At 36.1% G+C, this 113,069-nt stretch overlaps 9 protein-coding genes and 2 long non-coding RNA genes across 30 annotated transcripts; 5 read left to right on the forward strand and 6 right to left on the reverse strand.

Annotated features, from left to right (window-relative positions):
• Window positions 1-2,811: 2,811 nt before the first annotated feature.
• LOC136350768 (proteoglycan 4-like) lies at window positions 2,812-16,360 on the reverse strand. 2 transcript variants are annotated; one of them, XM_066302834.1, is made up of 9 exons: window positions 16,150-16,360; window positions 10,140-10,275; window positions 9,879-10,053; window positions 9,535-9,697; window positions 9,355-9,481; window positions 9,012-9,192; window positions 6,236-7,129; window positions 5,744-6,020; window positions 2,812-4,435 (listed from the first exon to the last, which is right to left on the reverse strand). In XM_066302834.1, exons 1-9 carry the CDS (start codon window positions 16,154-16,156, stop codon window positions 2,940-2,942), a joined length of 3,456 nt encoding a protein of 1,151 aa, XP_066158931.1. In that variant the 5' UTR covers window positions 16,157-16,360; the 3' UTR covers window positions 2,812-2,939. The 2 variants fall into 2 exon arrangements, with proteins under 2 accessions (XP_066158931.1, XP_066158932.1); XM_066302835.1 differs by lacking the exon at window positions 6,236-7,129 and having other exon boundaries at window positions 16,150-16,356.
• Window positions 16,361-17,549: 1,189 nt separating this feature from the next.
• On the reverse strand, window positions 17,550-22,948 carry cdc14 (cell division cycle protein 14). Of its 2 annotated transcripts, none has more exons than XM_066302839.1 (8): window positions 22,565-22,948; window positions 22,245-22,333; window positions 21,393-21,658; window positions 20,807-21,335; window positions 20,614-20,752; window positions 20,287-20,562; window positions 20,012-20,155; window positions 17,550-18,053 (listed from the first exon to the last, which is right to left on the reverse strand). In XM_066302839.1, exons 1-8 carry the CDS (start codon window positions 22,573-22,575, stop codon window positions 17,696-17,698), a joined length of 1,812 nt encoding a protein of 603 aa, XP_066158936.1. In that variant the 5' UTR covers window positions 22,576-22,948; the 3' UTR covers window positions 17,550-17,695. The 2 variants fall into 2 exon arrangements, with proteins under 2 accessions (XP_066158936.1, XP_066158937.1); XM_066302840.1 differs by lacking the exon at window positions 17,550-18,053 and adding an exon at window positions 19,550-19,928 and having other exon boundaries at window positions 22,565-22,945.
• Window positions 22,949-25,122: 2,174 nt separating this feature from the next.
• Window positions 25,123-41,664, forward strand: Cubn (Cubilin). Its single transcript, XM_066302838.1, has 54 exons — window positions 25,123-25,247; window positions 25,408-25,528; window positions 25,689-26,009; window positions 26,090-26,477; window positions 26,554-26,654; window positions 26,710-26,836; window positions 26,892-27,224; window positions 27,301-27,488; window positions 27,564-27,732; window positions 27,817-27,892; window positions 27,946-28,051; window positions 28,118-28,277; window positions 28,327-28,511; window positions 28,585-28,738; window positions 28,794-28,948; window positions 29,043-29,580; window positions 29,632-29,818; window positions 30,088-30,248; window positions 30,455-30,636; window positions 30,685-31,035; window positions 31,087-31,279; window positions 31,334-31,515; window positions 31,569-31,740; window positions 32,424-32,605; window positions 32,656-32,817; window positions 32,868-32,997; window positions 33,250-33,483; window positions 33,535-33,642; window positions 33,692-33,928; window positions 33,981-34,153; window positions 34,205-34,403; window positions 34,468-34,830; window positions 34,887-34,954; window positions 35,007-35,243; window positions 35,297-35,508; window positions 35,908-36,305; window positions 36,356-36,493; window positions 36,558-36,893; window positions 36,954-37,240; window positions 37,309-37,711; window positions 37,769-37,953; window positions 38,132-38,272; window positions 38,324-38,510; window positions 38,630-38,815; window positions 38,874-39,015; window positions 39,125-39,342; window positions 39,403-39,614; window positions 39,932-40,097; window positions 40,154-40,437; window positions 40,544-40,691; window positions 40,743-40,921; window positions 40,976-41,282; window positions 41,337-41,425; window positions 41,490-41,664. The coding sequence occupies exons 1-54, from the start codon at window positions 25,174-25,176 to the stop codon at window positions 41,631-41,633; spliced, it is 11,079 nt and encodes a 3,692-aa protein (XP_066158935.1). The 5' UTR covers window positions 25,123-25,173; the 3' UTR covers window positions 41,634-41,664.
• LOC136350775 (uncharacterized) lies at window positions 37,059-43,871 on the reverse strand. Its single transcript, XR_010734203.1, has 2 exons — window positions 43,748-43,871; window positions 37,059-37,583 (listed from the first exon to the last, which is right to left on the reverse strand). It is a non-coding gene; the product is annotated as an uncharacterized lncRNA (long non-coding RNA).
• A 299-nt stretch (window positions 43,872-44,170) lies between these two features.
• Window positions 44,171-46,187, forward strand: LOC136350774 (mitochondrial import inner membrane translocase subunit TIM50-C-like). The gene is made up of 5 exons (XM_066302841.1): window positions 44,171-44,388; window positions 44,439-44,743; window positions 44,990-45,143; window positions 45,511-45,837; window positions 45,893-46,187. Exons 1-5 carry the CDS (start codon window positions 44,247-44,249, stop codon window positions 46,093-46,095), a joined length of 1,131 nt encoding a protein of 376 aa, XP_066158938.1. The 5' UTR covers window positions 44,171-44,246; the 3' UTR covers window positions 46,096-46,187.
• A 278-nt stretch (window positions 46,188-46,465) lies between these two features.
• On the reverse strand, window positions 46,466-52,770 carry LOC136350417 (palmitoyltransferase ZDHHC15B). Of its 4 annotated transcripts, none has more exons than XM_066302071.1 (7): window positions 52,355-52,768; window positions 51,247-51,368; window positions 50,842-51,189; window positions 50,660-50,789; window positions 50,386-50,515; window positions 49,062-49,145; window positions 46,466-47,552 (listed from the first exon to the last, which is right to left on the reverse strand). In XM_066302071.1, exons 1-7 carry the CDS (start codon window positions 52,491-52,493, stop codon window positions 47,450-47,452), a joined length of 1,056 nt encoding a protein of 351 aa, XP_066158168.1. In that variant the 5' UTR covers window positions 52,494-52,768; the 3' UTR covers window positions 46,466-47,449. The 4 variants fall into 4 exon arrangements, 2 of the variants coding, with proteins under 2 accessions (XP_066158168.1, XP_066158169.1); XR_010734153.1 differs by lacking the exon at window positions 46,466-47,552 and adding an exon at window positions 47,848-47,982 and having other exon boundaries at window positions 50,386-50,535; window positions 52,355-52,769; XR_010734154.1 differs by lacking the exon at window positions 49,062-49,145 and having other exon boundaries at window positions 50,386-50,535; window positions 52,355-52,770.
• A 1,764-nt stretch (window positions 52,771-54,534) lies between these two features.
• para (paralytic) lies at window positions 54,535-82,877 on the forward strand. 11 transcript variants are annotated; one of them, XM_066302431.1, is made up of 29 exons: window positions 54,535-55,064; window positions 62,765-62,809; window positions 63,888-64,064; window positions 66,948-66,980; window positions 68,367-68,522; window positions 68,576-68,781; window positions 69,701-69,829; window positions 70,912-71,003; window positions 71,062-71,274; window positions 71,326-71,534; window positions 71,588-71,752; window positions 71,802-72,110; window positions 72,713-72,953; window positions 73,736-73,938; window positions 73,997-74,093; window positions 74,148-74,213; window positions 75,629-75,894; window positions 75,950-76,123; window positions 76,176-76,338; window positions 76,395-76,582; window positions 76,638-76,875; window positions 77,843-78,229; window positions 78,279-78,844; window positions 79,073-79,195; window positions 79,250-79,444; window positions 79,493-79,634; window positions 79,708-79,811; window positions 79,870-80,445; window positions 80,928-82,877. In XM_066302431.1, the coding sequence occupies exons 3-29, from the start codon at window positions 63,918-63,920 to the stop codon at window positions 81,717-81,719; spliced, it is 6,180 nt and encodes a 2,059-aa protein (XP_066158528.1). In that variant the 5' UTR covers window positions 54,535-55,064; window positions 62,765-62,809; window positions 63,888-63,917; the 3' UTR covers window positions 81,720-82,877. The 11 variants fall into 11 exon arrangements, with proteins under 11 accessions (XP_066158528.1, XP_066158527.1, XP_066158521.1 ...); XM_066302430.1 differs by having other exon boundaries at window positions 71,802-72,053; window positions 75,611-75,894; XM_066302422.1 differs by having other exon boundaries at window positions 54,536-55,064; window positions 75,611-75,894.
• A 1,466-nt stretch (window positions 82,878-84,343) lies between these two features.
• Window positions 84,344-92,776, forward strand: mtg (mind the gap). 5 transcript variants are annotated; one of them, XM_066302436.1, is made up of 5 exons: window positions 84,344-84,536; window positions 90,671-90,802; window positions 91,241-91,419; window positions 91,465-91,666; window positions 91,726-92,776. In XM_066302436.1, exons 1-5 carry the CDS (start codon window positions 84,497-84,499, stop codon window positions 92,433-92,435), a joined length of 1,263 nt encoding a protein of 420 aa, XP_066158533.1. In that variant the 5' UTR covers window positions 84,344-84,496; the 3' UTR covers window positions 92,436-92,776. The 5 variants fall into 5 exon arrangements, with proteins under 5 accessions (XP_066158533.1, XP_066158535.1, XP_066158534.1 ...); XM_066302437.1 differs by having other exon boundaries at window positions 84,345-84,536; window positions 91,474-91,666; XM_066302439.1 differs by lacking the exon at window positions 84,344-84,536 and adding an exon at window positions 87,527-88,804.
• A 1,016-nt stretch (window positions 92,777-93,792) lies between these two features.
• Window positions 93,793-98,033, reverse strand: Elp1 (elongator complex protein 1). The gene is made up of 6 exons (XM_066301851.1): window positions 97,354-98,033; window positions 96,902-97,185; window positions 94,864-96,844; window positions 94,525-94,792; window positions 94,143-94,474; window positions 93,793-93,916 (listed from the first exon to the last, which is right to left on the reverse strand). Exons 1-6 carry the CDS (start codon window positions 97,892-97,894, stop codon window positions 93,849-93,851), a joined length of 3,474 nt encoding a protein of 1,157 aa, XP_066157948.1. The 5' UTR covers window positions 97,895-98,033; the 3' UTR covers window positions 93,793-93,848.
• A 78-nt stretch (window positions 98,034-98,111) lies between these two features.
• LOC136350315 (putative leucine-rich repeat-containing protein DDB_G0290503) lies at window positions 98,112-101,187 on the forward strand. Its single transcript, XM_066301854.1, has 3 exons — window positions 98,112-98,242; window positions 98,641-98,979; window positions 99,425-101,187. Exons 2-3 carry the CDS (start codon window positions 98,656-98,658, stop codon window positions 100,484-100,486), a joined length of 1,386 nt encoding a protein of 461 aa, XP_066157951.1. The 5' UTR covers window positions 98,112-98,242; window positions 98,641-98,655; the 3' UTR covers window positions 100,487-101,187.
• Window positions 101,188-101,555: 368 nt separating this feature from the next.
• On the reverse strand, window positions 101,556-103,261 carry LOC136350334 (uncharacterized). The gene is made up of 3 exons (XR_010734136.1): window positions 103,085-103,261; window positions 102,035-102,130; window positions 101,556-101,952 (listed from the first exon to the last, which is right to left on the reverse strand). It is a non-coding gene; the product is annotated as an uncharacterized lncRNA (long non-coding RNA).
• Between the last annotated feature and the right edge of the window lie 9,808 nt (window positions 103,262-113,069).

Here is a 113,069-nt window from a genome sequence, read left to right on the forward strand (position 1 = left end):
TAGCTGGAGATTTGAAAGGACATTTCAAGCAAATTAAAATCCCTCTAGTGCGCGCCGTAACCCCTTACATTAACTTAATTATTTCCCAGGATTCGCTGCTTATCAAACCTGCACATCTTAACAACTTCACGCCTTTACACAAATCACTCTCAACTGTCTTCCAACAAAGTTGTTCAACTTCGACGTCCTGGGAATTAGTTTCTTGATTCTTGAGAGTAGGTATACGAGGATAGTCTCAGAAGTACCCAACCTCACATTTAAAGAAAAAAAAGGTTGGAAAATATTACATTATTTCTTAACATAGTCTTCTTTCAGATTGATACACTCCTCCTGGTTAAATGTTTCAAAATAGGGGTAAACCTCGGACTCCATCTTTTCGTTATTGGCAAATCTCTTTCCACCGGGCCATTTTTTCAACATAGAAAATAATCTGAGGGGGCTAAATCTGGTAAATGGAGTGGGTGAAGAAAAAGTTTGAAACCAAGTGAGAACTGGTGCTTTGTCTTGATGAAACAAAAATTTCTTTTTTCACCAAATGCCGTCGTTGTGTCCTAGTTTCGCCAGTCAAACGCTGGAACAAATGTGTATAATATTCTTCGTTTATCGTTTATTTCTGTAGGAAGATAGCTAATAATTAACTCACGTACATCACGAATAATTGCCGCTAACGTTTTTCTTGTAGATGAACAGATATTCTTCCTTGGGAGTCTTCTTTGGAGTCCATTCTCCCCTTGGATTCGGTTTCAAAATGTACGGTACTTTTTGAAATGCCTCTCACGTCCCGTAACTCGCACAATTTTAGCCAAGGGTCTTCCAGCACACTTTTGTAGATTTCCACCACGATATCTGGAGTGGTCCGATCTGGAATGTCACTAGGTGGACTGTTGCGGAATTTGTCGTAGCAGCTCGTACGACCGCGTTTAATCTCTCCCACCTAATACGTCACAGTTGTTAACGAAAGACCAAATTCCTCTAGAGTAGAATCTAACTCCGCTTTGACGTTAGATGGACTAAAATATTTCAAATGAAAGTATCGGATCACGTATCGATAACCAATTTCTTCCATATTGTCAAAATCTCTAAAAGCATTCACTAAAAATGGCTCCAAAATAAGTACAAGTTAAGGTTAAACATATATTTTCTAATCGTTTGTTTTTGTTGTATAGACAAATTTTTAACAAAAAATAGCCATCGATGTGTCATGTCGGGCACTTCTGGAAGTATCCTCGTACGTTGAGCATCCAACGTAGTGTTTGTCCTCAGTTTTTGAAGTTAATTTTAGATTAATTTTAATAACAGGTTATTTTGCATTGTATTGATTTCATGAGCAAATTCTCGCCTTATATGAACAGCTAAAATGATTGCTACATTCATGCAGAGTTTGCTACATGAGCAATACTTCGAAATTGTCTATTTATGTACGTTCGGAGTGATAGTTCGCTTTAACAAAAATGAAACTTCTGCGAGACCGCTTTTAAAAATAAAATGGGAGATGTTTTCTGGGCACATAAGTAGTGGTGCAATGGAATTGCTTCTTGATGTTTTGTCCACAATTTCAATGGACATGATCAAAGGACGTGAGGTAACGTATGAAGTGATCTCTCGCGTCTCTCGACATCGACCGAAGCGGTGACTAGAGGGACCGGTATGTTTATTCTCTGTTTCTCTGGTGGTAGTGGGCGGAGCACCGGCGCACATGGAGCGTGACGCATCAGCGCACATGGAGCATGACGTATCATACTCTTTAGTCAGACAGTTTACAGAAAATACATAAGCGAAAAAAGTAAAAAGCACATCTAGGAAACAATTTTGATTCGAACCCAATAAAAATTCAAACGTGTGTTTAGTATTTCTAGTTATGCAACTTGATAACCGCGAAGTTCTTCTGTAATTAATTGAGTAACACGTGGTTTTATTATCTGACAGCATGAAATACCAATTGATTAAGATGACGAAGAAGCAACAAATAACATTCTTCCCCCCATAACTTCCCACCCTCTGGTAAAAGACAACAGCATGAGTTTTTAAAAGAATATATTTACACAACTTTCGTTGCCCTGCTGTTCGTCTTTGTTCGACTTCTCAGTTCTTGTTCCAGAATGAAAAAATATTGTTAGGACCAAGCAGTCATCCTCACAGACGTTTCATCCATTTATGATCACGAAAGCATTATAATATCGAGTGTTGCGGCGGCTTTGCGCAAAAGATAACGAGGTCTGTGCGGCGTCCTGCAGGGTTCAAAGATGCCGACGCCAAGTACTCGGCCCTTCAGACCATCCTAAAGTTATTCGAGATTTCACCAGTGAATGTTAAAAATCATCTTCATAGCGTCGCATAAATTCTCAACAACTCATGCCATCAGAAACCGTTTGAAGCGAAAACACTCAAAAGAGGGGAATATTTTATGGATTTTTAAACGAGTTTAATTGAATTGTGCTCTTTGATGTTTTTGTTTTAGTATTTTCTAATGGCTATTCTTTGGCAAGGCATTAATTGATATCATCAGAATAAAAAGCATAACTAACTTAAACATATTAATAAATCAATTTAGGACTATAATAAAAATGGTGAAGTTTTCAATTTTAACAAAACGAAGAAATATTCAAAGTCAGAATAAACTTGGTTTCGAAAACTTAAAAAACAGACACAGATTATTTTTCCTAGTCTAAGTACCGATCAGACACCTGTTGGAAAAACAAAGCACTGATCAATGACTAAAATGTAGCAACTGCCATCTAGCCATCAAAAGCTGCATTCACTATCATAGGAATACACGGGATCTGTAAATCTTACAACCAGCAAAAATCAATGTTTCCTTACTAACAAAACACCTTTATTTTGTTAAATGCCAAATAAATTAAAAAGTAAACATTATTAATAAATGTTCGATCACTCGAGTATTATATATTTATAATAGTGGCGCATTCGCAATAATGCCCTTATTTCTTTGGCTTAGGGGCTGATTTCTTCGATTTTTCTGTCTTCTTAGGTGCAGAGGCACTAGGCTCTCCACTGGGAGGAGGGGTAGCAGGAACGTTACTTTCAGGCGTCTTTAGAACCTCTCGGGGCACCTTTACCGGTGCTGTCGGAGGAACTCCAGTAGTGGGAGGCAACGCTTTACCTACCACTTCTGTTTTTGGTGAAGTAGGTTCTTCGGCCTTTACTCCAGACGTCGGCGCAGGTGACGGTTTAGGGCATTCTGCTTTCGGCTTAGGACCTGGCGCAGGACCTCCTACGGATTTTGCAGCTTCTGCTGTAGATTTTATAACCCCACCGGCAGCAGAAGTTTTAGTCGGAGTAACTTCGGCAACTGGTAATAACGGGGCAGCCGCTTGAACTGATTCAACAGATTTAGGAACATCGGTGGTAGGTATTGAAGGTGCAGCTGCTGAAACTGATTCTGCAGATTTAGGAACTTCTGGTGTAGGTGGTGATAATGCAGTCACTGGGGCTGGTTTTGCCGGTTTAGGAACGTCTGCAGTAGGTGTCGAAGGTGCAGCTGCCGAAACTAATTCTGCAGGTTTAGGAACGTCCGCGGTAGGTGTTGAAGGTGCAGCTGTTGAAGCTGGTTCTGCAGTTTTAAGGACTTCCGCGATAGGTGTCGAGGGAGCAGCTGCTGAAGCTGGATCTGCAGGTTTAGGAACTTCTGCAGTAGGTGTCGAAGGTGCAACTGCAGACGCTGGTTCTGCAGGTTTAGGAACGTCCGCGGTAGGTGTTGAATGTGCAACTGCTGAAGCTGCTTCTGCTGGTTTAGGAACTTCTGCGGTGGGTGTTGAAGGTGAAGCTGCCGAAGCTGATTCTGCAGGTTTAGGAACATCCGCGGTGGGTGTTAAAGGTGCATCTGCTGAAACTGGTTCTGCAGGTTTAGGAACTTCCGCGATTGGTGTCGAAGGTGCAGCTGCCGAAGCTGTTTCTGCGGGTTTAGGAACTTCCGCAATTAGTGTCGACGGTGTAGCTGCCGAAGCTGGTTCTGTGGATTTAGGAACTTCGGCGGTAGGTGTTGAAGGTGCAGGTACTAAAGCTGGTTCTGTAGGTTTAGGAACGTCCGCGGTGGGTGTTGAAGGTGCAGCGACTGGAACAGTCACGGACTCTGTAGGCTTAGGGATTTCTCCTACAGGGGTCGAAGGCGCACTGGTAACGGGAACTGCAGTTGGAACAGGTTCTGATGGTTTAGGAATTTCAGCCGTAGGTGTAGTGGGAATAACAGCTTCCGTCGCTGCGGGCTGAGCACCTGGTGCAATCTCTGGACTTACTGGCTCTGATGGTACAGCAGTGACTGCTAGTGGCGTTTCAGTTTTAATTTCAGTTGCAGAAGGAGAATCTACAGGTGCTGCAACTGGGGTTTCCTTTGCCGGACGTGGGCAAGCCAGAACAGGTTCTTCAGGTTTTGTTGGCACTGGTTCAGAGACTGGTGCTACAGGGGTAGCAGCTACATCTGAAAATGTGTTACTCATTGTGAAAAACATTTGCATATGTTTTAAATGTTGGGCACTCTCTGCATCAGGCAGTTATATGTGGAGTTAATATGCTCAATTTTCTAGCAAGTGAAGAAACGTATTGCAAACTATGGCAAAAATTGGTGGCAGGTTAGTGATAAAAGATATAACTAAAGACTTGCGAATATTCTCTCGTTTCGTTACTATTTCATTATAATAAATGTTTTTAAAGGTAGAAACGCAAAAACTCTAAAATGTTTCACAAATTTTTGCAAATATGAGTGAATTTTTATTTAAACCTATGTAACTAGGAAATAATGAGAAACACATAGGGGACGTATACCAACAGAATCGCAAAGCGTAAATATCTTAGAATAGGGTGATCACCCGTAATGACTTTTTCCGAAATTGAAAATATACGGGATGTTTCACTTAAGAACGTCGAGTATTGGGGGCCGAATCACGAGAAAATAAATTGAGAAATTTTGCTAATATTTATCTGCAAATTTTTCTGAGAATCATAAATATTTGTTCGGTGTATGAACAAACATTCCAAATTAATGAAAGTAATAACCAAAAACTACAAATTTCCCAGCTTTAATCACTCACAGGGCAATATGAAAGGGAGCGTTGTTGGAAAATTTGCAGTAGTTAGGAAAGATTTTTATAGTCCTGCAAACACTGCTCGTGGACCTGAAACAAGCACAGGTCTATGTATTACATGTCACTAGAGTTATTAAAATATTAAATTTACTTCATTAAATACAATGTTGCGGCGTCTAAAATATATGCATGTCAATAACTCTGAATAGTACCTACTAAGTTATATAATGCTTTTATTGTATTTTAAGTAAAATACATAACAGGGCAGAAGCAAAAATGTTGAATTTCACGTGCTTGAAGATACTAAGTAGCTTTCAAAAACATAACAGCTCTTCATTTCCTTCAGCAAACACATATGCTCCTCGGTGTTAATAACTCATCGCCGGCTAATCCAAGGCAGCATCAACAAATTAATATAGATATTAGTTATACATGTAATAAAAAAATTAATTTAGTAGAATTCTAAACATGCAAATACCTACTTAAATAAAAAAAAAAGGGAATGAAAAACTAATATTAACATAACTGAATAACTTAACAGAGGATTCAAAAGCGTAAATAAAAACGTTAATGTGCAAATAATAATAATGAATAAGTAAGTTTCACACACTAAAATTAGTAATAAATAATAAATAAACGTCTTAATAAACCTCCAAGTAATGACAAATGGAGAAACGCCTCAAGGAAATAAATTTAGTGCACACCTGATTGGGCTTGCGACTCAGCAGGAGCATACGCGACTTGTGATTCTGCGCTTGGCGCAGGGGGTGCAGTTTCTGGCACGGTAGGTTGAGACTCTGAGCTGGCGGCTGCCAAAGTTTGAGATATTTTACTCCAAATATTGGCAAATGAGTCTTTGCCCAGGTAGTCGATATTTCCTACTTCCCAAGCCTGTTTCCTCAGTACGTTTTCAAAAGCGTCTTGTTGAGGGGTTCTTGCCACTCCCAATGTCAGTTGGGAAAATGCTCCTGCTAAACCAGCCTAAAATAACCAAAAACATTCGTTATTATGATATTATCAGCAATATAATTTATTCAAGATCATATAGTCATACTTCACATTATTCTTTAATATATCAACAAAAATGCGGCAATGATAATATACAATGTGCAAACCAGTAGAGTGTCACATTCTCTAGAACAACTAGTATAATACATTATTTAACATGCTTGGAAATTTTGCAATCGAATACTTACATTTTCTTCGGTACTAGGCTCAAGACTATCATTGAGAGCGCTCTCATTGGAAACAATAGTACTCGTCTGACCTTCGTTTGGAATCAAGGAACTTGAGTTTAGGATTGGAACAATAGGAGACTTAAAGTTCTGAGGAAATGATTGCGAGACCTCAACATGCCCATTCCTATCATTTTCAGAAGTACTGTTATGATTAAAATACGAAGTTGCTTGAGGAGCCTCAGCACGACTGTAGCGGTTGTCTTGCGACTCCTCATAGCATGAATGGGAGAAAGGCGCTGAATGGTGAGGTTGATGATGTTCAGACTCTTGATGACAATTTCGTTCTGGGTGACGGTATTGGGATTCTTGGTCAAAATATTGGGGTTCTCGGTGATGAGTTTGAGGTTCTTGGTGATGATATTGAGGTTTTTCGTGATGATATTGAGGTTCTTGGTGGTGATATTGAGGTTTTTCAGAATGATATTTGGGTTCTTGGTGATACTGAGGTTGTTGGTGATGCTGAAGTTCTTGATGGTACTGAGGTTCTTGGTGATAATATTGAGGCTCTTGATGTTGATATGTAGGTTCAGAGTGAGGATGATGAACATGGTAGTGATTCACAAGTGGAGGGCTAGGAGGAGGAGTAGGTACTCGATCAACATCACCATAAGCTGCGACATAAGGTTTTGGCAATAAAATATTATCGTGAATTTGCGGTTGATGTTGAGTATAGCTGGAATTTTGCTGAACAACATTAGGTCGATATTGAGAAGTTTGAGCCAATTTCATGTCGTAGTCATCCCAAGGATCCCAAGCATCTTCGTAGTGTATTGCAGAGGCAGTGGGATTGGGAGGAGGGTCATACTGGGGTGGGAAATAAGAAGGATACGTGCCGTGCCGAGATTGAGCTTGCTGATGAGATAAAAACAATCCATGCAAAAGAACAGATTAGTGGTTACAAACAGGAACTCGCTTCTACCTGTCGGAGGTAATTTTACAAGCTTTGTACAAGTTGAGTGAGCAGTGAGTGTGACACAGACATGCTTCTTGGATATTTTATTTACAGAGAAATGGGAATATGTAGCATGGAATAAAGTATAGAAAGAATATCGAAAAAGCCCTCAGGTTGCCAAGCATATTCTTAAATTGATTTAGGTTTAAGTACGTTCAGTGCGGTGCATTCTATTGAGGGGTTCTTCAAAATTCTGTCCAAACCTATTATACAGGGGATATTTCATGATACATGTTCCACTAAAACTCACCCCATCTGAATTAACAAGTTCAAAACTGTTATCCTCAGAAGGCTTGTAAAATTTTAGTTAATTATTTTAATGAAAGTCAAGTAAAAATAAAGAGTAAACCGGGCAGAAACGCTGAGTTATTGAAAAACCAGTAGGTGTCTGATTTACAAAATTCTATAGAACAATGGCAGATTTGTACAGAGCCCCACAATAATGCATGCTGAAAAGTATCATATTTTCATATATACCGGACTGAGCATCGTCATTTACAAATTAAGTCGTGTGATCTGAAAACTGCTTATGGCATGGTTGACGAAAACGTCTGTATTCATCTCTTTGATGGTACATTCTGTTTCAAAATTTCACACTAATTGAATTGAAAATTTTCGAAGAGGTATCAGCCTTATTCCATGTTACATTTTCACCGTGCACACATGATTCAGAAATTCAAGTCATCATGGAATTAAAAAAAAAAACACTCTAATGCATTTTTAATTTGACGTATAAATACGGGTGCCCTGTGGTACTAACAACGCAACAAAAGTAAAATATGCTTTTTAAAATTTGAAACATTTATGCAAATATTTCTTAAATTTGCGGCGGTAATTTCAATTTAATTTAAGCCTATCAAGTGAAATTGAAAATTTGAAATTTTAATTCGAAATTTTGATTTCACTTTAGAAGGCGTTTCAACCAAAAACCATGGTAAAACCATGAAATTGAAGATGGGATCTTTAGAAAAGTAAAAGACAATTTACTTTATTTCTATGTGGTATTTAACAAGGTAAATGTTGCATTTGATGTGTATTAAAGCATGTGAAATATGACTATAATTGAAATAAACCGTTTTGTGAAAACAAAATTCGATAGTAAATATTTATAAATAAAATTCAGTTATAAACTTACGTATCCGGCATAGATGAAAATATTTTCGGCCAATATTTATGAATAAAATAAATTTTACAATTGAACTGGACCGTACATATTGCCTTCAAAACGATCTATTATTGAAGGACCCTGTAGTTCAACACTTTGTCAAAGTTGTTTCTTTCGTATGTGGGTTTCGACATACATTTTCTGAACAAGAATCCCTTAAAATAGAAAAACTCAAATGTTTCCGAACATTTTTTTACTGTAAGTTTACGAGTCTATGAATGTTTATCTAGTACACCTTGTACAGGGTGATCCAAGAGTGTGCAATCGATTAATATTCGTTTTAACATTAAATTTAGGGCAAAAAGTTGAGCATAAGATCTCTAGAAAGAACTGATGTGCATACGTCAAAAATTATGGAGAAATATAGAGGGGGTCTCAAAAATGCGGCATCCGTAAGTTATGTTTCATTAAATGAAAAGAAATATTATTGTTCCTTTGTACTCTATTTCTTCAATGAATTTATTATATACGGAAGCGTTGATTAAGAAGCTCCACATACTTCAGAAAAACTTTCGAGTATTAATTAATTGAGAATGGAATTATTAGCAACAATCAAAATTCCACTCACAAACTGAGAAAACTATTAAAAAGAGCTGTATAAAGTTTTAATTACATACCATGGCAGGTGACAACACTGGATGAATAAAAGAGCAGAAGATGTCCCACCAACGCTGCAGGAACTCTGTTAAATGGGACGCATCTCCCGAGGGCTGAACTCTCTTAGTTTCTGTGTTAAAATACTGCAACCACGGTTTTACAGCGCCAATGAAATGTATGATTTTTGCATTTGTCCCAAATCTGAAATATTTATTGTATCACTCCAATGGCCTGCAGGATGACCAGACTTAAACGTACTTAAACAAACTACAAGAGAAGCGACAAAAATCTATTAATCTCAATTACTATGAATGTTTATAAACTTGAGACTAAGGAAATTTAAGATTTTTTTTTTATACTTACTGTTTAAATGCTGGAAGATATGAGTAGCATGCCGTCGAACACACGTTGTAGATGAAAGGTAGATGTCTGCTTATGTCTTTTTGAGCCCAGTCTGCGAAAAACAAGTTGAGAAGTCCTTGATCACCACCTAGACCGCTCAACGATTACTAATGAGCCCTGAAATGGGTGATTTTCAGTTACCATCGAAACTGCCCCTTTCTAAGGCAAATTGAATCAGCTTCTCGTATGTGTCTAAAGAAGGACGATATACAAAAACTCCTGAGTTAAAACAGTCAGGCCAGCCTACATCTGGAGCAGCTGACAGTTCCTCTCTTTCAAACAGCTCGTCTGAGTTTTGCAGAACCTACAGAAACAAAATGGAAGAAACCACTTATTAATAACTACCGACATTAAGAGATAAATTACTGCCGGCTCATTTACTGGCTATCTGAAGGGTGAAGTTTAGCACTTTGCCGTACAGCAAAAAGGAGGCACACGATGATATAGGTGAACGTACTGTTAATTTTTGCTCTTTTTGGACATACCAAAGTGTCTGCGTCTAAAAATACGCATTTCTCGAACTGCGTGAGCCGCCAGCAGTGCAATTTTGTGAAAGTTATGCCCAATTCGGGCCTCTTTAGCAACCTCAAGTTTGCCTCGTCTCTGGAATCTAGGATATTGACTTCTTGGACTACGTTAAATACTGACGTCAACTTATCTCTGGAAAGGACCCAACGGAAATGTGTTATCATATCATTGGTGAAGATGATCATCAACAAGCTCAAGACCCTTTTACTCATACTAACCTCATAGCACTAGTAACTCCAGGGGTTATTAGGACCGCAGTTTGATGTGCAGTGCCTACTTCTTTTAGGGAATGGGCTAGCACTAATGCTCCTAGCGAATAGGAGTCGTTCGTAGCCAAAGTAACCCATGCAAAACCTGAAGACAAAACACCGTACAATACGTCGCTTGAATATGCTAAATAGCTACAAAGAAAGGTAATTTCTGGAAATGCAGTGTGTCCCTGAAGCGACCATACAAAGTTTGATCAAACATTTTTGAACCAAATGTAGGGTGTTCTAGGCAAACTTACCTATTCCAATCTTGCTGCGTTATGGCGCTACAGAGCGCCAAAGTTCTCAAATTAACACCACCTTTTTCGAAATAATAAGTAAGCGCTTTTATAGATTTTCACTAGGAACTAAGAGCCTCTACATAGATTGGCGTGTTTTGCTGTAAGTGGGATCTTTTTCGAATGCGTGGAAACATTGAGACTGGTGCGAGGTTCCTAAATAAAAGTTCGTATTTTTATTACCCCCTGTAGAAACGACTTTAATTTTTTTTCTCTTTCACTAGCCGACTTTATTTTGACCCTTTTTTCTCTTTGGTAAAATTTTCGTTAGATGTACAGTTTCTCAAAAAAAAAATATTTACGATATCTTGCAATTCATCATTGTTGTGAAAATGGTGTTGAAAAAAAGCCCCACGCGATGTCCAAAGACCAAATCAATTTTTTAAATTGCATTTATTTGTATATGCAGACACCATTCAACATTTTAAACATTTGTTATGAAAATTAATCTGAGAGGGTAAACTAAAATGAATTTTTCTCATGTTTTGTTTCCGACAAAACAGCAATGATGAATTGCAAAGTGTCGAAAAAGAATTTTTTTGCAGAGAAACTGTATATATGGTGAAAATTTTACAAGAGATAAAAAGTTTCGTAATAACGTCAGTCAGTGAAAGACGAAAACATTATAGTCGTTCGTATAGGGATAACGAAAATGCAAACACATTAAAGAAAGATCTTGGTCATGTCATGGGACGCCAATTTATGTAGTAACTCTTAGTTAAAAAAAATAGCAAAAATCGATAAAAGTGTTTAACAATTGTTTCGAAAAAGCAATATTAATTTGAGAATTTTAGCGCCCTATACTGGCAAAACAAACCAACATTGGATATAGAAAGTTTACCTAAAACGTCTTATTTTAAGTTAGGAAGTTTTGGGTTAAGCTTTGTATAGCCATTTCAGGGAGACCCTGTATATTTAAGCCCTTTTTGGGAGCAACGTCAAAACAAGTTTATAATCCGTAATTCTCACACCAAAAAGCATAAAACTACTAATTTCCAGATTTACTCTATTTAACCTTTCTTAATTATTGAGAAATATCAGAATAAAACTTAAACTCTAAACACGGTGCATATCTTAAACCAGGGGCGTTGGAATTAGCCATCTCGAGCTCAATCACAATATTTAGGTATCTAGTGCCTTCAGTTGAGCGGTGGCCCAATCTCTCTAACTCACCCTGTATATAAGTAGACTGTATTATAAGGATAAGTAAAAAATCACGAGAAGTATAAGACATTCTAATAGACGAAGCATAATCTTAGCCTCAAGACACGCCTGCTGCAACCAACAATTTAAAGCGTTTAACTTTCGAATTTCCCCGTGTCACCTCCAAAACGAACTGGAACTCTGATATGACTTGAAATACTTTGGGAGAACATAATGGAATCATGCTGATTTGGAGGTCACTCGGAACTCCAAGGAAAAAAAGTCGATGACCCGCTTTCCGGAATAGAGACAGATTCGCCTTTCGCGGGGTGTAAACCAGCACAGCAGGGTGCATCCCACTGCTGGGGAAAGGGAACCTCCAGAGATGGTGCGAGTTGGAAGCTTCACAATCCCCTCCGAACGTGGTCCACTTCACGAGGTTTCTGGCAGGATAAAGCTTAATCTTTGATAAAATTAAGGAGACACTAAATTAAAGGGCATCGCCTGATCTTGTACAGAACGAGCGTTTATGAGTCGAAATGTTGCTATACGAAGGCTTGATCTGCTCAGAGGAACTGAATGGGACGTCGCTCAGAGATGAGGTCAGGCTGGCCAAGAACTTGAACGTTCTGAAAGAGAACCGTTAAGGCGCAACGGGTGACTCGCATTAAGTGGGCCTCCGGCTAGTTCGGATGTATACCCTGTCGACTTAATTCAATATAATTCGATGCAATAAAATACCTAAAAATAAATTATTCCGGCCTTCCTAGATGATTGGACACAGGTATTGAAGAGCAAGGAAGCAAACGATTGTTATGGATGAAGGTTTTTGCTAAATTGTGAACTTGAAGATTTTGCTTAAAATCCCAATTTTCCTCAAGGATTAGCGAGAACTTTTGAAATGTTTTATGCAAAAATTTTAAGGTGGCAATTTCTTAACGATCGCAGTTTTCAATATGTGTAGAAAGGTTCCGTCTTGGCTGTGAAATTTCCATTACTTGCCAAATTTACCGTAACATCAATCATAGCATAATTACTACGCGACTTATAAATGCTTCATTGGTTGGCAAAATTTATCTTCGTCTGACATCTCTCCCATATGGAGATATCCCGGTGGGATAACCAGCACCGGCCTTACGGGGGGGCCGAGGTTAAGCGGCGGACTTTCCTGGACGGCGGTTTTGCTTCGTAGTGGGGGGGCGGTGATTAAAATTTTCGCCCAGAACGCCAGACTCGCTAAGGCCGGCCCTGGGGATAACAATTAATTAATGCTGGAGAATCAAATTATTCCGTCTTCCTTCTCAATTAATTCTCCTAGTAGCTGAATGGAAAGTCAATTAACTTAGTAAACTAAAAATTGAAAAGCAGCTTTGACAACCAATATACCGGCCCGCCTAGTTCCTGATACGACAATAATGCATTTATTACATGGTGGTACGTGGTACTATATATAGCCCATCAAAGCATCTAAAAATGCCCGACTACACCAGCCTAGGTTTGCATTTTATTTTTGTTAACGGGGTGTATATAGCTCGTATATTTTTAGATTTGATGTTGGTGAATATATTAAAATAGTGTTCCCGATGTAAGTATGAATGCCTCCCACATTCGACCATCTTAAATAGATCTGATTTGAATTTGGCAGGTGAACTCGAACACAGACCCACTGCTGGGTTGTATGTAAACACAATTATACGACGCATTTTTTTTTCTTAGGTATTTAGGTCAAATTGATGAATTAACGTATCATTAAGCCAATCAATCGTTTGTAGGTTGAACATTAAAACAGAAAAATTGTAATAACTTCTCGTTTTCAGTTTAAGCAACGACTGATTGATAATAAAAATAAAACATTCAAATTTGGGTTTTGTAAACATTTACGCGTTACGATATTGCAAGGAATGGACAACAGGACATCTAACAGTCGTCACTGATAACCGATGTAATAACATTCAAAGATATTTATGAAACGAAGAGGCGAACTTGAACTGTAGCGGAGATATCACAATGAATGCGATTCTTGAGGAGATAATTCCTATTTATTCAGTCAATAAAAGAATTAGTTTATAAATACCTGAAGACAGTTTACATAATATGTACTTAATTTTCTGTTTTCTGATGATGATGATCTGTCTGATAAAAATCAAGGTCAGATCAAAATTCATAAACCTGTTGAATCGATATCGTGTAATATACGCCGGTTTGGAGCTATAACCACATGACTGATTTGTTCCAATATTTTTATTGTCAGTAAAGCAAATAGTGAAGCAGACTGTATAAGATTGGCAAATAGTCCGCACCTGCCTGGGTGAAGAAGTAGATAAACAATTTCTAAATTTCGCCATATGTTTGCGATGGAAAGGTGCCAAAAGCATATGGAAAACTTCCATTAGAAGGAAAATGAGGCGCATAAACTATTTTAAGGAATTTTGCGTACACTATTAAAAAAAATAAGATAACTACGCAAGTAGTATCATCCCAAGCAATATTAAAAAAAATTCTATGACGGTTCCGGAAAAACGTTCAAGGCCTCTTGGCAATTTACCAACTAGCTGGGAAACATTATTAATAACTTTCACTACATCACATTATTATATCCAGATTTGCTTAATTGTGTTACATTTTTTTGCCTATTAGTACCTAATTTCCTAATCGCACCCAATTTACGGAAGAATCCAGGAGAGAATCAAATATAACCATTTAGAGGGCTGACACCCCCGCCGACATTGAATCGCACTGTTTCTTTGGACGATCTCGGGAAAATTGCTTGAGAGTCGAGAAACTCCACTAACATCCATGATTATCACGGGAGAGGATACTTTCATGCTAAGAAGCACAATCCACATTGCAATGGACACAGGATCACCGATTGATGGTTGAAGACACTCATCAAATGGCAGCAGCAAAAGAGCTACGTGTAAAGGCGATGAGAAAAAGACAAACAAAAACATCTACTCAACTCGAAACTTAAACGATTTATTTATATATTTATCTAAATTATCAACAATATAAATCTTGTTTTGATTTCTTTATGAGGGTTGTGCGTTCCTGGGACCGATTGAAATTTTAAACGTATAATTAGAAATGTTTAAGAAAGTCTAGAGAAGGTTTTTAAGTGTTTTTGAAAAATTATACAGCAATTTATTGTTAATGATTAAAGAAACTAAATTGTTAAATGATAATAAATAAATAAAAAATTGATCCATGTGTGTGTTCAAAGGCTTAATAAAAAGATAAAAAGCGAGCAAAGCAAACAAATGGCTGAATACCTGAACACCTACAATAGTTGGATTTTCGCTTCTTTTATTAATTGGAGAGTTGGTTTTATGCCCGTTGAATTACTTTGAATCCAACTGTATACAGCAAATTCAATAAATATGTATTGGGGATTTGGCAGTTCATAAGTTTTCAGTATCATGATATTAGAGCTAGTAATAAGATAATGGTGGGCAACCTGACAGAGCCATCTAGAGATGAAGCATTACCACTGCCGCTCTTAAATGACCAAATTATGGGGAATCCCTTTATGGACTGGGTATCACTCCACAACTGAAACGCAAATGGGAGAAAATGCCCAATCGAGGCGTAGAAGGGCGGAGATGCTGTTAAGTAGTAATAAATTCGTTAGTTTGTCTTTCTATATTTTGTTAGAAAGAATATTTCCAATATTATTCCACCATATGTATGTGATTTTTTGTCACAAAATAATTTTTATTTGTTAATTTTTTCTAAGCACCCGTGCAGGGTGTTTTAATATTAGATCGCATAATTTTACCAGCTTATTCAGCGACGACACAGTTCATGGGTACAAAGGTCTACGGACACCTCGTTTCGAGGTACACGGTCTCAGTTTTAATTAATTATTTTTCTTTCCTTATGATTCCCTGTTCATAGGGACATTTAACTGAAATTTGGAATACGGCTAACTTTTTAGGGCTCGCATCGGTGGATATTGAGATTTTTGGGTGAAACCCGTCAGTCCCACGCCAGGAAAAGAGCATGAGGGACAAGCGACTTTTGTAATAAGGGAGACCGGCCCACAGAAAAGACATATAGACAGTTCCAGATGGGATATCGAACTTCCAGTTACTTAGGTACTAAAAAACTAGTTCAGGTCATTGCACAAAACTCTTATAGAACAAATTCCTCTTAATTTGTTTTACTTTTTGTGTCAAAAAAAATCAGATAACTTTTTTTTATATATTTTTTTACATTTTTCTGTTCCAAAAACCGTTCAATTCAAAGGAAACGACACAACCAAAAGTAAAAAAAGACGTTTATAAAATTATCTTATTCACTTCGTATAATTCCAGTCACACATAATTTTATATTTCCGCTGAGATGAAAAAAAATTTACATTTTGAATACAAAAAAAAAGTAAAAAACGACACAACTCCACTCCTTCGACCTTCTGAAAGCCAACATTCCGATACTCAAGACAACCCTAACGACACTGAGGACATCGAAGTTTTGCAGAGGTGACACGAATGGATAAAAAAAATTCCTGAAGATAGAGATGATCGCAAATATAATCTTACCACCCATATTTGTAGGTTAAACACAACAACACACTACTTAACGTTCCTGCTCGATAGATGTATACGGACGTTGCAGGAGAGCGACGACGCTCGTATCTGAATAACGTAAATTAAACTGACAGTGTTGCCGATGCAGGACACAGAGCCGGCCCGCTTTCTGCTGCCTGCGCTGCTATTCTATCTGCCGCGTTGTTTTACCAGTAAGTGATATATTGTACTGAGATTTCAGTGTCGGTACAATAATTCCAATCCCACGCCTCCGAACTGAAGACGAAGCTTTTGAGATTAATAGCGATTCAACTGAGAGGTTCTCTGCATATTAAAACTTAGTCGTGAACAGATCATGCTTTCTAGACGGCGACTTTAAGGAATTTTCTAAATAGCATATTCTACAAACGAAATACCCCCGATAAAACTATCCCGCGGTGCAGGGTCGAACCTGCAAAGGATCCGTAAAGCAACCATCATTGTCCATGATTTCCTTTCAGTGGTGTCCCGCCGATACCTTGACTTTGCAGACCCAAAGCGCCGTTTTGGCTCGCCCCTTCAGTTGGGGGAAATGTTCTAGGTTGCAAGGAAATTTCTGTCGATTCTTGTCTTCTGTAGTGCTTCTCCTCTTCTATTGCAAAGAAGAAAGTTAGCATCACCTCTCTCTCCTAATTAGGCCTTTTAATAAGCTTTCTCTATCTTGGTCCTTGTTTATTGAAAGACCTTTTCTGTGTGCATATTGACTTTTGCTCAAGTGTTATGTGTCCTTTACTATGTACTCATCGAGAATTTTATCCAAAGTTTCCATTAGAAATATTATCAGTTTATTTAGTTGCTCTTCTCGTTTTCGAGATAAAGCTCAAGTTCTTAAGTCTATATGCTTGACGGACATACCCTAGATCGTCCCTCCTGCAGCATTACGGACATTCTACAAGCAAGAGTTGAAGAGTAAAACGACATTGTAAATTGGATGATAACATTAACGATATTGCCAGTCGTTGAAAGGCGCATTAATTTAGAGCTTATTTACCATCCTTTTTTGAGAGTGTTTTTCAGTTCTCAAATTTCAAAGTTGGTGGAAACTATAAACAACATAGTACGCCTCTGCGATTGCCACGGATTATTGATAGCACCTAAACCGCATTTGGCAGCATTGCTACGTGAAAATCAGGATCGTATTGAGAAAGGAAATCAAAATGTCAAAGAGGAAGTCCATTGGTCCTATTGAAAATTTCAAAAATTAAAGAATCTTCAAGAAACCAATTAAGTCATTGATTTTGTCAAAAACCGAAACGCTAAAGGAATGATTAAAAAAAGACGCATGCCCCTATATTGTGCTGGGAACGAGAGCCGTGATTGGCCGTTACCTTTACGAAAAAAAAGCATTGAGTAAGTTAGGAAAATACAAAATGAAGACCAACAAAGAATAGTACGTTTTATTTAAACTTTCCTCACATTAATAAACAATATTAAACATAAATAGCTAGATCTTCAAATATATAAACAACACATTTCTGTTTTATTTGAAAATAGGTGCACATTGCTCTAGTACTAAAATCTATATGGTTTTATTAATTTTGACAGACGGTAGACGTAGCTTGCTCACTTGTTGCCTCTCGCAGCTCGTATCTTTGAACATACGGTCAAGAACATGAGATCGACGGAGGACTTTGACAGATCGAGGGCTGACCGATTTTTCTTTATTTTCTAACGCTAAAGCTCTCTTTGTACGTTTTAAGGTGCATTTCTCATCTAGCTTTAAGTTATGGCCGTTTTTGAAGGTCAATCCGTTATGGCGCCGACTTGTAGGGATAGGCTGAGGATTCGTCAGCAACTTTTCGCTTGCAAGCAGGAGGGGGGTAGTCAGTTTTCGCATTGTGGGCGGTTTTCTTGATGGAATTTCCTTCGAGTCGTTTCTGATAAGAAATTATCTTTAATACATGAGTGTCCTGCAGAGAATTTAAATGGCGAAACTTACTTAAAACACTAAGTTAATAGTCTGTAAGCTAAAAGGTAGCGGTGGTCTCTGTGCTTTGCTTCTAATGTAAATAAATCTAAAGAATGCTGAATGAACGCTAAACTGGCAGAGGCAGAGGTTATAACTAGCTTTAGACTACATGTTACACATCTCTGGGTCTTACAACGCGTTTCAGTCTTATTTTCAACAGAGCAAAATTTTATATAAAGTCTACGTACACGGGGAAATCAAAATAATAGTTAGAGCGTTGTGAGAAATTCTTACAAAAATTGCCAAGGATTTTTTCCTACATATTTCTCAAAAACTCCACTCTTCTCAATCTCCCAAAAGCTTGCAGATCATCGTCAAATCAAAGACTACCCGGAAATTTTCAAACCCAACGACTTCAGTAGGAAGAAATGACCGCTTCCTATCCGGACTGGAAGTATATGATGTGTCGTTCATTATCTGCGCCAAACCTCTTTTCACCACCGAGCATGCATGAACGTACTCGGGCAAGTAATGTAAATACGACGGACAATCAAGTTCCCGCCTCAGTCACCGTTGACTGAGATAAGAGCTCACGTTAATCTTATTTTTTGCATTAAAGTCTACCCTGACGGTTGGGGAATTTATTTTGGTGTACTCTGTATACATTGCATATTTTTTGTTTTCCATAATGGCCTCTATACTTTCAACATATTGGAAAACATTAAATTTTGACGCAAATCCAAGTAATATATGTATCGTATAAATACAATATTTAAAAGTATCGTTTTATTTTAAAAATCCAATATAGCCGTTTAAGAAAAATAAAAGTCAACGATGGTTTCCGGAAATCGAATCATTATTTCGAAATTTCAACTTCACAGGGGTATTTCACTTAAAATTTTTTTTTTTAAGTTTTAGCAGTTTCAATTATCTTTTTAAACGTCGGACTTATAACGTTTTAATTTCAATACACCATTCTGTTCAGAAACTTATGGATTTCTTAGAGGTAGGTAAAAATATTAGTTATGGAGTTAGATGGATAATAAAAAGAATTGCCCGCATAATCAGGATCACCCTGTATACAGCGTCTCGCATAAAATACATACATCTCAAAAGGATGCGTTTCTATTTACAAAACCTGGCCCGTCCAGCATGTTCTGATGTAAAAATAGCAGTAAACTTAAATATTCAAAGTTAACTGCGATACCGGCTAGCAATTAAAGCAAACCTCCACCCAAACAAAAACATTCACTCGATCCCAATCACCTTCAAAAAAAGAAATTATAAAATATGCATGCCCAATGCTTGCCATTCTATGCCAAAGACGTCTTATAGCGAAGTGAACAGTTCTCTGTTAGTTTAGCTGGTATTAAAACGATTCGTTTTTACAAAAAGGAAATTCGTAAGAAATTTGCAGTGTCGAATTAAAAAAAATCAGTTCAACACTCAAAATAAAACAAAATAAACATTGAAGTTCTGTAATAATTACTTTATCAGACCAAAATTTTTGGGCTTTTTCAGCCAAAAGTACGGCACAAAAACAAAATGAATAAAACTAAAAAATACATCAAAACGATAATACAAAGAAAAACATTGTACACGTAACAAACACATTAAAAAATTGCCGCTAGAAAAAATATTAGAAAACTAATATCGCTATTATCAAGATTATAAAAATAATATCAGGCAATTGTCCAAGCTAACAAAAAAAGTTTTAAAAGTACTAAAAGTACTGTACACTATACACAACTAGGTGCAATTGAACTATCCAATAACCATGGCAGCTAGATTCGAAAAAATGCACAATCTCGGTTTTCATACATCTACAGCTACGAGCTTGTGCCTACAAGTAGCATGCAAAGTGACTTAAAATTGTAAAAAAAAAAAACAAAACAACGAAATAAGCCAAAACCGGTTCAAACCAACCTTTTGGTCATGACGCGACTGCTTCCTGAACCGGAGATTCGAGCGGTAGAGGAGATAACTTTCCCACCTCTAAGCACCGTCTGATTGTTTGAGGTCGTAGTCGTCGTAGTCACGTGAATCCTTCGGACTTTTTCTGTTTCCATACTGGAAATAATGTATTATAGTTAAAATCTAATATTTCAAGTTTAGATTATAAATCCAACCTTGGTGTTAGTTTAGGTTAGAATTTTCGTTCCTATGTCAAACCACATAAATTACAATATGAAACAACCTACTTGCTATCATTCACCGCCTTCGTCCGACTTCGCTGCGCTTTGATTTCATTCAACTTATCCCCTTGAGTCTCCTTCGTTTCTTCAAAGTCCAAATTAATCTGCGGATCATTTATTTCCATACAGTCTACTTTTCTCATAATGCCAGTAACGTTATCTGGACTCTTCTTTCGCTTAATATCAGTTAAACTGTAGATGCCTGAAGAACACTTTTGCGGCAATGGAATCAGATGCTTCTTCCGATAGAAATCGCCCGCTTCCCAAAGTTGTTTTTGCTTTCTGGAATGCAATTTTCATAGCTATAACTTGATAAAAATGTGGAAGACTCACTCTTGCAGCCAATGCTGCTGGTGTCCAATTATTGACCCCGGCCGGCATATTCGAATCCAAGCAATAGCCTCTTCAGCTGTAAATTTCCAATGTTTCATGATGTAACATGCGATTAAAGACCCTGTTCTTCCCAAACCCGCTAAAAAAAGTCTTTTAATAAAACTTTAAATAGTGAAGCAAGCATTGCAAATACCTTTGCAATGGACCGCAATAGCCCCTTTAGCAGCCTCACAGATTGTAATGAAATTCTGTAAAATTCTATCACTAGGAATGCCTCCATCAACAAAATATAGATCTTTGTGGTCAAACCCAGCTTGAATAAACTTGTTTGCATCATACGCCTTTTTATTCAGACGTATAATAGTCGTGACCTTGTGTCTCCGGAAATATGAAAAATACGTCTCAGGAGAGTGAACTGGATACCCAAAATTAGATACCCTGGATCGGTTCTGTGGCCCGCAGAATGCGATAAACTTATTTGGAACAATCCAGTTGAAATCTCCATTTTCAACACGTTCATAATGCTCATATTCAAGAAAGTCAAAATCATCAAAATTAAAGAACCCATAATGATACGCTTTTTTGATAGCTCTCAAACATTCCAATAAAGACAAAGTGTAAGCTTCTCCAACAGAGGCATCTCGGAATTCCGTGTAGTCCCTCTGAGAGCCTTGATTCAAGATTTCATACGTCCTTTCTGGTTCAAGATTGAGATACATAACCTTAAATACAACTACATATTCCCGCCTCAACACACATGCACAATAAATAATACTCACAGCATATGCCCCAATCAAAAATGCCGCATTAACCCGCTTTTGTCGATCAGATCCAGTGCAATGAACAATTTTCTTATTTGTGAATGCTGGATTGTTCAGTTTCTTCTTCAATTTTACTGAGTAGTGGTATAGCATGGCCAAGTTCAGAGGCCCAAAATCCAAGTAAAAGCTGTCGTAGCTGAGCTCATTATCAATAGAAAAGTAGTGCACTGTAGATGTGGATTTTGGTTTGATATTTGTGTTGAGTGAAACAAAGAAAAGTTTTCCTAAAATAGATGTTCAACAATAATAAAAATACAGGATTACTTTTTAATGTTGGAGAATTTTTCTGGGCAATAGCACTGCATCGCAGTAATCATGATAAAAACATTTTTATAAACACTGCAGGTGTGGAATACTTTGAACTCTCATGCTTAGATCTGTGATTGTTGCATGCTTCAGAATTGAAACTTGGTCAGGTAAACATCACAACCTTGGTGTATAATATATTAACAAATTGTTGAGGTGATTCAAATAATATTTAAACATAACATTGATTTAATTGTTTCAAAACATTACCTCATGTTGAAACTTAAGGCATTACTATATCAAGTTTTCAATTAATCTGAAGCTAACAGACATAACTGCAGACTACATATTGAGTTGGATTTATTTTAAATTATTTAATACTCTTGTTTTGGTAAGGTCTTACAAAGCTATAATACCTGGTTCTGATTGGTTCATCAAACAATATGGAAATCTCTTTGAAGAATCTGTGCCTTCGGGCAATGAACGTGTTATTCCACAATGGTAAAATGACATTGAACGAAACATACCAAAAACCAGCAAATTGGGGCTTATGGAAAAACTCACCTTTGAGGAATTCGGAAGCGTTCAACAGCACATTTTCGAAGCTACAATCCATGTTTAACAGGGCTTGTCTTTTCCGTTTTAGGGTTGCACTACAATCCAACAACATTGAATCATTACCATACCAATAAAATACATAATGTTGATTACACATCTAACTTAATCCCACTTGTAAGAAAAACAAGTAGGTGATGTTAGATGTAGGCGTATATAATGAAAAAAATCCAAATAAGCATTGTTGGTGTATGCAGACATACAGATCTGGTTGTAGTCATGCCACGGCAACAAGCGATGTAGTGAGAGAATGGCAATAGTCCACTTACCTTCTAAACATGACCCAATACAGTTTCCTATTGTAATATATCGGAATTTACATTCTTGTTGTTTTCTTCTGGGATTGTTTATTATTTGTATTGAGGAATTTACAATTAGAAAACCTGGGCTTGTCTTTAAGGCTGCGACGTTGCCACACGTCTCCTTAACTCAACGGTTTTACTTTGATCCCCGCTTTAAACACCCAATAAAACCAACCCTGTCGTTCGCCCTATTGTGCAATTCTACTTGCTGCAATTTACACAAAACAGTTTATCGATTTCAAAGCATTTTTTTAAATTCTCAGTATTTGAAGCCACTTAATTTCAATTTATTGTGGAACGTTCCGACCGTTCCGCGTATAAGAATTCAGTAATACGTTACGTTTGCCTGCGATTGTCTCTTTTTATTTAACAACGCTCCATGCTTTAAAGAGAAATAGTGCATGGGAGAGAGGCGGACAAGGAAATTTCAAATGCTAGGATGCCTGAGCGAGTACATGCAACACGGCATAAGTGAGAACTGCACCTGACATGAACTCCAACCACTCTCCGGAGATCGGAAAACTCAGGTTCGCAGCAGGGAAATGCTGATGCTTCAAATTAGGCCGAAAGTACGGGGTCGTTCAAAAGTTTTATACAGAATGATACGAAATTAGTGCGCAAATACATTAACAGTGCATTTTAGGTCGAAATAAGTGATAAAAAGTTCAAATTAACCCAAATCCGAAAATGCTTCGTTATCAAGACACAGTGTATCATCGAAAAATTTTCACTTAGCATTATTTCGAAAACAATCAAATTTTTAGAAATTGCTGCGGCTCGTTTGTCTTCGAGGGGCACACATTTTAGCGTCAATTAACACAACCCCCTTTTTGGTTGTTTACTCAACTTAAAAATCACAAATGGCACTATAAGTCGAGTGACACCTCATTTGAAAGGGTGTTTAATTCTGATTGCTAGCATATAGTTTTTTTTTTAATTTTAGATCATCTGTCGCTGAGAAAAAACCTTATATTTAGAAATAAAAGATAATTTTGTATTAATCATTTAATTAACGGTTCAACATGTCAACCTCCCACTTCCATGCAGTAATAAAAACGTTGTGAAATTTTTTGACAAACCTTGTTAAAAATTTCGAAGCTAATTGGGCGACATTCTATAATGGTTCTACGACAAGGTTTTTCAGAGAACAGAATGTTGAACAACGTTCTTGTTATTACATCAAAATCAGAGATAGACATTTTCGACAATTAATTAATTGATTAACATAAAATAATTTTGCATTTCCAAATATGACTTAAATGGTTTTTTCAGCAGCAGGTAATCTAAAATTAAATAAAAAAATTGCTAAAAATCAGAATTAAAAACCCTTTTAAATAAGGTATCATTCGACCTATAGTGCCATTTGAGGTTCTAAAAGTTGAATGCTTCTACGCGAAAAAGGGTTGTTTTGACGAATCTGCATTTAACGCTAAAATGTGTCCCGCTCGAAAAAAAATTGACGTGTCGCGGCAATTTCTAATATTTTGATGGCTTTCAAAATACGCTTGGTATAAAGTTTTGAATGAGACATCCTGTATATTATATATTATAGTTATAGCACCTATAATTTTTGCGATATTTAAGTCAAGTTTGAAGTGTTTGTAACATATCATGCTTTATCAAGATAAAGTTTTCAGATAATTGTGAAAATATATGGGGTTATAATTATTTAAGAGGCAGACCTCTTTTCACCACACCAAATTTTTCTAATACCTCTCTCACCGGTTATTTCTTGGAAATTGTATATGTTGTTCACTTTTCTGTAATTTAGGCATTTTTTATTAAAATATAATCACTACTACTACTAAGTGTGTGTTTGTCCCCCCCCCATCCCATCAATCTGTTTTTTTTATAGGAAAAAAACAAGATCATATTGATTTTAAAAAACTTATTTTATCCCATCTTGTCAATTATTTTCATATCGATTTCGAACATATCGATATTTTCTCCGGTTCTTCGCGCCAGACTGGGGAAACCCGTAAGTCTGTGTCTGAGCGGTCCAGATTTGTGACCTTTGATCTTTGCGAGGTTCCTTAAAAAGCCGCGTATATCAGTAGTATCACAACAAAAAAACGACGAAGAACACGAGAAGACTAAGAAAGCACATAATTGAAGCTCAAATTCTTTGCGGAACAGACTGGACGAAATCACTTTTTTTTTGGAGGAAACTTAGGGGTGCATTAGCAGCATTTGAACATCCTGCATTAAAAAATAAGTTAATTTAATTAGGTATATAATAAACTTCTATTTTTTGTAATCATTATAAATCACCTGACGCAACTCTTTGCGGATTTCTATCAAATTAAATACGAGTTCTTGTTGGACCAAATTAGTGAATTTAATAGATAAACATAGCGTAATACAGACCTTACATATTATTAAAATGCTGCATTTTATGAAAATATGTTCAAATTATTTAATGGGAGGTACTTTCCATTATGTAACTCAAAACTCGCTACGCCCCTTGAAATTCTTCTTATATTTGAAGTATTGAATTTTTACACTTTCAGTGCGTTTGAAATGTACGCTCTATTGTGACTATTCGGGTTCCTATTGTTCCAAATATTATAGGAACAATGCAGCAATTTTGTTGGTTGCATTTGGTGGGTGTATTTTTAAGCATTTTTCTGGCTTCTTTGGCAGATACGCAGTAAGTTCTCATCCTCCCTTCATAAAATTTAAAATAGTTAAGTAGGTCCCGAGTTAGTAGGATAAAAAAAAGCAAATTGGTAATCATGACCAAATGTGCAACAGTAAAAAAGCAATTTAGCATTATTAGAGCGGCTGGGCTCATAAATCCTTATTTGTAGACCAAAACTATATGTCGAAGACAATAATCTTCATATCAAGCTAGGCAACGATAAATTACTACATTTTGAAGCTGCGAAAATACAATTCAACGATGTCGATGCTGTCGCTACACTTCTTTCGGTAAGAAAATGTGAATTATCATATACCTATGTGTATATTCGCTTAAGTCGTGACATGTAGGTACAAAGGCAAATACATTCCATTGCGCATGCTTGTCGAATATGCACAGCACATTCCATAGACAATGCATTAACATTTTACCAAGCTAAAATTTTTTTAGATGCAACAATCAATTAAACTGTTTCAAACCTGCCAAATTCATATATCTCAAATCGACTCTAAAATGAACGCTATGGAGAGTAGACTTCTAACTGGAGGGTTGATAAATGGTTCAAATATTTCATATAACACCACGGGAAATAGAGTTATAATGATGAAAATACGGCTTATAAATCGAAAACTTGCCATGATGAACAGAAGAATTACGACTATTGAAGAACTATTAATAAAAGATGAATGCGCTAGCAATCCTTGTAATCATGGAGCAGCGTGTTTAGATATATATAACGGATTTATATGCCAGTGTCCAAAGGGTTGGGAGGTAAGAAGATATCCAATAACATCACTCTTTTAGTCTACATCCTCAGAGTAGCAATAATTATTGTTATATTTCCTTCCTAGGGTAATACCTGTGATATCGACATAAACGAATGCACGCGGTTCATAGGCACAGATCTTGGTTGCCTAAATGGAGGTACATGCCAGAATTTACCGGGCTCCTATCAATGCCAATGCACAAATGGATGGACTGGTATTCATTGTCACAGAAAACCAACGGACTGCAGTTCCGGTGGGTCGGAAATTTGCGGTCATGGCACTTGCATACCTCAAAACAACCAATATGGGTTTAAATGTCTTTGTGACTCTGGATGGACCAACGACTCTCCAACTAAGCCATGTACTACAGACGTGGACGAGTGTGCGCAGAAGCATCCCCCATGCTCCACTAATCCCCTAGTGCAATGCATTAACGTTCCTGGCTCTTACATGTGTCAACATTGTCCTCCAGGTACATTTTCAGAGTAACTTCTGATCTGTTGCGCAAGTGTTACATTTGTCTCACTAAAATTCATGCTTCGTTTTAGGATATACCGGTAACGGGTACTATTGTGTAGACATAAATGAATGCGAGCTTTTCAATGGAGGCTGCAGTGTAGCGCCTTATGTGGAGTGCATCAATACCCCAGTAAATTTATTAAAAACCCTGCACTTGATGAATCTTTCATTGAGATAATTTATAGGGATCCAAAAAATGCGGTCCATGCCCTGTAGGTTACGTAGGTGACGGTAAGACTTGCACATATCAAGGAGTTTGCCATGTTAACAATGGAGGCTGTAGCCAGTTTGCAACGTGTGTGAATAACCCAGGTTTATGGAAAGCTCTTAAGTTTTCAAACTCAAAACAAACCAACACAAATTTTAGCGATAGGGGAAACTTACGTGCAGTGTGTATGTATGGAAGGATATACAGGGTCAGGAATTGGCCCTACAGGTTGCCGCAAAGATCCGTTTTCTCTCAGCGGCGCATGCGCTTCGAACCCATGCGTACATGGTACCTGCGTTTCAAACAACTCCACAAAAGGATTTATATGTGTCTGCAAGGAACAGTACTCTGGCATGTTGTGCAATAAAAAAATAGATCCATGTAGTCCGAACCCTTGCTTGAATGGAGGAACGTGTACCGCGCAAAGAAGGTGGTTTTTTTGTAGTTGTATTAAATCATACTCTGGAAGAATTTGCCAGAATCAGAAACAAGGTAAGATACATTAAAATGTTTTAAAGGAAATATTATTCAATTTTTCCTTAAAAATTGCCCGGTGGAAAATTTTTAGCTTGTATGGAGCACATCAATCAAACCAACGGAACAGTACGGTATCCCCCCGATGATTACGATGTAGAGCGCATAGGTGACTTAAATTGCGCATGGCGTATTAGCACTGATGACGATAAAGTCTTGGAAATCTCTTTTACGAAATTTATATTTATCGACACAGCTCCTTGTTCTACACAATTTTTAGAGGTAATGTATATATGATTAATTGTCTTTACACGTTATTTCCGAAAAATTCCAAGAACTTTTATATACAATTTTTAGATTCACGATGGGCCCACTTTATTAGCCCCAGTTTATGGAAGGTTTTGCGGTACCGTATTACCCGGTAATGGTACTCTAATAACAACCCGTAATTCAATATATCTTTGGGTACGATCTACCATAAGCAGGTTGCCTTCCCTGGAGTTATCGTGGGTTTCTAAAGCTCCAGGTATGAAACCTTGATAATAGCAAATTGTTAAGGTTTATAAAAATAAATCAAATTATGAAAATTATGAGAAAACTTATTTTCTAGAATGCGGAGGGAAGCTTGACTCTGAAAGTGGACTGATTTCGTCACCAGGATATCCGCATAGTTATCCTAATAACAGGTATTTTATTCACAAAAATACTCTATTCTAATGAATATGAAATTTTTCTTTAGGGATTGCTATTGGACTTTCGAAGTTCCTTTAACTAAAAGACTTTTATTTCATATCTACACTTTAAACATTGGAAATAATACGGATTGCTCAAAGGACTACGTGGAGGTCTGCAAAATCAGTTTTTTTATTTAAACAAGATTTTCTAACTTGTTTTATTTAATTTGTTTTTAGTTTATCATCGAAACCTCTAGCAGACCAATATTTGCAAAATACTGCAACTCTATCATTCCAGACCCATTTTATTCACTATCATCTTCCGGCAGCATACATTTCAGATCAGATGGGCAAGATTCATATTCTGGCTTCCAAATAGGCTATAGTGTTGTAGATAGTAAGTTTTAGAATTTTAGATTTAATTTTTACAGCTTTCTGGCACTTAGGTATTCCCGGCTGTGGAGGTGTATACACCACCTTAACAGGTTACTTGCACTCCGTCCAATTAACCGAGGTAATGCCAAGTCCACTCGTGTGCATATATCAAATTAAAGTTCCAGCTAACACGAGCGTTAAGTTGGAATTTACCGAAATGGACATTGAAAATAACTGCGATTTTACTAACGTTGCTGTAAGTTCATACCTCAAAACCAACAATTGCTCTACCCTCTCACAATAAAATGACTCCTATATTATTTTCCAAGATATATGTAAAAACATCTTCTATACCTGATTTACTAATAAGACATTGCGGAAATACGTTGACTGGACCTCTTATAACTCGTGGAAGTGACATAATAGTCAAATCCCTATCAAGATATAGATTTAAAAGTCAATGGACATTGAGCTATGAATTACGTAAGTTATTTATTCAGGTTTAGTCAATTATGGATGAACTTACAATATGTTGCAGTGTGTGAGCAAATTTACACAGACTCGTCTAAATCTTTTACGTCGTTGCTCACTGCGAACAAATATTGTCGGCATTTAATTATGCGACCCCCAGGATGGGTCATTTCTCTAGACGTAGAAATACTTGACTACGACTTCATTTCAGCAGAATTAAAGGTAAAGGTATATCATAAAATATGCGCGTCAATGTTCACCGGCACAAAATCAGCACATGCGTAAGTACGTAGAGTTTCTAACAATTATTTTTTAGATCTACGACGGAGACAATGAAAACGGAACTCTATTGGGCACTTATTACAAAAATGAAAAGGCCAAGGTGGTATCTAGTACAAATTACCTTCTGATTGTAGTATCTTTTTCCATAAAATCATTCAAACCACCATCAACGGCATTGATTGTTGCCACTTACAGATCTTTTGATCTTGGTTGTGGCGGGTTACTAAATAACGATGTAGGTACAATTTCTTTCCCACCTCACCGAGATGAAAAGTATAATGGAAATAACCACTGCAAATGGGTGATTCAAGCGCCTCCGGAGAAAATTGTGCAATTAACATGGATATTGTTCAATCTTGAGAAAAGTATCGATTGTGCTTACGATAATGTAAAAGTATTTGACAATAATACAGATAATGGGAATGGGTACTTGATAGGGAAATATTGTGGCAATCGCCTGCCTCCACTTGTCTTCAGCACGTCGAATGTGGTTACTGTAACTTTTGACTCAGACAACACTATACACGGAGATGGGTTTTATGTTTCATACACTTTCATTAAGTCTACTCAAAGTTGGTAATGATTACTGTTTAGTCATAACTTTGTTAATGTTGAGATTTTAGTTTGTGGGGGCAATTACTTCACACCAGCTGGAGTACTCAAATCTCCGGAATTTCCTAAGAATTACCCCATAAATAGGGAATGTATTTGGGTTATCACAGTCCCAGCTGGTGACCAAATAATGCTGACAGTCAAAAATTTTACCATCGAAGCTTATTCTAATTGTAAATACGACTGGCTTGAAATCAGGTAATTAAAATATATAAGGTATACACGTATGTACATAGAGAGATTAAGGTTTTGAGAATTGAAATATCACATAAAAAGGGGAAATCGTCAATTAATTCAAGATTAACTCAATCGTAAACGGCTTATAGTCTCATATCAAACACAAATGTCAATCTAATTGAAAATTAGAAATTTTCGATGTTCAGGGCTTAAGTGGGCAAAACGTTGTGGTTCATGTAGATTAAAATATGATTTATGAGCTTTTCACTACAAAATTTTAAAATTTTCAGAAATGGAGGATACTCTTCATCCCCATTGATAGGAACATACTGTGGTACAAAAATTCCAAAAACGATTCCATCACATGCAAATAAATTATATCTGAAATTTAATTCTGACATGAGTAGGACAGCTGCAGGATTTATGATTGAATGGACTTCTGCAACAACTGGTAAAAAAATGTTGATCTATCTTATCGTATTTCGAATGAATTAATGAGATGTTGGGAAAGTCAAAAAGTGCTTTTACCAGGTATAGACTTCAGAAATTGGCCCGTCACATCTCGCCTAAATAGAGTTGCACCCGACGTGTCCGTTAGGGTGTAACTCCTTAAATCCGTAACATTTACATCCAGTCTTGAATGTGTTCTTTCTGCAGGTTGTGGAGGAACTCTTATGAGTTCTACAGGATCCATAACATCTCCACAATACCCAGAACCTTACAGTAAAAACGCAGAGTGTATATGGAATATTTTCGTAAATATAGGTTCGAAAATTAAATTCATATTTTCCGATTTAGACTTAGAATCTCAGACCAATTGCACAATGGATTATGTCCAGGTGAGACAAAATTTAAACATACGACTAAATATAACACCCCTTCTTTAGTTTTTTGATGGGCCAACCACGAGTTCAAAATCTGTAGGAAAATATTGCACCCCCCAAATGGATTTTATCTCCTCGACATCCAACGAAATGACAGTGCTATTTAGGTCTGATGTTAGTTTCCAAGGACGCGGATTTCATTTGAAGTATTTCATATTGTGCGACAACACTCTAACTGGTTATGGGGGGATTATTGAAAGTCCGAACTTCCCCAGCGAATACCCAAAAGACCAGAACTGTAATTGGAAAATTGTGGTTCCTAAAGGCAATAAGATCAACATAAGTTTTTCGGACTTCTCAATAGAAGAAACGGCTGCAACGGAACATAAACAATGTAATTACGACTATATTGAGGTGAGTTTTTGCACTCAACAATTCTAGACAATTCAATAATTTTTATCTCAGATACTGTACGGCGAAGAGAATAATTATGAATTTAACGATGATACTGATGATACTGTCTGGACAACCTATAAACGTTTTTGTGGACAAGAAAATCCTGGTATAATCGCTCTTAACTCCAACCGCGCGATGATTCATTTCGTGTCCGACAGTATTCTCATTGGATCAGGATTCAGACTGGAATGGTATCTAAATGGTACAGAAATGGTTATCCTTCGGATTTTTTCTAATTCGATTTTATGGCTTATAGGCTGCGGAGGATTTCTTTCAAATGCCTTCGGATCAATATCATCTCCAAACTACCCCAAGCCATATCCAGGAGAAATAGAATGCAACTGGACTATAAAGCTTCCTTTGGGAGAAAAAATATCTTTAAGTTTCGATGAAATCAACATTGAAAAAGTTTCCGATTGTATGTTCGATTATATAGAGGTGACGTTTAACGCATTAGATGGATTATTATTCCAGCTTAAAGAAATTTACAGGTGTTCAATGGACCTGATGAAACATACCCACTTATGGGGAAATTCTGCTATCAACAGACTACCTCTCCAGTGAAATTAACTTCTACGGGAAACAACATGTTTATTCACTTCGTAGCAGATAATTCCTACGAAGGAAGAGGATTTAGTGCTCATTATAATTCAGAAAAAAATGGTAAGAGTAATATTTAGTAAGTCTTTTGCAAATTAAATTTTATTTGATTGCTGATTAACCCATTACTGATCAACTACAATTTGATGTAAAGCGTATTCGGGATACTACCGTGTTTCGATAATGTCTTAAATAGAGAAAAAGTGTGAAGACCAGGTACTCATAAATACAGTTCATGTATACGTAATGTGTGGATCGGCCAACAACTGTGAAAATTGTTTTGCAAACATGTGACAACAAAACTGGAGTACTGGTCCAGACAAGCGCAATCCCAACAGAACTTGGAATCTTTCAAATGAACTCTAAACGCAAGTTTTTTTTGCCCAGAATTGAAGCAGGAATTATTAGGAAAGTGCGTAATACACATTTGTCCAACGATTTAGGGTGCACAAATTTGATCTAAACAGGTAACAGGGTATTACTACACAGAGTGATATTTTTCGTGCTTACGCGTGAATATCTCATTTATGTGAAGAGCTGCTAAATCTGTTACTGCAACTTTTTACTTGTGCGATAGGACCCTAAGACATGTAAATGGGTCTAGTTCAGTCAATGACTGCGAGAGTTTATATTCCGGCAATTTTACACAACATATTTGTTTTCACAATATTAGTCCGGATATTTGTATCACTGAATTCAATTCTGATTTTCTGGAAATGTTCGTAATGAAAACTTCGTTATTTTAGGCTGTGGTGGACAGTATACATTACCAAACGGTTTCATATATTCACCCAACTATCCCAACAATTTCGAAAAAAAACAAACTTGTGAGTATCTCATCACTACCAACGAGCATCATGTGATCGCCTTAAGGTTCGAAGACGTCGATTTGCTTAAAACCTCCAACTGTAGTACCAACTATATAAAAGTAAATTTGGAAGATATTTTGGTTGCACCATTTTTAAAGTCTGGTTTAAGGTCTTCGATGGCCCGAATCAGGCATATCCTCTACTGAAAACTGTGTGTGGTAACACGACTATTCAGAATAAAACTATACGAAGCTCAACGGAGAATATGTTCGTCGAGTTTAGCTCTAATAGTTATTTAACAAGTAAAGGATTTAAGGCATTTTACCAACAGGTGATTAAGTCTGATAATCTAGAATATTATTGGTCAAGTGATCGTTTCAGGCATGTGGTGCCATAATCAAAACCGGGAGCAGTGGAATTATTGACATTCAAAAGGAGTTAAATATCATCAGTGATGATGAGTACGTCAGCACAAATAACTGTAGTATAACCATTATTGCTGAAGATCCAAGTAAGTTACGAAATAACATAATTCATTAAATACACAGTAGAAAACCATAGACAAAAAGATACGATTTACAGTTAATACACCATGTCTAAATGAAAGATTTTTCAAAAAGGCTCTGTATAGCGTAAACGAACCAAGTTAGCACAATTACGTCATAAATTTTCATTTTTTTTAGTCATATAATTTCGCTATAAATGAATTCGGGACATTTATCGCGCATTAATACACATAACAAATAGAATTCTTTTTTCAAAGCAAATCATGTGACATTAACCATACAACAAATCGATACATCCCTCATCTGGTGCGATGATGAAAATGAGATATATGCCGTCAAAGTCTACAATGGGCAATTCAGAAGCTCTCCGTTGTTGAAAGAATTCTGCACAACAGTAGTTCCACCTGCTATAGTCAGTGATGGATCTGCACTTCATATTGAAGTAACAAACTCAGTCGGTTTCAAAGCCAAATATTCAGTAATTGACTCAGGTATGATTAACTTCTGTGTTTTGATATAATAAAGCAAAAACATTCTTTTAGAGTGCGGAGGTGAGCTGACAGCCCTTGCAGGCTTTATTAGTTCACCAGGCTGGCCTAAAAGGTATCCATTGAATACCGACTGCACTTGGACCATTTCAATGGGGGCTGGTAAGCATCTTTTTTCTTAGGGTTTTAAAAAGTAACTTTAAACTTGAAGGCCACACCATAAAATTGGACTTTACAAAGCTTGATATACCAGAGTCGCCTAGTTGCAACTTGGACTTCTTAGAAGTTCGAGAAGGTGACGGTACAGATGGAAAGTTGCGTGGCGTCTTCTGTGGTACCCAAATACCAACCGCCATGACAGTCATTGGTACAATGCAGCTAATATTTAGGAGTACGACTATCGAGGGAAACACTCAGAATAAAGGATTTCTAGTCCAATATGCTCTTAGTAAGTTTGAAACAAGCTTCTCGAACATTTCTGAAAGCGTTGTATTAAATAGGCAATGAAAACCATCTATCTGGCTCAGAAGGGGTCATAGAAAATCAAAATGTGCAATTGACTGGGACGTACACTTGGCTAATAAACACCAATATATCCACTATTATAGAACTATCAATTACGTCATTAGGACTAGGCACATACGATAATTCCTGCGATGCGAATTTCTTGAAGGTATGTATGGAATCACAACGAAACATAAGATTTGGAAGTCGGTCTTCTTAGGTTTATGACGGTATGAATGACCAGGCACTTCTGCTAAAAGAAAAGTGTGCCAATACCGAAGAAGTAATTTTATCGACGTCGAACATGTTGTATCTTGAACTCCAACTATATTCGCAACGTATCGACATCAAATACAGAATTATGTGGAAAGAATTGTCAAGAAAAAGTGCCAAATCGGTGAAAAATCAGACTACTGCCGGTAAGTGAATCCTTTTCCTTATTTCCTTCAAAGTGCCCTTGCTCAAAATGATGAGATACCGTAGACTGCCAGTCATTCCACAAGTTGGAAAAGAAAGGCAACTTAACAATCTCTTCTCCCGGTTATCCCGATGGATACGCATATAATTTAAGATGTGAATGGATTGTGGAAATACCCCAGCAGTACCATTTAACACTCAAGTTCGTCAATATTAACTTCGGCCCCATTTTTTACCACACTTGCAACTACGCAGACTCTGTTAGCGTATTCACAAAACAAGTTAATGACGATCAGTGGACGTTCCTGAAGGAGGTTTGTAATAATCAGGTTCCAATACCAGAAGTAATAGGATTCAACCTCATGAAAGTAACGTTCAAGTCTAACGGTTACTTGAATGGTACTGGATTTCAAGTTTACGTTAAAACAGGTAAAGAGTGTTGTGAATGGATGCTTTGGAAGGTTATAAAGTGAAATATTTTTAAGACTGTGGTGGGACTTTAACTGACTCAGTAGGATTTATTCAATTTGATAAAGACGACAATAAGGATGAGGTATAAGTCTAATATCAAGAGATTTCTACTAATGTCTAAGCATTATTTTCAGTGCCAGTGGAATATTACAGTAAAGAGTGGCCGAACCATCAAACTAACATTTATGAAGTTCGATTTAGGGTCAAATGAGGAAAATGCTTGTTCAAGCTATTTAATTATAAGAAATGGAATGTTTCGTGACAGTCCATTTTTGGGCAATGGCAAGTTTTGTGGGCGTGTTTTACCACATAGCATGGAATCCATTAGCAATCACCTCTATCTGAAATATTCTGGTTCGAAGAACGTTGAGGTAAATTTAACACTAGTGTTTATTCAGAGTTTTTAGTATAAAATCTCTGGCAGGGATTCTCTATCAAATATGAAGAAGTCTCAGTTAACTGCAACAGGAATATTCAGCTTGACTCGACCGAATCATACACAGTGATAACATCTCCTAATTACCCCAATGTCCCTCATGCTCACATTGAGTGTATTTGGATAATAAGAGCTCCCCGTGGTGAATCTCTACGAATAGATTTCGAAGAAAGATTTGATATTGCACCAATCAATGCGAGGTAAGTGAAAAATCCGAATTTGCTCTTCATTTTTAATTTTAGGCCAGAAGTTTAAATGAAGATGTATTGCAACAAAACTTGGAAAACTGTTTCTACGTATGCAATTACTTATGCAATTAAAAAAAACATTTTTGTGCTACCACAGTTACGAACAATAACTATTCGGATATATACGGGCTGTGAATGTAATCATATTAAACATTTTAAAGGTAAATTTTTATCAAAAAAATATGAAACAAGAAAAGGGAGTTTTGCGATAATAATTATTGAAACATCTTAAATGCAGACTCGTTGGTATGAGTTCAGTATATTCGAAATTGAATCTCACGTGTGTCACAATAGAACCAGGCACCCCTGTCACGCATGTGCAATAAAATAATCCACTTGAATAATTCTTAGGTGCAACAATGACTATGTAGAGCTGAGAGACGGCGGTACTGATTTATCTGATTTAATGGGAATTGAGTGTCAACAAATGCCTAGCACCAAATACACAAAAGGCAACGTTTTGAGAATTAAATATCATACGGATTCAGATGAGCCGAGAAATGGCTTTAAAGCAAATGTGTCAATAAATGATTGCGGGGGAACCTTTAGACAATTAACAGGAAAATTGGATAGTACACTCTATCGCATTAAATTAGGCACTTCTTGCACCTGGTGGATCAAATCCACATGGGGTTCTTCAGTTAACTTAATTTTTGAACAGTTTGATGTGGCACAAAAAGACGCGAATTGCACAGCTGAAGATGTTGCTAAAGTGAAAATATATGCTGTAGATGAAATTAATAGAAAAGGTAAGTAAGAGATGAGAATATCAAAAATACACTTAGTCTGGTGAATTTAGATACAGAACAAAATGTCTTTTGCGGAAATCTGTCTAGTAATACGATGGTAACACTGAGTAGCCCTACTGTGAAGGTGGTATTTGAGCCTAAGTCGAATAAAGATCGGTTCCAGCTTAACTTTTATGGCCATGCGGAAAGTATGATTAAGTGAATTTACTGAACAGTCAACTTAACTTCACGTGTATGTATTATGCATCGTAGATTGCGGAGGAACGCTTGAACAAATGTCAGGTACCATTCAAACTCCCGGCTATCCCAATAGTAGAAGCAGGTCGATTAACTGTTACTGGAATATACGAGTTCCGAAAGGACGAAGAATAACGTTAGTTGTGGAGGATGTGGATATAAGTACCGCAAATACTCTGCTAGTTATTTATGATGGTGTGACACACAGTACGAAAATAGTTGACCAGACGAATATTCAAGCTGGCAAATCTTATGATTCTAGCGATAATTCAGCCGATATATTTTACTCCCAGAGCTTTGCCAATGCAAAAAGGGGAATTAAAATTACTTACTCTTCAGAGAAATCTACGAGTATGTTTGAGGTGGTGAACTTAAATGCATTTATTTGATTATACGCCTTTTCAACTTCAGTTTGTAAAGGAAACCTGATGGACCCTCGTGCTGGTGAAATACATGGTCCAGAAACTTCCAATGGTTATTCCTGCGAATATACGTATGGGAAGAAAACCAGTAATGAAACATTGGTATTGAAAATTATGATTTCGGTGCACGCAAATAAATCTACTGGTGTTTTTTGCGACTATACCATTAGTAAACTAAACATCATGCTATATAACCATAACAAAATTCAATTGTGCCACGACACGAAACATTTGTATAAAACGATTAGGTCAATTTGGAAAGATACAGTTGTTCAGGTAAGTGTGTAATTTCCTTTTCTTGAAATCCTCAAGGGATTGAGCAAAATATTCTCTTCCTATTTCAGGCTACTGGCGAAAGCTCCAGTGCCATAAACTATACGATCCTCTACAATGTTTACCCCTGCGGAGGCATATTGGATGCAGAATCAGGTGAAATTGTCAGTCCAAACTTCCCGAAACCTCCAAACGTGTCCATCGAATGTGCGTGGATAATCAAGTTACCAACATATAACTCACGGATAAAAGTCAACGTTAGCACCTTCGATCTTGAAGACTGTCCCAGAAATTACATCGAAATCTTCAATGGTCCTACGAGTGTCTCCCCTAAGATCGGAAAATACTGCAAAAATCATGAAGTAACGACATTTAATACTGAGTCAAATAATATGCTCATTGAGTATAAATATGAGAGAGGCGATAATGATAAAGCTATGGGTTTTCGTATTTTTTACGAAAGTGAAACTGATGGTATGTATAGCGCATAGCAGCTAGGAAGCTTTAAAATAACAGAAATTATTACTTAAGGATGTGGGGGAATATATCATAATGTTATGACCGCCAATTCGCCAAACTTTGAAAATGGCAATTACGATAATAATCAAGAATGTGTGTGGGATGTGATCGCTGAGGAAGGCTATATGGTGGTTCTGAAATTTATAGACAGATTTTTCATAGAAGATAGTGAAAATTGCACAAATGATTTCGTTGAGGTAAGTGAGACAGTGAAAGCTGTCGGTGCCGAAAAATTATTTGAATTATATATTACCGATATTTTTAAAACGTATCTGAATTACCGAGTACTCGACGAAAGTAAGTAGCTAAATTAACAAACGTCCTCACCGTAAATTGCAAATTCTCATGATCATCTCTGATTCCTCGAACTTCCAGATTTTTGACAACAAAGGGGACAAATGGATTTCTCTTGGTAGAAAATGCGGTAGGATGAGTCCAAGCCCAATCAGCTCAACTAGCAACCAACTAAGAATCATGTTTAGAAGCAATAATAATGTAACCGCTAAGGGCTTTCGAGTAGGTATGGGAATAAAGAGAAATACAACATACAAGTGAATAATTCTGTAGGTAAACTGGGACTTTGTATGTGGTGCTACATTTTATGCCACAGAGACGGAAAAATCTATTATAGGACCCAGCAGTTCCGTATCATTTAATCGATATTTTAACTATATGAATTGTACATATAACATTCTATCTAAAAACCCACAAGGAACTTTATACCTGAATATCGATTATTTCAAGTCTCAAGAAGGTATGTATACAGGGTGTTTATAGTTAGATTTTTTTTAATGCGTAATTATAAAATTATTAATCTACTTACTGTGGTATCATAAATGAAAGATGAGATATTAAAAAACTAAAATTTCAAAGGTAAAATAAACAACTGCAGCACTAACTTAACCGTGAGGGGTATATCAACATCCTTTTTAAAACAGATGTTTTGCCTGGGCCAGAATTTCGCAGAACCACAAAGATACAAGAAGGGTGTCATCGTGCATTATACTAGTTCTGATCCGAGAAAATATATCAACTATAAGTTAACATTTAGAGATGAATGTAAGTCATGTTAGACCCATAGCGAATCACTGCAACTGTGTTCTTATTCTACTATTAGCTTGCCAATGGAATATTACCACCCCATCTAAATTGGTTTATCAGGCACCTTATGTATCAAAAGGACGAGTGAGATGGGCTCAACCACGAATTTCTTGCTCTTGGAGCATTACAGCACCAAAAGACCAAATAGTAGTATTAATGTAAGTAAAGTTAGGCAATATCTACCAAAACAGGCTTTATACCTACATACGTTTTTGCCTTATGTGCTCGTATCACCAAAAGGTATTCACTTTAACTCAATACCTACAGCATTCACAACTTAAATATGTTGGGAACTCCATGCTTATCGCAATACGTCCACATATACGACGGTCTAGAAAATGTGCCTAACAAAAGAATCCTGCAGCTATGTAAGAAAATCACAGAAAGTATACCTATCTCATCCAGTTCAAATTCCATGCTAGTTCGTTTGGACTCCAGTTTTGACAGATTCAAAAATTTAGACGCAGAAGTATACTTTACGTATGGTATGTTTTCGTTACCTTTAAAGACGCAGTGAAATAATTTGATTTTGAACTGATTTTAAGGTCCAGCTGCAGGGTGTGGGGGAAGAATAAACTTAACCGAAACTGTATACATACATGCTCCTAATAATTTACCTCACATGGATTGCCAGTGGATAATTTTTACTTCGGAGAACTACAAAGTTGAGCTTGAATTTACTGAGATAACGGTTTCCGCCTCCTGTCAAAACCCTGTCAGGAATCACACCTATTACTGCACATGTTCTTATATTGAGGTAAATTGTTTTTTTGAACATCCCTTTAAGAATAAAGTAGAAGCGATAGAAACAGCTTAACAATAAAATGAGAGTGGGCGATTGTCAGAAGCGACCGAAAAAAAAAGAGAAAAAGTTATTTGAAAAATTTGAAAAATATCTCACATAAAGCGATTAACTGTATCTTTATGTTTATTTCAAAAACAGAATAGGGTTTGAGCAGCTGCGATATATTCTTAACCGGCCGCTGAGAACCAAAAGAATATTTTTATTGGTTGGCTTTATTCTTATATAAACCTGAATGAGTGCAGTTTTGTAGAAAAATGTATTTCCCTTAGATAAAAGATGGAGGGTCCCCTTTTGCAGATCAGATAGCAAAATTGTGCAGCTCCGACAACAACTTAAAGCGCACCTTCACAACTTCATATAACATTGCTTATATTCGACTATATTCAGCAGTGCCACAGAACAACATGTTCAAACTGACTTTGAGATCAGTAGAATGTAAGTCAGTTTTACAAACCAAAACATTCCAATTACTATTTATATTTTCTTTACAGCAATCTGCGGTCCTGTTCAGCTAACGGTGACTAGAGGACTTAAAGAACTAACATCCCCAAATTATCCAAACCCGTATCCAGCAAACCTTAACTGTTACTGGATAATCAAGAACCCCAAAAAAAATCAAAAGATAATGTTGTATTTTGAAAAAATCGACATCCAAGAAGGTTCTAGCGAAGGAACCTGCGATTCTGACCGGCTGGAAATTAAGGAGGACCCTAATTCAGCTATTGTCAACCAAGGGTTTGGACCAAATGCAAGGCACATGCTTGGGGCACTAACGGTAAGTTGGTTTTAAGTAAAAACATTACGGTTGCCATACAGAATCATTTAATGTGTACCTATAATAGAACTGAAATGTGCGTAACAAGATGAAATAATTTTTTCAGGATAAACAAGATTCATTTTTCTTTTGTGACAACGACACAGTTTCATTCGACTACTACTCTATTGGAAGTGAAATAATTCTTACTTTTAAAAGTTACCAGTCTTTCAGGAAAAAAGGAGCCGGTTTTAAAATAAAATATGGGAATTCTGGTAAAAATTAGGTTTGCATTTTAAACAGTATTAAAACGGTATCGACTTTAGACTGTAATAGAACCATTCGGGCGGATGAAGGAAGGATTCAAAGAGAATATAATGATTTCACAGAGGTGTTCTGTTCTACGACAATTATAGCATCTCCGAACACCACTCTCTCAATTTATTTCATGCATTTCATGTTCATAAAAAAAAATGAGCAGAATTGCACGAGGAGTAGTTTGGAGGTCGGTAAAGCGAGCCTATGACCTGAGCATAATTAAAATTAGGAACAATTTCAGGTTAGGGAAAACAGTCTAACCGGACCACAAATATTCAAAGCCTGTGGATACCGAATACCCTCTCCTATATTTTCAAATAGTAGCAAGCTGGTTGTAAACATCTACAATTCGTTAGGCAACACAAATTACTTTAAGTACAACCTCATATTCATGTCATCAACGAAAGGTATTGGTTGCGGAGGGAAATTATTTAATTATGTTGGAATATTCTCGAGTCCCATGTACCCAAAACCATATAGGAAAGATATGGAGTGCACCTGGGAGGTGAGAGTGCCGAGAGGATATTATGTTGCTTTTATGTTCAAAGGTGAGAAACTGTTCGGAAGTGTCAGATTTTATTATACCCATATTATCCTTCAAGATTTTAACATCGGCGGAGAATGCACACAAAACAAAGTTTTGGTTACTACTTACACGAATTTCCTACCGACAACAATGATTTACTGTAGCGTAAGTAAAGTTAATTTTAGGTCTGAGACTTGCATAGAAACTTTTAAAACTCATTTCCACACAGGGTGACAGCCACATAAATGTTTTATTTTCGGAGATCAAGCTCGAAGTCACCTATTATTCTTCAGTGAACAACGGTGGAACTGGATGGTTAGCACAATTCCAGGCAATAAAACACCAAAATGAGTTTATAAATTGGTATGGTTAAAAGAGACAATTAAAAGTTTTGTGTAAGATAAGCTTGCTGAATTTCTTTTTGCCTTAAAACGTCTACAAGTTTCCGAAAATTGGATAGAGATACAGATACTCTTGAAACTTTTGAGAAAGTTGATGAAAATATAATAGAAATTTTGTGAAATGGAGCTTCGTGAAGAACTTAATAATAGTAACTTAGTATGGAAGATAGACTAAGGAATTAAACAGAATTCTGAAGATTTCATTAAAACATGTTCTACAAATATATTGTGGAATTCGTTGTTCCATGAATAAAACAAAACGATTTACCAATCGAATGTGCTGATTTCGTTTGAATTCATCATTAAACAACTTTAAAAAAATTTCAAGTAATAGCGCCGTAGTAATGTTTTTAAATTTCTTGTCGTATTCTTGGTCTGTTTGCTTACTGTAAGTTTGATATGGTGACAAGTTGTACGGGTCTAAACTCACAATTTAGGGCTTTCCACATTGTCACCTGTCTGATTATAGTGCTTCAAAACAGCCTTTGTCTTAGTTTCTGAAAGAAACCACTTTTCATTTTCAATCATATGACCAAGAAATTCTATATTCTGTTTCAACAAGTGGTATTTGATTTCGTTATTTCCAAATCGGGCTCTCTAAATGTTTGGACGTTCACGTTCCACGATTCCTGTATTTATCAAGGGATAAGAAAGTTAATTAGTGACTTTCTGGAAAATACCAAAAGAGCTGCATGACCTAGTAATTGAAAGTTTAAACTAGAACGCTTCCTTATAAGTGACCAATGAAATATATCTTCTACTATCTTGTTCAATGCTAACATAGAAAAATTATTTTTTGTGTAAAAAACTGTAAAAAAAAGGCCAATGAGAGCAGAGGCTAAAGATATTAAAGTATATATTGATCATTTAATTATTCAATTTAAATAGTCTGTGCATAAATAATTCTTTTTTGTTCCTCAATTGCTTCTTTACACTGAATGGTCAACAATAGATTACATAATGAGCATGTAAATAACCATAAAATAGTCCTTCAAACATTTACAAAATTAACTCTACAGTTACCATAATATGAACTTAGTTGACGTTAAATACTCTACATAAACCTCTCTAGAACCGAATTTGTAGTCCATTATACACAAATTCGGATTTCTACAGGGTATCTGCAGAGCAAGACCATTTTTTCTTGAAGAAACAGCAACTTGTGAATATAAAAGCCAGTATTTGTTGATTCAAACACTCTTGCTACCTATACCCAAAATGACCAAAATTCGTAATGGGACAATGATACTATTTTATAGAATCATTTCCAAGAAATAGGAAAGTACTAGAAAAATATTATAGTTAAAATAAGTCAAATTCAAATAGACAAATTGGCGAAGAACACAACAAATTCCAACTAAATATCCCATAAACTCTGGGAGCTAAAAATTTAAAAATATTCAAAATTCCAAGCCCTATACCTTAAAAAGAAAAGCTTGTGCAGATCTACACTAATAAAAATCTTTGGTTTGTTTTTTGTAGCAAAAATTATTGTTAAAATCATACAACCTAATTTTCAGACGCTCTGTAGACATCATTTGAACGTATTTGGGACAAGAATCACATCAAATTCACTAAACAGGTACTTAAGTAATGTACAAATACACATTTTAGATTAGCTTAAACCAAATGTCTTCATGAAATCATCAGAACTTTGGCTCTAATCAAGTCTTACTAACAGGGATATGCATGCTTTTGTTAACATGTAAATTGGTTAATTTACATGAAAATTATGCGCCTTGCAAAGTTTAATAGATTTTAGTAATTAAAAGTAAATAATTTTTAGGACATTATGCCCTTAGAGGTTACTGGGCTAATGCAGACAATACAGAAAACCCGCGCAAATATTAAGAATTGAAAACAACATTTATGACTCATTCTCCCAGTAAAACATAAAAAGGTCTTATAAATCTTTAAAAATTGAATGCGAGCTGTGAATTTATTTTCACAAACTAATTAAAACTTTTATGTGTAATAAACTTTCTGTAACAAAAGCTCCAAGCTATGGATGGTGCAGATCCAAAGGACCATATAAACATGTAACATTAGGGGCTTAACCAAGTATTAGAGTGAAGTGACAACTTACCCCGAGGCTTCACCATTGTTAGAGAGATCTTTTGAGTTGATTTTAAACAAATTTTGAACCCCTTAAACATCTAAAATTAAAAAAAATCTCTGCTCACAACCGGTGGTCTGCTACTGGAAGACCCTAGAATTTTTTCGCTAATGTCAGGTGTCAAATGAACTTTTTATTTTACGCTTCTATAGTTAACATTTTAGGCCATACCCACTGATCAGTGAACATTTTATCTTTGTCCTTTTGACTAGTTCGGAAAAGAATAGCACCTAACATCTCTTCGAAGTTAATACAGAGAGAAAAACATATAAAGTCTAAAGAGTTTCGTAATCGCGCATATACTGCTGTCTTAGCTTATTGCATTAACGTAGATAAAGAAACAACATTTATTCTGACTCTCTATCCGGCACTAATATAAAAAGCCGAATGAATGAAAACCCCTATATATAACATGTTAGGTTAGTAGTTGTATCATGTCTTCGAAAATACTGGCAAATAACTTTAAAAAATGTTGAGATTTTCCCTTAGAACCGTAAATATCCTCAGAAATGCTCTTAAGCAAAGACATGGGATGATTTTCCATGATCAAAACTACCGCGGTTTCATACAAATTCACTATAACATTAGCCAGGCCCGGGTCTACTCAAATGGTAAGACTAAGCAGTACGTTTAAAAGCAAGATGTAAATACCTCTCTTTAGACCAAAAATATAAAACCCCTTTGGGAAGCTTGTTAGATAGCAGTAAAGAGCAAGCTCAGGCCAATCAGGAAAAGGTAGATGAGGAAGAGGCCAAGAAACAGAGGGAACAGTCATGGCGCACAATGAAACTTACCTTAATATTCTTTGGAATAAGTTTCTCTCTAGTGGGCACTTATTTAGTTGTCACTTTAGGGGCTCCTCAAAGAGATGAAGAGGGTTTGCCTCTGCGAGATCAGTTTTCTGATTTTCCAGCTGTTAAAGCATATTTCTTGAGGACAATTAGAGAATTAGATTATTATCGAAAGGTAGGTATTGAACGTAGATAACTCAAAATTGATTGTTCATGAGATAGATTCTTATGTTTAATTTCCCTATATTCCCTTAAGCAAAGATTAAAGTTTGAATGAACTAAATCAAACAATATTATTATGATGTCAAGCAGGTAGTCAAAACTAAGAGAAAAATTGTTGACATTTTGTGTTCATAATATAGCAGACACATATTCCAGAATTTTGAATAAAAATAAAAGCCTTAACTCCTTTCCATTCTAGCTTATAAGAGAACCTTCTAGGGAAAAGTTACTGCCTGATCCACTGCAATATCCTTATATACAACCTAAATATACATTAGTTCTAGAAGTTACTGACGTATTAGTACATCCAGATTGGACATACCAAACTGGCTGGCGATTTAAAAAAAGGCCATGTAAGTGTTTAGGAATCAAGAAGGATCTTGGTACTATTAAGTCACCAATTCGTCTAGATCGTTGATTTAATGTGTTTAAAACAAGTTTAGTTGACCTTGCTTTTCCCGCGTCAAATAACTTAGAGACTTTCGCGTGTAGACATTAAATCTGACAAATTATTCATTCCGCATCTTATGAATCTAAATTAAGATTATTTGTAAATCATAATAATATGAATAATCGCTTTCAAACTATAAATATCAAAGAGTGAAGCAACTATTTTTTTATAAACTGTGATTCTACATATAAAATCCGCGAATTGGCGACATCTAAATATCTCTATGTAAATCACTCCAATCTTAATTTAGCGATTTAATTAATTTCCAGTGTTGGATTACTTCCTAGAATCTCTTAAAGATCAGTATGAAATCGTTATATATACGGCAGAGCAAGGAATGACGGTATTTCCGTTAATTGAAGCAATTGATCCGAAGAACATCATAGCTTATAAACTAGTCAGAGATGCCACTCATTTTACTGGGGGACACCACGTTAAAAGTTTAAACAACTTAAATAGAGATTTAAGCAAGGTCATATGCATCGATTGGAATGGCAGTAATCTTAAGTTCAACCCTGAGAATTTGTTTTGCGTAAAACGATGGCCGGGCAACGACGATGATACTTCTCTTTTGGATTTAGTGACCTTTTTGAAAAGTAAGGTCTGGGATTTAGTATTTAAATTAGTTTTTACCTTTAATTCATTTTACAGCTATAGCTGACAATGGAATAGATGATGTAAGGGATGTTTTGAAAGTCTATAGTAAATATGACGACCCAATAATGGCATTCAGAGAAAAGCAGAAGAAACTCATAGATGAATTAGAAGCACAAGCGGCAGCGCAGCGAGAACAGCAAAATAGTAAAGTGTCTAGGTGGACTCCTACTTTCTTCAAGAAAATTTCGACCTCTTAGTTTTATTAAACAGCTGTTTAACGTATAGCTTTTCCAAGTGTATTTATATGGCATTACTTTTTTTAAATAAATATTTTCTTTCGTTCTTGAAACGTTTCTTCATATATTAATGATTCTTTTCGACGACGTAACGCTCAATTTTGCTTTGAGCGACGGATTTTTATAAACCAAGAATATCTCTTATTTTCGGGGTAATAGAAGGAATACGAGTAAACACCCCTGAGGTCTACATTGAAGTTATTGTCATTTATTATGAACTAACCGATATTAAATGAGAAATATAAACTAGTGCAATTCGCACATGCCGTTTGAAACGTATAGTAACCACACTTATTCTACTTCTAAAAAAGGGGTATTAGAGAAGCGTAAGTAATGTATTATTTAAAAATATTTATTTTCTAAAAAATATACAATTAACATGGCTCTGATAATTTTTTAGGAATACAATTTTAAGCGGAGTAACTCTGATGTACTAAAATGTAACTTCTAAAAGCTGAAAATTATCAATTACTCTGATCTCAAATCACTAATACTGGCGCTATGTAGTTATAAAAATGTAATAATCCAATTTAGTTCTGAACTAAAATTTTCAGTTTATTTATAACGAACCTTAGGTTACACCATTGAATATAAACATTTCCCTTAAACTTCCCCATTAAGGTAATACAAAGATTTGACTAGATTCTTACTTAATATATATTTAAACAAAATATATACGCCCTTACCAATTACAAAACTTCGAAGATATTTTAAATTTACGTCTAAGATAAATTGTATCAATAGTTGAAATTTAACACATCAATGGCAAGATTGTACTTGCTATTCAAGTGTGATTACACTTTAAAAGCCTTTTAATTACCTACCTACTGCTTTTTCACAGAGTCACTTATTGCGAATTAAGCGACAGTATGTGAGAAAAGCTGAAATAAATTAGTTCTCTTTGGTGGATAAATCATAAAAGCATTCATTACGCAATGTATTATAGCTTGTTTCCCAAATTGCGTTAGTCTTACTCGATTCATCAATGTAAAATTGATTAGTGACATTAATTCCAATCAAAATTTCTACTATTGGGATTATCAAAACTTTAAATATTAATAAATATTCACATAAATGACACACCACCCTGATTTTGACAATAAAAATGGCAAATAAGTTATTGAAACCCCCTAATAACTTATCTTATTCTTAAAACTTGCTTAATTCAAATGATAACAATTTTTAATGCGCGACAATGGCTAACGAAGGTTTACATTTAAGAAATTACGGTGGCACTAAATGAACTATTAAAAACTGATGATATACTACCACTACAACCTTGTTTTATTCCCATGGTTTAAAATGTACAATAGAATTACGGATACCAAACTTCCTCTTCTTCCCATGGATGATCATGAAGCAATCCTTCCTGGTCTTCGTCCAGGTGTCTTTGAGGAAACGTTACACCGTCTCCCACACTATAGAGAAAAATACACACATAAACTTTTAAATGTCAGTTGTGCTTACGGCTAAAACTGATGGGCACTTGAAACAGCTACGTAGTTTCCAATTACAAATTTCAGTTATAAAGTACCGGGCAAATAATTAAACATGTTTGTCGATTCAAATAAATTAGAAAAAGTTGTAAAGTATCTGTTTGGATTAAAATCACTTCTATAAATTGCTACAGAACACAAGCAAAATGCCATAATACGCTTCACGAGATTTTAGTTTTAGTAACAAATTGGGATTTTCAAAAATCAGAAACGGAAATATATTTACCAAAAAACATTTATTAAAAAACACTTATAATTAAGCACATAAGGATCACTTTGACACTACGATAGATATTTCGGTATGGTCAGGATTCAGTTTACTGGTTTCGGATTCGGAACATCACTGCGGCTCCTTAGGAAAAATGCAGTTAGTTAAATTTGTTTCTTTTTAAATTTAATCTGATGTATCACGTAACATGCAGATTAATTATAAGCTTATATAAATGTTAAAACAATATTAATCGATTTAAGAACTATGTTTCGAAGTTCGTAAGTTAAAGGACATTAAAAATCTCTCCAAAATAAACTATCTTCATTATTTTCTAACAAATTTTCTGCGATTTTGTCTAAAATTCAGTGCTGGAAGCATTTTGGTAATTGGTTTAATTTTAACTTAATAATGGGTAAAATTGGTGCAGCTTAGTTATCGATTTGACGCTTAAATTGAAGGAGGTCAAAAATCTATTTAGTAGCGAACCAAAGAATTTTTACATAATAATTTACTCACTTTACATGCACGAGAAGTAAATGTAAATTACTTTGAAATGCCGTAAACGTAACGTACTTCAGATATAAGTCGAATATTTAAATCTATAATGATCTGAACACAGAAATCTGGCTCAGAGAATTAAAAAAAAATAACTTAGAGTTCTTATGAATCCGGTTCACTGCACAAGTTTAGTTGAAGAAGCCTCCTATATTAAAGTTACTACATATCAGATTTTGTTGATATGTATTTGTTATATATTTTTGTTGATATGTATTCATTAACACTAAAGTCTACTTGTTAGTTACCAACACAGTACAAGGAGAATTTTAAGTGGAGGTTTAATTTTTAACACGACACAAACCTTAAAAAACTTAGCAAAATTTTTATATGACAATTTTTCGAAATCGCAAAAACCAAAATATGCACGCGTTAAAAGGAAAACCCCTACTTAAGGTTAACCCTGTATATTGAACTATTTTTGAAAGCCACAAAACATGTATACTACATATTTCCCAAAATACGCCCAGCTACTACTTTAAACAAAGGTTTGAAGCACAGCAATTTATTTTGGGTCTAGATGAGAGCACACCAAAACAACAGCCTTCAGCTATTAGGAAACATAAAGAACAATCTTTGAACTCCATTAAAACAGTTAATGTGTAAATAATGTTGATTATTATCGTTAATATTAGATAGGTGTAGGCAAACTGAAATTGTCTAACCTGTTTAATGCGTTGTCCGCCGCGTTGTAACTGACACTTGGACGAAGCCTCGTATGCATAGGGTACTGTATACCATCACCCAAACTAGAAAATTATTTATCTGTATACGCAGTTCAATGAAGCCAACCGCCAAATTGCTCTTTCACGAACAAACGAACCCAATTAAGGCCAATGGACTAATAATCGGAAAAGATGGTTTTAGTATTCCAAAAATTTTACAAGGCTTATTACCACTTCTTTATCATTTTTAAGGTCAGTGCTCAGTATTAAAATGAAATAAAAAGCGCTTGCGTTAACTAAGAGTAGCCTAAGTAGGCGTAGGACAGGGAATTCTTGTAGTATTTAGGAAATCAACTGAACTCACAATACAAAGTGTTTCATAATGACGTGGTAATATTTCACGATGTGATCTCGGATCATTTTATGAAGAAAATAAAAGCAATTGACATATTTGGTGTAATGTATTCACGTTGCTAAATGTATTGCCACTCACTAGTTGGACTCAACCACAGCGCAATCGGATCAATAACGGCGAGAATGGTTAAAAGGGTAAAAACTTGTCGAATTTTTTAAATTATCCTCTATATATTTTTAATGCAAATTATGACCTGTGTGTACTGCCAGAATTATTGCAATATTTGACGAGCCATTCATTGAAATAAGTAAGAAAATACAGTCTGTATAGTCGCGAGAGGCAGTGACATCGTTATTTACGCTGTTGCATTGCCGTTGATTCACGTTGAATGCACCAATTTGTAGAATGTATTTCTCCCGTCCGTAGGTTGCCAGCTTAGGCATTAAATTTTATAATCTAGATGAATTAAACTAAGCTAATTTTACAGCAAAGTTACACTGAACTTTTCATAACAACCTGACTAATTGATTTACTTTTGATAATGCCACGGATCAAGGTAGGGATTTACTGCAAAGCACATCATTAAGAAACACTAGTATAATTTTAAAAATCAGTGTTTTATACCAAACTGAAATACCAAAAAATAGTTTAAATGTAGACTTTAATAAACCGTGAAGACTTTCACGGTCGGTCAAAATGCAATTGGAAATATTTCCGGTTTCGTGTGACACGGAAGGTCACTTCAAACCTGTCTTTAAAATCACAAATACATATATCTAAGTGAATAAATATGGTATGTTACTTATAATTTAATACCTGCAAGGCAAAATAATGATTAGTTAATGTAGGTTAAATGCAAATAAACACAGCTAAAGTATGCACACCTATATATGAGGCTGCTTTTATGAAATGCTGATAGGTTGACAATTTATTAAAATGTTCAAACACAAACACTGAAAAAACACATACCTTGTACTAATAGGGAGAAACCATGACTTAGGATCATCTCCAAAGACCTGTTTGAAGTTTTTAAATCGACCTAAATGGAAACCATATTTATCTGCTCCCACACCTCGAAACGATGGAGGCCTAAATGCTTCTGCAAGAGTACAAAGTTTCCTATTGAATAAAAGAGGTGAAAAATAAGAAAAAGTTTAAAGAATGGGAATAAAAAGCAGTAAGAGCTTCAAAAGGAAATAGCATTTGTGTAATGTATATATTAAGTAAAATAAACTCAACTTACCCAATGTAGTTCTATTTTCTAGTACTAAATAACAGTGGTATCCAAATAAGGACATCAAACTGACCCCAAACATAATAGCGACGAAAAATAAAAATAAAATGTGGAATCTCCCCATTCCCTGAAGATCACCCTGGAAAATAGTAAAACAATTTTGTGAAAGTGCAAACATTGCATCAAAGTACCTTCCAAAAAGCGATGAAATAATGAAGAGATGTCAAACAAATATAAATGCAATAAAGCAAGGCATATCCTAGAAACAACACGAAGAACTTGTAGTTCGTAAAACAGACGCAGTTGTTTATCCATGGACAATGGTGATCCATTTTCAAGACGCACTCCCCACAAACCGAACAATGATGCGTCCTGTCTGGTTTGACCATTCTACATTTCTCACAAAACCGCACACTTCCTCCCACTGTCACATTTTTTACTGGTAAAGTCTTGGCGCAGTTTTCTAATATTCTGTTTTGCATTTCTAAGGAATTACTGTTTTGTACGAAAGCTTCATAATCGGTCTCTGCCACTCTGAACTGAAATATTATAAGTTGGGCATTTCAGTCTCTAAAAGTTGAAGGTGCTGGACTTACATTATTAGGCACTCGTCCAATTTCTGTAAAGATTGTTTGGGCATAACACCAACAAAACATAAAAAAGAATACATGGAAAAAGAACAGGTAAAGAATTTGTCCTAAAGTGCTTTCAACTGTAACTGGAAAAGAAACAAAATTATAGGTAAAAAATAAGTCTAAGTGGCTTGAAGCTAAAGTAGGCACTGATTAAGACTAAATGACAAATTGTAATTGATATTATATAAATACATTATAGAATTAATTTAAAAAATAGCCTTAGGAGGATCTATAATTGAATAAAAAAATATAAAAGAAAAAAGGGTGTGACTCATATCAAAGTTAATCTATAGTGCAATTAAAACTGTCTATGAAATACAATTCTTCAGAATTTGAAACAGTGAAGTTCTTGGTCAAGCTGAAGATATTTAATTTTTATATGTGCAAATTCTGGCAAACACAAACTTATACTATGACGCTATGAATGTCTTTTTAAAATGGCAACCTCATTATTAACAAGAGCAAGTAAGTGGTGATTGTTAAAAAAAAAACTCAAGTAAGTATTGAAATTTCCTAAGCATATCTTGAATAAATTGAAGTGAAGGTCTGTCAAAGCCCAAAGCAATTGACAGGAAACTGGTATCTTAATTTAATAAGCTGCTTTTTCATTCCGAACATTCATAAAATAGGAGAGCTAAAAAGCTGTATACTGTATTTCTTAAGGACTACTTACTACTTACATAAATACACATTGAGGGTTTGATAGTCAACAATAAACAGCATAATCAGCACCCTATATTTATAGTTCACGACCTACTGCAAGATTTTTTAGAATTAATGTACATAAACTGCCCATCATGTTTGAACTGACTTAACTATAGACCCAATTTTAACAGCTATCATTTTCCCAATAACTTATTTTTGAATAATTGCCTATTATACTGAAAATCAAACTGTATATTACATAATTAATCTAATGTACAATATCTGAGCCCTGTTCCTTATTCCCTTTTTCTTTTGTTTACTACAAATAAAATGTTGGTAACAACTCATTTTGCATTTTTCTCTATGAATGATTTCCTAATAAAGTTATGTACACATAAATGCATAAAATACTAAAACCACTTACCAAGACACAACTGAACAACATAAGCATAATAGGACCAAATTACAATTGTCACTATAAAAAGTACAGGAATCCATTTAACAGCTTTCAAACACCAGAAGCAATGGCCCTTATTTTCAGTCCGAGGAACAGGCATAGTCATAGCTTAGTTGTAATTCAGTCTTTCAGAATAAAATTATTTCATCTCTGCAACTGAGTGGAAATTGGGTGGGGTTTTGAGCTACATCTTCTGCTGGGGTCTTCAATGTAAATGTACAAATAAAGAATATATTCTTACATTCATTTCATAGTTTTCTGTGCTATTTTATTGGGAACAAATGGATGAAAAAGGGAAATAAACTCCACTGGTTTCTATTTATTCATGACTAATGGCCCCAATTTCTATTGAAGGTTATGTTGTGTTGACGCTTGGAGATGTGTCAATGTCAAGACAAATTCGTTCCTCAGCTGTGTTGTCACATTACTCTAACGTAAAAGTTAGGGAAGGATTTGTTAAAGCATTTAATTAATCTTCCTTATTAATAAGGATGTCTCAATCAACTTAAACTTCTTTTAGTAACTTTAAATATTAAACCTAGTAAAATACGTGAAATTAATTAAAACTGCAAGTGAAACAAATTGTAGAAGTCACAACGTTGCTAAGAAGGAGGAGGAATCTTATAAGGTTTTCAAACCATAAGGATGATGTCGAGTTGGATTGAGTGCACCAATGAGCACTAAGAACGGTTTTTTTAGATTTTAGCTTTAATTACTGATTATATTGAATGATTATCTTAATTTATAGTTTTATAGTGACTCTTTTATGACTAAAACACTGTGATATATATCATGTGATGACGTAATTCTGTCTCCTATTAAATGTGAAACAAATTACAAACGGTTGAAAAGCAAACGTTCAAAAGCTATATACATATAGGTTGTTCATGTAAAATTTCTACTTTTTGGGACACGCGCCAACCTTCAAACAGTCGGCATGGAAAAACATCTGGGGCTCAATCCATGTCAGCTGGTCAGCAGTGGCTCAAAAAGATATGACGGAAAAAATATTAAAACTCAATCACTGAAACATATCTTTTAAATAATTATTTGGTAGATTTAAATGATTTATTAAGGAGGTGTGTACAAGTGCATTAAACTATTTTTGTACTACAACCCTCAATCATCAGAAATACTAATTTGATTACCTTTAGGTATGAGCTTCATTTCACATTATGTCTTTCTGTAAAATATACTCTTGATTCTATAAGATCATGTAAGAGTGAGAATTCAATTGTTGGCGGCGTTGATTGGTCAAAAGATTTAATTCGACAATTGGATTGGACAAAAGATTTTATTCGGCAACTTGATTGGCCAAAACCTTTATTCTGACTCTCATATGTTGCTGTAAAATAAAATCCCTAGCCAACACATTAATCTGAACTATTCATAATTGAAACCGTACCGTTCGTGGTCCCTCTATCCCCTTATTTTCCAACAATATTAGATTAAATCTCAAATTTAATTTCGATCAAATTTTAAAGTATTACCTATATTACATATAGAGGAATTTATTGTGACCTCAATTTGGAAATGGCGAGACCTTCAATTAATGCAGCAAGTTTTTCTCAGAAGTTTCGCTAGTAGTGCACTCTCAGTGCTCCTTCTGTTAATATCCCTTACACCTTCTACGGTAATAAGTATCTGCTTCTGAATTGATTAAATTTCTGCGTTTAGGACATATTTCTGCAGATGGTGCTAATGGACTGCGGTAGCTACACCGTTGGCCAGAATACGATTTCTTGACAGAATATCTTCTCCGTAGTGTCAAGGAACTCGGCCAAAACCTAAAATTTCATTCAAGGCGGCATATTTGATTTTCAAGACTGTTTCTTGAAAAAAATGCCTTATAAAAATTGTTGGGTAGTATTCGCAGAACTTCTCCACATAAAGCTCACAATTTTGGCATTTATTTCTTGTCCTGGGAAAAACATTTTATCCCCTAGAGGCATTAGGAGCATGAGTTTATATTTTTAAAGTATAAAATTTTTCGTCGGTAAATTCAGGAATTTCTCATCAGTTTGGCAACAGTGGAGAAACACTAGGGCCGATTTCTCGGTTATTGATCAGGGCTAACTGGCATACGATCGTAGCTGTTTGGTCGCCATGGCAACGTGTTCCGCAATATTGTACCCTCTGACGTCATATATAGCCAATAAGTCTGCTCAGTGCTTAATGTAAAGGATATCGGTGCCGCTTTCAAGCCTTCTTCGTGTCATTCACGAATCTTTACGCAGACGCGATGAAGTTCCACGTGATACATTCTCCAACGTTCACCATGGAGTTTGTTATGTGTTTAAAAAACTATCACCCACATTTTTCAATCGGCAAGAATAGACTTGTTTAATAGTGCGCAACTTAACTAATGTGACCTTAGGAATTAGGAATATTTCGTTACCTGAAGACCTCAAGACGGACTTCATGTCAGCCTTCAGACAAAATGGCGTACCCATAAGTGCATAGACAATAAGTGTTATCTACGTAGATATATTTTAAGAAAAATCATTTAAAGGGAAAACTATGTCGAGCCCCCCAGAAATATTTGGAAGAACTCGTGAGTGGTTTTCCGCAGTCTTATGTGAAGCTGATAATACCGTTCTATTAGGAAATCTCGAATATGGATACTTCCTCTAGGATATATGGTACTGGATACAAGAACATAAAAACTATTGCTAATGTAAGTGATCTAGAGCAATTTGAAACAATTAAGCACTGCAATGCTTTTCAGACTTTTTTGATGTTTGCTGCTTCGAATCCGAAAATTAGGTCAAGGCGAAAGTCCGGAACCTGTGATGTTTAGCTTTAGTTGGCACCTATATTTGCTGAGCTTGCTTAAATTGCAATTTTTGGACTTTGTCAAGAAATAAAGGTTCTAATAGAAATTTTACTAAATACAAAATTTTTACACATTTATTTATGTCCGTTATTCAGAGTTGCAGCGATATAATACCTGGTTATATTTACTCTTCTGCAATAGTTTCACACATTTTCTCTAAAAATAAGAAATATCTCTTCGACCAATCGATTTTCACCACTAACGTTTTCATTCTTCATGACTATTAGTGTACATGAACAGGTTAAATCATGTTTAACTTATGAGCTCAATAGACTTATCGATTTCTTGCTTGACCTATTTAAATCAACCAACAGTCGTGCTCCTATCTGAATTCAGGCGTTGACCTAAACTTAACTTTGGTCTACCATTAGCACTATAAACACGATATTGTAAAATGCTACATTTGAATAAACGTTTGTTTGCTTCATATGCAGATCGATTCAACTTTTAAACGGATGAGGGACAGGAGTTTTAAACAAGCGGTTTTTATTGCCGGTTATAGCATGCTGTTGAGTTAAGAGATTTTAATTATTATGCTTGCTGCCTGGATATTTTGTTGAGGCCCAGTTGTAAACCTTCATTTTACAACCAAGCAGTTGTAAAATTCGAGACTTTAACCGGTAAATAATGGAATGTACACCATATCTAATGTTTAAAACTTGGGTGTACAGCTCGGCTTCATTAGATCTGTTGGGTGTTTTTCAGAATTAACATTTTCAATAAAAAATGATGCGTTCAATCGTGTAATATCACCATTTTGCAGATTTTAAACTTTTTCAACCCAAAATAAATAATCGTTAAATGCTATGTGGAAGTTCATTTTTAATTCGAAACGTTCTTAAGAGTCCGTATTGCACCTCCTCGAGTTTTAATGCAGGGCAGCTTCGTCTATTACATACTAAAAGGATAATTTTGTAAATATTTAATTTAAAATGAACCTGTTAACGTAAAGTAGTGCGATGACAAATAAATATATTCTTTATCGCTTGCAAAGGTAGGTAATAAATAAAAAATGTCTGGAGGACGTGATCTAGTTTCTCTTTCCTAAGAGGATTCGATCGGTAAATGCAAGATTGAAGGGAAACCTGTGAAGACATAATGAAGTCCATAATTACACATCGGGAAATGGAAAATCGAGCGAAGACGAAACGAAAGAAGAGGCATTTGTACCTTCTTATATCGCTCAGTCCTAATGTGTATTTAATGTGAAGTATCAGAAAGCATTCAATAAATTTGATCACAGAAACACTTCAATAAATAAGTATGGATGGTCCTTCGAGAATTAATGAACATATCTATGCATATACCATATGTACAAAATATTTTACCGGCAAAAGATGATTTTTGCGTGCTTAAACCCACTTTCCGTGTTACTTTTTAACTAATTAACATTACTAAAAGCCGGACTACAATTTGATCTAATAGTCAATTGAGTCCTGTAGTCCTAGATAGTTTAGTCCTTAACAAAATCGTGAAAAGGACTGCATCATTATCTCATTATGGTGTACGTGGAAGTCATGGTCAAGCCATAATATTCTAATTATAGAAACTTTATTTTATTGTAGTTTTAACCAACTCATTACTTACAGATCTATTAGAGTTTTATGTTTTATCTATGATGCACACGTGTTTGAAATGTCGCTTGTTTAAACTCTCTATTTTCAATCGAAGCCAACGGTTTCAAGCTATTATGAGTTGAATTGTAAGACAAGTAGAGGAATTCGTTATGGAAATTCAATTAAAAGCCGATACATTTCTACGGGGTTTCATTTGAATAACACTGATACGATTTTACTTTCTTTGTAGGCAGCTCGTCTAGAGGAAAATATGTTCTAATATGATCTATTTAAAATGTGATTGTATTGTTGGGTTAAATTTATATTGTCCTTCAGTAGATTCTAATACAATCCAGAGTAAATTATAATCGCCTACTGCCATTTCTAAAATCCAATACTATTTCATGATTAACGCTTTAAACCTCTTGCAATTCCTTAGTTCGAATATGTCTTGACCAAAGATGTTAATGCAACACTAATTATATAAACTTGTCGTAGGATGTCGGCTTTAGCCGAGAGTAAGACTGGAAAAGTGGAAAATGCACTCGATACAACCAAATCATGGATTTTTGTTCGAGATTTTTTTAAATAAAGACAACATTTTACGGTTATGATTTTTTTCTAAATTTCAATTTGTTAAATATACACCACTATACAGGGTGTCTCGAAATTAGAGTTCATAATTTTAACAACATATTTTTCGTCTAATATGAAGGCAAAAAGTTTATATAAATATAGTTCCCAAACGTTTCGATTCCGAGGTAAAGGGCGTGAAAATTTAAATCATGTTTGCATATTTTCTTAACAACTCTCAGATTTATTGAGACATTTAGTTTAAATTTGAAGCCCAGTTAATTTATTGAGACTTATATCATCAGATATATACTATATTTGATTGCGAGAATCTACATCTACAGTCGCGGTATTTTTCACCCTCAGTCTTTTGGGTACGACGTTTCCTCCATGTAACTATCATTGCATCTCTAAAGGTTTAAAGTGTCGAAAGTATGACACCCTCTAAACGCTACCTGTACGCAGTGAACATTTCGAAATTTCGCTTCGCGAGGTTGAACTTACCACAGGTATTCTGAATACAGCTGGGTGTCGTTATAGTGAATGTCCTTCACTAGCCCGCTCTCCGGACCTCGATCTGTTTGATTTCTTTTTATGTCATAAAAAATTATGTTCATCAATATACTTTGGAGGAAGAAGAAGAAACACGAAGGAGAGTAACACACCAGGGTCGTATTTAGAAAAGAAATTTAATTATTATTCATGGCATTTTCGAAGTAACTGAAAAACTTAAAATAATTTTGGAGAATTTTTTACGCCGCGAAACTACTCCCTCGGACAAGCAACTTTTCTCCCAGTTAGCCAAGTCTGCATTTATTACCTCTTTCGAGATCCCCATGCTGGACACCCTTAACTTGGACACACTATACTATTGGGCATTATAAAGAATATTTAATAAAATTTCAAGGTGCTTATAGATGGCGCCTTTTGGAGTTTGCGGTTTTCTGCTTGGTCGACACCTAGCAAATTACGAGTATAACACACGATGCTGCTGATTTCCTCATGGGGATCGTGTTATGGATATTTTCTTAGGGGGACGTGGGAAAAGCGTATTTCACCGCATTAGTACTCAATGCGAATTTATTCTTTCGCAATAAAGTGAACGCTGAGAAGTGTGTTTCACATTAAATTGAGCAAGCTTAGAGCTAGGCAATAACCAAGGTAACACGTGCAGCCCGTGTGTCAGCGAGAGTAGAATGTTTTAATTAAATCGATAATTACTATCTGCACGTTCCGGCATTATCGTACTCAGTCTTTCGGAGACACAATGCAAATGTTTGTGCAGTGGAGAAGTGGGAAGTGAAAGCAGATAAGCAAACTCTTAGCCTCAATCGATTCAAAATGCAATCAGACGAGTTCGTTTTGGCCATAAGACTGAAGAGGAGTAGAAAAAGAATAATGAATTGAGCGACATTACGCGTATCAAGTTCGCCCTAGGAAAAGCTGATATTCGTTTCCACCGGTAGTGGCGCAGTCGAGAGCCGATCCTTTTCTGGCTCAAAATTGGGAATTTTCGATCCGACCCAAGTGAAGCAGTCGCGCACAGAGGCCACTGGCTCTAACCAGTTATAGCGCCGACGTTGCCGCAGACTTCACGTCATATTCTGTTACCGTCTGTCACCGTATAAATATTACTTATCCGCAACAATTTTATACATAAATTTTAAATGAAGTGCTCCGTGATTGCTCAGTGCTTCGTACGTTACACGAAACAATATATTGTGGCCTTCACTTACCGCATAAAGGGAATATGAACAGAGACAGAGGCAGAGGTAATTTTCCGCACCATGCCCATAGGTTTGTTTTGTCATGCTACCAACATAAAAACATTACGTAATTTGACTAAACCACGTATGCTCGCTTGCTTCACATTACAATCGACTCTGCAGGGTCAGGCTTGATACATAATTTATATTTCTATGAATGTTACTTTCTAAATTTAGCTCCGAAATTCAATATATGAGCGAACGAATTTTTTTTCTTTCAATAATAGAGAGAATATCAAAAAGAACTTGAAAAAAAATACCATTTGATTCCTGCTAATGGTTTTCTTTGAGAGAAGCAACATTTACAAAAACAGTTTCAACGCTATGAATTCTTCAAATTACCAGCGATTGGTATTTATTTAGCGACTCTTATTGTTTTTGAGACATATAAATGTCACTTAACTGACGCGATTTTTTACGGTGACCGAGCCGAATCAATGCTACATCTCAATTTCTCCTTACGAGAAGAGTCTATTAAAACCTATATTATTTTTTTAATAACAACACCTGGTCTATGGACATTTTAAACGCCACAAGAACGTACAAATTCTTCCCGCACTCTCTATTCTAATACTTCACACTTTCATATTCATCCATAGAATATAAAGATTCTCTCGGAAATAACCCACTGCCCAACAGAAAAGCACTTTAATTCTTTTTTATTCTGAGTAAAAATCTAACTCGAACTGAAGTATCGAGAGAATTCTTACCGGTATATTTAGAAAAGCATGCATTTGCAAGTTCTTAAATATAGTGCTCTAAATAGTGCATGTAAATTTTGTTTGTGGGTTTGTGCAATTGTGCAAATTGACACATTCTATGCGCTGTTATTCTGTTATTCTCGATTTTATTTGAACGCCAAATTTCATCATCTCAGTAGATATTTTGTATGTTTTTTGACAGCTCTTTACAGCCAAATTTCGCCCACCCCACTCTTTCCGCATGAACATAACAGATAATTCTAAATATATACAACAGTTTATATCTACATTTAACATACATAGCGCCAAAGATTCTTTTATTTTTTCGAGCTTTCCCGCTAGCCCTAAACACTTTTCGAGATCATTCCTGATGAGGGTACTCAGTTAGATTCGCTCCACTAGACGGATTAAGTGATTATTCGACCTTACAGGATGATACTTTTCAAAAGGTCAGACACCTTTTTACCCTCACTAACCCTTTCGAACTGCGCTATTCACATTTGACGCACACACAACATTTCTTTCCGAAAAATGCAGTCAGTGGCATGCTATGAGAAAATTTGTAAGGATAAAGATGATTTAACCGCATAAAAAATATTAAGCTGAGTATTTTTACCAATCACTTGATTCGTCTATCGATTTAAACCCGCATGGATATCCCACGGTCAACATTTGAGACCAAAGCTGATCGAGCTGAAAATTTGAAAACATATGTGCTTTGTCATCAGACGTACAGAAAACTATTAATTTTCGTATGAAGCAAATTTAGCAAAATTGTAATATTTTAGAAAAAAGAGGAAGGCTTGAAGCGCCGACGTACATCTAAACATCTATGTAGATCAGATTTCAATAAAATAGATGTTTTTTTTATTGAATTACGCACGTAGGTACAATACATTAATACCTTTCAAGCCCACAATTATCTTAACGATCCAAAGTGGCTCTATATTTAGCCTCTCTCATACCTTCCAGTAAATTTATTCCGAGGGGTTTTTCAAGACCTTTACGTTCCAGTTTTAATTAAAAAAAAGGTTAAAATGTAAACGCTAAATTAATATCAGAATTGAAGTTAACCCCTTATTGAAAGTCTTCAGGCAATGGGAAAACAAGCGTGTAGTAAAAGAAACCTTATATAAACAGAGATACTTATATAACTTTAGGTTCAATTTTTATTGTTGGGAATAGATAAGGAGAATTGGGAACTTATCAAAATTGCTTTATAAAGTTGTAGAAGATTAACACTGAATTATGATTCAGATGCTTGTGGAAATTTAATAACTATTTTACTCTATTTACTTTTATCCGAGTGGAAGTTTCTTTCTTCCATTTACAGTTTAACCATAATAAAATTGGTCGCTCCTATTGCGTTTAATAGCTGTGAGCCTTCTAGTTAGTTTATAAACGAGTAGAGCCCTAAGGTCATGAAGAGAGTTTTTACCGTTTCCCGGCAAGTTTACATAGCAATTTGACATATTTGAACTTTGTGTGAATCCACAGTAGTTGGTAGCCCAAAGAGAAGAAATGAAAACCTTTTGATTATGTATTTGTTAAAATAGAAAACGTAGAAATCACACATAAAAAAAAATTAAAAAATCGGATAGTGTCGAGGTATAGTTTTTGCGGACCGAGTACTAACCTTTGCTGCACACCATGGTTACATGGCTGGTAACAGAAGTTATATACTATATGCGAGGCAAGCAATCTGAAATTTTCGAAGAACGTTGCAGGTGAGTGTTTTGAATGTGCAGGTTAAATTACTAAAACGAAATTCAAAGTTCTTCTCATGCATATTGATCGTGCAGTTTCACTCCAACTCCACGCATCGCAGTCGAGAGCTAAAACTGCCATATATTGGCCAATGACCATTTAATTAATAATATGATACCGCACAAGAGTAATTAACGGATTATGGATTTACTGGACTAAATTTAGAACCCAGGTCTACGGAACTGTTAAAGTAGATTGCTTCTCGTTTAAGGCTGATTTATGAAGATGTGAAACCAACTCAAGCCTACGATATAACATTTTAACGATTAGGTCTGATAATAATAATAAAAGAACAAATGAAAAGATTTTGGGAAGGCTCGTCGAAAACTGAGAGGGCTAGAAACGAAAATTATGTGTTTGCATGTAAAGTTTTTGTAGTTTTGCCTGCGTATTGGGTGAATAACTCTCAAAGGTTTCGTGAAACTTCGCTGACAACCCTAAACTTTCGTGATGATAAAGTGTCGAAAACGGTGCTTTAATTTTTAATACTTTGCAAGTTTCGTGCGAAGTTTCTGTCCCTAAGTGTTGTTTGTTTTTGCTAAGTTTAATGCAAGATCATGATATTTTTAGCCGAGAGTTTGGGTTAGATTTTGATGCTTGTTTATAGACTCAACATTGTCTCAGTATTCTCACTGACTCGAGCTAAATTTATAGGTGCGAATCATTTCCTACTACCAAAAGGATGTGCTGCATGAAAAATTCTATAAAAAATTCACTAACCTTTTACCTCGGAGCACTTGATCCATACGTTCAACCGGGTTTTCAATAAGCATTGATAGATCTACGTCCTTGTCCACATTCGTACTGGACGTAGGTTTGCTCCCCTTTAAATTTCCTGCAGAATAGTACAAGTTAAGTTACAGAAATGTTTTTAGACATAGGACTTGGCTCCTGTGCGTCTTGCGTTTTCTCTGAAGCATGATGCTTCGCCCCATATCTCCAAGGGAAGAAGGAACAATTACACCGGACTCTATATATAGCTTCAGTTAGGGTCGAGAATTGCAAAAGCTGATTTACCAGATGCTACTCCATCTAGATAAAATTGGCAGATATATATCGTGATATGCATTAAGTAGATTGTTTGATGAACATAGAAACGTAGAGCAATTTCTGATGATGGGCAATGTCAAAAATTATGTTCGTACGAATATGTAATGTATATTTTTTTCTTGTTTCAGGTTAGTTATGTTTTTGACCCCCAATTACATCCAATTTGATATCAAGTAAGTACACGCTCCTAATCCGTAACGCATTATGTTAACTACATTGTTTGGGCTAAATTGTGCATATTTTTATAGGTCATATTAAGTTAATAATATAATTTCACTAAAAACAGACTCCTGCATATCTGAATAAGGTAAAATATTAACGAAAAAGAAACAAGCTGCAGTGATAAAACTGGAAGTAGTCGGTATACATACTTTAAAACCTTAATGATCATCCCTGAATCATTCAGTTCACTTTGCGATCCGGTTTTAAAATATATGAGCCGCTCTAGTGGTAGCACGTTGTTTCTATATCAGAAATTAGCTCTGAGAATCAAAATAACTGCAAAAGACTAATCAGAAAACCGATATAATTTATCATTCACGCAATTTAGCGATAGATCTTTGCATCGACTAGGAAAAGGGAAATTGTATACAGTGTGGTGAACTTAGCTTAATGAGGCAGGTCTCGAAACCTGATCAATAATGGATGGGTGCATATACGTAAATGGAAAAAAGCGTAATGGATAGCAGTCCAGATTAAAATTATAAAGAACATATTGTTAAATAAAGTAATCTGGACTAGCCTGATAAAAGAGCAATCCCATAAACACATGTTATTAATTTCGCCTGTTAATTATGGTAGAGCTGAAACCACACACGCGTTTGTCAGTCCGAGTATTTCCTGAAATATCTATTATTAATTTTATATATATACATATATACGTCTATCATATAATGTAATATGAATTAAACTCTTTTGTGAAACATTTAACATAATGCGTATAGTCATATAGTGAATACATTTGGCACGCCATTTCTAAATATGCCCTGCTGCTGACTGATGTTGCCTATTCTACTGCATAATTACACTTTTGTTTGATACATTTAATGGGCAAATTCCATTGAAGTGCTGGGACAAATATTTTCTTGGTTGTACAGCTCTAAAAAGTATTAAAGCGTAAAAATCCAAGTGATTTCCCAATTGCGCACGCCGCAACACGGAACTGATTCTAGTCCGCCGCATGCGCTCTATTTCATTGTGGCTCTTTTAAAGGTAATAGTGTTAAAGGTGCCAAAAAGTGTATGTTTTCAGGGTATCGTGGGGGCCTAGGCGCGAGGAGAGATGTCCGTCGCCTCTGACTCGTTCTCTGAGGAAGAGCGCAGCTTATTCCGTCCATTCACGCGCGAATCATTGGCCACCATCGAAGCTCGCATTGCCGAAGAACATGCCAAACAGAAAGAGCTCGAAAAGAAGAGAGCTGAGGGGGAAGTATGTGACTTAACTACTTAATTACTTAGCTAAGCTGCTAATGTGGCAGTTTCAAAGCTCGTCCATGAGGAACTCTTTCATGCGTTGTGTGTTCATTAATATAGAAACTCCATGTCATTCCGAATGATTGAAGAGTGGGCGATTCCTAATGGGGCTCATATTAGGTTGAATTATTTTGGTAATGGCATGATGGAAGCTAGCTGGTGTGAGCCATATATCAATATTAGAAATTCCACATGGAAGACGAGAAACTGTTATGTGTGTGTTAATGAAGTTTCTCTATCGTACATTTATTTTTTCATACATCAAAAATACATCACACTGCATATATTACCCCACTCATTAATAATGTCCTAGTTAAATCCAACCTCATGACCTAATAAAATACCGATTTGAATATACATACAGCTTTTAGTGATTGAAAATAAAAGGCAGATCAATGGCAATTTATAGCCGATTCAACTGTAAGGTATGATGAATCTCTGGCCTTTTTTTTATCTTTCCATTATCAGCTTTCTATAATCCTTCAACAAAAAACTGATTTTTCGATTCGGTTTATTTGTACAGCTTGCATGTCTTTGTCGTGTCACTATCATACTCTCTCCTGTTAGCTTAGTTTTGATTATGAACATCTTCATGCAACTTGCGTTTGTCCCACGTAAAGTTTTACTGTGAAGTATGTACAAAATGTGGAATAGTACTCCTTTTTCATATAGAAAACATCAGTAACGACTTTAGATCGAGGTATAAGAACTACATCACTTCAACTACCTTTAAGCCAACTTGGGGAGGCGAAGTTTAGGAGCTTAACAATCTTTCCAGAAGGGGCATTAACTAAGAAGATTTGACGATTTTCAATTTCAAGATTGTTAAAATGTTCATATTATTGTTTTCTTACGCGGATAGTTCCAGAAATACCTGACCTAACACTGGAAGAAAAAAAAAAGAAGCCATTATGTTATTTCTCAACACAGTCTCATTTGGAATTGACACACTGTTGCCAGCGACGTTCTATGGATTCTGTATGTTTATAGTAAGAAGTTCGGAATGTTTCAAAATCGGTGCCAACTTCGGACTCCACCTCTTCATTATTGGCAAATCTCCTTCGATCGAGCCATTTATTCAAGTTTGGCAACAGAAAATAATCTGAGGGGGCGAAATCTGGCCAGTAGAGTGGATGAGGAAAATGTTCGAAACCAAGTTGATTGGTTTCAGCCATCGAGATGACGGAAATGTGGATTAGTGCGCCGTTTTGCTGGAGCAAGACTTTCGTTGTCGTCAAATGCGATCACTTGTTCCTAATATCTTCGTGCAAACGCTGCAATAAACTTGTGCAACATTTTCGGTTCATTGTTTTTTCCTTTAAAGAGATAGTTAATAAAAATTATCCCACGAGCATCCTAAAAAAGTGACGTCATCACCTTCCCTGCAGATGGAACTGTTTTGGTCTTCTTTGGAGCCGATCCTCCCCTTGCAGTCCATTGTTTTGACTGTTCTTTCGCCTCAGGCATGAAATGATGGACCCATGGTTATGAATCGACGCAAAAACCCAACCTAGCCTAAGACTCCCCTGAAACATCTCCACGGTGCTGTTTTGGATCATCTTGCGTACAGTTTTCTCATATACAATTGTTCGGTGAAAATGCGATGTCCAATACTTTTTGAAATGCCCATCATGTCTGCTAACTCGCGCAATTTAACCGACAATATTCCACTACAGTTTTGTGGATTTTCGCCACGATATCTGGAGTGGTCAAATCTGGAGTTTCGTGGGTCGATCACTGCGGAGTTCGTCTTGGCAGCTCGACTGACCGCGTTTAAACTTTGCCACCCAACATTTCAGAGTTGTTAACGAAGGACCAGATTCCCCCCAGAGTAGAATCTAACTCCGATTTGATGTTGGATGGACTAAGACCTTTCGAGTGAAAGAATTGAATTACGTGTCGATAACAAATTTTTGCCATTCTCAGAAAAATCTCTAAAAGCGTTCACTAAAAACGGATTTAAAACGACGACAAATCAACGAAGCACCCCCAAACTTTAGACATGAGCTTTTTAATGTTGGGTCTTTGTAATAAAGGCCAGTTTTATCAATGAATTCACCATCTATATGTCAAAGAGGGCACCTCTGGGACTATCCTCGTATTGTTTTCTTACACTTTTACCAACGTGGCTTACGGAACCAAAGAGGGAAGTCTTGGTACCCAACATTATCACAGGGGTGAAAAAAGGGTCTCGTGTAAATATAATTTGGAAAATCTAGCTTCGAGCTGATGATTGTTCTGATTTACTTTACTCTGAAAGAACCGACTTAGGTGTATTGGGAACTAAACGGTTTTTCGATAATGGAATTTTAACAGTGTAATATACCTCGTATGGCAGTTGAATTGATGTAATTTGAAATTTACTACGCGACTCAATAAATCCTATATTTTGAAAAAAATTCAATTTTGCTATGGCTCATAAAATACTAAATGTGCCTACATGAAGTAAACCCACGTGGGTTTCGAATGCAACAATGTTATCGCGGTGGGCATGTAACATTGAAAAAAGCATTTAAACTCATTTTCGCTGCAATTACACGTGCCCTTTTTAGTATTTCATTTATTCATCTAAAGAGTAAGAATGGCACTTCAAAGGCTTGGCTAATTGAGTTGTGTTGATGAAAGGGATGTAAAGACCGTTACACCGAAGTCAAAAAGTACGAATCCTTGACCCCCATCAGTAGTTTTGCAACTCGCTTAGTTTAGATTGAATCAACAAAGAGAATTTGCACTTTGAGAACTCGGCAAATATCAGAAAATCATTCTTTAGCGATCGTTACTAAATAGACGTTTCCCAATAGTGGCTTATTAAATGATAAAGATATAACCTTCATTGCAGCCGGGTTTCGGACGCAGGAAAAAGAAAAAAGAAGTAAGACTTTTCCACTGAAAGTTTTCACAGAAATCTGCTTTTAGCTGTTTATAGAGGACATGCGTCTGACGATTCAAGCTATTGCAAACTGGCAGCTGCTCGAATAAAATTCTATTATTTTTGGTTTGATCCATGATTAGGTTTAATCCACTATCGGCCAAAATCCATAAAGTGCAATTTTCCAAAAGTTAAGACTAACGAGGTATCGTCAGCTGCATTGATAATGACCAAGCTATCTTTTTTACGTTATGCTGCTTAAGGCCACTATAGTGCATTTTGAACAGCTTTACACAAAATCCCACACCAAGAGCATATATAGAAATAGAGCAAGACCTTGTCCAAGTTTAGATTGTGACAAGGCCCCGGTCGAGTGGTTCCGTGGAAAACACCATCCACTGTTACAGATCACCCCCAACACTTGAATACTGTGTTAATATTACTGGTTTTAAAGCTAAGTAGTTCCTAGACCGTTATTAGAATGTTAACTGATGTTCTGTATGTTAGAAGTTAGACGAGTTACAGGATGCTTATACTTTAAGTACGATTGCCATTGAAACGGTAGTTAGTCACAATTTAGATCAGTTTAAATTATTAACCATAGCAAATTGAAACACCCATCACCAAGTACAGATTATGGCCCAATTTATCTTTATATTGCGTTGAAAATTGATAATTTTATTGCAAAGCTGTTCACATAAATTGGTCTATTGACCAGGCTGAATAAAGGTCTTGGGCCTTATTGTACAGGTAAAAATTTCACTCACTTTCACCATCACTTGAAGCTACAGTGACGAGCATCTACCTCTCAACCTTTAATCGTCGTGAAGAATATTTCCCGATTGAAGGACGCATTCCGGGGCAGGTTAAAAAGGGCTAACTGTGCATTTGTTTCAAAGCCTTATTAACTCAGACAGAGGTGCAATATTATATATGTGGGTCTCAATCTGAGCACAAAGCAATTAACACAAAGGAAACTTTCTTGTCGAATAACTAAGCAGGTAGATGCTTCCCACTGTCTACCAGTTATAACAGCACAAACACATTGTTTCACACAAGTTCAACCCGTTAGTTTTGGGGAACAGTTGATGTTTAAATTAGGTTTAATAATAGTTTTATCCGCAAGCAGAACTTTGAGGTAATATTTATCTCAGTGTCCTGAAGTTTGGTTCAAGCATCTTAATGTAACGAACTTTCTCAGAGTTTTTGCCTCCCGAATATATTGACTTGCGTTAAAGTAGACATAAATTCTGATGCTTAGAAAACGAAGAGCAAAATCCTTCGGAGTATTTGGTATTTACCATTGGATATTGAGACCAAGCACGCCTAATGCCTGCAGGGTCTAGAAATGCAACAAAAATTCAGTGTCTTACATTTGGTATGTGACAGATTCGGTATGAAGACGAGGACGAAGATGAAGGACCCCAGCCGGATCAAACCCTAGAGCAAGGGCTGCCCCTACCGGCACGGCTCCAGGGTAGTTTTCCACAAGAACTTGCAAGCACTCCTCTTGAGGACATCGATCCTTTTTATAGCAACCAAATGGTACGCATTAATCATTGGCTAGAAGGTAAGCTAAATCGATTACTCTTTTGCAGACATTCGTAGTAGTTAGCAAAGGAAAGGATATATTTCGATTTAGCGCAACAAATGCTCTCTGGATACTGGATCCTTTTAACCCAATCCGTCGAGTTGCCATTTACATCCTAGTTCATCCTTTATTTTCACTTTTTATAATTACAACTATTTTAGTCAATTGCATACTCATGATCATGCCAACTACTCCAACGGTAGAATCAACAGAGTAAGTAGTAAATTTTAATTTCACGTCCTAATAACGTTAGAAACTTTACTATTTTTCTTAGAATCAGTACGTAGTAAGAGTCTTTCCACATATCGAGTACCTTAGCAGTTATTATCATTTTTATTGGTTATTAACTGAAACGTTTCAGTAGAATATTTGAAAGTGCGCACAGATCTTTCTTTGCTCCTATGTTCTTTTACGCGCAGCCACTGTTGTAGTCCGGGCAAAATTCCACTATTTTCGGTATTAGTTCGAGCGTTTGAATGGAAAGTTAGATGTTTCATTACAATAATGATATATAATTTATAGTTGGTACCATAAATTTCCCAAATACTAGAGAAAGCTGCTTCCAAACATAGCATTGGAAGCGTCTTAATAAAAATGAAATATCCAAGGGTTCACCCATGGGGTGTTGTTTCGTATCTTTTTTAGTACCAAACATATAGCTAAATATGGGCTTCGAGAAAATAGTATAGAGCATATTTTAAAGCGATACTTTTCTTTAATGAAACACACTCAATTCTTCTATCCGCGGGAAAGCCCCGAATTACTAAAAAATTTAACCCAAATTTTTTAACCCTAAATCAGCACTTTGAAGAGCTGTAAATTCTTAAAATGTTGAAAATAAAAAAATTTTAAAGCCTCAAATCTCAAAAACTGTTAAAGACTGATAGTGGAGATATAAAACATGAGTCGTATAAATTGCTTAGAATCGAAAATAGAACACATAAAGGAAATAATACTGAGGGTATCCCTCAAGTTATCCCATGAGAGATCTGTGTGCAAAACTACGAAACATAGTACTTTTATCGATTAACGAACAAAATGTTTTAGAAGATCCATTTAACCTCCTTTAGAGTAGCCTACATACACGCTTCGATTTAATGTCTAGGGTAGATAGCGATTTTATGATTTTCAGAGTGATATTCACGGGTATCTATACTTTCGAATCAGCTGTGAAGGTGATGGCAAGAGGATTTATTCTTCAACCGTTCACCTACCTTAGAGATGCATGGAACTGGCTCGACTTCGTAGTCATAGCTTTAGCGTGAGTAGATTAGCTAGAAAACTTAGAATCAGAAGGTAGCAGTGTTGGTTTAGACATCTTTCAAGTTACATCTTTCATCAAAAAACTTTCATTACTTGCCATAAATATTTCAGAAAAAAAAAACAGGTAAAATTCGGAATAAATGTGTTTAGAGACTATGTGTAGCGCTAATAGATATTTTACGGAAATTATTTTCGATTTCTAGCGTCAAATAGTGTTAGAGTATTTTAAAGCTTTACCCCTCAGAAATTGACTAAATTGCTCAGATAAGCTCAGAAATAATTAAAATAATATAGAAACAGTGATTTCACAACTAGCCACCCTCACTGTTTTTTTGTTAGGAACATTAGATGTAGACCATACACCTGTGATTCGAGGTGTTGAAGCGCATGCTTTAAATTGGTGTTCCTCTCTCTTCACGAGTTTGCCAATTGACGCGTTTATTGGCTAGTCCAGACTCATAATTTGAAAATGTAGTGTGTGTTCTAGTGTTTATTTTCACGACAGAACTATATTTTACAGGAAACGTTTTATATCACATCGCATTCAATCATACAACATAACACAATTTGATACTTATACACACGACTTTTGCATGATCCATCAACTGCCATTTAAGACATCCCTGAAAAATGTTAGATCCATTTACTGATCAGAAAAGCTAAAACAAATTGTAGGAAAATTTAATAAACTTGATCGAATATATCATAGAACGTCAAAAACATGCATTAGCATTAACGTTTAATTCCCAGCAAATTTAGCGTAATGGCACGAACACGTTCCTTTCAGGGATGGATTTTGCAAATATTTCCTTAATAGGTTGATTTCGAAGCTGACAAATTATTTTCCTCGAGGTTGATAATATGCGTTGGTGGTTTCCAGCAATTAACTTAAATACCGGGATAAAATTAATCATTTCGAATATTTTTTCTTTTTCTTAAACTTATGCAATCATCAGTCGTGGGTGGTCGGAACCCATTTACTACCAATTCCATTAATGTCAAAAATACTCACTACACTCTCCCCGATCAAATAGTTTTTACCACCAGTTGCAAGTTGATGATGAATGACTCATATTTCAGTTACGTCACCATGGGTATTGACCTAGGAAATCTAGCTGCCTTAAGAACATTTAGGGTACTTCGAGCCCTAAAAACTGTTGCCATTGTGCCCGGTAATGAACCATCCCCATCGTCAAAGAATTTCCTAACCGACAATTTGGGTTGTTTCAGGTTTGAAGACCATTGTAGGTGCCGTGATAGAATCTGTAAAAAATCTGCGTGATGTGATAATTTTAACCATGTTTTCCCTTTCTGTTTTCGCTCTTATGGGTTTACAAATTTATATGGGTGTGCTGACCCAAAAATGTATAAAGAATTTTCCTACCGACGGTTCTTGGGGTAACCTTACTGCAGAGAATTGGGAGCAGTTCAACCAAAATAAATGTACATTGAATGGGACATCACATCACTTAAACTAATTGAAACGATTTGCAGCTAACTGGTATTTCGATGAAGACAAAGGAGAAATACCCCTTTGCGGTAACTCGTCGGGTGCTGGGCAATGCAGACCGGGTTACACTTGCTTGCAAGGTTATGGCGATAATCCAAATTATGGTTACACAAATTTCGACACCTTCGGGTGGGCTTTTCTATCTGCCTTTAGGTTAATGACACAAGACTACTGGGAAAATTTATATCAATTGGTAACAGCCCGGAGTACTAGCAAATGATCCAGCAAACTAATTCCTCGTTACAGGTTCTCAGATCCGCTGGTCCTTGGCACATGCTATTTTTTATCGTAATAATATTTTTGGGATCATTTTATTTAGTGAATCTAATCTTAGCTATAGTAGCGATGTCCTACGATGAATTGCAAAAGAAAGCTGAGGAAGAAGAGGCAGCCGAAGAGGAAGCAATAAGAGTAAGCACTGGCAAATCTCGCTCATATAGCAATGCAACGGCAATTTTAGGAGGCAGAAAAGGCGGCAATAGCAAAACAAAACCGGGCGGATGCAAGAGCTGCGGCAGCAGAAGCCGCGAGGCAAGACGCCGCAGGACGTGGAGGTGGTGGTGGTGGTGGTGGTGGTGCCGGCAGTACTGACATCGTTAAGTCGCCGTCGGATTTCTCTTGTCACAGTTACGAGCTGTTCGTTAATCAACCAAAAGGGCAAGATGACAATAACAAGGAAAAAATGAGCATCAGATCGGAAGGATTAGATTCTGTGAGTGAGCAGAGAAGAATACCCACTAATTTCAACAAGATTCGGAAAGTCAGCGCTGTAAGTGTCCTGATTCTTATCATATACCTCTGAAAAACTTCCTGGTTTTACTACAAAGCTAAAGTAGGTCATTGTGTCAAACTGCGGCATCATCTTCAAGTGTCTCATAGTGTTTCTCTTATAATACAATCACAAGAGAATAGAAGGGAATAAAAATCATGACAATTATAGTGTCCAGACTTCGCTTGATGAACATCGATCATCGTAGAAGTTGAAGTTTTGCAAAAGCTTCCTTTTTAATTTTGCACAGCGACATCCGCAGCCGGTCGCTTCAGCTCTACGAGCTCTATATCTCAACCTCTATAAGACAATCTATCTAAATATTATGTGAATTTATGCTCGATAGGGCATTTCCGTGTAAGCCCTCTCAGGTATAAAAACTTTGATTCATATTACGAAGGTTAATATATCGTCTGTGCACAAAACTTTCTACTTAACACAATTTTATTGTACAGTCACCATTATAAGAAGCACTTCTCACCAAAAAGTCAACCTAAACACTGTCACCTCACATACTTTCTAATATGATCAAAGCCGAAGAAATGTAAAAAAACACTCGAAAAGCCACATGCATGCATGCATAGACAATGTTCCATATTCAGGCAAGTCTGAGTCTGCCGGGGTCTCCCTTCAATCTGCGCAGAGGATCTAGAGGATCCCACCAGTTTACTGCGCGAAACAACCGACGAATGGGAGCGCCCCCTGGCGAACGAAAACCGTTAGTGCTTTCCACCTATCTTGATGCGCAGGAACATCTACCATACGCAGACGATTCCAATGCTGTTACACCTATGAGTGAAGAGAATGGGGCTATGGTGGTTCCCATGTATTACGCTAATCTAGGTAAGTGGGCACTGCAACCTTATACGTATAATAACGGACTGATCGGGTAAGTACTTAGGGTGAACATAGTTGAACTAAATTTAGAACGACTGATGCCCTTTTTTGTGTATATGAAATGCTTCTAGAGATTAGCCAAAGTAATCCAAAATCATTTTTACCCCATTGGGAGATTTTTATTGGAGGAGATTATGTTCTGCGTAAATTATACAGTGTTGTAGGAGAAAGTGAAATCTGATTTCACACCGGCATCTCCGATGATAATGTACAAGTAAATCACTTTAATGTGGTGAGAAATGACCGTCAAACTCGTATATCAAGTACAGTGCTGTGCTGCTCTTGTGGGCTCTAGTGGGTATAGGTGTATCTAAAGAGGCTGAGAGTTGTAACTATCGCGTGTAGACTACCTAATTACCTCAGCTAATAACAAACTTTCTTATTGAACGTGACGGCGTTGTAAGATATGTAGCTCAAATCACATGTAATGCTGATATTGATATTGGATAATCACCAAATTCGTCAATGTGTTTGTTTGCCTGAGTAGAAATCACGTGACCACCCTTTGCCGGCCGACTGATCCAGTCGTATCTAGAACGTTCGTGCAACGTCGCCCCATAGGGGATTTCCGCTCGTCGTAACAATATGATTGTGATTAAATAAAGTCAATGATTTATAAAAGCGGTTTTTACTAAATCAACGTGTTTCAATTTTAAAATAAGTAGATATTTAAATTAACCAGACTTAGATTATAAAGCAAATAATTTGAGTCGCCTCTTCTTCATAAGGTTCGCGTCATTCATCTTACACATCACACGCTTCACGGATGTCCTACACTTCACACGCAGATCTTTTGGGAGGATTTGGTAGTAACGGCAAACAAGTTCTAACGAAAGAGTTTCGATTGATGCACCGATCTTTGAGGAATGGACCAGCGATGAACCCAAATAATTTTCTGGAACATTCTCGAAGACCAAAAATGGGGGATTATGTAAGTTTGTGACATCGAGCACGAGTCTGCAATGTGACGGCATGATTAATCTATGTAGGATGGACCAACTAGCCAAATAAGTGAAACAGTGAAGGCCCTTGACAATCCTTTTATCGAATGCATGAATCAAAAGCAAACTATTGTTGATATGAAAGGTGGGTGAAATTGAGAATAGAGATGTGTTTCTGCAGCTGATGGTGATATTTTAGATGTTATGGTTTTGAATGATATCATCGAACAGGCGGCCGGGAGGGAGATGATAGATGAGCAGGGAGGTGAGTACCATACGCATTTTAAACTCCATGTTCGCAAAATTAAAAAACACACCATCGCAATTTGCTTTTTATATATACACCTGAAGCAACATGAGAACTAATTTACATATTTTATATTACGAAACATTCTGAGGATTAAATAACAAGACCTTTGATTGATTAGGTAAATTAACTATTCAGTTCGATGTCTGGCACTACATATAAATGTTATAGAGCACTATAGGTAGGTTTATTAGCGAATGAACCCTCGTAGTGTCGGCAATTATCATTCAGTAAAAGCTCACTAAACAAATTTCTTTAAAAAATAATGAACTGTGAATGCCAACAGCTCAACACTGGTGGCATGTCAGACACAATCTTTTCTTATCGAAACATACATAGGTTTCAGTAGATTTATTTATGAAATAGATTTTTTTACACTTTAAATAGATGCGTCACTGAGATTAAGCATTAGGTGGTAATCCTCATCAAATCCAATTCATCGCACGAATCATTCCCGTCTTAGATCCTATGAAATTATATTAAAACCGCTTAATGTAATATGTTATTACACATATTTATATAGTGTGGCTATAGTATTTTGAGCTGATAAGAGATTTAGTTTTTACTTCAAAAAGGGGCTTTAGGAAGTTGAAAACAAGAAAATTGGATGTCCTAAATGTGACTTTCAATTCCCTAAATATATTGGAAAATATTCACAGTAGATACCTAATAGATCGTTGTATTTCACTGTATTTCTACCACTGTTCTCAACCGATGATGGAAATGTTAGAAGATGCAAATACGTAAAGCGCATTCGCTCAGCGAGCGTCAGGCTCGATGTTGACATCTCCATAGGAAACGATAATTTAAACTCTTCAAGCGATTTCGATGGTGTTCATTTTCTTTCTTGTATGTATAGTCATAATGGGGTCTTACACCAATTTTTCTGGTGCGCCAATCGCGTTTTTTCGGTTGTAGCTAAGAGGTGTAAGATCCCATCCTTTTTCTTCCGAGTGTATCATCTTTTATCAACCCTTTTCGTTATGTATTCCACCACAAGTGCGATTAATCTAACATACAGGTCGTCCCGCTACCGGCGGCAGGCACAATGTCGTGAAAGATATAGACTCCAGAGCTTTTCTTCCCGCGTTCCGGATGAATTTTAGAAACTTCCATTTGGTCAATAGCACTTTTTCCCTAGCTCTAGGGTTTATTTTCTAGATAAATCGTACCCTCTATGTGAGCGTGGAATAAATAACTTTGAAAGCTTTTAACGTGACAATTATAACATCAAAACCAAGAACAACTTAACCCATAAATCGGTTAAGAATAGTTGTCGCACCTATCGCCTGCACCAAATCTCTTTTTCCATGGAAGAGTGTGCCAACCTCACGATCTCTTTATCTTTCCTATAGTGGCTTATTATTTCTCAGCAACTAATGAGGCACAGGAGGAGGAAGACGAGCCCACCTTGAAGGAAAAGCTGCTGGAAAATGCCTTAAAACTTATCGACATGTTCTGTGTATGGGACTGCTGTTATTGCTGGTTACAGATTCAGAAATATGTTAGCTTAGTGGTATTCGACCCTTTTGTTGAACTCTTCATTACACTTTGCATAGTTGTAAACACGTTGTTTATGGCTCTGGACCACCACAACATGGATCCTGATCTGGAGAAGGCGCTGAAAAGCGGCAATTATGTAGGTTTACGATGAACCTAATAGTTATTTTTACATTAATGTACGTTTCTATCAGTTCTTTACAGCAACCTTCATGATTGAGGCTACACTGAAACTCATAGCGATGAGTCCGAAGTATTACTTCCAGGAAGGATGGAACATCTTCGACTTCATCATCGTAGCTTTATCTTTACTAGAATTAGGGCTGGAAGGAGTTCAAGGACTTTCAGTATTACGTTCCTTTAGATTGGTATGAATGTAGGCTCACGCATTACTTATCAGTTCCAATAATCAACTTTCAGCTTAGGGTATTCAAATTAGCTAAATCATGGCCGACACTAAACTTGCTGATATCTATAATGGGCAGAACTATGGGTGCCTTGGGTAATCTGACTTTTGTGTTATGTATTATCATATTTATATTCGCCGTGATGGGTATGCAACTGTTTGGAAAGAACTATTGGGGTAAGATTTCTTCACTGGCTTCCAGCAGGTATTAACATACTACCAACAAATATTAGATAATGTGGATCGTTTCCCTGACCACTCGATGCCTAGATGGAATTTCACAGATTTCATGCACTCATTCATGATAGTGTTCAGAGTATTATGCGGTGAATGGATTGAGTCCATGTGGGATTGCATGCTTGTTGGGGATGTTTCCTGCATCCCATTCTTCTTAGCCACGGTAGTCATTGGAAATCTTGTGGTACGTAATCGCCATCCACAGCCCTAGCAAAACCCACAAAACAGTCATCAAACAGGTACTCAACCTCTTCTTGGCCTTGCTCTTGAGCAATTTCGGTTCATCAAGTCTCTCAGCACCTGCAGGCGCAGACAACGATACCAATAAAATTGCTGAAGCTTTCGATAGAATAGGCAGAGTTATAAATTGGATTAAATCCAACTGTACGCACTTCGCGAAACTGTTGAGATTTAAGCTCACCAACCAGATATCCGATCAGCCGTCAGGTGAGGGACCATCCAGCAGTTGGAATCAAGGTTTCTTTAATAAAACTGTCTCGTAGTTTGCTGATATTATTTTCTTTTTTTTAGTTATTGTTAAAGCTAGAAATGTAGTCTAAGGTGTAAAGAGAATTGGGCATATTGGTTTGTTTATGAATATATATTTAATGTTTTAGCTGGCGCAGCGCATGGCGTTGGCTCGACGAGTCCACGCGCGCAGTACAGCTCGCATCAATTTTGGTCCATTTTGCCCAACTTCTTGTTAAAGAAAACTTTTCATAAACCCCTATCTTGATATACTTACAGGCCGCTAGGGCCGGCCAGTTTATGGCATTTTTATGTTCATAAGCTTTTTCGAAATAAAACCTGCCCCCCTTCCAAGTAGCAATTTAAGTTGCATAATAGGCTGCAAAGGGTCGTGAAAAGTGCAATATAAAACCAGCTACAAAATTTATTAATTCGAGAATGACATTTTAATAGCGCCACAAAACCGCTTCAAACACTGAATGAGTCCAGTTTAACCGTTCTTGAAGACTGTTTTTAGAACAGGTTTTAACACAGCACAATCTGTCTTCGAGTTGTTCTGGTTAAATCTTATTTAAAACTATCTCAGCGGAAGAAAACAGGACAATATCCGAACTAATGTCCTATTTCATTTGTAAAAAGTCTTTAAATATCGTTAACAATGATTCATAAAATTACAAGGTGGATATTACACAACTATAATACCGACCTACCTCTGAAACCATTATAAGAGTATATAGTTTTGTGACGCTCACTTCCAAGACTACAATAAAACTATAACGAACTCAAAAAGGACTCTTTGGGGGCACTAAAACGAGTATTCGCCAAGGCAGAAAAGCCTCAAATGTAAATAGAAAAACGAATCAAAGTATATTAATTGAAAGATAAAATACTTAAAATTGTTACTTGCGTCATTGGCATGCGACTTTACCGAAAAACATTTATACGTATACTACACATGTAAACCCAATAATTTCAGACACCAGAGGAGGAAACCTCGACATCCAAGACGACGACATTATAGCAGATGGCATGATATTCAAAGACAAGAAATCTTCCAAAGATAAACTAGAAGTTACCATAGGAGAGGGCATGGAGTTTACGATTCACGGAGATATCATCAAACAAAATATTAAAAGGGGCAAACATATGAACAATATTAACAACCTGGCAAAAACAATTGGGAATTCAATTTTCGACCACAGAGACTTTATTGGACACTTGGACGATGACGAGATTAGCAATAAGTCTTATGGCAGCCATAAAAACAGGTTCAAAGAAGATAGTCACAAAGGAAGTGCCGATATATTGGAGGATCAGGAGGAGAAGAGGGACGCCAGTAAAGAGGAGTTAGGAATTAATGAAGGTATTAAAAATGTTTTGACAAAATTATAAATTAAATAAGAGTATTTCAGAAATGGATGAAGAAGAATGTGACTGCCAAGAACAACTGGATGAAGATTTAATAATGGACGGGGCCACCGAGGACATAATCCAAGATGAATACTCAGCAGACTGTTTTCCTGAAAGCTGTTACAAGAAGTTCCCATTCCTAGCCGGCGATGAGGATTCTCCTTTTTGGCAAGGCTGGGGCAACCTACGATACAAAACGTTCCAACTTATTGAAAACAAATATTTCGAAACTGCTGTGATCACCATGATTCTCCTAAGTAGTCTCGCTTTGGCTCTGGAGGACGTCCACTTATCCCAGAGACCAATCCTGCAAGACATCCTCTATTACATGGACAGAATATTCACTGTCATCTTCTTCTTTGAAATGTTGATCAAGTGGCTTGCCTTAGGTTTCCAGAAATATTTCACTAACGCTTGGTGTTGGCTCGATTTCGTCATAGTGATGGTCTCACTTATTAACTTCATTGCTTCCTTATGCGGAGCCGGAGGCATTCAAGCTTTCAAAACTATGAGAACTCTCAGAGCTTTGAGGCCCTTGAGGGCCATGTCGAGGATGCAGGGCATGAGGGTAAGTTTCGATGAGTAAAAATTGGTAGAAAAAAATTTTAATGAATAAAACCAGTCTCAATTTGCATTAGTAAGATTTCGGAGCCACTTGGGAACATCTCAGATCGTGATGTAAACAAATGAGAAGCTCTTGTAGTTGTTAATACCTGAATTAACACGTTTAAATCCAAAAAGTCTAACGTGTTCATCTGACTCAATCGCACACACAATATAAAGCTTCAACTTTTAGGTGGTAGTAAACGCCCTAGTTCAAGCCATACCTTCCATCTTCAACGTATTGCTTGTATGCTTGATATTTTGGCTAATATTCGCGATCATGGGGGTACAGCTATTCGCAGGAAAATACCATAAGGTAATTTCAAATGATTTGGCCTATAAATCCATCTTTTTCCGTTGTTGTCCTTAGTGTGTTGACAACAACAAAACCACCTTAAGTTGGGAAATTATTCCGGATTTCAACGCTTGCAAAGCTGAAAACTATAGCTGGGACAATTCGCCCATGAATTTTGACCACGTGGGCAAAGCCTATCTATGCTTGTTCCAAGTGGCTACTTTCAAAGGGTGGATTCAGATTATGAATGACGCGATTGATTCTCGAGAGGTACTTTATGGCATCTTACATGGAAAATTGTTAAACATTGCATTTTAGTTATTAAAACAACCAATAAGGGAGACCAACATCTACATGTACCTCTACTTCGTGTTCTTCATCATTTTTGGATCGTTCTTCACTCTTAACCTGTTTATAGGAGTAATTATCGACAACTTCAATGAACAGAAAAAGAAGATAAGTATTTTTTTGTTGCTTGGTGTATTGAACGTTGTTGGACAAGTATTTGATAGAAAACTTTATATTGTAAGCAGGAGGATCTCTGGAGATGTTCATGACTGAAGACCAGAAGAAATACTACAATGCAATGAAGAAGATGGGATCTAAGAAGCCAATGAAAGCAATCCCGAGACCACGGGTAACGATCAGCGGATTTTGGAAAAATCTATGCAAACTAACTTGTTTTTCCATTACAGTGGAAACCGCAAGCAATAGTGTTTGAAATAGTGACAAATAAGAAGTTTGACATGATAATCATGTTGTTTATAGGACTAAATATGTTAACAATGACAATGGATCATTACCAACAAAAAGAAACATTTACCAAAGTGTTGGACTATCTGAACATGATCTTCATAGTTATATTTACTACAGAGTGCCTCATGAAATGTTTCGCTTTGCGTTATCACTATTTTACCGAGCCTTGGAACTTGTTCGATCTAGTAGTTGTAATTTTATCAATTCTCGGACTAGTGCTCAGTGACATTATCGAAAAATACTTCGTGTCACCAACGCTGCTTAGGGTGGTAAGAGTGGCGAAAGTCGGTCGAGTACTTCGATTAGTCAAAGGAGCTAAAGGAATCCGCACCCTGCTGTTCGCACTCGCCATGTCGTTACCTGCGCTATTCAACATCTGTTTGCTGCTTTTCCTGGTTATGTTCATCTTTGCCATCTTCGGCATGTCGTTCTTTATGCACGTCAAGGATAAGAGTGGACTCGATGATGTCTATAATTTCAAGACTTTCGGACAATCCATGATCTTACTTTTTCAGGTAGGCAATTTAACTTTGAAATAGTTATTAGATAATCAAGCGAAATCAAAGTAAAGCAGGCAATAAGTCAGGCATGGCATAGTTTCATTGTGCGCGCATCGTGTCCCATTGAGGTTTCGCGCTTGCGCTCTCGTGCTGCTCTGCTTTATAAGATGCCAAATTACTTAATTTGACCGCATCAACGAGTAATTTTGTCAGTTTGTTAAGCGAAATTGTTTCGAATCCTCTCCAAAACGGGCTGAGAAATATTTACCGACAGCAACGTACATACAGTGGATCTGAGTTAAGGTGATGGACAGGTGTTATGCTTACCGGCACAAATTTCACGCTTGCGGACCGGGTAATACTTCAATTAAAAATCTCACAAGCGATATTGAAGATATGTGCTCGTTGCTATTTTATTTATTCCATTATTATTTCCTCGAATGTCTTACGACTTTTAGCAACTTTAGATAACACTTGCTCCTTTTGTTTACCCGCAGATGTCCACATCTGCAGGTTGGGATGGGGTCCTAGATGGTATAATCAACGAAGAAGACTGTAAGCAGCCTGACAACGAGATCGGCGAAACTGGCAACTGCGGCAACTCGACCATAGGAATAGCGTTCCTCTTGAGCTACTTGGTGATATCCTTCTTGATAGTAATCAACATGTATATCGCCGTGATCTTGGAAAATTATTCTCAAGCCACCGAGGATGTCCAGGAAGGATTGACCGACGACGACTACGATATGTATTATGAAATCTGGCAGCAGTTCGATCCAGACGGGACGCAATATATCCGCTACGATCAGTTATCAGATTTTCTGGATGTGTTGGAGCCGCCATTGCAGATCCACAAGCCAAATAAATACAAAATAGTGTCCATGGATATTCCCATCTGCAAAGGCGACCTGATGTATTGTGTGGATATTCTGGACGCCTTGACCAAGGACTTCTTTGCTAGGAAAGGAAATGCGATTGATGAGACTGCCGAGTTGAGCGAGGTGCAACCAAAGCCAAGCGAGGTTGGGTACGAACAAGTTAGTTCCACTTTGTGGAGACAGCGGGAGGAGTATTGCGCCAGGCTGATTCAGAACGCTTGGAGGAAGCATAAAAGACTTCAAGGAGCTACCGATCAGTCCGGAGACGAAGACGGTGAACTTGGGGAAGATGGGGAAGGTGAAGAGGAACACGAGGCACGCCAAACGGCAGTTTTAGTGGAACGAAATGGACATAAAGTGGTAATTCATAGTCGGACACCAAGTATAAGCTCAAAATCGGCAGAAGTGTGAGATTAACTGAGCCTCTCCTTAACGCACTCGAAAGGACCTTAAGTTCTGGATATCGGCCGTGAGATGTGGCAGTGAGTTGTCCAACTCGCCTTCAAATCGCATTTACAGCTCAGAGATAAATCCGATTACAAACCTGAAGCTGGTGCGAACTATTCACGGCCACTTTTGACTGTACCATGTTAACGAAAAGGTATCTATCGCAATAGAATAAACAGCTTGTTTAAGTGTGGTTTGGTGGAGGAACATATTATTTAAATTTTAAACAAAATAGTTATGTGACCCGTTACGTGAACAGTAAAGTTAGATTTATCAACTCAGTCACAAGTTTTAAAGTTGTTTGTTATGCTACAGGTTACGCAAATTGTTTTATTTGGAATGTGTATTCTATATTCGAATTATTTCAGAAGAAATATGATCCCAGCATGTTTCTTTTAGATGGAGTACCCAGTCACGTTTCCTCGAATAGTTGCTGATAATTAATAATTGTTTCTTGTTTATTCACTGACAATGCGCAATAAATTCGATCGAATCATGAATTACGTTAATATTCGTTCATTGTTAATTACTGTTAATGACAAAAACAATGACTATGAGCAGCATTGTAGTTCCTTATTTTTATACTAAAGGCCCTGGAAATTCATATTATCCGAAATCATGAAATAGGAATAACCAACCAAGTGTTCAGGCATTTGTCCAGTACTTTGAAATTTTATTAAGTTACAGTATGTTTTTAGCTTGTTGCATCTTGGCAACCTAACAATATAAATGTGATATTTATGAACCTTTACAGGGGTCTTAATCCCCGATATTCGCATCAAACAGCTTATTCTGCATTCTACTGAAGCTGTTTTATTGTCATGTTTTGCACTGCGCTATTGTAGTAGGGAATATTGCCTTGCAGGCAGAAATCTTGATTCTTCTTCTTCTGAGCACATTTTTGAAAACTAAGCTAAGGAAAAAGTTTTAGTAAGGAGAAAAAAACTTTCAAGTACTACAGTAATTATTGTTTGTCAGCAGAATGCAGAAAATCTATTGTTAAAATACTACTGGGAAAGCCGAAGGTTTAATTGGTATATAATTTCGAAATCTTAGTTTGTATCTTCCACAGAGTAAAACTTTGAAAATATTATAAATAAATAAATTTTATTAATTGCTTAATGGGTATTATGTTGTCTCCAATCCAATTTCCCCCATGACCCTCGTTCGAAACATCGCAAAAGCTGTGAAAATGAAATTTTCAAACACCACTTTCCCTATGAGTGACTCACACTTCTTGCCCGCTTTTCAACTTAACGATCGACATATCTGTCTTGAATTTTGTCCTTTCTTTAATTGTGAAATTTTTCTTCTAACAAAATCGTCAAAACCGTTCACTTCAAGCCAGGACTGCAAAGGTCTCTTTATGAATTATTATTATAAACGTGTTTTTGTAAAAATGCCATTCTGCTCGCGCAGAGCAAGAAGTAATTAGTTTTTATCTTACCAAAATGTGTGATTTACCTCGCCTAATTAGCTCTGCGAATAAAGGCCTCTCTTAATTGATGGTTTATAAATTTTCGCTAATAAAGTTACCTTGGCGTGTGTCTTCATCATTTTCAAACTAGTTGTTGACACACACCGAATGTTAATAAATTAACGCCTCTATGGTTGCGTTAGTTCAACTATAATATAAATAATAGTGACTTATGGACTTTTGTAACATTGTATGCAAGCCTCATGTAGAAATCTTGGTTTCCAAGTTCATCAGCTTTCCGAATTTGTAATTATCTGCTCGATGTATCGCCTTCAATTCCACTAGCAATACGTAATCGCTTTATGTGTTTTTAAATTATTTATTAACTTGTTAAGGAGATTCTCGGTTTTTATGCTCATAACTTTACCCTAGCACCGATAACCTTGGCGATAAATTATTCAAACGTTATTAAAATCCTGTTAAATATTTCTTACTTTCAATAATCGGCTTTGCCTAGTCATTCTGTAAGTAGATGTAATAAGAACGATGGTTGTTTGAAATGCTGTGAATCCTTTAAACTCAATATCAAGATCAAGTTTATGGCAAGTAAACGAGATTAAAACGAAGGAAATTCATGTCGAATACTCGGCAAGAGAGGAAGAAACGCTGTAAAATTAGCGTTTGAACTGAGGGTTCTAACCCTTAAATCTTTGAGAAGATTTTATTACCGCTTTCTACCAGATAATCATTCTTTCCAGAATATTTCCAAGATTGGAAATCACAGAGGAGCTTAAGGAGAATATCAACTTCCAAAAAATCATATTTGAGAGAGATGAAGATCCGCAACAATCTTGCTCTTTCAGATTCAGTATTCAGCATTTTCTGATTCGAATTCGATTTCCCGACTGAAACTTTCAAACACTCTTTCAGTTCCCGAAATCTCATGCCAAGCCTCGAATTTCGCCAACCTCTGTTTCACCAATTAAATTCTTTACTCGTGGAAACGAGGTTTTTCGGTCCCACATCAAAAACCAAATTAATACTGAGTGTTGTCGCAATAGGCCCAATTAGTCATTTCCCTAAGTCCCATCATCGATACCAACTATTTCAATTTAAAAGTAATACCGTTAACACAAAGTCAAGAAGGAAGTGGTAGCGGTGGTACTAGGTCACCTTTCTTCAGTCTTTAGCGTTTCGTCGGCTAGTTTACTTAAGAATCATTCACGCAACATTCGCTTACGATCTGTTTCTTGAAATTTCGGTTACTGATGTGCCAATATTTACCGCCTCTTTAGCTAGTGTTTAAGAGAAGTGTCCTAGAAATATGCAGTGGATTGTGCTGGTTTTGTTCATAACTGCATTTGGCAAGTATTTCAATAGAAATCTGCATAAGATTATCAGAAAATGACCTGTAAATAGGGCCTTTAGACTTTTTTTTTATTAATCACTCACGCCCTATTGATTGTGATTCTTTATATCGTGTGGCAGGATTCATGCAGGTCCAAGGTCGCACTCATTGATTTCTTAGATAAATCAATCGATTTCAACCGTATTTTTCTGCTCATGGTAACCTCAGCTTTATTAATTAATGCTGTAAATCTAGAATTTAGAACAGCCGTGTGTTGGTTTTCTCTGACCGACCTGTATTTGTCGATTCTTATTTTTTAGGTGGTTTTTTCGGACTGAAGCATTCAAGTTATGTAAATATTATTCATGCGTGTCTCACAGGCCATTTTACCATGCACGAAACCATTTTGTTAATGAGTAATGAGGGCTTCACACATCTTGTAGAAACCATCTATCAGACACTTTCTAAATCAATTAGTTCATTTGGACGAATTTTTCATGCAACGTTGGACGAACACAAATAATATTATGTTTATAATTAGGCAACGGACGATGATGAGAAAATATAGGTCTCTCATTATGTAATGAAAAATTATGTATGTGAGACTGTCATGTGCGGGTACAGAAACGTGTTTTTCGCTTACCTTGAGACTAATTTTCGGATAAACCTGCACATGGGAGGTAAAGTTGCTACAATTGCACTCTAACTTCATTGTTTGCACGACTACTCAATTATTTGTAGCCTTGATCTTGACTCTTTGCAAGATTTATGTGTTTATGTGTTGGGGTTTCGTTTCGGATAAAGTAATGATGTAAATTCTATCTCAAAACAAAAAAAATCATGTCTTGAAATCTACAAGACGTTTCAGTTTTTTCCTTTCACAATTTTGATCCACGGTTAGGGTAACTTCTCAATTAACAGCTGGAGCTATAATCTCCACCAGATTTCTTATGTTCATAGAGGCTCATTTTAGCGCAAAATAACCCTCCCAAGTTCAAGGCGCGACAATTTTCTAACTTACTAGAAATTTTAACTAGTTCTACTAACTTAAGGGAACTGCTTCAAACGCTTCACCAGTACTTCCCCCAAATTCCTCCTGGCCGACCTCCAGGAGCGGTCACCCCGAATATGAATGGTCATTTCATATCTAAAATATAAACATTAAAGATGGTTTAAATTTGTGTTTGCAAATTGGGGAAATTTAGTTTTTGAGTTTGTCAAAATCACAATGCATCTAAGGTCAAACAATGACGTTCATGTGAGATGGAAATGGAAATAATTAATGACTATCTGAAAAACTGTGCAATGAAGCGTGTTATGAACGTTAACAGAAAACCTAAAAAGAAGTTGCATTAAGCCTTTAATGACCGTCTACAAAATACGGCAAGAGCAGCAGTTCTTTTGAATATGCGTAATGGCCAGATAATGGTTTCCAACGTACAAAAACATAACTAGCTAATTTTGATAATAACAGGACTACTTGCATAAGTAATATGCCCTAAATCGTTAAATTAAAGTGGCATAACTGTATTTTGATCATATAACCGCTAATTTCAGAATCATCGGGCTATGTAGTCCACGTTATCCGGCACAATCTTCCGAATGAAGTGAAAGCACTCTCTCCGATCAAAATTAATATTGCAATATGCAATAAAAACCTGTTTATCCGTCAGTGTTCAGCGATATGGATAATATTGCGTTTTATTCAATGCAGTTCATCCAATTAGTGTGGCAGAAAAATCCCATTACAGTTGTGCGACAACTGAACGCAATGGATAACGCACGTAACATTTGGACTTAAAAGGGAATACAAAAAGCCCACAATAGACATTCGACCTTCAAGAATTCTCCATTACAACGTGTAACGTAACTATTTTACATATTGTGATCGTTTGTGTTACAACAATCCGCAAATTATAATTTCCGAACTTCAAGAACATTGAATTATTAACTCAGAATCAGGAGTTCTATTGTAATAGAATTAGACATTTGAGACGTTGAAGCTGATTCGGATCTACGTCAATTAACATTGAAGTGGAACAATTTGAATATTCCGCCTTAAGGATTTATTATTCGAATAAGTGATGTTTTACAATAATAATTTTTTTTATTGTTTATAACTTTTGGGGCGCTGCCAATCAACCATGTAAAATGACTACAGTGGCCTTGAATGCGGGTAAAACTTGTTACGGCAAATAGTGCAACTTTTTATTTCTTTAAATAGTCTATTAAACAATCAAATGCATGTGTTACGTTTAATTGTCCGAATCCTTATGTTACACAAAGGTAATAAAAATATATCTTTTCTTCATTACGATAGGTAATGGTTGAAGTTCAAAACATGAAGGCGTCAGAAAATGAAATGATAAAGCACCTTGAAACATATATGTGAAAACTTCCACTTTGGCAGAGTAAGCGTCTGCGCAAACTCCTGCCAAAGGCCAGATACGAGTTTCGAGTTGCTGTGTTTTGACATGGCGGTCAAATCTTCCGCCAAATGCAAGAGCGAAAAAAATTAATTTTCTTTTTTCAGAAAATATTTCGTTGTCTTACTTAGCAACGTTTCAAAATACCTTAAATAAACACACTGAAGTGGGCACGTCACGTTATTAATGTGGTTGTTAGCCAATTCGACTCAACAACTTTTAGCTTTCAATATCAAGATAGGAATGCAAGACATAATTAGTGACCATGAGGAGCTTACAATTGACATTTTTATATGTGTTTCTTTTGGCCAAGAATTACACAGTACCAACAATTTAAATTTAATTTTAATTACACTAATTGACTTAATAATGTGGATTGCCAAGCCATTAAACCGGCTGGCAAAATATAATGAGTTTCGATTAAAGTCGAGAAGGCATGAATTGGGCTACTCCCTATGCAATCGGTTTTGAACTACCTTGAGGTTAGCTTAAGTTAATCCAGATTGACTATAAAAATACATTTGTGACGTCAAAAAAATTCTCCAAAATTTACCCAACCAAATTCCTACGCCTGTCAGCATTAAGTCAAAAGTCTGTCAAATGTCAATCTAAATTCCGGGTAAATGAAGTTCAAATTTTTACTGCTGACAGATTTTGCTGTGTTTTGCGATATCGACATACGAATTTTAGTCGTTGTTCTCATGCTATCTAAAAGATATTTTTGTCAATGCTACCAATGCATGGGGAAGCCCCGTCAACTATGTAAACAGTAAGGCCAAAATGGTAAAAAAATTAAGAGAGCGTTTGTTTATTTTTTAAACGTGAAACTATATTGCGGTGAAAGCGGCCGGTGGAAAATCAGGAAGTCATAAAATAAAATAAATAAGACTTGAAAAGTTGCTTTGTGTTGAAATAAACATATGCTTAAAAGGTCCTCGGGGCTGTGTGCTTATAGGTGAAACCGCAATCCCGGACAAATTTAAACAGCAATTTGATGTTTGCTTGGAGGCAGGGGATCGGCACACAAAACTCGATGATCGCAAAATTGCACCCCACAAATTTATTACTCAAAAAATCGCATGAAAAAATGACAAAAAATTCGACAATTTTGACAAAAATCGTGAGGTGTTTGACCCTTTTTCAGCAACTCCTTTTCGGTTAAAATGAGTTTTGTTGTCATTTTTAAGCCAATGAGGCCCTACGACAAAATTTAAATATTCATTAGTAATTTTTTTATCTTTCGCATTATTGTATTAATCGGCCAAACAATTTCACTGCACTTGAACAATATGGTGGAAGGTGTATCATTATCGTGACTTCCGTTATAGTATAAATTCGTACGTGTTAATGGTCGTTTAATGTCTCGGTCTCGGTGCTTTAAACACTAATAGATGTCATTTTTGGGTTAAATGTGGCGTATCCCGGCATTATCACAGATGGACAACACCCAGCTTCTCGGAAGTTGCATTTTATATAAAAATAAAACCAAATGCAATTATTTAAATAAACGAGCTGCCACTATAACGTAGCAAGCATTGCAATCGATTAATCTGGTTATTTAGCATTAGTGAAAACATTACACACTTTATTGTACATAGACATAAAAATATCAATTCACTCTTCCTTTTCAAGGACTTCCTCACAATAATCCGAGGTTTGTTTCGGTTTGGTTCAGCTTCGTCGAACATACGTTTACAACATCTTTTTTAACACCTCTTGGCAAAACGATTTTTATTGACTTCGTGAAGATATAGTGAAAAATTTGTTATTGCGAATCCATGGAAGTGAATAATGCGGCGTCCTTTAAGTCCCACTGGCTTAAAGGAAGATCAAGTAGTTTGCGATTAATTACTTTCAGGTAAGCGGGAGGTCGTGTCTGGCGAATAAAGCGCTCGTTCATGGTAGTATACGCCTTATCTAAGAATAAAAAGTCACACCCTCTCGAACGTTCAAGTCATAAATGTTTTGTATGTTGGAAGAACTGAAAGTAGTTTATACCTCATTGGTCAGAAGGAACGAGATTTTGAAGGGCAAAAATTTACAATGTATACAGGGTGTTTTCTTATTGAAAACAAAAAATTTAATGGCGCATTACTTGGCTAAATATAAGGCCACTCCCTCGTATAAACGTGGCGTATTCATGCATTTGTTCCAAAGATGCAACGTTCAGGTTTTTAATAAATCTTTATACATAACTTCCACAGTTTGCGAGACGTATGCCCTTAAATTAGGGTTACTAGGTTGGGACCGGCAAAGACAGGGCCGGCCTTAGCGAATTTAGCGCCCTGGGCGACATTTTTAATCGTGGCCTCAAGAAAAACCGTCGACCAATAAAATAGAGCGCGTTTCGCGGTCTTCCGTTCTAGGCCCTAACCCAAACTCATCCTTCACATAAGGCCAAAACTGGATACAGATTTGATAAAATTAACAACGTGCAAAAATATATTTGACTTTTAGTATGGCTCTATAAGGCCGAAACACGCAAAGGCATGTTTTTTATAAAGCCGGCTAAAAGGCTGGAAATGCTGTATTCTTATACCTATCCTAATGAGGGAAGATCATTCCACTTCAAATATTTCAAATATTTACAGCATGCTAATTTTGCCTCAGGCTGGGTCCCCTTCCTAGATGGAAGCCAGACCCAGTATTTCACCACCAGCACACCGCACTGGCACCACAATTATCTAGTAGAGCTACGAAGCTGTGTTGAAAGCACTTTAAACCACGAAGGCGGAGAGTCTTTTTTTGTTATTAGGATTTTTACAAGCGACTACTTTCAATATCTACTTAAAAATATATTAAAACAAATCTAGAAATTGAAGAGTGAGAACTTAAATGTAACAACGTCACGTTTCTGATTTTCCAGCAGCGCTTTGCACACAACACGATTATGCGCAGTGGCGTTTTAATATTAAATCATACTACCTTGACGTATTTTCTTCACATATTGAAATATATATCTATATTGGAAATTGCCGTATCCTAAGGTATATGTGTGTAATTATTGCTCACATATAACTTTCATTAAAATAGCGTAAACTGTGCCATGTGGTAACTACCATTTTGCTCATAAATATTAGCAGTATGAGGAAGGAAAAGATAATTTAACAACTCCCTCCATTCGTAAAACTTGAAAGCCTAAATATGAATGCTTAATCTGCAAAAATCCCAGCAACTGTGCACCAACCTCTAAAAAACACAAATTGGTTGCGCACCTTAACCATCTATATTATAAAAATCGTGACAATATATTGAGTTTTTTTGAAGTAATTCTCACAATACTGTTGGCAACAACCAAATATAAATGCAATGACACTGCAAAATCCATCGCAGGTTTTTATGAACCGATTTGTGAAGGGATTCAAGCAAAGTACCTTTTAAAGCAACTCTTGGCAGTGAGTTACCACACATAGCCAGGTTAAGGTGAAGGTCATAAACGTGGTTGTTAAAGTACTATTAGCACTAACGAACGAAATTTTCTAGTAATCTGCTTAAGTAGTGCGGATATATCTGGCTGAATTTTTACCGTAATAATTTTTATTCCAATGTGGAGTTGTAAATCCATACCAATGAGTCTCCCTGTGCTCTACCTCTCTTTCTATCCCTTTCTAAAATCTTTTTGTACATTAACACATTCAACTATCTCTTTTCTTTTTTTGTAATAAATATAAGGAATAGCGAGGGATCGTGTGTTGTAGTAACGACATTAACATTTACTTTACAGGCTTAATCCAGCATAGCCATTCCACCTGTGTGTTGGAATCAGATTTTGGATTTATACTCAACTGTGCATTTAAGAAAAGTGGACTTTTTCGGGTCAGAAATCTAGGTGGTGTGAAAGCAAGCATTGGGCTGGGTAAATCTTCCTCCTTTTTTGATATTTTTCATCACAGTTTTAACATTCATTGCATTTATTAACACCGCAGTTTCAACTCATACCCTAACCTGTAGACCATCTTCAGAAAAAATATTAACAGTATTACTCTATTAGATGTAGCATAAACTAACAACCCATTTCTTTCTAGAATGTAGGGGATTGAAATTTCAATAAAAGCCTTAAAGGTCAGCCTACCTTATTTGATAATCCTTTGTACAAATTCACTGCACATACGTCAGTCAATGTAATGAAAGTTTTATTTAATTGGGCGAACAATCAAACATAATTTTTATGTCAGTATTACCAGCTCAGATGGAAAATTTGTTTATAAAATTAAGGTTAACCATTTAACATCATCAGCAACGTCTCTACTTCTTTTCGCCCATACAGCATCCGTTAATGGCCAAACATTTTCAGGTTTTAGCTTGGGAGATGAACTAGGTTTTAAAGAATCTATCTCAAACACTGAAATGAATATGCGACGATCCGCTCAAGTATCTAAAATGCAAGCGCAACTCATTCAGGCTACTCAAAAGCAGCAGGAAGAGAAGCAGAAACTTAATTTGGTGGATGAGGATGGGAAAACTAAAGAAACCGTAAGTTAAAAATAGTTGTTGAATATAAAACATATTCAATTTCAGATTTTCAAGGAGGTGGACGCCAATACCAGATCGGACGAAGCGAGTGCAAGAGCATCACCTAAAGTGTCAAGTGCTACCGGCAAAACCAGGCAATTAAATCAGTTCTCCTCCGGTGAAGAAATTCCCCCTTTTAAACCCATATCGCCCGCAGCTGAAAGGCCCTCCATTAGTGGGTCTGTAGTGGCCAAGCCAGCTTTCACAGGTAGTATCTACTTCTTTAACTTTGACTAGAATTTACTACTCATTTCTTTGTATCTTAAGGTGTTTCTCCCTCAAACCGTGAAACTCCCTCAATAGCAAAACTAATGGCAGTAGTGGCAATTCCTAAGAAAAAAGTTAACCAATTGGGTGGCCCTCAAGGGTTCTCTGATAGACTGCTGTCAATAGACACCTCTTCAAACGACAATGATCGCCAAGCTCTTAACTTTAACAATAAAACCAAAGAGGCGGTAGATTTGGCCTTTCTTCAAAAGAATGACATCAGCAATCAGTTCAAAATCAAGAGTACCACTTCAAAGTCCACTACCAGAAGACCGGTACCTCCAAGGAAACCTAGCAGTATTGGGAAAGTCATGAATGCTCCCAAAGAATACTACCCCGTAGGCTATGACAAGAACTTTGATGACAACTTTGCTGCAAGGGTAGAGCTGCCTGAAACCTCTTTTTACTGTGAGCACCAAAAGCACTTCCCTGGATTGTATGCTGATGAAGATTTGGGATGTATGGTATTCCACGTCTGCGCTTTGACTGAGGACGGGCTCATAATGAAAAGCTTCCTCTGCCCCGAGTCAACGTTGTATGATCAGACAATTCTCAAATGCAATTGGTGGTTCTATGTGGACTGCAAAAATTCGAAAAATTTGTATGACTCGAACATTCCCATATCGAAAAGTTATCAACTGATGAAAGCACTAACGTTTTTCTCTAATTACAAAAAAGAAACCTCGACAAAAAGCAGTAGTGAAAACTAATAAAAAATTAGTTTTGAATTTGCTGTCCAATAATGATAGTTCTTGTGCTCAAAATGTATAGACTAAGAAAGTCCTCAATGGATACTCAATTTTGAGTAAACAATCACAATGGCCAATTAATTATAGATAAATCCGATAGCTAGAATACATTAGAAGATGCTTTTTATTTTTTTAACATGACTCTGTAGATAAATATTTTAATCTAGTCATAGAGGTAACGTGTTGTAAAGTTGTGGGTAAATGAATATTTATTGAGTTATTTATTTTATTTTTTTGTTAGCGCAGTAGAAGATTCAGCCATGAAATAAACAAATATAGATTTAAACATGAGGATATCGTAACTGAAGCTTTATTTTATCACCCATCTACTAATCCGTCAATGGCGCATTTGCACTGCGTGTTTTTACGCCGCTGTGAAAACTGGAATAGCAAAAGGGCAGATCAGATTTATAGAAGCAATTTAAATCAGGAAAATAAAAAAAAGTCCAATATTTGCAAAAAATTCATACAATATTCCTGAAATATATGGTGCTTTTAAAGATTGTTTAATTTTCTAAAGTATTATTCACATTGATTTATTAGCTTTCTCACAAATACAAAAAATCTAATAATACATAATTAGCATTCCCAAAAATCCTATGCAGACGTAACGATCTGAAACTCTGGCATTGGCAGAGTTTTTCCATCTTCGTCGATGCTCTTGCAGCATTTTAGCAGCAATATCACCAGGTGGATCCAAACATTCAAACTCACAACAGCGCTCTTTAACCCTAAATTTTTTACAAAACTACAAAGTGTTTTAGTATATAATATATGTATTTTTGGATACTTTCATTGGCGAACTTACATAGGGAGGATCGCAATAAATGTCAATACACCACTTCGGTTCGCTATGATAGCAAACGCACATGGAACATACAGAGGGTCCCGGCACGTATAACATTCCGTGCTCTACTATTTTACCTTGGAAGTCTGTGCAATTTTCCTGCAGCGCCTCTAAAGATAGAGACTGATTGATACCAATTTAAATTAAAGGTTTTGTATACTTACCTGACGATATGAGAAATGAACAGAGGAAAAAAAAAATCACAAAATTCCTCATAGCTGTGAGCACGTTACAATGAAATGTGCCGAAACGTTTAACGGAAAAAGTGTTTTGCCGGCAGCCAAATAGTAATAATTGAAAGGGGACCCGTGAATACTTCTAACAATTTAATAATTTAACACTAAGTATAATAAATAAATGGCACGTCTAGGGTTTGCTTGACTTTTTTTGTGCATTTTTTTTTATAATCGATAAGTTTTGAGGGATGCAATCTTGATTTCACTGTTTTTTTTTTCAAATAAAAATCATTCGTTGCTTTAATGACAAACTTTACTTAAACTTCTATTTAAAATATACAAAAAAATGTGTTATACGACTAAATTCAAATATTCGTCAACTGACTTCCCTGTAGCTGGAGGCGTTCTGAATTTTTCATCTACAACAAAATGAGGGCTTCTATAAGTGGTATAAAATCGCATCTTAAATCTTTATATTACTTTTTGCATATACTTACGTACGAAAAATATGTGTATACACTGAGTCCTTTATAACTGCGTGCACTATATTCGTAGTAAAGTAAACCAAATCACAAATATAAAATTAAATACCCACATAATTACAGCAACCCCTAATAAAGCATAATCCAAAAAATGCAAACTTACCCAGTTCATGCCGATTTTCAATCACAGATAAAACCTTTGGATCGCTGGAAACCTCTGCATGGCAAAACGTTTGAGTCCAAATAAGCGAAATGTGTGACTTGGTCTCGCTTTGTATTCCGGCAAGAGAGTTTTGCAACATGGAAGACGACTGAAACTGGTCTTCATCAGTTAAACTGTGGCACACTTCTATAACATCTTCGCCGATGTCAAAAATATCCTCAATCAATAAGTAAAGTTGCCTGATGAGTGCGATGTCTTCAAACGTGCCCCCTTCTCTCAAATCTATCTTTTTTTTTTCAAGTTTTCGACGATTCCTAGAGGACATTGAGGAGCTGAAAGGCGATAAATCAATTTGTTGTTTGCGGTAAGTTTCATTTATCACCTTTTAGAACCTCCCGAACCCGCGGTGCTCATTGTGCTGCTAGAAATGATACTACCATATTCAGAACTGGTATCATTTCTCATATCAGCTCCTTCATGGCCTAAATCAACATGATCTATTCCTGATATTTTAAACATCATTTTCCTGTATTTGTTCTTCCTCACTTGCATTAGTCGAGTAAAATAATTCTTGAACTTAACATTTAATTCCGTCACCTTTTCGTATAGATCTTCAGTGTAAGTCTTTAACGCCGGTTTTATGAAGTTATCTAATAAGAAGCGGATTCAAAAATTATGAGTTTCAGGAATACCTCTTCTCATTTCATTTCCCAAAACTTACCAATCAATTCCTTATTGCCGTATTGATCAGCCAAACACAGCGCATTCTCAAACTGCTTATCTTGTACCATCACCTCAACAGCACCTATATAATCCCCGCAATAGTGGTCCAATATTAAAGCTCCCTCCTCTGCCCTTTGATGACTTGCCAAATCCAAAGCCAATGCTCTCAAGGTATCTTTCTTTTGCTCACTTTCAACTTTTAGTATATTCAAGAGACTCACAACTTTCCTCCAATGTCGGGCAATTTTATATCGAACTAAAGCTTCCTCCAGAAGACTTGCTCTTTCAAGAATTAAGCCTGCTTCTAAATGCCTGGCTCTATGCCCTAAGTAATCTGCATATAGTATTGTAACTGTCTTAAAGTGGTGGTTTCCAGGATTTAAGGTACTGTAAGCTACATCCTGAGTAGAATATTTTTTGATAAACTCTGAAAGAGCTGTTTCACTTTTGTCTTCCATGGTAACAAGATATTTTGTAGCCTTAGCAAAATCTTTCGCAAGAACGTTTGATATGTATCGTAACTCAATGGGGCTCAACTTTTGTAATTCTGCGATTTCGGGCAAAAACATTTTCGGATCCATTGAACACTCAGTGTATAGAAAAGTCAAGAAACTGAGATCATACAACGCATAGCCAGCAGTAAGAACATCCATAACATGCTTATAACGAAGAATCTGAGCTATTGCTTTCTTGCATGTATCCATATTTTTCAGTTTAAAGACATACAGCACTGATCTCAATGCAGCTTTTATGGAATAATGTTGGATCTGAACAGTAACAATGCTAATGAGGTTCTTAATTGGATTGAGCTTGACGAGGGTTTGCAAAATTGAGGTTAAAATGGTGAGTTTCTGAAGCTCATCACAGTTATCCTCAGTATATGCCCTTGACCAAGACTGATACATAATCTTAAGGCAATTTTCAGTACTAAATTCAGTTACTATAGTATTCAACAGAGAACCAGTTTGTACAGCCTCAATAAACTCTTTAATATGGGTTATGAACCTTTGGGGATTTAAATCAATTAGCAGGTTCCAATTAAACCTCAATTTTCTTATGAGATTTACAGCATTAAACCAATCGTTTTTTGATAGAAGAGAATCTATTCGGTCTATCGCCATAAAACGGCAGGTTATGGTCTCCAAGTTGCCGCGAGGCAAGGCTAGAATTACCTCATCTTTCTCTGTAACGCAAATAATTTTAGCTCCCTGCTCGATTTCCCTGGAGAAGCAGTTCTCCGGATTAAATTTATTTAAAATTAGCGATTGAGCAAATCGTACTGTATACAATCGGTAGGTGTCAGATCTTATGTGCGTAAACAGTAAATAGATACCATGTAGATGAACTGATAAAACGTTGTTTAGGAAAATTATGTCATTAATTACTAACTCCTTTTGTTCATTTAGGATTATTTGATACGGAACGTCATTCAGTATTGTTTCGAACAAAGAAATTGTGTTGTTTGTGGGGCCAATATTCAATAGTTTATCTTGATCACTAGGAACAAAGTTGCCATTATCATATTTGTAAAAAAGTGTTTTATTGTCAGACATTGTGAAACCATATATATCCTCTGATGCATAAAAATGTATATTATTCACAGGCTTTGCAAACTCTAAAGTTTTGCTTCCCAAAGGTGGAGGGACAATTTCCTTGGAAAACTGAGTAAACAACACTTTAGGCCCATTTATAACAGCCACTAAATCATGAAATACCCCATAAGCTTCCACATTGAATTCATATATGTGGACAGAATGAGAAGTTAAAATGTTAAGTTGACAAGTCGTCATTTCTAAAGCTGTGCTCCAATGAAATTTCAACAAATTTTCTCTTTCATTTAAGGGGAAAAGGAACTGTTGCTTTAAATACCATGTATCATTAGCATATAAATAGATATTAAGGCTACTTTGTGATGAAAAATAGCTATGAACTGCTAAAATGTTAAATTCAGGATGGTACTTAATACCTTTAATTATCCCCTAAAAAAAAAGTTTACTCCATCTACTTCTTAAGTAAAAAGGGAATAAACAACTTACAATGTTTTCGGGGACCTCAAAATATGAATTTATAAGGCAATTTTTCTCATAAATAACTATTCTATTTCTTTGCCCATCTGTGGCAGCACAGGCAATAGAATTTCCTTTGTTTTTATATGATACTACATCCAAAAGATTGTTGTAAGGTTCACTTCCAAATAGTGGCTGCAACTTTCCATCAAATACTTTTAAAAATCTTCGATTATCTTTCCAATAGTTTAAGACAAACATTTCTCCATTTTCCCTCCAAGAAATTTGAGGAGGAGAATAGTGCTGTGGTATTTCTATGACAAGTAATATGTATTAGTTTTTTAATACCTAGTATATTTTTTGAGAGTTTGAACCACCCCGTATGCAATCAATATGTTTAAGTTCTTTCAGTTAATATTTAATTTTAAAAAATGCAATGCCTGATGTATCTTGACATTTTTATTCAGACATGAAATTCATACCTTCAATAACTTCCTCCTGTTTCTTCATCCCCTTAAACTGAGTATTTTGAGCACCCCATCCAACATATACTGAATTTGGGGCAGGCTGTCCACTATAGCCTGTGCCAAACAAATCAAATTCATATTTCTGTGCTTCTCTATCAGTACATCTAAAATTAAACCCTGCAAGAGCTCCGTCAGAATCAATAATAACCAAAAAGGTCTGTGTAGGATTCCAAGAGGCCTGCACAATTTTAGAATTCCGTTCAATATGGTAAATGCAGAAGTTCTTTTGAACAAGATTAACAACTACTAGCTCAGCAGTTGTAGCTATAAAGACAGCTTTCCACATCTTTAGGTACGTAACTTTGACTATTTCGGTATTCAATTCATGAGGAATCTGCAGAAACTGCTGGGAACCATCGAAATTTAAAATCTTTAGCTCTTTAGCGTCAGTAACAAAACAGTAAAGTTTGTCATCAAGACAAATACGTTGCAGGTCTTTAATTACTGGAGGTGGTTTGTTAATTATCTTGCAATCTTTTAATTGTAGGTTTTCCATAATATCTCTTACTATTTTGCAATTTTGTGGAAAAATTCAAAACTTTGCCAAGCAGTAGCAAAAGCTATAACCAACAATTATTTTGTGGTTAAGTTTATCATTAGACGAATATCAATATGTGTTTTCGGAGTCTATCTGCTCTTATTACTCTTTTTTTTACATGATCTACAGAACACATCAGTCACTCCGAGCATAACCCGATACTGTGTAGTAGACACGTATAAGTGACAATTGGCAAGACGGACATTTGTTGGCGCAATCACACAAAGAGATCAGCTGACTCAAGACGACTCGCAATTTCTCTGTATTATTTTTGTTTATATGCTCCATTGTTATTATACGTTGTAGGTGAGTGTTATTTTAAGTAAACTGCGTATTTAAAAGTGTTTATTTATTTATTATTGGCGAAATATATTGTTAAATAACCAATTTCCTTCTTAAAACATTAATAGGAGCTGTTTAACACCTTCACATTAAACCTTTCTAATTTATTCATTGTTTTAACAAACTCAGAGTTATGAAATGTTCTTTAATTGCAAAGAGCAATATCCATATCACTATAAGCGCAAATATGCAAACTTGTGAAATAAGGCCAGATAACAGTTTTTGCTTTTTCCCTCCCTTGGCTCCCAAGCTTTCACCTTTACCCTTGACCTTATTGAAAATAAGTTAACAAGGTTTTAAATCTCCTTTATACACTTTAACATGAGGCAAGAAAGATCAATAAGGCCCTATTATATTTATAGTTTTCATGTTCCATTATGGATGAAGACATCAGCTCTGCGAACTGGGTTTTAGTAAATGAAATTGACTGTGCCGAAGAAGCAATTTCATTAATTTCTCTGAACTCTGTTGTCTTGGATTCAGACCAGGAATCTGATCATAGTATCAGTATAATTAGCGAATGTCCTGCAGATAGTTGTTCTGAAGATGAAATTTCGGTGTATAAGGAACAAGAATTAGTACACACTGAGTCTGAAGATGAAATTCAGTTTGAGAAAGCTTATGAACAAATTGCTGAAGCTGAGTTAGGAAGTCATGCTGAGGTTGTTGATGAGAAATCTTCTTTCAATCATGAAAATAGTGTAAGTTTATAGAGAGTATTCCCTATCAACAACAAAGTTAACTGAAAAAGACTTTAATGGTTGAGGTACCTAGTTTGATTTTTGGAAAGTGGAATATCAGTAATAGGCATTTTATTTAATTGAAGAAGCTAGTAAAACTAATAGATTTATTTTTATAACCTTCTGAATTGAAATTAAAAGGAAAGTTTTATTTCAATTTGACAAATTATTAAATATTGTACATATTAATATGCACCACTTTAATGATTTTGTAAGTCACATAATTCATTTATGTATGACATTTTGCACCCACTGTCCTAGAGGTTAGTAAACAATAAACCTTGAATTGACCTCAATTTATGAGATACATATCATTTGGAATTCTCTCTACTGGCGGACTCCCAATTTAGAATAACAAGACATGTTCAAGCTGTTCTCTCTGCCACATTAAAATTTTATCTTTTAGGACCTTGATGGCAGTTTCTCAGATCTTCAATTTCCGCAACATGAAGATATATCTCAAGAACTAATCCCTCATTCCCAACTAGAATTATCAGATGGCAGGGATAAGGATATTACTAAAGAAAAAAGTTTCAGCTTATTGGCAGTGGGTTTTCTAATTACCATTCTAAGCTCTGAAATAATACGACATTATTTATATGAGAAAAATACTTCTCAGAGTCCTAGTGATGCGACTTACATGGGTACATTCAGTGATGACCAACTTAATAAAGCTGTTATGGAACTCTGTGTATACAAGCAACGATCTAAAGGCGACTTTTCTGAACAAGCTGTTCAAAAGTGTGTCAACCATAGGTTGAAAAAGTTGAAGAAGGACAAGATGACCAAAAAAGATCTGCCTTATGTGCAGCTGAAAGAACATTATGACAATTTGAAAGATACCAAAGAAGATGTTCATGTGTTCAGCCCAATTGATGATGCTTTTCAAGGCAGTTATGAAAAGACTAAACATTCTAGATGGAGACAAGAAGAGACTCCTAAGGACACTAAAATGTTTGAAAGCAAATATAACTTAAAAAATAATAAAATGGGAAGATATGAAAGTAAAATGGATGATATTAAAGAAAGATCACACTCAAAAAAAAATGAACATGTCGATAAAATAAAAAAGAAAAAACCAAAACAAAAAAACCAATTAAAGGACATTAAAGAGAAAGCCAAATCTCTTTGGGACAAGCAGAAATTAAAACGACAATACCATAGAAAAGATGACCCAAATGAGGAATGGTATATTAAGTACAATCCTCTAACAGATACAATTGAAGTAATAAACATCACTACACTTCCTGAAAATCAACACTTAACTATAATTAAAAATAAAGATACGATGTTGAATGGCGAGTGGTATTTCAGGCTCTATGGAAATTCCAGAGAACAGCTACGGAAGAAAGAACAAGAGGCAGAATGGTATTTTAAACGGGGTCACCGGCACAAAACAAATAAGCAAATTAGAGCCAAGTGGTATTTTGAGTATATGTCTGCTAGAGGCAAGACAAAGTATGTTTAGTACAGTTTTAATTGTTTTATCACTGAAGTGCATAAATAATGTAAAAAGTTTTATATTAGTGATTTTTCTGTGTCAGCGACCTATTTTCTGGTGAAAACTTAACTTTCTGCTTTACTAATTGATGTATGTATGTCTTTGATCGAGTCTCTTGTGAGGTTGTGATACATAAACTTTTGTTCGAAGCATTTTAAACTGTTAGAACAAGAGTATGTGTAAAGGAATGCATTGATGATAACAAATGAAACTGTGATTTAATGACGTAGACATTGCATGAAATTATTGTTTTAATAATTGAAATTTTCTGCACGCAAGCTTCGAAATATTTGTGCAAGCAATTGTTAAATTTTTCGAAATTAAAGAAGATAGTATTTTTAAACATGTTTTTGGTTTTGAAATCTTAAAACATAATTTAACATTGTAAAGGATTGTTCGTTATAATTTTTAGCGCATTTTATACTGTGTTTTAGGCCTTCAAAATGAAAGCCATCAGTATGATAGTTAAATTGATTATTTAAAAAATAGAAAAGGATTTGGCAGGGAAATGGACACCTATGATCCTATTCCCTAAGTTTTTTTTGCGATTTAAACTAATATGTGTTTATAGATCGATGAGTTGATTAACACTAAGGATGCCTAGTACATTTGGTTAAGAACATGAAGTGTCATATCCTATTCTTTAAATAAAATTTATTTTAAGTGAATTGTAAGTTTTACTGAGTTTTGACTAAAGATAGTATGCAATTTCACCGCTCCAACAACCCCTACTTTTGCGCGAAGTGTTATTACTAAACAAAATGAAAAAACGTTGATACCAACATTTTTTATGCTAAAATTAATGTTTGATTTAAGAAAAAACATAAACACCAATTCACAAAAATATGGGTATCTTTTGCGGAATACTCTATCATTTGTACTTGGGGAAATGGTTAAAAATGTTTGTTTAACTCTGAAAACTACTCTTATTGGACCTAATTATGACTGGCGAAAATCGTCTTTGGCGCCCTCCGCCAGTATCAATCAAATCTTGTACCTTTTAACCGGTAAAAGGATATTCACCATTATACCCAGAAACAATGAATCACGTTTATTTTTGGACATGAATGTTGTCTAATTAGATGATCAAAATAATGTTATCAAACAATTTAATTGCCTTAATATATTTCAATTCTTATTAAATAAACATATTACCAAAGTGGTCAGCAATTAAAGGCTTTCAGGATATGAAAGGATTCTGCAGCTGGGGCTTATAAAGATTGAAAAATCTAATGTGTGAGCGTTATCACATTCGCGACAATAGAGCTTATGAAAAGGCCAAGTAGAGCTGGTTGGAAAATTCGTCACTATTTCCAAAAATGTGTTCAAATTTGAGTCAAATTGTCAAATGACGTCAACTAGGTTGCAACTTGTTTTCCGCAGTGTAATAATACTTATCAGGCGCCTTAGAGATGTGGATGATTGGCCGAACACTGGAAGAAAACTAAATGATACATTACCACCTTGGCTACGTGCGATAACTTGGGTTTAATGTTGATCCCTATATGGCCTTACCTGAAAGTATAATATGCTAGGCTTCAGTTCTTTCTGCACTAGGCGATAATAATTAATACATTTGCTGGTCTCTCTCTGAAGTTCATATACCTACCTCTATCATTATAAAAAATGACAAATAAATTTCATAAAAGAAGCAATACCTTCGGGCTATTTCTCAGTGTCAGAGGCATCATATTTCACATTTAGATCCTTTTTTTGTGGTCTCACGATTCTGAATGGGCCTAAATCCCGTGCACCATTATTATGTCATAAACGCTGTTCTTCTAGATGACAGATATTAAAGTCTTTAGTGCGTATATACATAAATGACGATCGCTTTCTTTTTTAAAGTATGTAGTAGTTGATATGCGATATTATTTACAAAGTAAGTATTGGGGTCCGAAGGGAAGCCGCAAACAGGCATGCAAGTAGCATCTAAACATATTTACTGCTGATGTGTTACAAAAAGGGATTCTTGTCAGGTGAATAAAATTCAATCACTCTGATGCGCTACTCTGCCCCTATAAGAATTCATTAGAAGTCAGTCCACTGGAATGCCTCATTTGGTGGTGACTTCAAATTCCTAACGTGTCATTTATAAATATCAAAGCGGCATTAATAGAACCACCAAGTTTTTCATGTCATAATATCTTGATATATGGTCTTTGTATATGGTATCAGTAGCTCAAAGTTATTTAATGATCTATAGATTTCTACTGAATATTCATTGTAGCACAGATTTGATTCGAGACTCTGGTGTCTCGGAAATTTGCTGAGACTTAAATCTGCCAGTCTGAACACGTAATCAACTAATATTTAGCAACATTAATAAATAAATGATGAAGGTCTACATGTAACAAGGGATTGTCCGTTACAAACACTTTACACGCTAAGGAATTAAAGTAATGCTCGCCCAGATTACGAACAGCCGGTTAATAACTAAGACAGCGCAGATGCCCGTGGCCAAATGGGAACACGCGATTTAGTTGAAATTTTGAAAATTATAGGTTCATAATGCCTGAGACATATTGATGATGGTAACCCCCAATATAATAGGTTTATACCTACCTAACCCATCCGTGACCCTCTCAATATTCAGGCTATTTTGCATATAGCCCCGACTTCACTTGAATATTTACTTTGTTATTATTTTAACAAACCACTGATCATTTTTTATCAAAATTACCCTCTGAATAAAGGCCAGAAAGAGTCGTAGCAATGTAAAACTGATTCAGCTGCTAGTTGAATGACTACAATGGATTCGCGCATTTATTTTTGCTAACCAGACACGTTCGTGGCGCATGCCTGGTGAGTCCTTCAATTAGTTGGTTATCAGTCAAATATCACAGGTGCTGAGGTTATGTGCGTGGCACCTGTAATTAACACTAAATTACCTTGTAGGTAGCAATCAAGTATAAATGTGTACATGAAGTTTGTTTAGAACTAGGGCGCAGGTACTTATAGATCCTATTACGTCTGAAATTTATTTCAGCTTAGAAATAGAAATAGCGTGATTATAGGGTTATTAGAGGCTTTCGCATGCATATTTGCCATCTGTAGATAAGTGTAATTAACGTTTACTAAGACTTCACTTGTATAGAATCTAACTCGACATGAAATTATAATTGATGTTTCCAATGATGTGTTTTTAGTTAAAAAATATGCTTAATTATGTTTATTTCCACAGAGCCATTTAGACCAACTGGCAAAGTGTAAATATAAAGGAAAAATGCAGGAGTAGTTAACCTAACGCTCTCTGCTCTTAGCTTAACCGGAGAATGGGAGCTTAACACTTGTAATCCTTAAGCAAACGAGTTGTGTTCAATTTACCTAAAACGTGGGGTAGCCATACGTTCGGCGCGGAAAATTTACGGAAAATGCTAATGTTAAGACCACATTCAAATGCAAATAAATAAAAAGACCGAGACAATAAAAGGGGAACGGATTGTTGTTACATTTCAACCCTTATCTATTTCAGTGGAAAACCAATATTCGGAAGTATCACAATGACTCTACGTTATTCAAAAACCATCTATCTTCTGGTCAGAAAAAGGTTTATTTACTGGCTCTCCCCCAGTTCTCATATACATTTTCTGTTAACTCTTGAGGGCGGACTCTCAAGTGCAATTAAAACATTCGCCCAAGTTCAGCATACACCTAATTATTGGTTTTCCTAAAAGGAAAGAGGTACTAATTAATTCGCATATTCGAGATTTTTCTTTCCTAGGGTGGATTGAAATTCCGCCTGACAAAAATGGTCGTCATTCAACATATTCGGGTTCCCTGAATATTCATACTACGTAAACCTAACTTGTGTTGACATTTAATGGCTCGGACAGTAGCTTTTAAAGGATTGAAAATACATTCTGCAATTTCCGGGAAAGCATACGTAATCGAAAATAAAAGGTCAGTAAGTATTTCCTGCGGGCTTTACCATCCACATTTTAGTTTTCCTTGGGGAACAGTTTACCGATTCGTCATCCGCGCTAACAAAAGGGAAATAAGAAATTTAAAGTGACAGCCTTGAAAATCGGGATTTCACTGAGACGGCCTTTCATCAAAGAGACACCATGTGGGGGTTTTGGTTTTCTTTGCAAGCCCTGTAGGTTCGTTATGGAATTTTGTGGAGGATCATCCATAGAATCTCCCGTGGTTAAAGTGAATATCGCAATTGCACTTTAACGGAGATTTTCACGTTTTTAATAATTAATACTTAAGAAAGTATGGTCTGGACCTAATAAAAATAAGACAGTAATTGAGGTTTCCAAGTTTTTAGACCTTTGAAACAAAGAATCAAGAAACGAAGTAATAACTATCATCTTTATTAATAGTTATTATCACGAAACATGTTATAATTTCCAACTATTTTAATTATGTTCTCTTAAAAATAATGTAGAATCTTTCAAAAATCAAAACAAACATTTTTGAGGTTATGATGAAATATCTTTGGAGAAATTGATCTCTCTCTTACTCGGACAACCGGGAAATACGAGACAAGGATCGATATATGATATAAGTGATTCGGTTTCAAGGAACAATCCAGTATTACATATATTGACGTCTTTATCCGGCTTTCGTGTCGACGGTTTCGTACCCTGTCTTACCTCCAATGACCCACTATCCTACTTTCCTTCTCAGCTATCTCTTTATTAAATAGAGTATCCCCTTTAACTGGCGCTAAATCACTTGACATTGGAATGTCTGGAATTTAAGTTTCACTATTATTTGTTTTCGTTAAAAGAACGTGACCTTCAAAATATTCAAGGGCGTTTAGGAACTATTTTGAATTAATTTTTTAAAGAAATGATAAAGATAAATCTGTAAAACCCTATATCGTTGGCAAAAAGTTAAAGAGAACTATCTGATGAGTATATAAAATATATGCCTTTTTATAAAAATTTACACTTGAATTTACATATTAAAATCCGAGAGTTGCAGGAAAAATCACGAATTTTTAGTAAATTTTCTTCAGAACTCAACTAAATGGTTTTGTTTTATGGCCATCGAACAGACTCGATTTGACTACGGCAGATTTTCACCTTTGGGGCTGTTTAAAACAAATGGTTTATGCGAATGATCTTCCTCCGAATGGAGAACATTTGGAACGAGAAAATCAGAAATGCTATGGAGTCGTTACCGCTCGAGGAGATCCGAAGAAGTTCTAGTGAACTGCGTCGGAGATTTGTGCTGTACGTTCACGAACGCGAACAATGGATCAGATGAAATTTTTATTTACTATTTTCTCTTTTTTTGTTGAACTGTGAAAATAAACCCTTGATAAACAACAGTCTTGATTACGGTTGCCATAAAAACGAAAATTAATGTTTGTTGCTTACAAAAATGTTCAACTAAGTGAACCTATTTTTCGATAGTTCTCTGTAACGAACTAGAAAATTAAAACGGCATGAACTGATTCAACAGTTTTGAAACAAGCAACAGCTTTCATGAAGAATACATTTTTGTCGCAAAACGAAAAATAAGGAATTTTCTCCTTTTGGCAACCTAATTTGGGGACATACTGTATATCTATGTATACTTTGGTTATGAATAATGACAAAAATAAAGAAAGTAACACACGACTTAATTATGGTTAGTTTTCGGTTAACTTCTTGGCGTTTATTATTATTTCAATTAAAAAAGAAACTTTTATTTTGTGTCCCCAATGTATACTTAATTGGTTGATACTTCTTGAAATACCTACAATTTTTTACATAAATTTCCTATACTATTGAAGGAGCGATAAGAGCGTATAAAGGCTGAAGCCAATGTCGTCAGGCGGGGTGATATATGGGGCCGTATATCAAACAGAGACATTAGAGTTTAGCAGAGATGATATCTGGCACTTCCGTAGCAAAGCACTCGGTTTTAGCAAGACGACAAGTGGTTATTTACTGACCATAAAGTCTTACTTATAATTTATATAGATAATACACGTTATCTAGAATGGGCAAGGGTATTTGGTTTAGTATCGTGCTGGTGCTCCCTTTGCAAAATCAGGCAGAAAATTTGTTAAGATTTTTTAGCGGTACATTTAAAAGATTCTCTGAAGGATACATAAAAACAAATTTCGATTGTAATAGGTAGATACCATTCAAGCCCAGGCGTCCAGAAACAACAGCTGAAGAGTGAATTTTTCTTACACGCTGTATATAATCGTCAAGACGCTTCAAGAATGACCAGGCATCGCTTAATCAACGTCAAGCTAAGGTAGAATGTTTGACAAAGGAATTTATTTTATTTTCTCTCCGCATACAATTGATGAGAAGCGCTTTCGGGTTTAGACAAAAGCCAATCAAAAACGCTCATTACTGTCGGTAGGAGGAACATGCAAGGCAATTATAGTGTTAACAACAAATAGGAGGTGATTATTGTTATTAGTAAAGGCTGTTAGGTGACGTCCACTAGAAAATAGCAATTAAGTTCGTTTTGTTTTTTTTTAGGTGTTTTAATAATAAAATGTTAGGGTACCACAATGAAAATTTTTTGGAAGCAAATGATGACTTTGGTTATTTGTAATCACTGCAACTTAGTGCTGATAATTATTGCCAATACGTTTCAAAGCCTCATTTAGCAATCACCCGCAGATGTGAGGTCTCAGATAATATAACTTAATGGAGAAAACGCTGGAGGAGACCTATTTGCAGGTAATTCACTCTCAGACGTATTACATAGACACTAAATAAAACGCCAACTTCAATAATTTGCTCTTCCGTCCCTTTACCGCTCGGATCTTCCGTTAGTCCCCTACTGAACAATCCAGATTTAGCATTTCATCTAAGAAAATATCAGTATCTTCGTTATTCTCTATGGAGATCGTCCTGGACTTCTGCCATTAGTGACCGCTCTCGCAAATCTACAGACTTTTTTTACAAAATAAAAGAAAAATATTAGAGATGCGGTACTTACTCTTAGTAAATATATCACTACATATGTTGTTCCTTTGAGTCTTCTATTCTCTCTAGTCTATCGGTACCTTTTACCTCTTCTTAGGGTGAAAACATAGTGAAACGCCGCATCTCGCCCCACCGTAAAATGCGGAACAAAATATTTTGTTTTCAAGTGACGAGATGCTCGAAACTTGCTTCGTGATTGGTTCTCTTACCCCCCACCCCACTCCCACCACATGACAACAGTGCGCGTTGCATTTAATCAGCAGTACCTAATATGTCTGACCTGATGGAAGGACCTAATGTAAGTTGAGGGTAGAGGAAGGAAATATATGGTGTTACTTGAGGGACGGGACCAAATTTAACATAAACAATGTATAATGAATAATAATCACAATACTAAAGTATTTGACGAATCACTGTCACTACCTGAATCGGACAACATTTTTACTACCTCTCTGTTCGTAAGAGACTAGACAAATGAATTATAATAAACGGCGATGTTCAATTCTTGGCGAGATGAGTTTTGAGGTGTCCGACGAGGTGTGATGCTTTAGTATGTTTTTACCCTTAAACTCTTCCCATTATTGGCTGTCCTCCAATACGTGCAAAACTCTCCATTAAATAAAAGAAAATTTTTAGAAATTTTACATATCATCTGCGTTATTCTCTAGAAACTGCTCCATTTATTTTAGCCTCTCTAGGCAAGCAAAAGCAAACCATTAGAGGTGTCTAATGCCTGCGATTCATTTAGGCAAGTGAAAAGTTAGATTTAAGTTCTTGGAGATCAGTGAGATCAGCTTAATTACATACCCGGCAACATATGAATAAAATAATTGGTCTATCGTACAAATCTCAGGTAATTTTAACTTATACTGTCACGTTTTACATTAGCGGTGCTGATTTGGCGACTACCAATGCTTTTTCGTGACCCAACCAAAGGTAATTGGAAGCGAACTTGAACCAGTGAAGCTTCACTTTTTTACCCATTTACTCGAGGTGAATTCAAACCCACTGCGATGAAATAAATAGTAACTGTTTAGGAATGTAAACCATAATGCATTAATGCAAAACTGATCATTACTTCATTAAAAATTTTATTACAACCTGACGATCAGAGTCGTATACATACATATTTATGGCGTCATTTCACACTTCGCACATCATATTCATTCGCGTTTAACGCCCTATTTCATGGCACTTATATTAACTAGACAGTGTGATAAATATGCGACATTGTGTTAATGATCGGCCTACGGATAAACCAGGTGCTCCGGAAGTGACTTGGGGTAGTGGCACGTTCAATCCCTAATTAACCCCTACACAGCGTGTGTGCATGTTAAACATAATTTGTCCGATTTCATAGATAACGTCTCACCACTGTTTATTGTTTTTTTATTACATTTATTGATGTTAAATTTGGAGCACAGTTACCTATACCTACAAATATAACCACTATAGAACCGGTTCAAATGAATTAGTTTGGTGGATGAACTGGGTCTCAGGTAGCCAATTGACGCGAAAAATACGTAAATCCTGAGTGAGTTAATGCTAGATGTACATCACACTTAGTGGCATCATCAACGTAACATCATATTTGATTAGTACAGTATAAGATCAAACGTGAACGTGAGAAAAAGTAGTGATTAGCGCGATATACAAATAGCGATTGGCGCACTTAAAGTAACCTCTGTGTTGTAGGTTTGCGCAGTGACACTATCGTGCGCCAGGCAAAGCTGACGGTCATGGCAGGATGAAGAGCGTATACCTACCTATACGTTGACTCATTTACGTGTAAATGAGTAGGGTTTTAAACATTTGAAACATCCATCTTAGGATAGACAATTAGTGTCGAAGCGTTTAGCAGGGGCATAGGGTCACGCAGAGTGCTCGGTCGTTTGTTCTATTAAAATAATCATGGAAAACCCAATAAATTCTGAATAGATAACATCGCGATTTCAGCACGTCAGCCATTAAGTAATACCGTGACTTACGTGATATATTTTTAATTACTTTTAATTCTGAGTACCTAATAATTTTATATGCTTTTTTAAGGGGGTTGGTGAGGGATTTAATTAGAATATGAGAGGGAGATGTATAGAAAGAAGACAGTCTTGAAAGTACGTCACTGTTTCCTCATGGTCTGAACCAACAAAGAGGTTTTCATATACTGCAACATCATTAGCGAGTAATCTTAAGGTAGAAGATATGACCAGGCCCTTGTCGGAGTCGATGGCGAGGCAAAACGAAACAATTAAAGCCAGTTATTAATTACTGGTCAAGCCAAACAATTATTTTGCCGATTAGCTAACAAAGTGTTATAAAACAATAATTCTTTATAGAAAATTAAAACGGATTCGGTCAGTATCCAGTGGTGATTGGAAATGAATACGGCCCCCTGGGGCAGGGACTTGCATGCCCCCCCCGCGTTGTAAGTCACACAGGCTCATTATTTACAGGGCTGCGGGCCCCTTTGCCAAGACAGGCCTAGCCGCATAGCCCTCAAGGTCACGAAATGGATCGCTTCATTTGAATAGAACACACATCAAAACATTATCTTCGATTAGATTTGTTTCAATTGATTATGTATAGGCAGTATTCATGCAGGGTCTATCTAAAGTATGCACACATGTTTTCGGTTTTGGAACCGAAACCATTTGTGAAAATGACCCGATTTTTTATTTAATATTTAATTGACACAGAATGTTCTGAATTGCAATGGAGAAAATTGAATTACAAATTAATATTACTTAAGCCAATGTATTTTTTTCTGAATATAAAGTTCTACAATCTATTTTCGTAGCTTGAATCTACACAAATTATCCAGATTTTAATCCCCACAGGTCGGCGTAAAACCAAACACAACACAAGACTTCGATGAAAATCATGAAACCTGTCCATTCAGCAGATATAAAGCTTAGTGATTTTTTAAAATCTAAATTTAGCAAAAAAAATTATTTAATGAATTGCTTAACACCGTCCAACAATATACATTCCTCGTGGTTTTTATAAGGAATTGAAGGGGATCTTGTTGGTGTAATTATCTTGAGTTTCTGATATTCAAATACCGTTTGAGACGTCATTGATTTACTTTAAATATTCCTTCATATTTCCAAATTTAGTCAATCCAGTGGCGACTGTTATGTGTCGAAATAACAAAAAGTCATTACCGTATAAGACTGTTTAACTGTAAAACGGGTTGGGTTCTCTCTTTCTATGGTCTCGTCAGGAACTTCTTGGAGTGTGTCATAACGGGTAAGGTATTCTATTGTTCTTGTAATCTCAGCTCGCACCATCTCTGGAGGTTCGCCTTTTCCTAGCAGTGGGATATGCTGGTTTAGGTTCAGGTTAATAGCAAGGTTTTGCTTTTCGCGCCAGCTCATACAACATCCAGCACCACCGGAATGATACTGGAAATGCAACTGTCTGGTTCAGTTTTCACGAAAGGTGAATTCTACGAAGTATCATGTATTTCGGCCATTAAGGTACTGTGTTTTTGAAATCAGGTTTTTTCGACGAATCTATTTCGGGTAATGTACAGGGAAGCCAATCTCTAAAATCGCCGATGCCGTAATCGCTTTTTATGACTTACCGTATACTTATATTTGTTTCAGTAAATGTGTCACTTAATTTATTCGATGCCTAAACTACCACATAGTTAGACCGAAAATTTGTGGGGACTAATCAATTAAAGATGTAGTAAAAGTTGATTTGGTCAACTTCATGCCTTTGTCCCTAAAAAGATGTTCTCATTTTTTAATTTTGTCGAGCCTCAGATAGTTCTTTGAAAAGGTGAAACTTGTGTGACGCGCTAATAACATGGTGTGACCAGCGGCCAGATTTTGACAAGGGTCAACGGTGCGGTTCTGGGAATATAGCAATTAAGAATTTGTTAAATTACATATAATTTTCGACATGTCTTTGAAAATTAATTGTGATTTAACCATAAATAGTCATCTCAGGGGACTTGCCCTCGGGATAGCTAGACATTAGGTCTGCCATTTGATATATCTGCGACCTAAACTGTGAAATTGGGTGATGGGCCTGAGGTGCATTAATAGAATTCAATTTGCAATTAGTCATTATTAGATGAATTTTTTAATTACTCAATCTCAGCCGCATAGGGCCTTATACTTCGCAGTTGCGTCAAATGTGAAATATATGATGGATGAATTTAAACTGAATCTTATTGAGTGAAAAGGTGATTCGTCAAATTTAGTATTCTTTCCAAACTTTGCTCTGCTTGGACAATGGCGCGAATCCTCTGGAGGATTTGCGACAAAGAGGGTGCGAAACAATGAAAGGAATACGGGAGGAAAAGCCCGAACAAAGTTCGTGATACGTATAGATATACTTTTTCATCAATAACTCGATATCGCCTCCCATGAAATATGGAACTGAACTTTATGAATTGATGTATGTTGAGGTCAAAAGTTCTTTTTTTTTTGACATCCAAGTGTTTTGGTCAACCAATAAAACGAAAGCACCTCTTATGGTTTCGTGATGAGAGGCCTGTATTATGTCCTTAGAGTCTCAAATAAAATTACAAGATACTAAAATGCTAATTAGATCTGGTTCCGTATAATTTATTGAGCCTAATCGGAGACCAAGCAGTATCCTATATCGTTTATCAAAAACTAAAAATTATGTATCATTCGCAGAAGCAAAACGTTTGTAACTGAGTGAATTAAATAAAGTCTTTTTGTTTAATCTCTAATTATATGGGAACCACGCGAATTTTTGTCCGTGAGTGCGAGTCGAGATAGTGATTTTCAAAATAATGATAGACTATTTACAGGGTTTTCAATATAATTACTGCCCAAACGAATGGTGCATGCGTAAAATTTGCAAATTATTTGTAATTTTACACGACAGGGCATTTACATGCTGCTGAATGAATATCTAAAATTTTATAGTGCCAGACCAAATTACCAGTTCCTACTGAATTTGTAATGAAAATCATGTCTGCTCGTCTCAGGGGTCTCAAACGTTTATCTTCAAGTGATATTTCTTTGTCTTAAGTTTTTGCTTTTGATAGTGACCAACAGTAATTTCAATTATACAACACTTGTACTACTGCCTGGAAGGCAATGAGGTTACCCGCATGTGAATTGCAGAATGAACGAGGAGTTTTTCATGTGTGGTAAGCCTCAAATGAATCGATTTTATAGCAGAAGAGGCAAATGCATTTTGCAAAGCTGTAACTGCCTTTAACGATTCTCCCCCATCGCTATGATTTTTACTCTTGGGTTTTTAATAGTAAAATTTCAATTTGGTGACTAAACTTGTAAGAATTAAGATAGTTCTGCACGATAAATTTTGTAAGTAAATTCTATGATGTGCCATAAATTTTTCATCTGGCGGTCAAAATCAGAATTTTTTGGAAAAAATCGATGACATCAAGGCAATCTAAATTGGAAACATCAACGGGTACCCACCAGTCCAAGCGCCTCTACCAATTGCAGAGCTCTTGCAAATAGTTGTCCTTACTTTAACTGTTGGTTAAACTTTATCTTCAGTCATTTAAGTCATTGAAATTAGCAAATAATTGAATGCTGATAACATTAATTTTCACAACCAAAGTTCAAAGGAGAATATGGTGACCCCACGCGGAGAGATGTTCGCTTTATTGCAGTTGATAAATATTTGAATACCGATTGACAACA

This window comes from Euwallacea fornicatus, chromosome 3 (assembly GCF_040115645.1).
Source record: "Euwallacea fornicatus isolate EFF26 chromosome 3, ASM4011564v1, whole genome shotgun sequence".
Lineage (NCBI taxonomy): Eukaryota > Metazoa > Arthropoda > Insecta > Coleoptera > Curculionidae > Euwallacea > Euwallacea fornicatus.

Excerpts from the sequence above, each read along its gene's own strand:
- LOC136350768 (XM_066302834.1), bottom strand. Across the intron at positions 10,054-10,139 it reads GGAGTTACTAGTGCTATGAG|AGATAAGTTGACGTCAGTAT; the intron begins GTTAGTATGAGT and ends GGTCCTTTCCAG. Across the intron at positions 7,130-9,011 it reads CAGTGTTGTCACCTGCCATG|CAAGCTCAATCTCGGCACGG; the intron begins GTATGTAATTAA and ends TTATCTCATCAG.
- cdc14 (XM_066302839.1), bottom strand. Across the intron at positions 20,563-20,613 it reads CAGCAGCATTGGCTGCAAGA|AAAGCAAAAACAACTTTGGG; the intron begins GTGAGTCTTCCA and ends ATTGCATTCCAG. Across the intron at positions 20,156-20,286 it reads AAGGCGGTGAATGATAGCAA|TATGGAAACAGAAAAAGTCC; the intron begins GTAGGTTGTTTC and ends CATTATTTCCAG.
- Cubn (XM_066302838.1), top strand. The coding sequence starts at position 25,174 with ATGCAGCAATTTTGTTGGTTGCATTTGGTGGGTGTATTTTTAAGCATT. Across the intron at positions 27,893-27,945 it reads CATAGTTATCCTAATAACAG|GGATTGCTATTGGACTTTCG; the intron begins GTATTTTATTCA and ends ATTTTTCTTTAG. Across the intron at positions 31,280-31,333 it reads ACTGGAATGGTATCTAAATG|GCTGCGGAGGATTTCTTTCA; the intron begins GTACAGAAATGG and ends TATGGCTTATAG.
- LOC136350774 (XM_066302841.1), top strand. The coding sequence starts at position 44,247 with ATGTTGAGATTTTCCCTTAGAACCGTAAATATCCTCAGAAATGCTCTT. Across the intron at positions 44,744-44,989 it reads AATTAGATTATTATCGAAAG|CTTATAAGAGAACCTTCTAG; the intron begins GTAGGTATTGAA and ends TTTCCATTCTAG. Across the intron at positions 45,144-45,510 it reads GCGATTTAAAAAAAGGCCAT|TGTTGGATTACTTCCTAGAA; the intron begins GTAAGTGTTTAG and ends ATTAATTTCCAG.
- LOC136350417 (XM_066302071.1), bottom strand. The coding sequence starts at position 52,493 with ATGACTATGCCTGTTCCTCGGACTGAAAATAAGGGCCATTGCTTCTGG. Across the intron at positions 50,516-50,659 it reads AGAAAATAGAACTACATTGG|AAGCATTTAGGCCTCCATCG; the intron begins GTAAGTTGAGTT and ends GTACTCTTGCAG. Across the intron at positions 47,553-49,061 it reads GCGGACAACGCATTAAACAG|TGTGGGAGACGGTGTAACGT; the intron begins GTTAGACAATTT and ends TTTTCTCTATAG.
- para (XM_066302422.1), top strand. The coding sequence starts at position 63,918 with ATGTCCGTCGCCTCTGACTCGTTCTCTGAGGAAGAGCGCAGCTTATTC. Across the intron at positions 78,845-79,072 it reads CGAGGATGCAGGGCATGAGG|GTGGTAGTAAACGCCCTAGT; the intron begins GTAAGTTTCGAT and ends TTCAACTTTTAG. Across the intron at positions 79,635-79,707 it reads TGAACAGAAAAAGAAGATAA|GAGGATCTCTGGAGATGTTC; the intron begins GTATTTTTTTGT and ends TATTGTAAGCAG.
- mtg (XM_066302436.1), top strand. The coding sequence starts at position 84,497 with ATGCAGTGGATTGTGCTGGTTTTGTTCATAACTGCATTTG. Across the intron at positions 90,803-91,240 it reads GAAAGCAAGCATTGGGCTGG|GTTTTAGCTTGGGAGATGAA; the intron begins GTAAATCTTCCT and ends AAACATTTTCAG. Across the intron at positions 91,420-91,464 it reads ATGGGAAAACTAAAGAAACC|ATTTTCAAGGAGGTGGACGC; the intron begins GTAAGTTAAAAA and ends ATTCAATTTCAG.
- Elp1 (XM_066301851.1), bottom strand. The coding sequence starts at position 97,894 with ATGGAAAACCTACAATTAAAAGATTGCAAGATAATTAACAAACCACCT. Across the intron at positions 96,845-96,901 it reads TTGAGGTCCCCGAAAACATT|GGGATAATTAAAGGTATTAA; the intron begins GTAAGTTGTTTA and ends CTTTTTTTTTAG. Across the intron at positions 93,917-94,142 it reads TGAAAATCGGCATGAACTGG|ATGAAAAATTCAGAACGCCT; the intron begins GTAAGTTTGCAT and ends ATTTTGTTGTAG.
- LOC136350315 (XM_066301854.1), top strand. The coding sequence starts at position 98,656 with ATGGATGAAGACATCAGCTCTGCGAACTGGGTTTTAGTAAATGAAATT. Across the intron at positions 98,980-99,424 it reads CTTTCAATCATGAAAATAGT|GACCTTGATGGCAGTTTCTC; the intron begins GTAAGTTTATAG and ends TTTATCTTTTAG.